We start from the raw sequence: 143,681 nt of genomic DNA on the forward strand, positions 1-143,681 counted from the left end.
AAATGATTATGTAAAAATAAGATTGCATCAGGGAGTTGGGATTGTGGTGACCATTTTGCACGCCACTCTAATGTTTTAAAAATAGCTGTATGGTTTCATCATTTTATTTGTTTATTTACTTGAGAGAGAGAGAGAGAGAAAGAATGGGTGCACCAAAGTTTCTAGCCGATGCAAATGAATTCCAGACACACGTGTCACCTTGTGCATCAGGCTTTATGTGGATACTGGGGAATTGAGCCTGGATCCTTTGGCTTTGCCAGCAAGCACCTTAACTGCTGAGCCATGGTTTCCTAAAGTGAAGAAAGCAAAGCGATATCTGAAACAGAGAACTGGTAAAAAATTACAAATGTTGATTTTGTGCTGCTGAGATGGTGTGAGTCCCTGTCTGATTTGTCTCAATGACAGCATCAGTAATAATTTTATGGAGAAGGCAGTGGGACCAGGGCTCCGTGTCAAGCCCAGTCTTGTAGAGCTGGTGTGTTGGGACAGCTGAGTCCCAGAAACTATGTCCTTCACTACACCCCACTAGGGCTTTTACCCACTGGTCTGGGGGTCTCCCTGGGGGCTTTCTTGACATTTCGCCTTTGGAGAGGGCATGGGTGCCTTCTACAATACCCTAAGTGGTCTCCGCTTCACCACTTACCATTTCCCGTCCAGCTCATGAATAAACCAACCAATGTGGTGGTGTGACAGGCAGGCATTGGTAAGTCCATTTCATTTCTTTTTCAGAGGAGTCTGTCAGCTTCCTGGGAATTTCTTAGACATTTTCTGTCCCCCCCCCCCACCCCCGCCTGTGTCCATTATCCCAAGCTGAGCCATGATACCACTGCCCAAGAGGAAGAAGCAAACAGATTGGGTGGTGAAAAAAACAGGAAGTAATTCACCCTAGGATCATTCAGGAAACAAGTTTGAATAAGTGTTTCATGTTCAGTTAGACACAGGCTCACTCCTAAGTTGACTCACATATGTAAATACTCATGACTCCAGTCTGACTGCAACACACACACACAAACACACACACACACACACACACACACACACACACACACACCCCTTTCTAAATTGCTGAGTACACAATGAGTCACTCTTGATTTCAGAACCCTGGGTCCTGCCCCTCAGCGCTGACTTCTCTGTTTCTCCAACAGATGCTCTGGCTCTGCCTGCTCCATCTCCTCGACACGCAGAACCTGATCATTCCTGCCAGTCAGAGTTCAAAGCATCTCAGAGCTAGATGGAGGACAGCCCTGGTGTCTGCTGCTGCCCCCCCCCCCACTTCCTCCACCCGGAGGCCTGAGCAAGGCTATGACGTGTGCTCACTTTCTCATTGAAGACCTGACTTCCCGTCCTGCCCCGGGGGCTGCCGGTGAGCAGGGACCCGACCTGCCTTGTTCTCTGGCTGCAGTTTCTGCTTGCAGCCGGTGCCCTCTCCTTTGCAGCCGTCGAACACACACAGGTGCATTCATTTTCTACCGTCACATGACAGGTCATCTCAGAGATACTGCCCGGAAGCGATGCCATTTGTGATTTTCTTTTCTTTTCTTTTCTTTTCTTTTCTTTTCTTTTCTTTTCTTTTCTTTTCTTTTCTTTTCTTTTCTTTTCCTTTTCCTTTCTTTTCTTTTCTTCTCTTCTTTCTTTTCTTTTGTTTCCTTCCTTCCTTCCTTCCTTCCTTCCTTCCTTCCTTCCTTCCTTCCTTCCTTCCTTCCTTCCTCCCTCCCTCCCTCCCTCCCTCCCTCCCTCCCTCCCTCCCTCCCTCCCTCCCTTCCTTTCTTTCTTTTGGTTTATTGAGGTAGGGTCTCACTCTAGCCCAGGCTGAACTGGAATCCACTCCGCATTCTCAGGGTAGCCTCGAACTCACGGCAGTCCTCCTGCCCCTGTCTCCCAAGTGCTGGGATTAAAGGAGTGCGCCACCATGCCCGGCACCATTTGTGATTTCCCCGTGGTTCAGTAATTCGGGAGCCTGGGGCTGGGGAGTGAGCTGAGCCCTTGGCTTTGAGCTGCCCTTGGCGGTCATGGTTGCCGTCTGGTCTCTTTTGAGGCTTGGGCTCCTCTTCCAAGTTCACTGGTCTTTGTCAAGGCGCGTCCTTGCAGCTTGGCAGCTGGGTTCTCAGCTGTCCACCATGGGCTGCTGTGAGCCCTCTCCCCAGCACAGAGAGCAGCTTACTTCCTCAAGGCCAACCTTCTAGAAGGGGTTGTTTTACTATGGCAGGCCCACCTACCATGCGCTTCCCTTAAGAAACTCAAAGAAAGTCAATAGGGGAGACCTCAGTTACTCAAATTCTCCACCTTGGCCATATAGTTCACCCTAATCGTGACATTGCATTAATTCAAGTGTCCACCAGTGTTCCAAGGAAGGGGACAACACAGGGCATGTGTTCCAGGGAGAGGGCAGATTGGAAGACCGATGTAGAATTCCATTTACCACCCTGGGAAACGTTTTTTGTGTTAGGCTATCACGTAGGATTGGTGTTCTCTGAAAAGTACACAGACAAGCAGGCTTCTCCTGCAAAGCCATCAGCCCCTGTGCCTTCTACCAGAAGGATGCTCTGGAGAAATCACTCTGCCGTGAGACTGAGCCCCATCTCGGGGGGACAGGGTGCACTTGGCTCCCTACGTTCACTCCATGATCCCCAAACTCCCAGACTTTCAAGAGAACCAGGAGGTCTGTTTGTTTCCTGCATTTGTTTCTCACAGGTGAGTGTGTCTTCACCACAGTAGTAACTGACCTCACACTCCACCTTCTTCTACCTCTGGCGTGGACTAAAGAGCAGCAGCTCTCCAGGAGTCCTCCAGGCCTTCAGTGCTGGATTGGGAGTGCTGAGGTGTCCAGCCTCGTGGACTGAGCAGCTACCTGGTTCTCAGCTCACCAGTGTGCAGATGGCCATTGTTGGGCTGCCCAGCCCGTATCCTGTCAGCCATTCTAATAGACTCCCTTTGCAATGTGTGTCCGTTCTATTGGATCTGTGCCTATGGAGAGCCGCAACGAATACAGACTATATTGAGAATTCTTTTGGGACTTAACTCTTGTAAGGAAATGAAGTTGAGGTTTAGTAGACGCCTTTGGTCCATTCCCAGAAAACCACATTTGTAGTTATGTTTGAAAATGGTTTGGGGAGTGATTCTTCTCTTTTGAGGCTCCCAAGTCTTCACGTTTGCCTTGGAACTGCTCTGTGGGATACAAGACACACGTCTGTAGGCCTCAGACTTTAGTGATTTTTTTTTTTTTCAACAGGAGGGTCTCATATACCCCAGTTTGGCTTCAAACTCATTATTAAGCAAAGGATTACCTTGAGCATCTGATTCTTCTGTCTCAACTCCCTCCCCCCCCCACACACAGTAGAGTCTCGGATCTTCTTTCTGTCTGCCATGTCCTTAACATCCAATTACAGTGTGGTGAGAAAACTGCTTCCTGACAAGCTCCCAGGCTGGGAGGGTCCTGGAGCAGGCAGTCAGGAGAGCTCTCCCATGGGGAAGTTCCCTCTTTCTGCAGAAAGTCGCACTAATGGAATTTTAATTGCAGAATCAGATCTTGTGAGAAGGAAAGTGACAGGTTAATCAACTTGGAGGAGCCCTGGAGAAACGTGTCTCAGGAACGATCAGACCCTGCCACTTCCCCGTGGAAAATGTTCTAGTACCTTCCCATCGTAGGCAGGCTAGGGCCAGCTCCCAGTTTGGTTACGGGCCTGTCTGGTCCATGATAAACTCCCCATTGTCCCGAGCGCAACGTTCTACGTGACCAGAAGGTGTTTGGCTTCTCGCCGTCATAGCCGTGCGGCCTGTCAGGGCTGGTTTTCCACTCTTGTCTGCATGTTTGACTCCTGACTTGACCTAACTGTCCAGTTGAATGCAGCCTTCCAAACAGCCTTCTCTGGTCCTGCTTACAGTGTCTGCCTGCCTGCCATCCATCCATCCATCCATCCATCCATCCATCCATCCATCCATCCATTACCTATCATCTATCTATCTATCTATCTATCTATCTATCTATCTATCATCCATCTATATCTGTCTATCATCTTTCTGGCAATTCCCACCACAGTGAGTTATCAGTTACAAATCTCCTGGGCGCCAGGCACCCCTGACAGCCCTCTGACATCCTCTGGGCATTCTGCTTCCCACAAGTGGTGACAGTCCCACCCACACCAGCACTATCACCTGTCATCTATCTGTCTGTCTCTAATGGCAGTTAGAGCGTCCTCTCTCCCAAGCCTCCATACCTCCCTGCTCTCGCTGGCCCATAGCCAGATCTTTTTGCTTGCTTGTTTGTTTTTTGTTTTTGTTTTTCGAGGTAGGGTCTCACTCTAGCCCAGGCTGACTTGGAATTCACTATGGAGTCTCAGGGTGGCCTTGAACTCACGGCGATCCTCCTACCTCTGCCTCCCGAGTGCTGGGATTAAAGGCGTGCACCACCATGCCCAGATCCATATCCAGATCTTTACTGAGCCATCCCATGGCCTCGGCTTCCTTGAGAGGACCTGAATGGACACTCAGCCCTCCACCAGAAGGCCGTATGCTGGTCATTCCTCTGGCAATGCTATGGCTCAGGGCATGCTCCTGAGGGCATTACTCTTGCATGCACATGTATGGCTCAGTCCTGCTAAGGACCCTGCACTGCAGGAACATGGAAAGACACCTTCAAGTCACCCCTGAGAGATGGGAAGCTCAGATGTCTATCTGCCACCTCCTATCCCTCACCAGTAGAAGGTTTCCCATGGGGACATAAGATAGAGATTTCCAGAATGGCCTGCAGGTGGGCTGACCAAGGTCCCATAGCCCCCGCAGACAGTTAGGAACAAAAGGAGTGCAGGAGCGGCCTTTGAAATGGTCAGTGGTGGGCGGAGCTTCCTGGGAACTCCGAGATGGGCAGCTACAGTAGCATCCGCTGCCATAGCAACTGGCTCATATTGTAAAGCAGACACAGTCAAGGAAAGCAAAAGGCAGACCTTCCGTCTCTGTGTGTCTGTCTGTCTCTCATCCCTCTCCTCAGAATTTAAAGGCCTCTCAAAGACAGAATGACTTTGAGCCCATGAAAGAGAAGACCCATGCCCTTCCTGGTGCAGACACCATTGGCAATGCTTGCTGGGCGGCGCTGGCCGCAGGCCGCTGAACCTGTGCACCCTAAATGACCCCGCCCCCCAAACCCGTTCGCTCTGTCCAGGGCCAGAGAGGCATGAACACAAGCCCTCAAGCTGAAGCAACTTGCTCGAGGCCTCCGAGCCTTGGACTGCAGCTAGGGACCGTCCGGGTGCATGGTCGGGCCAGATTCCAACCACACTATGACACTTAGAAGTGAACATTTCAATGTCCTTTTAATGGTTCAATCCACATAAAGGTTTTTATCTGAGTAGGCAGTTCTTCTAATTGTTACATAAGCTTAAAAAACACAAAGTGGTACATCTAACAATCAGTACTTGGTGGTCAGTGGGGCCACTCAGAGAATGTGAATTGAATTGAGTTGGTTTTAGACTCTACCTGAAGCTACCTTCCAGCTCACCTCTCCTCCATGGCTTCTTCCTATTGCTCTCCAGAGGCAGAGAGAGAGTGGGGGGGGAGGAGCGCGCACATAGGCGCAGTGTTAGGGATCAAACCCAGGCCTTACACACGCTAAGCATTGCTTCTCACCACCGAGCTCCAGCCCCATCCTCTGGAGACAGTCTCACCTCTTACAACAGACTCTGCACACGCTGGGTCATCTGTCGTCATGGCCTCAGGCCCCTGTCTCTACAACACACTTCTCAAGCCCTGCTAAACTACGTGCTGCTCCCTCTGGGAGTTCTGCGTCCTGGCACTTCCCAGTCCAGTAGGAACCCCCTGGCCAACCCTTCTTCATTCTTTGTGAGTTAGTTCAACCATCACCTCCACAAGACGTCCCCTTGTCACCTCACCTCGACTTGAATCTTCCCCTCGTCCCATGACATCCTGAAACACTGCTACCATTGTCTCTTGCCCATTTCTCCCACAGGTATGAAAACAGGCCTATAAGAGCTTACGTTGGGTTTCAATCCTGGGTAAAATTGCTTTACCCCCCTCTGTGACCCTTAATGTTCTTATCTATAAAATGGGCAGTAAGCAGGGCATTTTGTATATTGCCCAATACTTGGCTTCTAATGAGTTTTAGAGTTAGTTTTTTTAAAAAAAGTTTTAAATTTTATTTATTTCAGAGAGGGAGGGAGACAGAATGTGTGTGCGAGAGCCTCTAGCCACTGCAAACGAACTCCAGGTGCATGCACTGCCATGTGCATCTGGCTTACTTGGGTACTGGGGAGTTGAACCTGGGTCCTTAGGCTTCTCAGGCAAGCGCCTTAACCACTTGGCAATCTCTACAGCCCCAGTGTTTGTTTTATTTACTCTTTCTTCAGAGCTGGTCTCTGGACCAAGTAATTACTAGGTCACTATGAAGTGGTGCCTCTCCCTGCTTTCAAAGTTACTCCTGCATGAGTTCCCTGGACTTGTGAGGACATAGGTGGCTAGGTCCCATGTCCAGAAGGTCTGGACCTGAGTGTGAGAATTCACACTCCTCACGTGCTTTCCTGACACCGTCCTTTGAGGACCACTGAGCTGGCTACCTTAGGAAGGAAGGTATTGATTCTTAACACTGATTGGACATTTGGAGTGGAACCCAGCTCTTTCTAATGGTGACCTACTCTTAGGCAAAGTGGTCGTAGAAGATTTCTGTATCAATTTCTCCATTCCAACGACATTTACTGACTATCTACCAAGTCTGGGCATTGCGCTGGACTCTGACAATGGCGCAGACAAGAAAGCCCCTAGCTCGCCAGCCCGCAGCCCAGTGCGCACGCTTCAGAAGGCGCCTTCCTCGGCACACAGGTCAGATGAGCAAGCTTCGTTGGGGTCTGCTCTTAATGATTGCTCTCCGTTTTATTGCAATCCTTACTTAGTGACTTCATCAAAACGGTTAGGTGAAACTGATGGCGATAATCCCATAATCATTCCCCTTGCCTGGAACTGCACCGATCACCTGTCACTAGTTTTAGAATGGAGTCAACCCACAGAACAAGAGTCTCAGGGGATCGGACGCAGGCTGTGGCCCAAACCCCTGTCCCATGAAAAGGCGCATCCCTTGTGGTATCAATGAGAACAGTCTCAGCGAGTCAGAGCGAAGGCTGTTACCAAGACTGTTACCTGTGTGTGAGACGATCATCCTGTCTGTGAGACAGTAATTATTACTAGCCAATCGGGTTCCTGTGATTGTGTACTAGCAGATCCCTCATTCACAGAGTGCAGGCACCTCTCTCCAAGCGCCTCCCAACCCCACCCACAGGCGTCCTTGCCTTCTCACTGTTCCTGAGGGAAGCCAGGAGAGGTTGAGCCAGGGTGGAGGGCGGTGTCAGGAGCAGGAAGGGTCGCTGAAAGGTTTGGCAGTCGCATATCTGTCTTCAAGCTTCCGTCAGATGGAGCAGACAGGAGCGGCTGCATCTTATTTTCCTGGAGGGTTGAGGATCTGAGGAGGCGGTTGACTGGCTGGGCTGGGTCTTCCAGTTCTCCTCATGCAATCTGTGTGCTTTCTAGAACTTTGTCTGCAGACACACACACACACACACACACACACACACACACACCCACCCACCCCAAGTGCTTTGGTCCAACTTCCTGGTTGGGCCTGTTTGGGGGTCACAGAACGCCAGGTCCTGGAGCGCCCCCATGTGGTTGGATGCGGACAAGACAGCCCATCACTGAGAGCGGCTGGGCCCGTTGCAGCAAGAAATGCACTTTTGACAACAAATCCGGCCCAGGTGCCCACCTGTGCGCCCCAATGAACCGCGACAAAGAACTCAAATTCAGTTAGGGATGTACGGCTGTGAGCTGGAGCACTCAGATGACGCTTCAGAAAGCGTGTGATCCTCTAACGCAAGGGACCACGCCCCTTCCTTCTGTAGGCAAGTTACAGGGCTGGGGCTGCAGAGGAGAGGGGGACCTCCTTGTTCTAGAGGAGCTTGCAGAGATCAAAGAGTTAAACTCCCCAGAAAGGTAGTTCAAAAGCCAGGATGGGCGTCCCTGGCTCCACCATGGAACTGGATTGCCGACGAGGTTCCAGTCATTTCTTTGAAGTTCCTGTCATTTCTTTGCTCGGTAATGGGTCCTCACTTCCTGGGGGTTCCTGCCACTTCATTTTTACTGCAAGAGGAAACCAGTCTTGACCAAGGAGTGGCTACATCTACTCACTATGCAAAACTGCCTTTTTAAAAAGGCCTTAAAGAGAGACATCCAGAGGATGGTTGAAACCATTCCTCTTGAGCTAGTAAGATGGTTCAGTGGTTAAAGGCGCTTGCTTGCAAAGCCTTGCAGCCTGGATTCAACTTCCCAGTACCCACATAAAGCCAGATGCACAAAGTGGGGTGTTTGCAGTGGCAACAGGCTCTGGCTTGCATATGCCCCCCCAACCCTGTCTCTTGAATATAAATACAAATATTAAACAGAACCAAAAGCTCACAGGGTTGCAGAACCCATCCTCCACCTCAAGTCTGCAGCTTCAACCGGTGAGAAATTGACATCATTTCTCTCTCCTTCTTTTCAGGTGGAGGTGACTTTTCTTTAATTTATTATTATTGTTGTTATTGTTAATTTGCAGTACTGGGGATGGAACTCAGGCACTTGATCATACTAGGCAGGATCTCTAAGATAGAGCTACACCCCAGCCCTGGTTTTATTTTGTAAGGATTAAAACCAACCTGTGGCTGTGGGTCAGAAGAAAACAACACTGTGAAATCCTGGTGGAGAAATCTCTTTTCCTAGCATTTAGAAAGGAAGCCAGCCTGGGATTCCAAAGAACCCCAAATGCATCTAGACTGTAGACAGGCAAGGACAATCAGCGTGTGTGTGTGTGTGTGTGTGTGTGTGTGTGTGTGTGTGAGAGAGAGAGAGAGAGAGAGAGAGGGAGAAAGAGAGAGAGAGAGGGAGAGCAGAGAGAACTATTTAAATCCCTAATAACATGTTTGAGCAGCAAGGGACTATAAACAAAATTTGTAATTTCATGGGCTTTCACTTTTCTTCCTATTTTTGGCATCTCCTTAGGTATGATGAATCCAAGAGGGGTCTTAGGGGCTGCTGGGAACAACTGTTCCTTTAAGTGATTCTTTTACGGATATCAGTCAAGAAGTCACCGTCAGCTGGAAGTGGAAGGCACAATGGAGCGTGTTTGCACACGCATGTGTGTGTGTGTGTGTGTGTGTGCGTGCGCACTCGCACAGCCATTTCTCTTCACTAGCTCCGTTCTTTGAATGGCCATGTCTTCTTGGCAAGGGAGAGGAGACACTTCCCCGTGCACCTAAAAAGAAACCAGCGAATCGGTAAACGAGCCATCACACCCGCGGTACCTCTGTGCCCTCCGCTTCCCGACGCCTTCATTTCGCTTTCTTCGAGAGCGCCCGCTGGGCGTTTCGCAGCCCGCCAGCTCAGCCCTCCTCCACCCGAGTTCCTTCGGTGGTATCGCTGGAGGCCTGGCCCTGTGTGAGCCCTCATCCCTCTCTCCTGTGGAGCTTCTGCTGTTTCTCTCTAGGGCGGCAAGAGGTGTGGCGATTAGTACATATTGTAAATGCATCAGGAATGCGATTGCAACTAACAAGAAAAGCCCAACAAAACACACGGAACATGCACAAAAAAAACACAAAAGCAGAGTTTAAATTTGTTCCTTTAACTACAACTGGGCTAAGAGTCCTCACACTAAGTCTTTTTTTTTTTTTTTTTTGAGTTCTCTCTGAGGATTAAGTTCTCTTGCCTTAGAAAAAAAGTAAAAGTATTTCATTAAAAGATTTTTGCTTTCTTTGGCATCGGAGGAAGGGGACAGAAACCAGGTATAAAAATCAGCGACTTACTTTCCTCTCTGGCCCCCTCCGCCCCCCCCCCACCGTTCTTTCTGTCTTTTGTTTCCAGGAAGGGGGAGGGGAGCCATTGTATAGTGACTGGCTTTAGTCCCTCAGTCACTTCTCCCTGTCCTGCCTGGGGACACTTTTCATCTGAGCCGAACCCTTGTTCCCAGCAAAGGGAAACTGGCAAATGACACTGTCACCTTCTTCAAAGGCCCAGGAACTCAAGAAGGTTGAAGCAGGCAGCCTCCCCCCCCCCCACCTGCCCCCAGGCGTTTGTGGACCAAGGTCTGGGCTGCTGCCTGGCTGTTTGCAATGACGGTATAGAGAGAATGCCCCCCAACTCCCCAAGGGGTAGGATGAAGAGGTCTTGCACGGAATGACACGCATGATAGGACTCCGAATAGAATGGGGAGCAGGGTGACAGCTGGGTCTGGTTAGAAGGACCCAGGAAAGGAACCGCACTTCAAAGAAAGAACTTTTGTCTGTACTTGAAACCTAGGATTCAGCAGCCAGCCGGGCATGCCAACAGAGGTTGTCCTCCACTCTCTACGGTTCCTGCCAGGTTTGGGTATTTACAGATACCCATTTCCCAGATGCCTGCTTGCCAAAGGCACGTCTCCCTACTCCCATCCCCTGTTCTGGTCCCCGTTAGGACAGTGCACTCCGTGTCTATTTCTGACCTGACTAAGATGGATGTGTGATAATGGGTTTGTCGGAGCCAGCATGCGGGAGGGTCTGCATGCGGCATGTGGCATCTGCCTGGGTGACGATGGAAGCGGGCACACATCCAACTATTCCTTGTTCACACATGTTTATAAATATGAATGAATAAGCATGCAGAGGTGGCTAAAAATACATATCTGGACAGGAATGTGTGCCTCTGTTGTGGACATCGCCCATGAACTCATCCTCCAGCTGCCTTTGAATCCCAGTTTCTCACTCTAGGGAAGGCAACTTGCTGGCTTTACCAACACCCAAGGCATCTGGTGGCTCAGTTCCCAGGGCACGTGGGTATGGGGTATTCTGCGGAGTGTATTTCCTGCACCAGCCAAGACCAGTTTTTGTCCAGCCTCTTTCTCTTACTCCTTGCCCCCAAGTCCACTCTGAGTATATCACATGTGTTCAAATCTCCAAAACCAGACCCAGGGCAGAATTTTCTCTTCCTTCCTTCCTTCTTTCTTTCTTTTTGTTTGTTTTTAGACGTAGGGTTTCACTCTAGCTCAGGCTGACCTAGAATTTACTATGTAATCTCAGGGTGACCTCGAACTCATGGCGATCCTCCTAGCTCTGCCTCCCAAGGGCTGGGATTAAAGGCGTGCGCCACCACGCCTGGCTCCCAAGGCAGCATTTTCTCTAAGTGCTGCACACAGGGGCTTTGGGAGAGAACTATCTTCCTAGGCAGATGGGGGCGAGGGGGAAGTGCATTGATTTTATACCAAGGAAGATGAAGCCCTCTCAGACAGAGCTGCATTCAAACTTGGGAAAATAAAGGATAGTCTAGAGGTAATTTTTAAAAAATTAAATCAATAAAAAGGTACAGTGGATATGTACATGATTGTCGGTCCATTATGAGCTGCCTTCAATGGAATCTGAACAGACTCACATCCTATTTAGTCCTTCATACAAGAATTAAAAAAAAAAAAAAAAACACCTCAGGTATTTGAATAATTTGTAAATTTTTATTAACAGGGGTTACGGGGAGGGTTTTATCAGAGCACATCCTGAGAACATTAGGAAATTACAGACAGACTTGAGATACGTGTCAGACAGAACAGATGAAGCAAGCCCCTCAGCCATCTGAGAAAAATTAATAATGTAAAATTGCGGAGACCAAATCTTTGTTAGGGATACAGCAGGATGCAGGGCAAAAACGGAGGCCTTAGCGCCCCCTGGTGTTCAAAGTAAACTTGCAGCTTTATTTTATTTTACTTTTTTCTTTTTTAAAGTTATAGCCCCCTTTGCCCTCCACAGCGTCAAAAATAATTGTTCTCCCAAATCATCTCGACTCCTCTCCATCCACTCATTGTCCCCTCACCCATGGCTTTCAAGTCCCTATTTAAAAAAAAAAAAAAAAAGAACAACGAACTCTTAACTCATTCCTCTTTATACCCCACACATCATTCCATTCCAGGAAATTGGCAACCGCCCAACCCCAAGCTGCCTCAGATCTCCTCCCTTTAAAGTGTTGGATGTAAACAAACGGGTTTTCCCCGCCCCCTTCAAGCTTACAGGGTGAGCATAGTTTGCTACACAGCTGATTTCTTTTCCTCCTCACAGGCATTTCCCGCCCCCCCCCCAACTAACTCATCATGACCATGCTTTTAAAAACTTAACCCAGACGCATTCCTCTGCCTCCTCCCTGCCTGGTTAACCTGATAACCCAGTTTTTACTCTCAGTGGACAGGAACGACTGGGTCAGAAACGTAAATAATACACCTGGATCTACAACAGGTCGCCTGCATTGGGAGGCAGAATTTCCCTTGGTGGCCAAGAGAAGAGCAAATATATACAACATAGGTGTGTTTGGACAGGAGACGGGGCGGAGGAAGCGTCTTGGAGGACCTGTAGGGACCGTGGTGATTGGTTTACTTGGATTTTCCAACAGGTCCGATGGAGACGGGATCTGTTTGCACCTGAGCATCTGCCATGCGCTTTGGTCCCTGGAGAAAAACAAAGCAGTTATTCAATACCCAGAACTCACATTAAAAAAAAAAAAAAAGTCTAGGGGATTGGAGAGATAATTAGCGGTTAAAGTGCTTGCCCTTGAAGCCTAACGACCCAAGTTGGACTCCCCAGTACCCATTGAAAAGCCAGATGCACAAAGAGGTGCATGCATCTGGGTTTTGTTTGTAGCACCTACAGGCCCTGGTGTGTCCATTCTCTCTTCTTCCTCTCCTCTCCCCTCTTTCCCCCTCACTTCTCTCTATTCCCCAGGTGTGGTAGTGCACGCCTGTAATTCCAACACTTGGGAGGCTGAGGTAGGAGGATTACTGTGAGTTCAATGCCAGCTTGAAACTACAGAGTGAATCGCAGGCCAGCCTGGGCTAGCTCCTACCTTGAAAACCATAAACCAAAACAAAACAAAACAATTAAGCACGGTGGTTGGTATGCGCTTGCCATCCCAGTGCGGAGAGGTGGAGGCGTGTGGGTTCCTGGAGCTAGCTGACCAGCCAATCTTTTTTTTTTTTAATTTTTATTAACATTTAGCCAATCTTTCTACTTGGTAAGCTCCAGGTCAGTGGGAGACCCTGTCTCAAAAGAGATGGGCAGAGTCAGGTGTGGTGGCACATGTAATGCCAGCCCTCAGGAGGAGGCAGAGTTAGGATCGCCATGAGTTTGATACCACCCTAAGACTATATAGTGAATATTAGGTTAGCCGGGACTTGAATGAGACTCTACCTCAAAAAACAAAACAAACAAACAAAAAAAACCTAAACTAAACTAAAAATCCTGGAGGCTATGGGGGACATTTTCACTCACACCACCACAGTGCCCCTCTGCCTCTGCCTCCCTAGTGCAGGTATTACGGGAGTCCATCAGGATTCCAGAGCGGCCGGCTACCCTGGCCAGCAAGCACTTAGGCCAGGCATCTGGCTGTCCACGTGGAGCGGGGCTTCCACCGCACGCTTGCCTGAGCCCTGAGCCCGCTGGCTATGCGAGGCTGCTCCTGACCTCTGGGTTGGCAGACGCGCCTGCTCCAGGGGTCTCAAGGCGAACCCTCACCAGCTCCCCCTGAACATGAGATAACTGGAGCCCTTTTCTGCTGTGGCCCCTGGCGGCCCTTCCCTTTGCCAGCAGCAGCTGCAGCCTTTGCAGGTGATAAACAGCACCCGGCGCTTTGACGAATGACCATTAACAGCTTCCTGGGTTCGGTCAGTTTTCTTTGCCCAGCCTGGGCGAGCTGGTCCCTGTCTGCTGCTCCAGCCTGAACCCCTCCCACTGTCCACTCCTCTCTCCCCTGCACACACGCGGCTCCCAGAGCCGCTCCAACCCCAGGGTCTTTGCCAGCGCTGTTCTTATTCCTCTAAGAGTCTTCCTGGCTTCCTGCCTGGGACCGCTGGTCCTCCGCTGGGACCTCAGGACTTGTCTCCTCAGACACCCCTTCTGCAGCTGCCTATCAAGGAGCACCTTCCCCCTACCCAGGCCAGTGCCACCACGTCAGCCCACTTACTGCCCCGCGCAGCTTCCCACACTTGCATTCTTGTTTGCTAAGTTTTAAACATTTTGGTCGTGGATGTGCAGAAGGATGGGATAAGGGAGGGAGGAAGGAAAGATACGAGTTGTTTCAAAATGTAAATCACATCAAAGAATGCCCCCCCCCTCAGGGTTTCTGTTCACCAATGGACTTTCTAAAATCTATCTGTTTACTTACTTATTTAAGAGAGATACAAAGAGGCAGACAGAGTGAGTGTGGGTGCGCCCGGGGCTAGCTGTCACTGCCGATGAAATCCAGATGCACGCACCACTTTGTGCATTTGGTTTTATGTGGGTACTAAGGGATCAAACCCAGCCCATCAGGCTTTGCAGGCAAACACCTTTAACCACTGAGCCATCTCTCCAGCCCACGAATGGATATGTTTCAAACATACAAAGAGTCTCAAGGGCGGGCCATTAAAGTTAGGTGCTACAATACACAGTAACAACTTCAAGCGATTTATTCTGGTCTCACGTATAGTATTTTTTAAAAAGTTAATTGTTTTCTGGTGGGCAGCATGTGTATGGTATATGCGGGTGTATGTGAGTGCCCGTGGAGTCCAGAGGAGGACATCAGGTGTCCTCCCAGTGCTTTTCTATGTTGTTTCCTGGAGTGGGAGTCTCTCACTGAACCTGGAGCTGCTGGCCAGTGAACCCCGGTGATTCTCCTATTTCTACCTGCCTCAGGACTGGGGTGACAGTCATGCATGGCCATGTGCATGCTGGGGATTGAACTCACGTCCTTCTGCTTGTGCAGCAAGTGATCTTATCTGCTGAGCCATCTCCCTAGCCCCACATACAGTATTTTAATGTCATTTATATGTGTGTGCATATATATACATACATATATATACGATATTTTATTTATTTGAGAGAGACAGACAGACAGAAAGAGAGAGGATATGGGTGTGCCAGGGTCTCCTAACACTACAAACAAACTCCAGACACATGCACCACTTTGTGCCTCTGGCATTACGTGTGTACTGGGGAATCAAACCCAGGCCATTAGGCCTTGCAAGCGAGCACCTTCAACTAACTGCTGAGCCATCTCTTCAGTTCCCATAATATTTTCGTCTTGTCCATTCTCCCCTTTGTTATGGTGGTCGAAATAAATCTATCGCACCTTGGCCAATCTGCCTCAAACTGCAGCTGTAAAACAGAATTCTTCTATACCCAGCAGCCATTGCTCCTGCTGACCAGGAAGCAACACAGCAGGTCTCCCCTTGCTAGGTTAGATGAGCAAGAGACCCAGGACTAGTCTGAGGCTGGCTCCTTCCCTAAGTTCCTGTGTCACAAACCACAAGGCAACTCAATGTCTTTGTGAACCAGAAACTAATTTAGGAATATATTTTGTGTAACAAATAGTTAAGTTTCAATCACAAGCCACTGAGCTTGGGCCAATCATAGCCAGTCAGCGTATTACAACATGCCCAAATAAGGGCAACAGCTCTTCCTCAGATGTCTACAGCAGCCAATCAGGTGACTTCTGTAATTTGCATCTGTCCAACCTACAGAAGCTGGAGCCTCTCTCTGCTGGTTGGAGCTCTAGGAACCTCTTCTAGTTCTCCATGTGGCCTGATTCATGGTCATTTGCTGCTCAAATACCATCTCTTAAGTTTGTGTAAAGTTTTTCTTTTAACACCCATAGTTGGGTCATCAAAGGCGCTAATACAGTAGGTTCACAGAGACCTACTTCAGGTCTCAGTTTATAAGTGGAGGAAGATTTAACTTGTTGGCAGTCATAAAACACAGTTCAAAAACCCAGGGAGGGCTGGAGACCCTGGTGCACCCATTCATTCTCTCTCCCTGTTGCTTTTAAATAAATAAATAAATAAATAAAATCTTTAAAAAAAAGCCCCAGAGAGATGGACAGAGGGCCCCAGGATGAGGACACATGTTTAGAATCTGGGGAGCTGACTGGGGAGAGGGTCTCAGGGCATGGGAGAGAGCTGAGGGAAGGAGAGGGCAATCCTCCCAGTGGGTGGGTGGGAGGACACGATTGATCAGAGTCCTGATCTTGCTGGGGTGACAGACTGAGGCACAGTCACGGGGAGCCAGATCACAGACCATGGAGATGGCAACACCCACTCTTGAACCCTCACCGCGGGCTGGGTGCTGGGCCAAGTGGTTTATCTATCCACTCAGATTCCCACAGGAATATTAGAGTCATAGCTGACAGGTGTGGAAAGCGGGGCTCTGAGGGACGAAGAGCCTCAGCTAAGGTCACCGGCTATGAAGGAACAGGATTAGGACTCTTCCCCAGCTCCCTTCGGTGGCTTCTCCATGGCCCTTGGTGCCAGTCGCCCTTTCGTCCTCAGCACCTTCAGGCACCGGACGATCTTCCTGCGCCTGACCTTGGGCTCCAGAATAGCCAATGCCTCTCCTGCCCACTGTGCCTAGCATAGCGGGTCACGTCCCCAGCCTGGCACCGGTAGGTGGTCAGCGAACACTTGTTTGGCAGTGCCCCCTCTTTGGAGGTGGAAACCACATCCCTTCCTCCGGAGCACCCAGAAGGAAGAAAAGGCAAGAAGCATCCGCTTACCAGGCCCTTAAGGAACGCCCCGAGGGGCTGCCTCTTCTCAGGTCTCTTGAGGGACTTGTCCCCGTTCTGCAGCGAGTTGGCCTCCCCGGTGGGCGGCGGCGCACCCTGGGCCGACTCTCTGGCTTCCTGCTTGCTGCTTTTCTGCTTGCTGCTGTCGGCCACTGACCTCTTGTCCTTCGAGGAGCCCTCCTTGCTCTTCTGGGCTGTTCCCCTGGGCTCGGGCTCTGGGGGTGTGGCGGTCTTCTCCGGGGAGTTGGATGTCTACAGCAAGGTCAAATAAAGCCCCCTTTCAGTGGCTACAAGACAGTTCCCAATGGCAGGGGGATAGACAGGTTAAGGCAGAGATGTTCAAGTGTTGGCTGGGATCTACGCTTTCATGAGTCTTGGGCAAAATGGGAAGAGAAAGAAGGATATTGTGGAAAGTCATGCATGGCAGGAGATATTGATTTACATATCTACTAATAATCTATTAATTAATTTAAGCCTTCCCTGTCAGCATTGTTTCTCCACTCTTCTGGGACTAGAAACTTGAATTTTTCTTTAGGAAACCACACGACTCTCCTTAACACTCTATAAAGGGCAAACAAACTAATTCTATCCCTGGGTTAAGGGCGCATGTGACTCAGTCTTGGGCAATCAGAGCATTGCACTGTGTTTGGGCTGCTATGATTGGTTCAAGACAAGTCCATGCTGAATTGGTAGAATCATTGGATGTGAGGCTCTGAGGATGGAGGCCTGGGATGTGCAGAACTAATACCACCCCTAGAGAAAACGTGCCTGGACTGGAAGTCACCCCAGAAGAAAGCAGAGCCCAGAGAGAAAGACAGACCAGTATTCAGCAGTATTTGGCACCCCTGAATCTAGCCCGGCCATGTTAAACCAACATTCACCACATGGGACTTCTCGGGGGTACCCATTGTAAAAAACTGTGATTATGTTTGATGTAAAACCATCCTTTTTTTTAAACTACCATAAAATCCATAAAATGGTAGTAAAAAATTAGATGAGGGACTGGAGAGATGGCTTAGTGGTTAAGGCACTTGCCTGCAAAGCCTAAGGAGCCATGTTCGACTCTCCAGGTCCCATGTAAGCCAGAGGCACAAGGTGATACAAGCATGTAAGTTTTCACATGCCTACAAGGTGGCTCACACGTCTGGAGTTCAATTGCAGTGGCTGGAGACCCCGGCATGCCAATTCCCTTCCTCTCCTCCCAACTCTATCTCAAAAAAAAAAAAAAAAAATACATGTGGGCTGGGGAGATGGCTAAGCAGTTAAGGTGCTTGCCTGCAAATCCTAAGGACCCAGGTTTGATTCCCCAGGACCCACATAAGCACAAGGTGGCACATATGTTTGGCGTTGGTTTGCAGTGACTGCAGGCCCTGGTGTGCCCATTCTCTCTCTCTGCAACTCTGCCTCTTTCTGTCTCTCAAATAAATAAATAATTAGATGAATGGCTTATGTTTTGAATGTATATCTTTCTGGATTTCCCAAAACAAGACACATTACTTGGTTCCTACACTGTAGAGGGTTGAGGCTGAAAAAAAAAAAAAAAACCCAAACCCTAATACTGGAAGAAACTGGGCAGATTTTAGATATACAGTTACAAAATCCAAATTCTGGCAGAAGTGGAAACCTTTTCCTCATAATTTTTTTTTTTTTTGAGGTAGGGTCTCACTGTAGCCCAGGCTCACCTGGAATCTCAGGGTGGCCTCGAACTCACAGTGATCCTCCTACCTCAGCCTCTCAAGTGCTGGGATTAAAGGCATTCGCCGCCACACCCAGCTCCCTCATAATTTTCTTAAACTCAATGAATTGCCTACAAGGACCAAACAATGCGGAAACAATGAGGCGTAAACCCACTCCCACGGAGACCATCCTCCCCAGCAGTGAAGACACTGCAGGTCCAAGGAAACTTTCTCTAGGGTGAGAACTCCCAGCAACCCCAGCTTGGTGTTGGGGAGACATTTTGGAGTAGGAAGGTGTCCAGTGAACTGTCATTCCTGAAAGGTCTGTGTCTGCTCAGATCCCACCTGCCATTCTTCTGCCTCTGCCTCCTGTGTGCTGGCATCACGGTGTGGCATCATGTCTATTTTCCTGACCTTGACCCTGCATTTTTTTTTTTTTTTTTTTTTTTTTAGGAAATAAACTTCTTTGAAATGTCAACTTTAAAACATTGACTTCAAAAGTTTTAAATCCCAAGTGATATCAAATAATGGGGGTATAACTACTCTACAGGCTCCATTGAACCCCCTCTGCTTCACAACATCGTGCAATGCCCCCAGATGAAAAGGCCCACAAGAGAGCTGCAGCTCTACCCAGGACAGCTGGCATCTCGCGTAAGTGAAACCAGCCCAGCCCTGAGAAGAGAGGGAGAAGGGCGAGCCAGCACACCCCCCCTCCCCCAAAGGGCTGGAAGATCGCGCAGGCTCAGGCCCTCGGGGAGGCAGGAGGCCCTGGAGAAGGACAGTGGCGTGCCCCAGAAGTTCTGCTGCAGCCACGTGTCCCAAAGCCTCTGTCAGTGCCCAGCTACCCAAATGGCAGCCGGTACAAAGACACTGACAAGAGTGTCCAGGATGGACAGACAGCCCAGAGCTCACTGTCGCCTCACGCCTAAGCACCAGCCCCGACTGTCATGCTCCTCAGAAAGTCCAGAGCCCGTGATGGCTGTTCACACCTGACTCTGTGTGTGTGTGTGTGTGTATGTGTGTGTGTGGAAGATGTGAGGATCCAGCCATGGCTAAAGGATTAGAGTATGGCGTCAGGGTGCTTGCTTTGATAACCACTTGTCTGGTGGGCTTCCTCTTGTGATGGAAGGGCAAATTCTTTTTTTTTGTTGTTGTTTTTGTTTTTGTTTTTCAAGGTAGGGTCTCACTCTAGTCCAGGCTGACTTGGAATTCACTATGTAGTCTCAGGGTGGCCTTGAACTCATGGCGATCCTCCTATCCCTGCCTTCTGAGGGCTGGGATTAAAGACGTGTGCCACCACACGCCTCCATAGGCGGAATTGTAAACTCTTGCCTGAGAAACCAGAAAGAACAGGGTCTTGTCCCATCACATCATTGCCATGTGACCTGGAACCAAACTTTTTTTTTTTTTTTTTTGGTTTTTCAAGGTAGGGTCTCACTCTGGTCCAGGCTGACCTGGAATTCACTATGTAGTCTCAGGGTGGCCTCGAACTCATGGTGATCCTCCTACCTCTGCCCCCCGAGTGCTGGGATTAAAGGCTTGCGCCACCACGCCTGGCTTTTTTTTTTTTTTTTTTTTTTGAGATAGAGTCTCACTCTGGCCCAGGTTGACCTGGAATTCACTATGTGGTCTCAGGGTGGCCTCGAACTCATGGTGATCCTCCTACCTCTGCCCCCCGAGTGCTGGGATTAAAGGCTTGCGCCACCACACCTGGCTTTTTTTTTTTTTTTTTAAACTGGTTCATTTTGCTTACTTTGGCCAAGTCGTTTTCCTTGTGGGTATCAGTTTCTTTTTTTCCCCCATTCTATTATTATTATTGTTGTTGTTGTTACTGGTTCCCTGATCTGGGTGGGAGAATTACAACAAAAGCCACCTTATGGCACAGTGGGAATTACGTTAGTCAAGAATAGAAGGCCTGGCTGCTCCCATCTTGGCCCATGTGAAATGTCACTCACGGGGTGGCAATCATCTTGGCTTTTCCTGTAGGGAGGAGGTTTCAGGACATAGAAGTGACGGTTTGACATCTAGGAAAGTCCCGGGAAAATGGACGAGCAGTGACCCTGGCTTAGTGTTGCCAGGGGTTCCTCTTTTTCAGAGAGACTCTGTGGCTCTGAGGGCCATGTGCGGATGAGGCTCCAGGAAAGAACAGCCCAGCGCGATGTGTCAGCGGCTCGCGGAGTCCTTGATCTGCCCCCGCCACACGGACGCTGCTCTTCCGAGCAGAAGCTCCTCCTGAGAACAGGCTCCACGCTCGCCTGCTCCCGCCTGGCCGTTGCCGGGGCTTGGGTGCCGGCAGCTGCTCTTCCGTCAAGCCTCACCTCCTGGAGACGTGCTTTCTAGAAGCCTGGCCCTCCCCGTGCTGAGCACTGCTCTCCTAACACTTCCTGCTAACGGTCCCTCTGGGGTTTCCTTGCTCCCTAGGTAACTTCTGTCCTTTTCCTTTGATTGCAAGGAAGACTCCCACGAATCAGCTGCCTGGCCTGTATCCCCAGCCCCAGGGAAGAGTGGCCACAGAGGAAATGTGGACAGTGGCTCAGCTGGTCTCTTTTCAAGTGACCCCGATGTCTGAGCCTTCCTGAGTCACTGTGGGTCGGAGTGGGTAGGATGGAAATCCAATAGTTTCTCATATATATTTTTTAACCAAGAAAGAGCTTTGAATGGATTTACTGGGTGTCTCTTTCCCATCTTTTCACTGACTTAGAAACATTACTTACTTACTTATATGTATATTCTTTGTGATGCATCCCCAGCTCAAGGATCTGATTCTTCCGGTTGGAGAGATGGCTCAGCAGTTAAGGCGATTGCCTGCAAAGCCTAACAACCTGGGTGAGACAATACCCACGTAAAACCAGACGCACAGAGCAGTGCATGAATCTGGAGTTTGTTTGCAGTGGCCAGAGGCCTAGGGTGCACCCATTCTCCCTCCCCCACTCTCTCTCTGCTTGCAGGTAAACAAATAAAAATATTAGAAAAAAGAATCTAGGGCTGGAGAGATGGCTCAGGGTTAAGGCACTTGTCTGCAAAGCCTAAGGACCTGAGTTTGATCCCCCAGTACCCACGTAACACCAGATGCACAAGGTGGCACACGCATCTGGAGCTCATTTGCAGTTGCTAGAGGCACTGGCATGCTAATTCTTTCTCTTTTTATCTGCCCCTCTCTCACTCTCTCCTTCTCAAATAAATAATAATAAATAAAAATATATTTTTTAAAAAAGAATCTCTTAATCTATGTCTTTTCATTTCATTTTAGTTGTTTAGTTACTTATTTTTGTGGTGCTGGGACTTGAATCACCCAGGGCTTCATGCATATTTGGCCAGTGCTTTACCATTGAGCACAGCTCTTTTAAAAAATTTTAACTTTTGGGATAGGTTATTATTGATAAGTTGCCCAGGCTGGCCTTGAACTTTTAGCCTTCCTGCCTCAGCCTCGCAGAGGAGCAGGGACTCCAGGACTCCAGGCTTCATTTAACTGAGTGTGACACTTGCCTTGTTACTAAATGCAGAAGACGTGAAACCTTTGCTTGGGCTTGACTGTCTCAAAGGATCATGCAAAACAGTCATCTCTGAATCCTCCAAGGAAGCTGCCAGAGCCCAGCAGCACCGGAAGGAAGGCCGAGGCCGAGGCTGAGGGCACTGGATTCCCACCTGAGGCCAGGAGTGTCCCGGCTTCTAGAAATACCAGCCGAGCCTTTATAACCCTTCAAGGGCGAATCTCAGAGGAGCAAGGTTTTCACTCCCACCCCGCAAATTAAACAAAGCCTTTGCCATTTCCCTGCAAGGACATATGGTTCTGAAAGCCCTGGAGGAGAACGCTCAAGGCTCTCAGGGAAGCATAGGAAGAGGCTCGCTCAGAGTGCCACATGCCACTGTGATCCTAGGACCTCTGAAATGATTGTCAAGAGAGCCCCACGTAGGGTTCCAAACGGTACAGTGGTATGTCAATCTTCCTCTATGAGTAGAGTCATGCGTCGTGTTTCCAGGGTGCTAACAGTCAGAAGTTGGGGCTCCAAAATGGTCTAGAGTCTTGTAGGCTTGAGGCCAAGACACATCAAGGAAACATGCAGATGATTGAGGGATGAGGGCCACCTAATGTTCTCTGGCTTCTTCACACCATACACACCATACCCCTGACTCATACACACAAAGAAAAAAAAGTTAAAAACATAAAAAACTGCATAGTAAGGCTGGAGAGATGACTTAGTGGTTAAGGTGCTTGCCTGTGAAGCCTAAGGACCCATGTTCGACTCTCCAGATCCCACATAAGCCAGACACACAAAGGTGATGCAAGCGCAAGGTCACACATGCCCACTGGGTGGCGCAAGTGTCTGGAGTTTGATTTCAGTGGCTGAAGCCCTGGCATGCCAATTCTCTCTCTCTCTAAAAAAAAATAAAAAGAAAAGAAAAAGACAGGTGTGGTGGTGGACGCCTTTAATTCCAGCACTTTGGAGGCACAGGTAGGAGCACTGTGAGTTTGAGGCCACCCTGAGACTAGATAGTGACTTCCGGGTCAGCCTGGGATAGAGTGAGCCCCCCCGCCATTGTTAAAACTGTATAATAAGCTGATTACTATAGAAGCAGAAACATCCCACAGAATACAGGTAGTTATTGCTGTGCTGTGTGTGGATGAAAGCGCGTGAGAGACGAGCAACATTGCAGGATGGCAATTTCCTATCAACAGTTTCGTCAAAACGATAAATAGCAGTTGCAAGGGACTTCGTGGTGGTCTCCAAATTCATGTCCAAGTCCTAACCTGCCACGTGATTGCATTTGGGGTATGGAATTGATGTTAAATGAGGTTCTAAAGGATCAATGTCACTGTGAGAAGTGACATCAGAAGGTGCCCTCCTCTTGGTCCCTTCCACCCTCTCTTCTGCCATTTGACGGTCAAGGAAGAGGGAGCCATCTGCCAGCAAGGGAGAAAGCCCTTACCAAGGACCAGACCACGCCAGCCCCTTCGCCTTGCCCTCCAGCCTCCAGAACTGAGAGAAAACACACATTTTTGTTGTTGGTTGAGCCTCGCAGTGTACGGCATTTTAGTATGGCTGCCCAGGCTGACGGAACAAGTAGTTTCAAGCCCTCCTTACCAGGGATGTTCTCAGTGACTTAATCTAAGTATGAAACTCTAGGAGGGGTTATTTACTACCTCCCTTTGCAAAGCCGAGGAAACTGAGGCAGTGGGAGATTGAGAGTTTACCAAAAGTCACACAGCTAAACTTGGCCGTCCCAGAATCAGAGCTTAGGCCACTAGAGTTGACAATCCAGACTTGTAAGCATTATGTCTCTCCATTGGTAAAGCTGAGACAAGATATCCAAAGTATTAAAATACTTTTTTTCCCCTTCATTTATGTATGAGAGACAGAGAGAGGGAGAATGGGCATGCCAGGGCCTCCTGCCACTGCAAGCGAACCCCAGATGCATGTACCACCATGTGCATCTGGCTTACATAGGTTGTGGGGAATTGAACCTGGGTCCTTAGGCTTCACAAGCAAATGCCTAAACCGCTAGGCCATGCCCACAACCCTCCAAGGGTGTTTTTAAATTAAAAAGAGTTACAGATTATAAAACTGTTCATGATCCTATTTTTAAAGTACATATTCAGTTACAAAACATTCACAGCTCTGGTTGAAATGAGGAAATTATGGAAATGGACTAGGTGACTTCATGTACCTCACCCTACTTTGTGCCAGGTCCCCCACAATGCAACAGAAAGGTGGAAGAGTATACTCGCTCGCGACAACAGGAATCACAGAACTTGTACTAAGTGCCATCAGGGGAAAGAATAAGACGCAGCGGCAACAATGGGTCTCTTTGAGGAGGTGACATGTTTGCTAAAACATGAAGGGTGTGGAGAGGGATGAACAGATCGAGGTGGCCGTGAGTTCCACAGAGCCCCGCAGAGTATGTGGGTGCCTGGTGGGTATCAAGTGATGAACCTCAGTCCAGTGTCTGTGAGGGTTACATGAGGTGGCTTACAGCGAGAGTTGCACTGAAGACAAGGACGGAAAGAAGGGAGAACGCACCAGCTGAAAACCCACCACCAGAGTGAGTTCGAGGTCACTTACTTGGTCGCTGGAGTCTTTTCCGTTTAGTTCTTCTGAGTGGCTGATCCCTCCATTCCCTTTCACTGACTAAAATAACAAACAGACAATAGCCTTTGAGTGACCTTGGCACCGTGAACTTGGAGACTGCAAGACGCTCTGAAGCAGGTGACAGCAGCCCCGCCCGCGTCTTGACCTTAAGGATCACGAGCGACAGGGAAAGTGCTGCAGATGGAATATGGGCTTCCAGATGTGCAACCAGAGGGGTGAAATCAAGCATCCATCCCTCCCTCCGAACAACAAAAGTCCTAAAACCTGGGATTATGCAATTCTGGGGCTAAACAAACGTGATGAAAAACATGTTGAAGCTGGCTATGGAGGTGCATATGTAATCCCTGCACTTGGGAGGCTGAGAGACTGGGCTACGTGTGATGGTGCTGTTGAGGAAGGAGGTGGAGGAGAAGAGGAAGAGGAGGGTGGAGAGAAGTGGGAGGAGAGGAAGAGGGGGAGAAAGAAGAAGAGGAACAGGAAGAAGAGGAGGAAGGGAGGAAGAGGAGGAGACAGCGTTGGAATGAGGAGGTGTTTGGCAAGATGAATGAATGAATGAACACTTGAATGAGCAACTGAACCACAGTATCTTCCCATCGGGACGCTTGGGTGGTCGCTGTTTTGCTATGTTTTCACCCAGTAGAGACGTGAGGTGCTTTCCATGGTCAGTGGTACCCAGGGCAGGCTGCGTGGCGTCTACCTCGCAGCTGCGGTTCCTTCTCTGGTGAGTGGGGCTAAGTGGTTCCAGGCCAAGTAGTACCAGTTTCACCTGGGGCTCATTAGGGATGTGAATTCTTTTTTTTTTTTTTTTTTTCCAGATAGGGTCTCACTGTAGCCCAGGCTGATGTGAAATTCACCATGTAGCCTCAGGCAGGTCCGAAACTCACAGTGATTCTCCTATCTCCACCTCCTGAGTGCTGGCATTAAAGGGGAATGCCGGGCGGGAGAGATGGCTTAGCGGTTAAGTGCTTGCCTGTGAAGCCTAAGGACCCCGGTTCAAGGCTCGGTTCCCCAGGTCCCACGTTAGCCAGATGCACAAGGGGGCGCACGCGTCTGGAGTTCGTTTGCAGAGGCTGGAAGCCCTGGTGTGCCCATTCTCTCTCTCTCCCTTTATCTGTCTTTCTGTCTGTGTCTGTCGCTCTCAAATAAATAAATTAAAAAAAAAATAAAAAAAAATAGTTTAAAGGGGAATGCCACTTGTGCCCTGTGGGCTATGGATTCTTTTTTTTTTAATTTTTATTTTCATCTTTTCACAATTTTTATTAACATTTTCCATGATTATAAAAAATATCCCATGTTAATACCCTCCGTTCCCCACCCCATACTTTCCCCTTTGAAATTCCATCAAATTACCTCCCCATCTCAATCATTCTACTTACATATATACACTACCACCCTATTAAGTACCCTCCTCCCTTCCTTTCTCTTCCCTTTATATCTCCTTTTTAACTTACTGGCCTCTGCTGCTAAGTATTTTCATTCTCACGCAGAAGCCCAGTCATGTGTAGCTAGGATCCACATATGAGAGAGAACATGTGGCGCTTGGCTTTCTGGGCCTGGGTTACCTCACTTAGTATAATCCTTTCCAGGTCCATCCATTTTTCTGCAAATTTCATAACTTCATTTTTCTTTACCGCTGAGTAGAACTCCACTGTATAAATGTGCCACATCGTCATTATCCACTCATCAGTTGAGGCGCATCTAGGCTGGCTCCGTTTCCCAGCTATTGTGAATCGAGCGGCAATAAACGTGGGGGCTGTGACTTCTTAAGAGCGGCCCCAAGCTTTGGAGTCAGAAAGCCTGGAATTGGGCCCGGTGCTGCCCCAGAGCTTCCCGGCACACCGACCGGTGAGCACCCACGCTGCCTAGCTAACCGGCCACAGTCAAGCCCAGACACATCCTGGGCTCTGTAGTTTTAACTGTGCGTTTAGTGATGCCGCGTTCTTGATGCCCGGTACCCAAGTGATGTGATAAGGAGTTGCTCAGGATTCATCAACAATGCCACCTTGGGTCTGACCCCGAAAGCGTGGTTCTGCTCAAGCTCTCCTCAGGGACTGGGGCTGGCACGGGGGGGGGGGGCGGGGGGGGGAGAGGAAGCCAAGACGGCACTGTTCAATCACGGCGGGTCTCTGAGCAAGCACACGCACTGGGAGCAGTTAAAACAAGCAGACGTGCAAATGCGTTTCGAGATGTGGTGCTTGTGTTATTAGAGACAATAAAATCTACTTTTCTTGGCAGGGGGAGAGTTGTTTGAGGTAGGGTCTTGCTCTAGCCCAAATTGTAGTCTTAGGGTGGCCTCAAACTCACAACAATCTCATACCTCTGCCTCCTGAGGGCTGGGATTAAAGGCACGTGCTACCATGCCTGGCTGAAATCTATTTTTTAAATTTCTGACAGAGAGAGAGAGAGAGAAAGAAAGAATTGGCACACCAGTGCCTCAGCCACTGAAATCAAACTCCGGATGCTTGCGCCACCTAGTGGGCATGTGTGACCTTGCACTTGCCTCACCCATGTGCATCTAGCTTACATGGGATCTGGAGAGTTGAACATAGGTCCTTAGGCTTTGCAGGCAAGCACTTTAACTGCTGAGCCATCTGTCCAGCCCTGAAATCTATCTATCTATCTATCTATCTATCTATCTATCTATCTATCTATCTATCTATCTATCTATCTATCTATATTTTGGTGTAAAGGATATCTTAGGTTGGAGTGGCAGGTACTATGCTAAAGAGAATAACTTACATTCTTTATTCTATCAGAACCTTAACACAGAGGAATAATTGTTTTCCTGAGAGGCGCTGGGTGGGGTCAGGTTAGAGAGGCGTGGGATGAGAGCAGGCCGTGCGTCCACGCTCCACACTCTAGAGTCTTAGTCACCTCCCTGTCCTGCCCCTAGGAAGAGTAGGTGCTGCTCAGTAAACCTGCGATGACTGGCTACCAGGAAGTTACTTGATGTTAGTGTGATCACGAGGGCTTGGTGAGATGGAGGCTTCTTCAGACGTTGTGGGACAGGCCCAGCTACAGGATCAGCCGATGGGCGGTGATCTTCTCAAATACTGCTCGGTGCCCATGTAGATCACTCCGATAAGTTGAAATTTCCCATGTAGAATTATTCTGATAGTCAAAATTCTAGCAGAGTATTTCATGGTCAGTTCTTTTTTTTTTTTTTTCTTTTTCAGAAAGGAATAAAAATGGATTTGAATCCTTCAGCCAAAGATTAAAAAAAGAGAAAGAACTGAGAGCTGGAAAAAGATGACTTAGTGGTTAAGGCACTTGCCTGTGTGCAAAGCCTAAGGACTCAGGTTTGATTCCCCACTACCTATGTAAGCCAGATGCACACTCAAGGTGGTGCATGCTTCTGGAGTTTGTATGCAGTAAGAGGCCCTGCTGCACCCATTCTCTCTCATTCTCTCTCTCTCTCTGTGTGTCATTCAAATAAATAAAAATAAATTTAAAAATATTTAAAAAATGAAAGAATTGGGACGACATGAGTGTGGAAATGTCAGCAATAGTATTTCTAAACTCAACCTCATGACCTCAGATGAAGGAAGTGGCGCTCCCTTCAATGTTCAGGGTCCACAAAGGTTATGAATCCTACTTTTGTATTTTACCAAGACGTTCACTTGCAGTGGGATTGGCACAGTCGAATAAGTAACCCTCCTGAGATAGACTTCATCTTAATCACAAGCATATTCAAGAAACCTATATCCAATCTTTATAAGCTAGGTAAGAAGTTTCCTCTTTTGTCTTCTTGTGATTTTAAGACCAACAGCCTAGCACATAGCAACCATGTTTGCATAGAAAACCTTAACCAAGGGAGCCACAAAAATGCAGAGTATCCTTGTCCCACCTCCACATACTGTGGAAACTTCCATCTGCGTAAGAAGCAGTGACACGCCCCTCGAAGGCCATCTTCAGAAACAACCAGCACAAAACAAACCCGTTGATCCCACTGTCACCTGTTCTGGGGTGGTCGGCACACCACTTAAGCCCTCCTGGGTCTCTGAGTCCTGGTTCCAAGAATGCCCATTTCAGAATGTCCTGAGGGAGCTGGCCTGTCATCCCAGCTACACAATCAGCGGAGGCAGGAGGGCCGGTAGTTTAAGGCCTGCCTAAGCTACAGATGAGTTCAAGACTACCTTAAGTAACTTAGTGACACTCTCCTTTTTTTATTTTAAAAAATATTTTACCTATTTATTTGAGAATGATAGACAGAGAGAAAGAGGCATATAGGTAGAGAGAGAATGGACACACTAGGGCCTCCAGCCACTGCAAACTAACTCCAGATGCATGCGCCACCTTGTGCATCTGGCTTATGTGGGTCCTGGGGAATCAAGCCTTAAACCTGGGTCCTTAGGCTTCACAGGCAAGCGCTTAACTGCTAAGCCATCTCTCCAGCCCTGGTGACACTCTCTTAAAAAGCAAAAGGAGGGCTGGAGAGATGGCTCAGTGGTTAAGGCATTTGCCTGCAAAGCCTAATGTTGAGGTTCAATTCCCAGAACCCAGGTAGAGCCAGATGCATAAAGTGACACATACTTCTGGGGTTCATTTGTAGCTGGTGTGCCCATCCTTTCTCTCTCTTTCTGTCTTTCTCTGCCTGCAAATAAATGAATAAATAAAAAAAATTTAAAAATTTAAAAAAGAAGTAGGGAGAAAACAGGCTTGAAAGGAAAAAAAAATGTAAAAAGTGGGCTGGGGGTGGAACTCAGGATAGAACACGTTTGTAGTATGTGAATCCTTGGGTTCAATCCCCAACATGGGGTGTTGGTTTCATAGGGTTTCTATGTTAGTAATTGAGGTCCCCACGTAGCCCGCTTAGGCCAGAGTCTACTGTGTCGTAAGCACACAGTGAATGAATGAATGAACGGTGCTCATTGTTCCCGTGGGAGCCAATGAGAGCTGTTAGTCTCTACAGAGCCCATGTAAGGGAGGTGAGAAGGGGTCGGTGCATCACTGACAACGACAGAAACTGGCCAAATTAGTGTTTCTTTCAGAAAAGGTTCCTTAAAGAGCAAACCATTATTGGTATTTTAATACCCAGGGGGAAATCTGAGGCCTAGAACATTCCTGTGTGTTCCTTTAAAAATTTCATTGTAGGTCATCTTCCTTTCCCCTGCAGATAGTATTTTTTTTTTTTTTTTTTTTTTTTGAGGTAGGGTATCACTCTAGCTCAGGCTGACCTGGAATTCACTATGTAGTCTCAGGGTGGCCTTGAACTGAAGGCAGTCCTACCTCTGCCTCCCGAGTGTTGGGATTAAAGACGGGCACCCTGATGCTCAGCCAGATAGTAATTCTAAACAAGTATGTTTAGACTTATTAGACAATGTAAGCAAGAAGAAACCTGGTCTCATGACTGTCTCCTATTTGTTGCCTCTAATTGGCCCAATATCCAAGCTCACAGTCGCTCTTCCTGAGACTGTTACTCCAATCGAGGCTTTCTTGTAAAACTAATGGTCTAAAGAAAGGTTCCCCAGGGAGGGTTAGATGGAATAATGTGGACGAGAACGTGCGGAGGAGGCGCTTACTCTTCAGCAGCAAGGTGCAATTGCACTGACGGTTTATAAATCTGAAGTCTGCATATTTGCAGCTCCTACCTTCCTGGCTTCCAATCTGCCTGCCTGGTGGGTGGGTACATCCATACCGCACTCTGCCCACTCACTTTATAAAAATACACCAGCACTTCAAACACCCAACTCCTGACATATAGCTGAATTAATATGTATAAGAATCCTTTTCTATTTAGAGCGTGATGGACGCCTTAGATGTTTCTGGCAATGGTTTTGCAATCCCGTAGGAACCTGTAGGACTTTTGCAGTGGGATTCGTCTATATATGTGTGGAATGCAGTGCTAGGAATGTGTCTTCTTTTAACTTCAGATGTAGTTAAATGAGAAAATGATGTTCTTCCTGCTTTAATAAGATGTTGATTTATGGGAAGAAAATGCTGTCTCTGGGTGAAAAGGGCAAGTCAGGAATAGTGGAGCACACATGTATTCCAAGTACTTGGGAAAGTGAGACAGGAGGATTTTCACTAGTTAGAGGCCAAACTGGGGCTACATAGTAAGCTTCAGATCAGCCTGGGGTATGGTGAGAGTCTGTCCCTCCCCCAAAACAAAAGAGTAAAACAAAAAGGTAACATAAATTAGATGAACTGGGAGATCTATTTACTTTGGGGAGAAATGTCATGAAACAATAAAGTATGTTATCTGAAAGGAACAGGAGCCACACAGGCTAGAAAACCAATCATCCAATGACTACTGAGGTCTAATACAAGCAAGAGGTTTTACAATTGACTTTTCTACTAAATAAAAATTCAAATAAATTTACATTATCATAAACTAAAATAACTTTAAGACATTCAATTATTTGGCTCAAAAAAAAAAAAAATCCCTCCAAACCTTGAAAGATAGACCACAAGCTGTCTATATTTTCCAGCCCTTAGAGCAGGCGATTTTTCCTCTTGCAAAAATCCAAAGACTTTAAATCAATTTGGGAGGAATTCATGAGCACACTACCAGACACATTTTTTTTTTCCTAAAAGTGATTGCTAGAGAGCTGACTTCCAGGAAACTCCCCTATGGGGAAATGTATATACATGCTTAAATAAAAGTGAGTGGAGGCTCTTCATGCAGGCTAGGGAAGTGATGGAGATAATGTGTGTAAGACGTGGGGCGCAGGCTCCCCGACTGAGCACAGTCTTCACTGGGCTTCATTCCCCATGAGGACGGAGCCATGTATGCTCACCATTGACTCCTTGGTGCGTGGAATGAAAATGGGCACTCAATAATTTCGTTGAGCAAATGAATAAATAAAAACCAGAAAAACTGGAGACATCTCACCTGTCCATCAATAACGTAATGGTTCACTCGAGTCCATTCAATGTAGGCCAACAAAGTCACTAACCTGATGAGGTGGGGGTTATATGAGAGCTTCGAACTCAAACGCCCACAGGAGCTGTAACTTGAGTGAATGAGCTGGGTGGGCGTGACAACAGGGGCTTGTAGGGATAGAGATGAGCTGGGAAGTCCTGCCTGCCATACAACCGAAGCAATCACAAAGGTGATAACATGCTTCAAGGAAAATAGAATAGGAAAAATGACAATAATTAGGATGAGTGGGGTCTGGAGAGATGGCTCAGCAGTTAAGGCGCTTGCCTGCAAAGCCAAAGGACCTAGGTTCGATTTCCTAGTAACCACAAAAGCCAGGCACACAGGATGGCACATGCGTCTGGAGTTCATTTGCAGTGACTGGAGGCCCTGGTGTGCCCTTTCTCTCTCTATCTGCCTCTCTCTCTCTCAAGTAAATAAATAAAAATAAAATATTTACAAAAATTAGGATGACTGGAGTTTGGGGAACATTCTCACCATTATGAAGGAATGAAGAACATTGCAGTCCCCACATAATAAGAGCAATGACTAGCAATTAAGAGCATGTTCTCATTCCTGTCTCCCTATCCTGTGAGGGTCAGTTACAAAGGACCCTTCTGCATCCATCACTCCCCTCCAAATATTCAGACTATCTGTTTTTGTTTTTTTTTTTCAAGGTAGGGACTCTAGCCCAGGCTGACCTGGAATTCACTTTGTAGTCTCAGGGTGGCCTTGAACTCACGGCATCCCTCCTACCTCTGTCTCCTGAGTGCTGGGATTAAGGGTGTGCACCACCATGCCCAGCTCCATCTGGTTTTTTTACTTCTAGGAAGTTAAGCATTTGGGGGATGGGTGCTGTGAGTGGTTCTTTGGAGTTTCTTGTCTTTTCGCCTTTTATAAAAAGATTTTTTACTTTTTAAAAAATTTTATTCTTAGAGAGAGAAAGAATTGGCACGCCAGGGCCTCAGCCATTGCAATCAAACTCCAGACACTTGCACCACCTAGTGGGTACATGTGACCTTGCACCTGCCACTCCTTTGTGTGTTTGGCTAATGTGGGATCTGGAGAGCTGCACATGGGTCCTTGCTCTTTGCAGGCAAGCCCCTTAACCTCTAAGCCATCTCTCCAGCCCAAACTATCCACACATTATTTATTTAAAAGAGACGACGATTCAACCTACTATTATTTCTGTATTCAATTTACTATAATTTCTGTACCTCTCAACTTTATGTGGACATAGCAGCACTGATCATCTCCTCATAACATCAGTTATGTTGTGAGTCAGTTATCCTGCGAGGGTCAGTTACAAAGGACTCCTTGGACTCCCTGGTTATTCAGACAGCTGTCAGAAATGGGACCAGTAGGTCTTTTCTAGGTGTGAGCACCTCAAATCTTGATACCAATGTCAGTACTACATGATAAAGCAAACGGGCAGCCGCAGGGATGGGGGCTTAGCCACAGGGACTGCCCACGACTCCTTCCCTCCTTCCTCCAGAGAATCCGTGGTTCCCCGCCAGCAGCTTCTAGAAGCCTCTGCTCCCAATGGCAAGGCTTTCTTGTGCTTGATTTTGTTTGTGAAGGAGAAACACCTCTGTAGGAGTCTGACCTTGCGAAATGGGAAAGGATTAAAGTTCTCAACACGAAAATAAAGGCCCATGCTAATGGAATTCTTGTTTTTCATTAAAAGGGAATTAAATCAATGGCCTTTGTGGTGGTGGCCAGCCTGGGACTACATAGTGAATTCCAGGTCAGCCTCAGCTAGAGCGAGACCCTACCTGGAAAATAAAACTAAATAAAAACAAAAACAAAAACAAAAACAATGACCTTTGCCATGCATGGAATTTTGCTTGTTGGCTAAGTGATAATAGTTTTTATGGTGCTTTTAAAATGATTTTGGGGGGCTGTTTAAAATGCCTGATGTACATGACTTTTTTGGCGTGTGTGTGGTGGGGGTGTGGAGGGACCCGTGTGTGTGCAGAAGCATGCGTCCTTGCATTTGCGTGCAGAGACCAGAGGAAGACGTGGGTGTCCTCTGTTACTCTTTTGCCTTATTTCCCTGAACAAGGCTCCCACTGAACCTGGAGCTCCTGTCATTTCTTTCTGGTTGGACTGGCCGGCCAGAGAGCCCTAGTGATTCTCCTGTGCACCTTTTTTTTTTCCAGCGCTGGGCTCATAGGCCTGTGTAGCCATGGCTGGCTTTTTACGTGGGTGCTGGGGCTTGAACCCAGAATCTCAGGCTTGAGCAGCAAGCACTCTTACCCACTGAACGTCTCCCCAGCCCCTAGAGTGCCCACCACTCTTCACAGGCACCAAAAGAGTTTTTCCACTCTACATAAGTTAACAGTAGCATTGCAACTTCACCGTCAAAGCTGCCTATGTGCATCGTAAGGGTGCCGTGTCCCCATGACCTTTCCCATGCCAGCGCTGGGCAGGTCTGTATCACTTGCCCGTCACCTTTGGAACTTCTCAGTCTACAACCTGGGCTTTTGGTTCTGTTTGACGGAGCCTCACAATGTAGCGGGATCCTTCTGCCTTGGCCTCCTGTGTTGGGGGTCACAGGTGTGCACCCCCATGTCCATCTATAACTAGGATGGTTTAGTATTCAATCCTTAAAAAGGACTTGTACTCTTTTTTAAAGGTCTATTTTAATTTATTAGCATATCCATATACTCCTTAAATATATGCCTTAAGTAAGTGCGTCTTAAAGGGAACATCACGTTGCTACCATAATGAGAACAGCAGAAACATCTGTCACCGACTGAAGGCACTTTAAGTAAAATTAAAGCCAGCTTCAGAACTAAGTGCTGGGTGGACAGTCTCATCTGCCCAAACCCAGAGCTCAAGACCTCTTGTTTTGTTAAAAAGGGAATTAGCAATGGTTAAGGAGGAGTGAAAGAATATTAGCAAGGAGCTGAGACCCTCTGACTGGGGAATTCACTGTCCACTGACACTGCCTGACATCGCCAGCAGCTGTGGCTCATGGTGGCGGTAACCCTCTGCTCTCAGAGGCCGAGGAGGAGCCCTCGCTCCACGCGGGAGGAGGGGGGCTTACCATTTGTCTGAGCAGCGCCATCAAGGGGGTTCGCCGCGCTTTGCCGTCCTCCTTGGGCTTTGCGTCCGTGGGCTCGGGTGGAGCATCTTCACTGAGATCCACGGTCTCTAAGGTGGACTCAACTTCCTCGCCCTGTACAGTCTTTACTGGCGAGTCACACACTGCCTGGATTATTTTGCCAGGTGACAAGAAAATGAAAAGAAAAGCAAAACCCAAACCACAACATTCCCCTGCAGCATGCTTTAGGAAGGGGTTCCGGTGGTCCCCTGTCTGTGGGCAGAGTAGTGCGGTTAGCAAAGGACCATTTCCATGCAGACAACTCATCAGGGACACGCTTATAGACAGCCAGCCGCCAATCACCGGACAGACAAACAGAGGTGGAAATGATAGATTTCTTCCCCGCAAGGGTGCAAAGCTTAGAAAAGAGGACCGCCCTTCCATGCTGGTAAGCTCAACTCTTTGGTCTGCCACAAAGATGAATTATACCTGGCCTGTGTGGAAAGCAGGATTAATCATTTCCCTGAGTCCAACTGTACTCAGCATGACCTTGACTCTACATTTGAGTCCTCTTGTGACTGCCCGTTTTGGTTTGCATGTGGTCCCAAATTTCCAAATACGTAGGGACCCTCAGCTTTTTTATTGTGAATTGAGATGGAGGGGGACAGCATGCTTAAACCACAATAGTCTATTTCTCCCTAATCGTCCTTAAGATAGTGACATGATTCTCTAGCATTTTCCCTCATTCAACAAAGCTTCAAACTAGAGGATTATACAGGAAGCAAGACAGGAGGCCGTCACCATGAACTGAGCAGACATAGGAGACAAACGAGCAGAAATGAGCTGGAAATTGAAGTCAAGCTGCCCCACAGAAAGATGGCAAGAGAATAAACATGCTGGTTTAGCCAGATGTGTTTGTGGGAAGGGATCTGTTGCTGGATGCTGCGTTTTGACCCTAGCCTGGCTTTAGGAAGGTAGACTGAGACTGGAGCCAGATATGAGACTGGGATTTGTGGTCACATGTACACCTGGGCTTCCGTGTTAGGCCTGGCTTAATTTAGTTGCGTTTCTGGAAAAATATGCCCTTGGGTGAGGCCTGGGATGCAGGCTGTGTGATGCAGAGTCACGGAGCTCAGCTCTGGAGTGAGCTGCCTGGGCTTAAGTTTTGTTGCTACTTCTCACGGGCCCTTGTCAGTTTTCCTGCTGTCCCCAGGGGGCAGTCGTGTGCTCATCAGAAGGCTGTTCTGAGGACTGACTCAGACAACACCTGTCAGGGTCTCAGGACGGGGGCCTGGCCCACAGGAAGCACTTAGTGAATGCTAGCAGCCATTATTGGTGTTCATTCAGGCCTATGCACTCCAAGCTCACCCAACACCCATGCCCATTCTTTAGAGATGGTCATTTTAGTGACTGCTCTTTCTCTGTGTACCATCATGCAGGGCACTTTTTCTCTATGACCTCAGGATACAGTTGCCAAGATAGTGTGGATGAAGTGTGCAGACTGAAATGGCCAGACGAGAGTCGCCCCAGCGGGCAGCAGCTATGGCACGGAGCAGGGTACTTTCCGTACTGAAGAGTGGACTGAACCACAAGGACACTGAACAAGAAATTTGAGAACAAGTCGTTCTCAGCTCTTTCCAGCCTCTGGCTCATCCTTGGTTGGCCAGATATTCATTCCGTGTTTTCTTCCCTCCTGGCCATGTGACCGTGGCTATGGTTCCAGGCGTCATACCCTCTGTTTACTGACCCTACTTGGCAGATCATATCTAAATATGATTTTTGTCATATCAAAAGATTTGCTCCAAAAGAACTGTGGCACTTTGATCCCTTACCTCAGGGCACACAGAGAGCACTGGCCATTAGGCAACTTCCTTCTCCCAGACTGCTAAGTGGGGTGTGGTGGTTTGATTTGGGTGTTCCCACATAAACCTATATTCTGAATGCTAGGTCCCAGCAATTTGAGAATTGGAGCCTCCTGGAGGCAGTGTATTGTGGTGGGCTTATGGGTATTATAGCCAGCTTCCTCTTGCCAGCATTTGGCACACTCTCCTGCTGCCGTGGTCCATCTGATGTTGGCCAGGGAGTGATGTCCACCCTCTGCTCATGCCATCATTTCCCCTGCCATCATGGAGCTTCCCCTCAATTCTATAACCCAAAATAAAGCCTTTCCCCACTCAAGCTGCTTTGCTCAGATGCTTTCTGGCAGCAATGAGAAGCTTGACTACAACACAGGAAAACACCCCAAAGTACTTTGGGGATGGTAGCTGCCAACCTGGCCTATGATCAAGGTCGAGAAGGGTGGAAGGGTGGGGGATGTCTTGTAAGGAAGAAAGAAAACAGGATAAAAGATGGAAGGAGGGAAACGTAAATAACAAAAATGAACAGATTTGAAACCTTTTCTTTTTTTGGTTTTTCAAGGTAGGGTCTCACTCTTGCCCAGGCTGGCCTGGAATTCACTATGTGGTCTTAGGGTAGCCTTGAATTTACAGTGATTCTACCACCTCTGCCTCCCATGTGCTGGGATTAAAGGTGTGTGCCATCATGCCTGGCTAGACTTAAACATTTTTTTATCTTGGGCTGGAGAGATGGCTTAGCAGTTAAGTGCTTGCTTGTGAAGCCTAAGGACCCTGGTTCGAGGCTCAGTTCTCCAGGACCCATGTTAGCCATATGCACAAGGGGGCGCACATGTCTGGAGTTCGTTTGCAGTGGCTGGAGGCCCTGGTGTACCCATTCTCTATCTGCATCTCTCCCTCTCTATTATATATATATATATATATTTAAATAGAATCATAGCACAGCCATTCTAATTCTCATTTCCTGTCATGGAGTGCATTTCTGGAACATATTTGGATTTCAGCATCTGCTTGGTTCCAGTAACTAAATAAAATAAAGACACACATCACATATTGTCTAAGTAAACAAGAGACACCAGAAGGGTCTATGAGATGCATTTGACTTTGGCAGAGTGGTCGTGTGCCATCACCATTTCAGGAAGCTGTAAACTTGCTCATCTGTAAAATGTGTATCACCTGTACAATACCTGTAAAGTTATCTAAGGAATTCTGTTCTTCTCAGTTCAGAGCTGCTGTCTTGGGCCTGAAACTTATGAGCCCCATGTCTTGATATATCTGGATTCTATTCTTAAACTACACATTTCTTTGTGTGTGTGTGTGTGTGTGTGTGTGTGTGTGTGTGTGTGTGTGTGTGTCCTTTGAACATGAATAAACTATTTTGAAAAATTTCACTACTTCACCAAGGTCAGGTAGGCAAAGAGCCAGGTGTCAGGGGTGTATCTCTGGAGTCGTCTCTCCAACTCAGAGCATCTATTCCTGTAAGAAGTCCTTATGTCTGGTGCAATGACCTGGCCTGAGTACCACCCAAAGTTAGTAAGACTCTGGGTCACCATGGAAACAGAGATGAAGGAGCAGTCCAGGCACAGGGAAGCAGGAGGCATAGCATCCTTCTCCCCCAAGGATGTGCAAAGCCATTTGCATGTGGGGTAGACTCTTTTAGCCCCTGGATGAGGACAGATACACATGTGCTCTCCATGGGCACTTAGTTTGCATAGATTCAACAGAATTTAAAAAAACAAAAAGGCATCCAGTGTTGATGCCCCTTGGTCCCCCATCATAAGAAAGGGCAAAAGAGCCTACAGTGAATGACTACCACGGGACATGCAAAAACAAAGGGTCCCAGAGCTGGCGATGCCCAATGGCCCAACGCAGCAGGAGGTGGCATGCGTCACTTACGTTCTCTTCTGCACCTGTGGAAACCGAATCCTCTTTTACTGACTAGAGGAAGACAAAATAGAAGGCAGAGTCAAGATGTTATCAAAGTAAAGTCCACGGAAGCAAAGGGTTATCTGGGCTAGCGGCCCAGGAGCGGTTGCAGCGAGCAAAGGCTTGTTTGAGCAAGAACTTGAAGGAGACTTCCACGGGGGCAAACACTACAACAAGAGACCACGTGTTCGTACTTTGACTTGTAACAAAGGACGGATAACTATACAGTCCAGCTAGGATATACATGGAGCAAGGAGACCTTTGCTCTAGACAACACACCTAGTGAAGTCTTATTATTAATTCTTTTTATAAGATAGGGTCTTGCTCTTGCCCAAACTGACCTGGAATTAGTCTTAGGTTGGCCTTGAACTCACCGTGATCCTCTTATCTCAGCCTCCTGAGTGTTAACGGCGCAAGCCACCACACTCGGAAAATATATAGATTTAAAAAATATTTTACTTAAATCTGGGCATGGTGGCACACGCCTTTAATCCCAGCACTCGGGAGGCAGAGGTAGGAGGATCACCATGAATTCAAGGCCACCCTGCGACTACATAGTGAATTCCAGGTCAGCCTGAGCTAAAGTGAGAACCTACCTTGAAAAACCAATGTATGTGTGTGTGTGTGTGTATATATATATATATATACACACACACTAATTATATATATATGTACATGTATTATATATATAGTATATGTATATATATACTAATCATATATATACTAATCATACATATACTAATCATATATATATATATATATATATATATATATATATATATATATAAAATTTAATTATTTATCTGGGGAGGGGAGACAACAGGCACGCTAGAGCTACCAGCCACTGCAAACAAACTCCAGACACACACGCCACCATGTACTTCTGGCTTTACATGGGTACTGGGTCCTTAGGCTTTATAGACAAACACCTTAACCGCTAAGCCATCTCTCCAGCCCATGGCCAAGTCTTGACTATGGGCAAAGAACATCTTTGCATTATATTTTCTAGGAGAGGGAAATGATGGTGATTTTGAGACACATTCTTTTATATTCCAGGTTGGCCAAGGATGATATTGAACTTCTGGCTCTCCTGCCTCTGCTTCCCCAGTGCCGGGGTGGCAGGCACGCCTGGTTTCATGCAGGGCTGGGGGTTAGGCTCAGGAGATAGATGAGATGATGTGTCTCAGCTAATCACTGCAGGGAAGTGCTCTGCCGACTGGGCTCTATCCTTGGCTCAAGGTGAACACACACAGTCAGTGTTAGGTAAAAAGAAACGAGCAGCTTGGGGAAATTATGGTAAGGGATTCAGAGAAATTCACTCCAGATCTTTTTTTTTTTTTTTTTTTTTTTTTTTGGTTTTTCAAGGTAAGGTCTCACTCTAGTCCAGGCTGACCTGGAATTAACTCTGTCATCTCAGGGTGGCCTCGAACTCATGGCGATCCTCCTACCTCTGCCTCCCGAGTGCTGGGATTAAAGGCGTGCGCCACCACGCCCGGCTCACTCCAGATCTTTTTGGAACAAGCAGGCACCGTCATTTGGTAAAGCAGAGTCTCCAGCCTTATTGCTGGCCAACATTACAGGCTGCCTCCCTGCATCAGCCCAGTCTGGGCCAAGTTTGAGGTGGTCTGGTTCAACTGGGGTGAAGCACTCCAGGAGGGCCGTTGGGGGGAGGGAGGTTCCCACACACCAGACTCTAAACGCTGTCTTACTCCTGGAAGTGAGTCCTTCCCCGACTGGCGTGGGAGGTGTCCAGATTCCACTAAAAGGCAATGCCCTCGTCAGACAGCTGCGACTCTGGAGGTCTTTGCATCTTTCCTTCAGCGTCTTTCAAGCAATGGGGCGTGTGTCTAGAGCACTGTGGAGTATAGACCATCTCTCATAAGCAAAGCATGCACAGTGGTGCCAGTGTGTCACGGACCTTCCTGCATTTTGTTTCTCGGACTCCACGTTAAGAAGGTTCCCTGTGGGCTGGAGAGATGGCTTAGCGGTTAAGTGCTTGCCTGTGAAGCCTAAGGACCCCGGTTCGAGGCTCGGTTCCCCAGGTCCCACGTTAGCCAGATGCATAAGGGGGCGCACGCGTCTGGAGTTCGTTTGCAGAGGCTGGAAGCCCTGGCGCGCCCATTCTCTCTCTTTCCCTCCCTCTGTCTTTCTCTCTGTGTCTGTCACTCTCAAATAAATAAATAAAAAATTTAAAAAAAAAAAAAAAAAAAAAAGAAGGTTCCCTGTGTGCTGGGTTGAAGGCTCAGTGGCTAAAGGCACTTGCTTGCAAAGCCTGCAGGCCTGGGTTGGTCCAGGTTTGATTCCTAATACCCATGTAAAGCCAGATGCACTGGTGTAAAGGCCCCAGCATGCTAATGTTCACTCTTTCTCTCTCTCTCAAATATATAAATACAATATTATAAAAAGGTTTCTCTCTATGTGTTTTGTTACTAAATCCTGCTTTATTCTCTTTAAGAAATTTAATGGGACAACGGAAGGGATATAGACAAACACACCTTTCTGGCACCTTGCAGACCTTATCTCCCTTAACGTGCCCCAAACAGCAAGTACTATGGTTCCCATGCACACTGTGAGAAACAGGTGTAGAGAGTATAAGTCACATGCTATGTTAAATAGCCAGAGAGTAGAGGGAGTGGTTACCCAGTTAAGTATTTCCCTTGCCAGAATGACTTTAAGGATCCCTCTACCATCCATTATCCATCCACCTAGCTAGCTAGCTAGCTAGCTATCAATCATCTATCTATTCATGATATATCTTTTCTTTTCCCCCTTTGGTTTTTCGAGGTAGGGTCTCATGCTAGCTCAGGCTGACCTGGAATTCACTATATATTCTCAGGGTGGCCTCGAACTCACAGTGATCCTCCTACCTCTACCTCTTGAGTGCTGGGATGAAAGGTGTGCGCCACCACACCCAGCTTCCCATCATCTATCTATCCATCATTGGTGACTTGTGTGAACTTTCTCTAAGAGCAGACTTGTGTCTTTTCTGATGAGATCACTAGCCTGGGACATTTGTTTCTGTTTATCCTCTTCCTGTACTGATGTTTGCCTGGGCCCAGGAGGACTGCAGCATTTCTGGAAGCTTCTGATGACCAGGAAATATTACTGCTCTCAGAAGGAATTTGCAAGGAATGCTGCTTTCCTGGAAGCTCTACCCCTCTTCTCAAGCAAGGCTGCTTAATCTTACATGCGGGCAAAGAACCAAATAGTGTTTTCCAAAGCTAGACCCTTTCAAGCCTGCCTTCCCCCCAACAAAGCTTCTGGATCAACCCACCCGAGAAAACACTCCCACTGCTGAAAACTAGATCTCATAGATCTCAGCCTTCTCTGGTGTCCCAGCAGGCTGTAAGGCTGTTGGTGTGCATCTGGGTTTGCTTGTCCACATAGTTCCTGAATGCGTTTGGCTCGCCAAGCGGGCACTGGCAACATGGCGTGAAGGTGGCAGAGGCACAGAAGAAGTTGATTCTGAACAATGACGTGCCCTTGATCTTCACGGTAGCTTCCAGCTTCAGGTCTTTTCTGCTGTTTTTTTTTTGGGGGGGGGGTCAGTTGTCAAGGTTTCACTTTAGCCCACACTGACCTGGAATTCACTATGGAGTCTTAGGCTGGCCTCAAACTCATGGCGATCCACCCACCTCTGCCTCCCGAGTGCTGGGATTAAAGGTGTGCGCCACCTTGCCTGGCCTCTTTGCTGTTTTGAAAACTGGCTTTATGTATATTGTGTGTTCTAAAAGAATTTGCTATGTTATGCTTTTAAAGGCATGCTACCTGGCCACATAGTCTTTATTTTAAGATTTAGCCCCACTGAGTATTTCTTGGACTTCAGTGATATTCACAGCATCTTCCAGGTCCTGACCTGCTCTGGACCACCTGAATTTACTCGCTATTTTTCTTTAAATTGACTATTGTTTTACTCTTACATACTTGAAGAGAAAATGTCTTATTGCAGTAAGTATACCACCAACATATTTGCTGTGTAAATAGCAGTGTAGATTAAACCAGTTGAAATGAATAAAATGAAGAGACTCATTAAGTTCTAACTGCAGGTAAGATTTTGTTCAAAAGGATTTCTAGGGTTGATGTTTCAATCCATACCTGTCACCCCAGCTAATCAAGAAGTTGAGGCAGGAGGATTGCAAGTTCAAGGCTAGCTTGGGCAACTTTGCAAGAGCCTATCTCAAAACACAAAGCACAGAGAAAAATCAATAAAGGCTGGGATGTGGCTTCGTGGGAGAGCTCTTGTCTGACACGTACCAGATCCTAGGCCTGGCCTCCAATGCTCACTCGTGGTGGCTCAGTGACAAACTACTTACTACTGAAAAGAATTTGTCCTCTTAACGTCACCAGAACAGTTGGAGCAGAATGGAAAAAAGAGAAAATGGTGCAGTGTGTCATCACTTAAATATGTTTTTAGGACTGTGTCCAAGAACCACCCAAGTCATTGCGAGCTTTTTGTACATTTGTAATCTGGCTGCGGGTTCCCAGCAGTCACGGAGATACTTAGCACCAAGATTCAAAAAGGGATACGGAGAGGAGAGGTCCAGCCACCCCTTCACATCTGTCCCACGCAACAGAAAGTCAGCGCAGAGCCAGAGCCTGGGCTTCCGAGACTGCAGGGTCAGGCTCACGCTCAGTGTTTCTGCTATGCAGTCTCGTTCAGCTTCACACTTCCGGGATCCCCCAGTTCCCTTACCCCAGTGTTGACTATTGGGCTGCTTGCCAGTGACTTACAGTGCCAGGTTGCTTTAAGGGCTATGTAACCTAAAGCTGTGCTCCTTTCCTCTGAGGAGCCGGGAGAACCTGCTTCCGGTTCTCCGGCCAGTGGGTGGTCATGGAGGATAACATCTGAGGATGAGGCTTAGCTTTGATCATCTGCCCCGAGGGCGTGTTCCCGAAGGGACCTGCACAGGCAGGATGGGAAACTGAACCTTGAGGCCCAGGAGGCTGCTTGCATGGGTGCAAATGAAAGCGGGAGTGGGGTGCAAGTTGTGCATAGTGAGGGGTGTTTTTTAGGTCTTAAGTCTCTTGCGGACAGTCAGGAAACATACAGTGTGAGGTTATCATTCAAATCTCAAAAACAGAAACCCTGGCTTGGAGAGATGGCTTAGTGGTTAGGGTTCTTGCCTGCAAAGGTAAAGGACCCAGGTTCGATTCCCCAGGACCCACACAAACCAGATGCACAAGGGGGCACATGCGTCTAGAGTGTGCCCCTTTACTCTCTCTCTCTTTCTCTCATCTGTCCCTTCTCTAAATAAAAATAAATAAATAAAAATATTAAACAAAAAGGAAAACAGAAACATCCTGCTCTCCCCCAACCATACCTGGCTATTATCTGGGAGCCTGAAAGTAGCCCAGCCCAAATGAACAATAAAAATTCCAGATTCACATCTGCAGGTTCCTGTCTGGACTTGTATGTGGCTAAGAATAAGGAGCAAAGCAGCACAGAACTCCTCAGAACGACCAGCAGGGAACAAGGGCCCCTTCCCTTTAAAAGGCGCATTCAGACGAAAGTTTCTTTCACCTGATGACATCCAACCCACGAGCCCATTGGCCTGTTCCTGATGGGTCTGGTTTGGTCATGTGACAGCTGTCTGAGATCACTGGTGTCCCAAGACCCCTTAGACCTACAAAGCCTAGATTTTTCAGCTCAGCTCTTTAAGTGTTTCCTGAAATGTTTGGCCATATGCCTAGGTTTCCTTAATCAGAATGTGTACATGGAGGTGCAAAAGTGTGTTTGAAACTAACAGCCCACAGCTGGGGAGTTAAAAGTGCTTTCTTGCAAAGGTTGCCGGCCTGGGTTCAGTTTTCCGGTACCTACATAAAGCCAGATGCACAAAGTGGCACACACATCTGGAGTTCGTGTGCAGTGGCAAGAATCTCTGGAACGCCCATCCTCTCTCCCTCTTTCTCTCTGTCTGCTTGCAAATAAATAAATAAAAATTTTTTTTTTAATTTTTTATTTATTTGAGAGCGACAGACACAGAGAGAAAGACAGATAGAGGGAGAAAGAGAGAATGGGCGCGCCAGGGCTTCCAGCCTCTGCAAACGAACTCCAGATGCGTGCGCCCCCTTGTGCATCTGGCTAACGTGGGACCTGGAGAACCGAGCCTCGAACCGGGGTCCTTAGGCTTCACAGGCAAGCGCTTAACCACTAAGCCATCTCTCCAGCCCAATAAAAAATATTTTATAAATGAAAGTAGCAGCCCAGACTATATCTATGTCACACAACGCTGACTGGTCCCATTTCTGACAGCTCTTAACATTGTAACTTGAACCCTGCAGATTATAGTCAAGCTGTAGTTTGTTTTTTTTGGGGGGGGAGATGAAATTTTTCAAGGCTAGGTCTCCCTGTAGCCCCAGGAACTGACTCTATAGCACAAGACTGGTCTTGAACTCACAGCGATCCTCCTACCTCTGCCTCCCCAGTGCTGGGATTAAAGGCATGAGTCATCATGCCTGGACTCCTTAAATTTATTATTATTTTATTTATTTAGTTAGTTATTGTTGGTTTTTCAAGGTAAAGTCTCACTCTACCTCAGGTTGACTTAGAATTCACTAGATAGTCTCAGGGTGGCCTCAAACTCAGTGATCCTCCTACCTCTGCCTCCTGAGTGCTGGGATTAAAGGTGTGAGCCACCATGCCTGGCCGACCCCTTAAATTTTGAAACAAGTCTCTCATTGAGCCTAGAGCTCAGCGATTCAGCCAGACTAGCCAGCCAGCAAGCCCTAAGGAGCCCCCCATCTCCACTTCCCCTGCATTGGGATTGGAAACACATGCCTGGTATGTTAGGTGGGTTCTGGGGAACCAGACTCAGGTCCTCACGTGTGTGTGGCAAACACTTTTCCCACGGAGCCCGCCCTTTTCCTAGCATTCCCCTGATACTCATTTCTCCCAACAACTGTACAGGTAGATTCCAGGAGCCAGTTTTATTCTGAGGAACCTGCTAGAATGAAGACCGCCAGAACGGAGAACAGATGATGTGTCTCAGTGAGCCCGTGACTGTTGCACTCCTGCGTCTGTCTGCCCCAAAATGGCAGGAAAAGGGTGATTTTCAAGATGGTCTGCATGACACATGCATGTATGCATACATGGGAGTGTGTGCATATCATGTGTCATCTTCCACTTGTTCCAGAAGTCCCGCATGGATGTTGCGTCATGACCACACTGAGAGAGATGATGCCGTGCTACAGCATGCTACGCTCTGATGCTTAATTGGATTCTTGGGTTCTCCTAACAACCCTGTGAGATAAACACAGGCCTTATTTTACAGACAAGAAGCCAGGCTCTCCGAATAGTGACAGAACTTACCTAGGCCATGGCAGAGTGCTGATCTGACTCTCTGTGAGGACAGTTCCCATCATGCCTTCAGCTGCCCCTGCAGTGCTAATGTTGAGGCCCTGTTTGCCCGGGCGGCTCTTGTCACTGGCTAACACTGTGGGGTACTGACCATGCACTCCTGTCCAGCCTGGGGCTCTCAGCATGGAGGTCTGTAGCCTAGAATTCCCTGTGCTTTGGCCAGCACCAGCCTGAGCCTGAAATTCTCAGGTCTCCTTCTCTCAATAAGTCTCTTGCTTACTTCCATTTGAGTGTCACTGGAGACTTCAATGTTATCATTACTTAATGTCAGTGCTGTTGTATATATAGTACTTTCCTTTCATTGGATATTATTTTCTTCTTTTCCTTTTCCTTTTTTTTTTTTTTTTGAGGTAGGGTCTTGCTGTAGCCAAGGCTGACCTGGAATTCACTATGTAGTCTAAGGGTGGCCTTGAACTCACAATGATCCTCTTACCTCTGCCTCCTGAGTGCTGGGATTAAAGGTGTGTGCCATCATGCCCAGCTTCATTGGATTCTTCTTTTTGAAGCTGGGTCTCACTCTAGCCCAGGCTGGCCTTGAACTTACTCTGTAGTCCAGGCTGGTCTTAAACTCATAGCTACCCTGTTATTTCTGCCTCCTGAGTACTGAGACTAAAGTCATGTGCCACTACACCTGGCTGATTCCTTTTAAAACTAAATATATTTGGCCTGACCTGAGCAAAATCTATGTTCAATCTCAAGTTTGATATGCTACCTAGGGCTGGAGAGATGGCTCAGAGGTTATAGACACTTGCTTACACAGCTTGATGACCTAAGTTTGATTCCCATGTAAAACCAGACATACAAAGTGGTGCATGCAACTGAAACTGGTTTGCAGTGGCAGGAGGTCCTGGTGTACCCATATTTCTTCTCTTTCTCCCTCTCTCCCTCTCTCTCTCTCTCTCTCTCAAATAAATAAAAAAAATTTTTTTAAATGGGCTACTTTGGGCTGGAGAGATGGTTCAGTGGTTAAGGTGCTTACCTGTAAAGCCTAACGACTTGGGTTCAGTTCCCCATTACTCATGTAAAGCCAGATGCACAAAGTGGCACATGCATCTGGAATTGATTTGCAGTAGCTAGAAGCCCTGGCATACCCATTCTCTCTCTCTTCTTGCAAATAAATACATAAATAAATTATTTTTGTTTATTTATTTATTTATTTATTGGTTTTTTTGAGGTAGAGTATCACTCTGGCCCAAGCTGATCTGGAATTCACTATATAGTCTTGAACTCAGGGTGGCCTTGAACTCATGGTGATCCTTCTACCTCTGCCTCCCAAGAGCTGGGATTAAAAGCGTGCACCATCATACCTGGCTAATAAAAAAAGTGCTATTTTTATTTGCCTTAATAAAGTATAAGATTATGCATAAATACATGTCGTTATGTAGATGATACACATGTATGACACATGTAATGATCATATATGCACAGGTGTGAATACATAATTATTTAAACACAAATATTCACAGGTGGGTCACTGAAGTCATCTCCCATCCTTACCTAGAATATATGCATATGACTCACATGGAAATTCTTCTCTATTGAATATTGTTGGCAAACTTTCTAAAATAATCAAAGGTATCTGGGGAGAAAGAGGATTAGAAGAGAAAGGCAACTGGCATTCCAAAGTTTTCATGAACTATGGAAGTTAGCATTCTGGGAAGAATCTAGAATGAAGATTTCTGTGCAATAGGAAATACACGGGAGAGGAGCCCAGAAATCCCGCTGGATTCTAGAAAGACTGTAAAGCAGGTGCCATGGTGACATCGGGAATTATCGTCTGCTTGGCATGGCATGCTCGTGGCGTGTAGGTTTTGATGACGTGACTATGTGAGGTGTCTCCAGCTCTGTGCATCTCCACCACCAACCTCTTGCTCATCTTTTGGTGACATCTGAGCAGGGCCCGCGTCCTGAACACGTGTGGGCCGGGGTGTGCTCGGAGCCGGCGTTTAAGGACTGACTCTCAGACCTACTGAAGTCCTGCGCACCTTTCCCATGCAGTGCCCGTGCCTCCTGCCCCCGTGTTCTAGAGGGAAAACCAGACCCTTGCTCACTTTCCTGTCACAGGGCGCAGTCTGCGCTCCTGCTGGTGACCTGGTGGACACCTTTCATTTTCTAAAAGGGGATTGAAAGCTGGTGGTTTCCAGCGACTGGGCCTGGGTGTGGAGGTGCAGAGACAGAGTTAAGCAGGTGGCTCCTCGCGTGCTCAGAGGAAGCCGCTGTGGGACAATGCAGCCAGGGGACAGCAGCACCCCCGTCACAGCGCCCCCTGCTGGCCTCCCTGTCGTTCAGATCATGGAAAGTTCCACTGTTCATTTCCTTTTCTTCCCCATAAAGCCCGTCATTTATAACAATGTCAGACATGTCACTCGGCCCAGGAGTGTACAAGAAGTCATCTACTCAATGGCAAGTCGAGTCACGAAGAAGGAAGCAGGAGAAGGGCCTGTAGAGGGGCTTAGCAGTTAAGGAAAAAAGCCAAAGGACCCAGGTTCGATTCCCCAGGACCCACATAAGCCAGTTTTACAAGGTGGCGCATACATCTGGAGTTCATTTGCAGCAGCTGGAGGCCCCGGAGTGCCCATTATTATTCTCTCTCTCCCCTCCACCCCCCTCTCTCCCATTTAAATAAATAAAAATAAAATATCTTTTTAAAAAATGAAGTGGAAGAAATCTCTTTGTATCACTGAACACATCAATTAAACCACTGGAAATACCTCCTCTCCAGCCCCAAGGACTCTGCAAGCCTTACCTTTTTCCAGAACAGTTTCCCCAGAGGCAGTGAGGTGGGCCCTGACTTCTCCTTGCCACTGTCCTTTGCTGAGTCACCAGCTGTCACCAGCGGCACATGACCTGGTGGGCTGCAGCCTTTAGGACTCTTGGATGCTCCTTGAGTCTCCTGGGGTATGACGTTGCCTTTGTCTGTCTGGAGATTGGCTGAAGTAGTGGGTGAGTTTTCAGCACCCTACAGAGTAAAAGTTGAACTATTCAGAATGATTCCACAATTTCAAAAGTGAAAGTTTTTTTGTTTGTTTTTTTTTTTTAAATCATGGGCTGAGATGATGCATGTTGTTAATTTTCTTCTTTGTAATTTTGTTTTCCCCAAACTTTCTAGTGGATTTGTGTTCATATCTCCAGAAAAGGTCAAGATGTTTTCCTTTTGGAAAAAAAAAAAAGTTCAACAGAGATGCATTATTGATAATGTTGACACAAGTCAGTCATGAGGAGCCAAGGTGAAGGGAAGAGGCGTTTTGCTGTTAGAGGGGGCGTTGGCACCGAGGCCCTCGGTCTCCAGATGGTTTTGCTTTCTCCCATCAGTAAAAGCACTTTGAATGAGCGCTCCCAACGCACCCATGTTGGCTTATGTGTGGCTTATAAACATGCATTGTTTTACTAATCCAAATGAGAAATTAAGGGGGGGTGGTGGAGATAAATACAGTTATCATAGAAGTCCAGTTGCATTTCTCCCACACCGCATCTTGGAGACCACTGGCCTAGGCTATGGAGGGAGCAGAAGGCAGCTGGGCTGGAGCTTGGTGAAGGCAGCTGGTACTGGAAGGATGTCCCCAGGCCCCACACCTTCACCTTTAGGCACAGTCTCCACACCCCACGGTTAGAACCTCCTCGAAAATGATTCATCTTGTCCCAGTTCCTTCCCTCTTCCTCCCTATGGGCTGTGTAGTTCCAAGACATCTGATTGCTTTGGGGAATTCCTGCTGGTTTCTATTCTCTGAGCCTGCCCCCTCCCCCACCCCAGGCACCGCATGGGGAACTGGAGCCCCGTTAGCAATGACAATGTTAACACCCGTTCCGTCTGACCTGACCTGGTCATCTTAAGTATCTTCCTTCTATGAATTTTGTTCTCACGACTTGTGACTAAACTGCTTTAAATTCTCAGACTAGGTGCTGGGGCGATATCTCAGTTACAGAAAGACTTGAGTTGGACTTCCGGTACCCACATAAAGTACTGGCTGTCATGGCATGTCGGAATCCCAGCGTTGTGAGGGCCGAGATTAGTGGGTCTCTGGATCCCTCTGGCCAACAAGTCTAGTTCAACTGGTGAACTCCAGGCCCATGAGAGGCCATCTCACAAAGAGGCGGACGCCTTCCTCTCTGCTCTCTGGCCTCCAGGTGCTCATGTACACATGTGCACGTCCAGCTGTACACATCTGCACCTATGCACACAGGACACACACACAGGCATGCACGCACACAGAAAAGCAAAAACAATAAAACAGAATGAAACAAAAGTAAAGAAAAATATCTGTCCGTGAAAATGAGGTATAGACAAATTCAGAAAAATGTCAGTATTTTTTTTTTTTTTTGGTGCTAGAAAAACTTTTTATTGTATTTTATTTTGAGACAAGGTCTTTCTATGAAGCCCCAGGTGGCTTAGAACTGGCCATTCTCCTGCCTCAGTCTCCAGAGTGCTGGGATTGGAAGTAAGTACCATCACACATCACATCCCGCTGGTTTGAATTTTCACAGGAGGCAACTGAGGGCCATGCTCTGTTCACCACTAAACAGGGAGCATCACATGGCCTCACTCCTGGGTCTGGCCCCTGGGGGTAGGGGGGGCTCTTACACATGGCACATGGCCCCTCAGAAAGCGGGGACAGCTGTCTTATGGTGGACATGAGAGTTTGGTGGAGGAGGGAGCGCATTACTGAACGGATTCCAAGATCACATCACGATTCCATACATGGTGGATGTCCCATGATACGGGATCACACAGGGAGAAGGCCAGCACTGGGATAAACCCGGTTGCCTTCCAAAGTGTGCAAACTGCAGAGAGAGCTCTGGAGCTGACACGATGCTCCACGTCGCCTGCCGTGCACTGCAGGGGTCCGGCGCACAAGGCTGTTGTGTGAAGAGCATGTCTAAGGGCCACGACACCAGGAACTATTTTATTCACGAGAAGTGATTAGATTCAAGGGGGCTGGTTAGAGGAAAGATACCTTCCTCTCTCGGTGAACTAGCTCGCCCTCTTTTCATGAATTTTGCTTTCATAAAATTGTGCTGAGTGTTTTCCATGAGCTGTGATCTGAGCTGAGTGCTTGGGTCACATGTTCTCAAGGAGAGAATGACACCAAATCATACGTAAATACGTACATCCATGCGGGAATTCAGCTGCGCTACATTCCAGTGAGGCAGGGGAGGATTTAGCGCTACAGGGCAAAACCCAAACGCCTAAATCAGAGACTCACATCCACGCACGACAGTCAGCCGCGTGAGACAGGCAGGGCTCTTTTGAGCGTGGCTAGAAATTAACCAGGGAAGGTGGGAGGGACCCCATGCATAGGGCCCAGTGCTCCAAGGCCCTTGGCCAAGAGGGCCTGTGGGCAAACATACCAGGACCTGCAGGGATGTAGACAGAGCACTGCATGGCCAGGCTTAGCCAGCTTCCCAGCATCAATCTTCCTGTGTACCAGGGAGAGGCCTCAAGTGCTCTGGGGGCCATTTCTATTTCACTATCATCATCATCATCATCATCATCATCATCATCATCATGTGTGCATGCGGTGTGTGTGCAGACAGGGGAGAGCATCAAGTGTCCTTCTTTACTGCTCTCCCGCTTCAGTTCCTTGAGATGGAGTCTCGCACTGAAACCTGAAGCTGCTGTTTCTGGTCAGACTAGTTGACCAGTGAACCCCAGGGGTTCTCCTGCCTCTGCCTCCTTCAGGACTGGGGCTATAGGCATGTGCCATTGTGCCTGGTTTTCTGGGTGCTGGGGATTGAGCTCGGGCCTCATGGTCCTCTCTCGGGTCCTCATGCTTGCAGAGCAGTCCTCTTAACTACAGAGTCATCTCCCCAGCCCACATTTTTACTTTCTTTCTTTTTCTGTTTTTCGAGGTAGGGTCTCACTCTAGCCCAGGATGGCCTGAAATTCACTCTGTAGTCTCAGGATGGCCTCAAACTCACAGTGATCCTTCTACCTCTGCCTCCCGAGAGTTGGGATTAAAGGCGAGCGCCACCACGCCCGGCCTTACTTTCTTTTTAATGAATTAATTTTGCACATGTGTAGGCACGTTTGCATGTGTGTAGGCGCACCTGGGTGTGCGTGTGCACGGAGGCCAGGGGCCGACATGGTATCTTCCTGAGTTGCTCTTGGCCGTATTTTTTTGAGACAAAGTCTCTTGCTTAACCTGATTTGGTTAGAGGAGCTGGCCGGCAAGCTTAGGAATCCTCCTGTTTCTGTACCCCAGCACTGGGATCCCATGCACCTACCATCCTGCCTGACTTTTAAAACTGTGGACTGGAGAGATGGCTCAGCGGTTAAGGCACTTGCTTGCAAAGCCTGACAGCCTGGATTCGACTCCCCTGTACCCTTGTAATGCCAAGTGGTGCATGTCTCTGGAGTGTGTTTGCTGCTGCAAGAGGCCTGTTGTGCCCATCCTCTCTCCCTCTGTCCCTATCCCTCTCTGTCTTTCTCTCTGTGTTTGCACATAAATAAATATTTTTTTAATTAAAAATCTTGAAAAAAAAAATAGGGCCAGGGAGATGGCTTGGTGGTTAAGGCGCTCGCTGCCTACGAAGCCTGAGAACTCAGGTTCGAACCTCCAGGTCCCACGTGAGCCAGATGCAGTGCCGCACGTGCACAATGTGGCATGTGAGCCCAAGGGGGCGCATGCGTCTGGAGTGCATTTGCAGTGGCTAAAGGCCCTCGTGTGCCCGTTCTTTATGCCCCTTTCTCACTCGTCTCTCTCTCTCTCTCTCTCTCTCTCTCTCTCTCTCTCTCAAATGAATAAATAAGTAAAAATGATTTTTAAAACTCTTGAAAAAAAAATAGAAATGTTGCTGGGTGTGGTGGCGCACACCTTTAATCCCAGCAGTCGGGAGGCAGAGGTAGGAGGATCACCATGAGTTCGAGGTCACCCTGACAGTACATAGTTAATTCCAGGTCAGCGTAGACCAGAGTGAGACCCTACCAAAGAAATGTGGGTACTGGGGATCAAAAGTCAGGGTTTTTGGGTTTTTTTCTTGTATGACAAGCAGTTTATTAACTAACCCACCTCCTCAGTCTTGGGGTTTGTTTTAGACCAAGAACCCAGGAGCCTGGAAACTTGCCATCTCTGTCTCCATGGAAGAAAGAGCTTTGTTTGGTTCGGCCAGGCACCTGTCCTGCCCGAGCCCGAGAGGTGTGTGCTCACCTCTGAGGTGGTGAGAACAGGGCTGACCTTGAGATGTGGCTACCAAAAGCATCACGAAACATGAGCAGGTACACAGTGTAATGTTTGGGTTAAAACTCCTCTGAGAGAAAGGTGGTTGGGTGGCAAATACCTCAAAGGCTTTTGGTGGGGGCATCCCGATGGAGAGGCAGCTCTGTATGGGTTAGAAATGACCTGTTCTCCCTTCTTTGCATTGGGAGAAACACAGACACCCATGGAAAGTATTACAGGGGAATGCCTGTATTATGTTGACAGGAATGTAACGTTACTGTAATGCATTTGTGTGGCTGTTGAGGAGGTAACCCTGCTGGACTTCCAGCCGTTACATGTAAGTGAGGGGAGTGGAATCTTGATCGCTGTTAAAACTTTGTTATTTCTAGTTTCCACTAGGCCCCGTAACTGACTAACTAATTTAATAACTAACTAACTAACTGACGAAACCAATTTAATATACAGAGAGACAGAAAAGGAGACACACACACACACACACACACACACACACACACACACACACACACACACACAGAAACACTGGATCCTGCCAGGGCCCATTTCCATCCACCCACCCCTTCCTTCCTGGCATTGGTCCCAGCAGAGAGCCCTCTTTTGTTTCATTCCCTGCCCACCCCTTTCTTACTTCCCAAAGAAATCCCCCAAATGGTATTCTGCCAGCTAATTTAATATCCTTTGTTTGAATTCTTTAACAGACTGTGAAAAGTCTAGTCGTGTTTTCAGAGGCAGGTTCAAGGGGCCAGCAGCCTTAGCAAATGAAATGAGCTTGCCTATTAAATGTGAATTTCAGATGCAGTGTTAAGTATGTCCCAAATATTGTATGGAATGTACTAATATTTACAAAAAATATTTCTTTTATTCATATTTTTAAGTTATTGTACAAAATAATGAATTTTATTATGACATAAAGTTATTTCTGGGCTGGAAAGATGACTCAGTGGTTAAGGTACTTGTCTGCAAAGCCTAGTGACCTGAGTTCGATTCCTCAGTACCCACATAAAGCCAGGTGCACAGGATGGTGCGTGCATCTGGAGTCTGTTGGCAGTGTCTGGAGGCCCTGGTGCCCCCATTCTCTCTCTCTCCTCTCTCTCTCTCTCTCTCTCTGCTTGCAAATAAATGAATGAATAAATAAAAATATTTCAAAAGTTCTTTCTTGTATATCTGAAATTTGAATTAAAGGGGCACTCCGAATGCTACCTGGCAACCGTACTCAAGTAATTCCAATGTACTTGGAGACTGCATGCAAAGGACCTTCCCCTCTTAATAAGTCGTTCCGTTGTTTTGAGCTCTGGGTGTGGGACATAAGCGGCGTTAGCAAGAGCTAGTAAATGTCTTAGCAGAGTGTGGCAGAACCACCGAGGGCTGGCTGCTAACAAGACCTTCAGCGGCTTTACTGAGTGGTGCTGCTCAAACCTTCGGGGGGTGAAGAGTGAAGCTCGGCCGACGTGCCCATGCTGCCACTAAAGACACCACAAAGTTCGATTTGGTGGCATCACATGTCGTTAACCCACGAAAAAACATTTGGTTCAGTAAGGGAAAGCTGCAGTTCTTAATAATTATAACAGCCTTTTGCTAATAACAACAGCATTTACTAATTTTAACTTTCATCATTTTTAAAGTAAAGTTTGCAAGTTTTGTTGGATTGTAGATAGAATTCAAGAGAAGGAAGGAAGACAGAGCTCATGCCCAAGAGGCAGGGCTGGTTTCTCAGAAATGAGGAAGCCTGGAGTTTAAGAGAAGGAAGGAATGCAGAGCTCTACCCAAGCAGTAGCAAGAGGGGAGCTCCACACAGGGAATCACCCTTTCCTCCTCTTAAAAAGAAAAAAAGATTTCATTGATTGATTTACTTGAGAGACAAAGAGAGAGGAAAATACAGATATATAGAGAAAATGGGTGTGCCAGGGCCTCCATCCACTGCAAATGAACTCCAGACACATGTGCCACCTTGTGCATCTGTCTTACGTGGGTCCTTGGGAGTTGAACCTGGGTCCTTGGGCTTCACAGGCAAGCACCTTACTGCTATACCATCTCTCTAGCCCTTTTTATTGCATTCATTTTTTTGGTTTTTCGAGGTAGGGTCTCACTGTAGTCCAGGCTGACATGGAACTCACTATGTAGTCTCAGGGTGGCCTCAAACTCACAGCGATCCAACTGCCTCTGCCTCCCAAGTGCTGGGATTAAAGACGTGCGCCACCATGCCCAGCTTGCGTTCTTTTTTATTTTTTTAAAACTTTCTTTTTGAAGTTTTTATTTCTTTAGTTTATTTATTTGAGAGAGAAAGAGAGAAATAGGCAGAGTGAGAGTGAGAGAGAGAGAGAGAGAGAGAGAGAGAGAGAGAGAGAGAGAGAATGTGCACACCAGTGCCTTCAGCTACTGTAAATGAACTCTAGACACATGCAGCACCTTGTGCATCTGGCTTATGTGGGTGCTGGGGAATCGAACCTGGGTCCTTTGGCTTTGCAGGCAAGTGCCTTAACTGCTAAGCCTTCTCTCCAGCCCTGCATTCTTTTTAAAACTAATTTTTAAGCATTGATTTATTTATTTGAGAGAGAGAGAGACAGAAGAAATCCTCTGAACTGATGGTATCAGACAGGTGTGTTCTCACTGGGATCTGCTTGCAAGTGGAAAGAGTCTCCAAAGCTGACCTCACGTTGTTCTAACTTACACACAACATGGCAATGTGACTGGTATAAAGCTGGGCTCCTTGGTGGGTTTAGTATAAGCTTAGTCAACAGTGGGGATGGGTGGAATAGACCACAGAAACATAAAATTGTTATCTTGAGGTTAGAAGTGCATCTCCCAAAGGGTAGGCAGCATACCACCATTGACCAGAGGTGACTTTTGGAAATACGATATGAAATAAAATTCAAAAAGTGAGAAGAGTTTTCTAACTCTCCATCACTTGTCTAACCACATTCTTGGCAAAATGGTCAATGTGGGGTTGAGGTGGCTTTAATATTCTCTATTCTCTGCCTCTGGGCAATTGCTTTATGTACAAAGCCAGAGGAGCTCGGGATTCAGAGCTCAGCACGATGGAGGTCATGAGAATGTTTGCTTTTCTTATGAAAAATGATTCTGGGTTGCCACATATGATTGACTGTAAAGTTTCTTTTAAAGGTACATTTAAACAGAAAATAGTTAATTTCAGTAGTTTGACAAAGTAATTAATAGTATATTTAACAAAAGTGATGAGGGTGGTGTGCCAACAACCAACGCTTGGGAAACACCAGGTAAGAAGAATTTCAGGATCCTGGTCTACACTCAGAAGAAACCGGTCGGAGTTGTTCGTAACTGTGGGGCCTTCAGTGCCTGAAGTTGGGGTCACCATGTTTAATCACCCCTTTATGGTCACAGCCTCCCAAGGCTTGGGCGGGGACAGAGCATGGCGTCTGAAGGCAGACCAGGGTCCTCTTTTTCTTCCCACAGCAAGGAGATACAGACCTTACGCCTAAACATCTTTCTAAAGGCGAGTCCTATCCTGGGGCTGTCCACGTGCTTTTTCTTGCCTTTAGTGGGCACCTCGGCCATCTTCTGACCAGCTGGTCCATCACAGACACTGTCCGCTTTAGATGCCTTTTGGATAACAGTGGTCACAACTTAGAACTTTGTTTTTACACAAGCGTTTGTTTTTTTTTCCCTTTGTTTTAAAGTGCATTTCATTACTGTGAGAATTGATTACTGGTATACTGTTCCTATCTCCCAACTACAAGATTCCAGGAGACTATTCATCCTTTTAAATTCTCAAAGGTGATTTGTGACAACATTCACAGCAAATTTTAGTTTCGCAGTGATTTTCAACAGGGTCATACTATTAAATGAATGATATTAACACATTTTAGAACCCCCCTCCAACTCCCACTGAACAATCCAAAACAACCTCTCCCACATCTGTTTGTTTAAGATGGACACTTAAACTTTTGACATGACTTAAAACATCCAAATGAAGACAGAACCAAAACCAAAAGGGATAAAATGACAATCCCCACAATAGCCTTAAAAATGCAAATGCAGCCAGGCCTGGTGGCACAAGCCTTGAATCCAAGGCAGAGGTAGGAGGAATTCGAGGCCACCTGCAGACGACATAGTGAATTCTAGGTCAGCCTGGGCTACAGTGAGACCCTACCTTGAACAACCAAAAAAAAAAGCAAATCCTATTGTCACATAGGGAAATAAAATAGTTCCTACTGACAAGAGATGCATTTTTGTGTCCTGATTTAGTTTTCTTGATAAAATACTGTTACCAAGTGGCTTTTGTCCTCAAACAAACGTCCTTTGAGTCAGCATTTGAACACACATGAAGCAGCATCCCCCACAAACATCTTAGCTGACTCCAGGTGGGCAGATTTCCCCTCCAAAGGAAGAATTCCAGTGTAGACCAGTTCACGGAGTCAACAGGGAAGGACCTCAGAACCAGTCACCCAAATACAACTGCCGAAAATGGGTCACTCAACTTTCAAACGGTGTGGCATTTTGCATGAGGCATGTGGTGTGCTAAAAATCACGTATGACCAAATGAGACACAGATAGAGACTTTCAAAAATACTTTAAGAACTCCAGTAGAAGCTGGGCGTGGTGGGGCATGCCTTTAATCCCAGCACTCGGGAGGCAGAGGTAGGAGGATTGCTGTGAGTTCGAGGCCATCCTGAGGCTCCATGGTGAATTCCAGGTGAGCCTGGGATAGAGTGAGACCCCACTTCAAAAAGAAAAAAGAACTCCAGTAGAAAAAAATACCCAAAAAGCAAGGGATAGAAGGAAGGAGGGATATCCAGGGTGTCATAAACAAACTTATAGTCAACAACTTTCATCTAGAATCCAGGTCCCCAAGGACTCCTCAGTCCCCTGGGCAGGATAGTGACATTTTTATCACTGTGATGTGCTCAGAGGGGGTCACTTCTGCTTATAGAAGGGCCTTGCTGCACAACCAGCTAAACAGACTGCATCAGGTCCCTTGGAAGGCCACCAGCACACCCACACGCCCTACTGTTCACAGCCTATTGTGCTGACTGTGGAGCCTCAAGACACGCAGAGCCCAGAACTAAGGGGGAAACATTTTAACTCACCCATTCACTGACTGTGACCTCGGCTGCCTTGTAGCAAATTAATGATTTTAATGATAAAATGCACGCAGATGCCTTGGAAATTTTTCAACGGGAGAAGAAAGTTCCAGAGGAAACAATCAGTGTACTGTGTGACTAGAGGAAGGGTTTGTCTACGGAGCCTTACAGCTTGCCAGGCATCGCAGTACCTTTCCTTGACCCCGGGGTCTGGAAAGATGGTTTCTATCGTAACCAGCTTAGAAGCATGTAGAAGCTTAGATAAACTAGGGTCGCAGTACCATACCAGAACCTCCCAAGTCCCAGAACTGGAATTCAAACACAGACTTTCGGGAATAAAATAAGAGGAGTTTAAAAAATAACTTTGTTCCTGCAAATAGAAATAGCAATTGTATAGGGGGCTGGCTAGGCCATTTATTTGGTCCCAACCCCTGTTCACACAAGGACAAAGACATGCATCTAATGCCACATAAAACTCTGCCATGGTTCCTGTGAAACTTACGTCACGCACGCCCCACCCCAGTTCACCTGTCTTGTCAGATTGAAGGGAATATTGGGTCTAAGAAAGCATTTGTTTCAACCCAAGTTTATCTTGAGGGGAAATGGATGAATGTCTTGAAAGACTGAAAACCTCCAGCCGCCATGGGAGTCCTCCACCTGGCCTTCATTAAGCAGGTGTCCCATGGCAACTGTTTAATTTCTAAATCGCTTCTACACTAGAGATTTCTTTCTTTCATATTATGTGAAAATGAAAGCACATTTAAAAAAACACTCACAACTCTAGCTGCTCCCTTCCACTTTAAAGGAACTATTTTTAAGCTATATTCTTTGGGTTTCTTCTCTAAACACAATGACAGAGTAAACCTTATGATGGTGACATGATCATTAGTCACCTGTCCTTATTCCATGCCAAAAAAAGGGGGGAGCATTGTAATAGTATTTCACCAGAATTGGCATTTGTTTCAAGCTTTCCACTAAAATTCCCATTCATATGCCATTAACCAAGCCTGGGATTATAGGTAGGAGGTAGTCCCCTTCCATGCCTGGCATGGGAGAGGCTCTGGGTTCAATCCCCAGCACTGACACAAACGAACGAACGAGTGACCACACGTGACAACAAGTCCTTGGTCTCAATGGAGTGTTTCCAGGACACTCCAGCAGCAGTGTTTTAAGCCTACATTTGTGTCTACCCACGTCACACAAACAGGTAAGATGCGATCGCCAGTCACGAGACATCCAGACCCACATCTAAACCCACCTGGGTACAAACACAAGCGCGCACCCCACAAGCTACCTACCCCGGCTTCTGAGGCCTTTTTCGTTTCAGCTTTGTTAGGTGAAACCTTAGAAGTTGAGAAAACCAAATGTTAGAAATCATAATTCATCAGAGCACTGTCTTTTATTTCCTAGAGACATCACACACTGGGGCTGTCTAGCTCATCAGATTGAAAAAAGTAAGGAATGTGAAGTACTTTTGGCTCAGTAGAGATCCAAGGACCATTAGCAATAAGCTTATAAAGTTAATATTTTATTCTGGAACATATCAGATTATATACATATACCAAGAGCTTGATTACATTCAGAATTGCCTGCTGGAAGGCCTCAGACATTGCTTCAATTTCATGACCATTACTCCAAACAAGGATATCTGAGACACACTGTTGTTATTTTATCTTTGAAGTCAGCCTTGATATTTGCATGTAACCCAAACACATTTGGGGCTGGTTAATTATACATTCATTCATTCAGCTCTTTCTTGGCTGTCTAGCAGCGCCAGGCTATGGGTTCTGCCCCGAGGGGTCAGAGATGAAAGATGCCTTTTCCTGTAGCCATCCAATTAAAGTGGCAGATGCAGATGCAGCAAGATAGAAAGTGACTTGCACAATGTTTTCCTTGCCACTGGAGTGGCAAAGTTACTCTGCGAGGTTGACTGAGAACTCAGGGAGTATTTTCCAATAATTTTTATGACTAATGACCCTAAGACATGAAGTGCAATAAAATTCCATAATGACACAAGTCATGGGCCACAGGTCTGGCCCTTCTTGGCCTGCACCGTTAGGTTCTGCCAACAAAAGGTGGGTGGACACATCCCTTTTGGAGGCACTTTTTTCTTAAAAAATATTTTATTTATTTATTTGAAAGAGAGATAGAGGGAGGAAGGAAAAGGCAAATAAGAGAATGGGCACACAGGGACCTCCAGCCACTGCAAATGAACAACAGCTGCACACACTACCTTGTTCATCTGGCTTCATGTGAGTACTAGGGACTTGAACCTGGGTTCTTTGGCTTTGCAGACAAGCGCCTTAACTGCTAAGCCATCTCTCCAGCCCCGGGAGGTACTTTTACATGGCCCAGCTACCCCACGCTGATAATCCACACAGCACCACAGCATTCGGCTATGCCTCGTTCTCACAACATTTGGGCAATCAAGTTGGCAGCAAGAGAGAGGACACTACTTACTAGAGTCTTGAAGAAGCTCATGATGGGATTGTTCTTTTCGGTTAGGTCTGTCTCCTGGGCACCCTCCTTTGACAGCCCCAGCTTCTCTGAGTCCCCAGGGACCAAGGAGCTCAGCGTTTCGATGTCTTCTCTTCCCTCGCTGTCGACTGTGTCCTGGGAGCGAGACAGAGTTTTCACAGTTGCAACTTGTCAGACGTGGATGGTCAAAGCCATATTTTTGCTTCACATCCCTCTCTCCCTCACCCTGTAATTCCAGCCGTGCCTCTTCAGCCCACGGCAACGCCGAACAATCGGGAGCTTATGGGAGTCTTCCCCTCCCCCTCCTGCTAACATACTCGGGCACTTGCAGTTGGCTGGAGAGACACTGTGCAGGGCCACTGAGTGACAAACATGGCAATAGATGTCACATTCCAGAAAAACAAACACAAAATAAAATGAAATTAAAAAAAAAAAAAAAACTTTCTCCCAAATCTGCTGAAAAATGGCGTGAGGAGCTAAGGGTCTCTTCCCTGTGCTCTCCCCATCTAACCAGGTGCTTTGCCCCATTTTCTACAACCCACAGCAGTGAAGCCCGGCATGTGCATGAGACATGTGCACCTGCGCGCACACACATGCATAGCTCAAGCACACACCCACACCCCACGTTCCACACGCACACGTGCGCCCACCTAGTAAGTCTGCAAATTTGTACGCTTGAGAGATGAGTGGGCAAATCAACAGCTCACGCAAGTGCGGCAGGGCTGTCTGTGTGGCACGGAGGGAGGGTGGAGGCCTCTATCTTTGCCTTTGCCCAGAAGCCAGGCCCTGGCATTCTGACGTCTCCTGCCATCTTTATTCCATAGTACAGCGGTGCATTATTCCTAGTCCAGTATCCTTATTGAGGGCCACTGACGGCATCTGTGGTTTTTACATCTAGGATAAGCAGCGTTGATCTGAACATGCCATCCTTTACTTTTTAACAGAGTTTGTGCGTGCGGTTTGCACATGCCCACTCCCTCACGGGCCCCACGTGCTTGTCTGCAGCGGGGGCTGCTTGCCCGGGGGCTGGAGGGGAATGCCAGGCCAATCGCACCCTCACTGCTCTCGGCCTGGTCTGCACGCTTCCTCTTTAATTCCCTAACAATGCGTCCTCGGGTCGTAGTGTCTCCCTGTGGTCAGGTGCCGTCACAGGTCTCTTATCGCCATCTCTGTGGAGACTGTGGACACCATTTTACCAAGGAGGAATTCGGGGCCCGAGAAGCCAGAGATTGCATCCGAGGTTACTCAGCTGGCAAGTGCTCTCCCTAACTGGGAGTTTCCTGCCCAGCCTTCCTCACTCCTTGTGGTCACAGGACCTGCCTATGCTTGGAGAACTCTCCCATTCAGTCCTTTCCCGTCTCGTCTTCAACCCTTTTGTGTTTTACCTTTTCCCTAAGTTGGTTTGCTGGAGCCTCAATGGTCTTTTTCTAAATTTTATTTATTTATTTGAGAGAAAGAGATGGAGAAAGAGAGAGACAGAGAGACAGAGAGAGAGAGGGGGGATGGGCGCACCAGGGCCTCCAGCTACTGCAAATGAACTCCAGACACATGTGCCACCTTGTGTATCTGGCTTATATGGGTCTTGGGAAATCAAACCTGCATCCTCAGGCTTCATAGGCAAGCACCTTAACTGCTGAGCCATCTCTCCAGCCCCTCAGTGGTCTTCTTGAAGTCCTTTGAACATGTCCAGTAGGTTCCTGCCTTAATGCCTCTGCCCCGACCTTCTGTTTCCTCAGCACTGGGATTAAAGGTCTGTACCACCACAACCAGAAAAAAGACAATTCTTGTTCTAAAGAATTTTTTTTTTTTATTTGCAAGCTGAGAGAAGCAAAGAGAGAGAGAGAAAGAGAGAGAGAGAGAGAAGGAGGGAGAGAGAAGTAAACAGAATGGGCACTTCAGGGCCTTAGCCACTACAAATGAACTTCAGATGCATGTGCCACTTTGTGCATCTGTCTTTATGTGGGCACTGGGGAATCAAACCTGGGTTATTAGGCTTCGCAGGTAAGTGCCTTAACCACTGAGCCAGCTCTCTAGCCCACTCCTGGTAATTTATTTTTATTTATTTATTTTTGAGAGGCGGGGAAGAAAATATGGGTGTGCCAGGCCTCTAGCCACTGGAAAGTAACTCCAGATAAATGTGCCACCATACGCATTTGGCTTACGTGGGTACTTGGAAATTAAACATGGGTACTTAGGCTTTGCAGGAAAATACCTTAACCACTGAGGCATCTCTCCAGCCCCATTCAAGATAATTTTGGTGACTCCTGTCTCACTAGGAGCCACAGCACTGTGACGTAAGGGCTGTGCTGACTGAGGGCTCCCCGGGCCAGGTGCCGAGTGTGTGCTCTCCCTATGGGACCTGCGTGGCCTGTGTCTGTGACACGGCTCCACTTCTTGCACACTGACAGGTCCCAGGCACGGAGGGTCTCAGCCTCTGAGCATGGTCTCCTCACGTCTCATGGGTTAACAGTAAACTCTACAGCAGGCAACTTCCTCTGGGGGGCGCGCGCGCGCGCGCACGTGTGTGTGTGTGTGTGTGTGTGTGTGTGTGTGTGTGTGATGAGATTTTGTGCACATGAACACATGTGTGTGGAGACAGAGGTCAACCCTGGGTGTCATCCTCAGTTGCTTTCCACCTTATTAATTAATTAATTAGTTAATTAATTTTCTTGAGGCGGGATCTCTCACTGAGCCTAGGGCTCACTAATTCAGTTAGACTTGTCTCTGCATCCCCAGCCCAGAGATTATAGACATGCACGACCATGCCTGGCATTTTTACATGGGTGCCGGGGAGCCAAACTCATGCTTCTTCCCTGAGCCTAGGTGCCTGCGGGGAGCCGAGTTGAGGGGGTGGCGGGAGACTGGCCGGGACCCAAGGCCAAGGGCCATCATTCTTGGAGAAGGAATTAGTATGCATGTTTAAGAGGGTATGAGCTTGACATGTTAAACATGAACTGAATTGGACTTTGAGTCACCACATGCTTGGGGATCTGCCAACGGTTAAAATCATTAAAATCTACCCTGTTCACTGGGGATGCAGTGGCGAGGGCAGGGATGCTAGAAAGGGAGAAACAAGCCAAACGGAAATACAGAACAACTGACCAATCTGGCTCGTTCTCAGGCATGATGTGGGCGAGGAAGGAAGTGGAGCAGGCAGAGGCCTTAAGGGTGTGTGGGGTACAGGCTATGTCTGGTAGTCAGTAGTGTCCTTTAAGAAGTTAAGAGTCATGCTGAATGGGCTGCTCTGAGTCTGCTCCCAGCCCATAATTTCACATATCTCCAAGAAAGGAGCTCATTTAAGCTATTCCTGACTCCTGCTGAGTCTGGGGTTTGCTGACAAAATTTCTTTCTTTCTTTTTTTCTTTTTTTGCTTTTTGTTTTTTTGAGGTAGGGTCTCACTCTAGCTCAGGCTGACCTGGAATTCACTATGGAGTCTCAGGGTGGCCTCGAACTCATGGCAGTCCTCCTACCTCTGCCTCCCGAGTGCTGGGATTAAAGGCGTGTGCCACCATGCCCGGCCAAAATTTCTGATAACTATGATTTTTACAAAGAATGATGGGATTTTGTTTTACAACCATAACTGCATCAGAAGTGAAAGGCTCTATCCTGAGAAATTCCCCGCTAAAAGGATGGCAAGATAATCTTAAAAAGTGGGAGAAAAGATCTGCGAACCAGATAGCTGACAGGTGTGTGGAATGCGTTATAACTCTTAACACTCAGCGGCAGAGCTGGGGGTGGGCTTGGCAGCTCAAAGAGCTTGTTTGTGAAGCCTGCTGACCCCAGGTCCATCCCCCAGTACCCAAATAAAGCTGGGTACAAAGTGGCACATGCGTCTATGGTTCTTGGGCACCTATGTCAATGGGAGGTGGAGCCGCTGAAGCTCGAGGGCCACATATAGACTGGCATTTGTTTTCGGTAGAAGAGACCCTGTCTCAAAGAATGTAAGGAAGAGCATCACCATCTCAGGGTCTCCTGACCTCCACATGCCCTCCATGACATGCATGCATCCTTATACACACATGCATAATATGCAAATACACTATAAAACAATAAAATGAAAATGCTAAGTATTTAACCAGTGGCACTGGTAGATAAGTATACCACTTGAAATGTCTGGTTTGGAGCCAGGTGAATACATTACCTATTAAAGTGAAAATTGAAACAGAAATGGACTTGCAGCTGGAGGGTCAAACCGATCAGAGCGGGAAAGAAACTCCAGCCTTCTGGGCACCAGCTTCTGTCAGGACCCCCAGCTGGCTCTCAGACAACGGCTTTTTAGACAGAACAGAAATACTGCTTGGGAAGCGCCCGGACACTCCTTGTAAGCAAGCGGGGTGGTGTTGGGCTGTTGGCGCATCTGTCAGGAGCGTTTGTAATCACGCACCTTCCTGCTGGCTTCAAAGAGCAAACAGGAAGGGGCGCTAGTTAGGGGATCACAGCCTGTCATGTTGTTTTCTCATAATCTGACCGTCTGTCGTCAGGTCCGTGTGGACATCTGTAAAGCACAAGTGGGTTTCAGCCTCCGTTTCGTGCAAGGCCTTAGGAAGAGCAGGATGGTGATCCTGGCTATGAACTCATCCACCCTTGTTCGCTGCTCTGAATCTCGGTACCGAGAACCGGAGCCTCGAATACCAAGTACCAGTATCTTGCTGAAAGCCCATCACCAGGCTCCGCTTCATCTCTTAGAAATTTGAGCCCCATGCTACCCAGGATCAAAGGAAAGACATGAGTCTCACTTTTCTCTCTCTCTAGGATGTCACAAAGGCACCGAAGATTTAATCTGCTAGGCAACCAGGCTCTCCAGAGAATCATAAGAGCCAGAGCCTTCACCTGCCATGGGACCATTGTCACATTCAGGCTTGGTTAATCCTTAAAGATGGACTTTCTCCTCCCATTTTCCAGAAAGGCAAATAAATTAGCAAGAAGGTTAAAACCAATGCTAGATGCATTTAACAGATCTTCATTAACCATTTGTGATCTCCCCACCTTTGCCATTATTATTATGAAGCTAAGAGTCACCCAAGGAAAGTCAAAACTGTGTATCAGTGTAGGGAAATTTTACTTTTACTTCCCCCACGATTCCTATCCAATTCACAACTGACAACAATGCGTTCTCATCGTTGAAGTTTCCAAGGCTGTCACGGCAGACAGACATGGACACAGAGTGGCACGAGCTACACGTGTGTTCAAAATGACTTCATTGATTGTGAGCTAAGAACCGCCGATGGACAAGCACTGGGAATTGCAACTGGGAACTGATGGGAGGGAAATGCATCCTTGTCAGAACCACTGTGAACGTTGACTCTGAGCAGGATGCTTCAGCACCATACCGCCGCCTAGTGGACAAATCTGGGAATTGCTACACTGTGGTAGACGGTTTCCCTACACAGTTCATTTTATAAGAGAAGCTGTAAATGGGAGAAAAATGAGATTTTTGTCTTTCTGGGCCTGGGTTACCTTAAAGGTGGGATATAAAGGAAACATGTAGTATGAAATAAGAAAGGCAACTACTGTGTCATGAGGGCACAAGGGAGGAGGGAGATGGGGGAATATGGAAGGGTAAGGAAAATATAAGTAAAATGTGTTTGAAAAACACCATGATGAAATCCAGTTCATGTTCAAGGTGACATATGCATCTGGATTATGTGGGTACTGGGGAGTCGAACCTGGGTCCTTAGACTTTGCAGGCAAGCGCCCCAACAGCTAAGCCATCTCTCTAGCCCTCTATTGCATCTTTAATATTTTATGTTTTTTGAGACAGGGCTTTGTGTAGCCGAGGCTAGCCTTGAACTTCTGACCCGACCCAACGCTCCTGCCTGCGCAACCTGAGTGCTAATCTGACTGGTGTGCACACGATGCTTGGTTTTATGCAACGATGGGGTCACTCATTACTTTAGAGCTCTGCCTATGGACTCAGGAGTTAGCCCGCTCATGTATGAAGGATGCAAGATGGAAAAATAGCTTTGTTGCTGGCAAGGTATAGGCAGGCCATGCTTAGAGGGGAAAGGGCATTGTGGGCAGAGCAGGCCCAGGGGGAGGAGGCAGACTGGGTCTGTGGAAGGTAGGGCTGTCCGATTTGTTCCTCTGGACTCATAGCGGCTTTTCACATTTATCCGAGGAAAGCCACACATTGATAGCTGCTCCAAACTGCCCAAAAGAAACCTGCTATCTAGAGTGGGCTTGTCATCTGTTTAGTGGAGACCTCCTATTAGCTAGAAACCAGCTTCTGTAGACTTTCCTAAAAATTGCTGAACTTTCCTCAAAGAAAAGAAAAGAAAACAAACAAACAAACGAAAAAAATACTAGGTGGTTTAGTGCACACCTTTAATCCCGGCGCTGGGAGTAAAGGTGTGTGCTACTATGCCTGACAACATACACACACACACACATTTTAAACTTTAATTTCTTTTTTTTTTTTTTTTTAAGGTAGTTTCTTACTCTAGCCAAGGCTGATCTGGAACTCACTCTGTAGTTCCAGGCTGGCCTCAAACTCACAGTGATTCTCCCACCTCTGCCTCCCAAGTGCTGGGATTAAAGGCGTGCGCCACCACGCCCGGCAACACATGCAGTTTTGAAAGCATTCCTTGTGTGGAGTTGTGTTAAAAGAACAGAGAGTATCCCATGCTTTATGCTAATGTTAGTCTTTATTCATAGCAGGCTCATTTCACAAGGGTGCTGTGTGCCCGTGGGTGCCAGGCATCAACCATACTCCTTTGTAAACAGTTACGTCCCTGAAGATCACTGTCTCGGTGTGTGGAAAGGGTCAATACGAAAGAACAGCACATGCCGTGGGTTGTGTTCACTGGTAGCCTGGCAGATAATTACACGGGGCTGGAGAGACGGCTTCCTGGTTAAGGTGATTGCTGGCAAAGCCGAAGGACCCAGGTTCAATTCTTCAGTACCCAGGTAAAGCCAGGTGCACAAGGTGTCTCACACATACAGAGTTTGTTTGCAGTGGCTAGAGTCCCTAGTGTGCCCATTCTCTCTCTCTCTATCTGCCTCTTTCTTTCTGACTCTCAAATAAATAAATAAATAAATATTTTTTAAAAAATAAAAAATAGGGCTGGAGAGATGGCTTAGTGGTTAAGCGCTTGCCTATGAAGCCTAAGGAACCCGGTTCCAGGCTCGATTCGCCAGGACCCACATTAGCCAGGTGCACAAGGGGGCGCACACGTCTGGAGTTGGTTTGCAGTGGCTGGAAGCCCTAGCTGCGCCCATTCTCTCTCTGCCTCTTTCTCTCTCTGTCACTCTCAAATAAAAAAGTAAAAATATACAAAATAATTTTAAAAAATAAACAATAATTACAGTAGAAAATATTACCAGTGTCACATACTGTAGGAATAGTATTGTTTTGTGAATTCTTTGTTCCATGTATGTGATTATATGAAGTAGACTCTATCAAGATGGAAAATATAGCCCCATCTCTTTCTCTTCTTTTATTTATTTTTGTTTATATTTATTTGAGAGTGACAGAGAGAGAGAGAGAGGAAGAGGCAGACAGCAAGAGAGAGAATGGGTGCGCCAGGGCTTCCAGACACTGCAAACGAACTTCAGACGCGTGCGCCCCCTTGTGCATCTGGCTAACATGGGTCTTGGGGAATCGATCCTCGAACCGGGGTCCTTAGGCTTCATGGACAAGCACTTAACTGCTAAGCCAACTCTTCTTTTCTTTATAAACTTTTTATTGACAACTGTAAATACAGACAATATACCATGATCATCATCTCCCTCCCACCTTTTCCCCTTCCAAGTCCCCCTCCACTGAATCCCTTCTTCTTTCCAACTAGTGTCTCTTCTTTCTTGATGTCATCACTGTTTCCCCTACTACGCCACTCTTGTGTAGGTAGCGTCAGCCGCCGTGACGTCATGAGTGTCAAGGGCGCTCTGTGTCTGGAAGGCAGTATCGTTGCCATTTCTCCCCTTCCACTGGCTCTTACACTCTTTCTGCCACCTCTTCTGCGATGGTGCCTCAGCCTTGGTGGGTGTGACAGAGATGTGTCACTTAGTGCTTGTGGTGGTTTGATTCAGGTGTCCCCCATAAACCTAGGTGTTGTGAATGCTAGCTTCCCAGCTGATGGGTATTTGGGAATTAATGCCTCCCGGAGGGAGTGTATTGTTGGGGGCGGGCTTAAGGGCTTTATAGCCAGTTTCCCCATGCCAGTGTTTGGCACACCCTCCTGTTGCTGTGTCCCACCTTATGTTGGCCAGGGGGTGATGTCCACCCTCTGCTCATGCCATCGTTTCCCCCTGCCATCGTGGAGCTTCCCCTCAGGCCTGTAAGCCAGAATAAATCTCTTTTTCCCAGAAGCTGCTTTTGGTTGGGTGATTTCTACCAGCAATGCGAACTGGACTGCAACAGTGCTGAACACTCCAGTGTCATTTCTTCTTAGCTCTTTGATGAGTTTTGAGTTGTGCCAGTGGTCACTGCCATCTGAAAAGAGAAGCTTCTCTAACGCAAAGTGAGAGTGGCATTAGTATATATGGTATAAATGTAAGTGTTTTAGGGCCGCTTGGTGGGCATAATATCCCCATTTAGCCAGACAAGGGTAGTAGTTTCCTGGCCAGGGCTTATGACCTCTGCTGCCATACGCTTCTGACAAGGTTTTCAGTACCAGACAGGAATTTCCTTCAGTGGAGTGGGCCTTAAATCCAATCAGAGAGCAGTTGTTTCCCTCCAAACAAACGTGCCATCATTGTACCAGTTGGCACACTTGGCCTGGCTGTCCAGTGACAAAGCTTTCAGGGTCTGCTGCTGGTTAAGACTGTTGATGACTTTTCTCCCCCAGCAGGCTGCTCTTTCCAGCATCATGACAGTCAGTCGAGAGGGAGGGGCTTCCAGCTCAGCTCCAGCTTGGTTTCTCAGTGACCTGCAGCCCAGGCATGTGGAGTCTTCAGCAATAGGACCATACCCTCTAGTCATGGTGGGCGAGCAAGAGCCATGGCTATAGCCTATAATGTTTTGGGGGACATCAGAGGGCTCGCTGGCTAACAACTTGCTGGAAGATATCCCACCCCTGGACTGAAGTTCTTTTAATAACAACCTATGGCTTCTGGGAATAGCATTTTCCATCTCCACGAGACTCTTCTGTTCTTTCTCCTTCTTCCTTTTCTTTTGTTCCTTCCTCTTCTTCTTCCCCTTCCTTGTCCTCCTTCTCCTCTTTCTTTCTTCCTTCCTCTTCATAAGGTTATTATATAGCCCAGAATGGTCTCCAACTAACTATATACCTCAGACTGACCTTGAACTCGCAATCCTCCTACCTCATGGAATTTTATTTATTATGATGAGAATCAAAGTCAAGTTTGAAGCTCGTGTCCTGAGGTGCCACAGTGAATAATGGCCAGAATGCCGTATCAGCCTCAGTTAGGGCTGGGGAGACTGCTCGGTGCTTGCTTGCAAAGCCTGACAGCCAAGGTTCAGTTCCCCAGTACCCATGTAAAGCCAGACTCACAAAGTGGCACAGGCACATGGAACTCATTTGCACTGTGAGGAGGCCCTGGCATACCTGTTTTCACTGTCTCCATAAATTAAAAAAAATAAAATTCTACTGTGCCATCTCTGAGTTGGGCAGATCCTTGGGGCTCCCTGACCAGACAATCTAACCTACTTAGCAAGTTCCAAACCAGGGTGTTTGCACACACACACACACACACACACACACACACACACACACACAATATGAAAATATGATGCACTGCATCAGACTCTCCTGAAAATAGTCCCCCAAGGATATGCACGGGGACCCCCGGGACTTGGCAGCTGGGAGAGGTGCGGCGGACGCGCAGCATCAGGACCACTTTGAACGCAGCCCGAACTGCGAGTGTGCAAGGAAGAGGGGAGAAAGCGGAAACACCAATGCAGGGTGTTGCTCACATTTGTAGCCTGCTGAGTCAGAGGGTCGAGGCTCTTATCACAACGTCCCTTGCACACGAATGGCTCCAACTAGAAAAGCTGTCCTGGGAAGGACCAGGAGTGACGTTTACCTTTCACACTTAGCCTCACACAAGGCTGGTCTGTACATAATAACTTCCGAACTCAGCTGAACACTGAAGAGAAAAGAAGGCTTCTCCTTATACCCTACAAGACCACTTGGGAACCTTCATTCATCCCCACCCCGCCCCTCCATCACAAAGATACCTCTGGAAGTTCCATGTGGCTAACAGAAACGGACTGTCTCCATTGTATGACTAGTGAAGGTCAAATTGCCATTCTATGATCATTCTGTGCACGTGTGATGAATCTCTTAGGGGTTTGTCTAAGAACTCTGCTTCGGTTGAGGACAGAGAAAAAAAAAAAAAAAAACTCTTACCCCTGCCAACCCGCTGGTGCGGGTGAATGACGGCTCAGTCCAACCTTTCAGGCATATCATTTATCTTTTCTTTGGCCTAGGGAGTAAATGCTTCGTTTGTTCATGAATTGTCGCCTTGTTTGAATTATGCTATGCTCTGAATGTAGTTTTATGAGGCACAAAAATCAGATTGTCATTCTGCAAACAGACGATTTGTGTGATTCCTCAGAATGAAGAGGTGGCACCTCATCCCAATCCACAGCTCTGTGGGCTTGTGGCCGGCGTACCAACCCAGCGAGGACAGTCCAGGGGCCGTGGGGCCAGGGCGGGGTGTGGGAGAGGCTGGTGAACCACAGCTAACATGGCCGTGCCCGAGGCATGATTTACCCTAGGAATTCTGAATCAATACTTTGACGTCCAGCTCTGTGTGACAGTATTCCCAACAAGAGTGCTATGGTTGGGAAGCGTCATTTATGCTCTGAGAGCTGTATTCCCTCATTGTTCTTATAGGACAATTGCTTTTCCTCGGGGGAACTTGCCAAGTAGGTTTAGACACAGGACTATGCAATCAGGGGCCAGATGAGAAATCTTTACACATCAGAAGGCAGCATGCATATATTTAAAAATCTTTGCTGATATACGTCTCTGAATATCCACACATTTGCTGGCTGAAGTCTATCTCATATCCTCTAAAATTAAAAAACATTTATTTACTTGAGAGAGAGAATGAATATGGGCGTACCAGGGCCTCTTGCTATTGCAGACAAATTCCATATACATGTGCCTCTTTGTGCATCTGGTTTTATGTGGGTACTGGGGAATCAGGCCAGCAGGCTTTGCAAGCAAGTGCCTTTAGCTGTTGACCCTCCTCTCCAGCCCTCGTATCCTAGTCTTTGTTTTGGTTGTTGCTGTTTATAATTTTGAAGCAGGGTCTCACTCTAAGCCAGGCCGACCTAGAACTCATGCTGTATGTAACTCAGGCTGGCTTCGAACTCAAGTCAATCCTCCTGCCTCAGGCTCCCAAGGGCTGGGATGACAGGTGCAAGCCACTGTGCTCCACTTCTTTTTGTTTTTTTTTTGAGGTAGGGCTTCACTCTAGCCCCCAGACTGACCTGGAATTCACTATGTCGTCTCAGGGTGGCCTTAGACTTACGGCGATCCTCCTACTTCTGCCTACCAAGTGCTGGGATTAAAGGCGTGCGCCACCACCACACCTGGCTTTATTTTAACTTTAATTAATTAATTAATTTATTTATTTTGGTTTTTCCAAGTAGGATTTCACTCTAGCTCAGGCTGACCTGGAATTCACTATGTCGTCTCAGGGTGGCCTCAGACTTATGGTGATCCTCCTACCTCTGCCTCCCAAGTGCTGGGATTCAAGGTGTGCGCCACCACGCCCGGCTCCCTTCTCATATCCTTTTGAACATGTATTATGGGGGATGAAGAAATGGCTTAGCTGTTAAGGTGCTTGCCTGTGAAGACTAAGGACCCAGGTTCTATTCCCCAGAACCCATGTAAGTCAGATAGATACACAAGGTGGTACATGTGTTTGGACTTCATTCGCAGTGGTGGGTGACCCTGGCATGCCCATTCTCTCTCTCTGTCTCTCCTTCTGTCTCTCTCAAATAAATAAATAATAAAAAGAGTCATGAACTTGAAATAATGTTTTATGGGCTGGAGAGATGGCTTAGCACTTAAGGCACTTGCCTGTGAAGCCTAAGGACCCAGGATCAATTTTCCCAGTGCCCACGTAAGCCAGATGCACAAGGTGGTACATACATCGGGAGTTTGTTTGCAATGGGTAGAGGCCCTTGCACATTCACTCTCTCACAAATAAATAAACAAAATATTTACGAGCCGGGTATGGTGGCGCACCCCTTTCATCCCAGCACTCAGGAGGCAGAGGTAGGAGGATTGCCATGAGTTCAAGGCCAATCTGAGACTAGAGTGAATTCCAGGTCAGCCTGGGCTAGAGTAAGATCTTACCTAGCAAAACCAAAAATTAAAAAAAAAAAAAAAGTTTTAGGTGTGCATAGTGAAGGCTGGGTATTTACTATTTCAAATTCCCATGACACTGCCGAACTGAAACGGAAAAATCTTAGTGTAACTGAAATCAAACTAGAGTTTCCTTAGTGAGCCTGAGGTGGCGAGCTCATTCATCCAGACAGAAAGAGAGGGGACAATTTTTGAGTACTCTGAAAGATTATTGTAAGTTCCAAATATCACCCCTGGGTCTGATGGCATTTAGACATTTGCCTCGCGTCCAGCCCAGGCTGCATCTCAGAACAGACTGCATTGAAATCAGGCTCTTGTCCCCAAGGATTTCATCTCGATAAAGTCAATGGAGAAAATGAAGTATAAGTCGAACTTTCCCTCCCTGAGTGTTTTGAGACGGAGGTGGGCTGAGCATACCGGGCCTTCTGTGGTTAAATTCCTCCAAGGGTCGGGTGTCAGATGCTCAGCTGCTTGTTAATTAAGATGCAGGGTTTAGCTGAATCACTAGGCAACGGAGCCAAGATGGGCAGAGCACAGTTCTTCATTCTCTTCCCATAAACAGCTCAACCTTTTCCTAAGTCAGATAGCAGGTTTCCTAAGTCAGACTTTGGGTTCCCATGCAAAAGAAACAGGACTATTAAAAAAAAAAAACACCAAAAAAATTCACAACCTCAAAATGGCTTGTGGAGCCCACAACGAATGATGAAAATTCGACTGGATTTTCTCTCATTTGTAAGCAGTTTGTGACATGTTCATGAATACTCATGACCTGTGTATAGTGCCTGGACTTGAGGCTTTCTGGATCCTGCAGGGTGAAGTGAGGCTGATGGTCCTGCGTCCACACTGCCTCTCGACACACGACTTCCCCACTACACCTGTTGCAGCCCCCCAATTATTCAAGCTTCTTGGCACCACAGACACATGGAGGCAGAGATGCTGTCCCCTGCCCAGCACCACAGCCACATGCTCACTTGTGCCCAGTACAGGGCCACCCTCATAAGTAACATTTCCTGCTTGTCTATGAAGATTTACTTGTGAATTACAGAAAAGCCATTCAGTTGGCTCCTTGGAACAGTAGGTTTGGGAAGTGTGCATTTGAAGGGAAGCACTAAATTTCTGACAGAAATCAGGGACGTATGCTTTTGGGGTCAAAATATATAGAAAATGGCATCAGTGTTGATAGTAGGAGCCTCCAACATGCTGGCTTTAGTCTAGGCTCCTAATTTTAACCATCTAGAAGTTTTGGCTGGTGTGTATTATTCACATATAGTTCTCTCTCTGGTGCTGTTAGAGATGGGGTCTCATGTAACCCAGGCAGCCTTGAACTCTCTCTGTGTAGCCAAGGGTGACCTTGAACTCCTGATACACCTGCCTCCACCTCCTGAGCACTAAGATTACAGGCAAGTGCCACCACACCCAGTTTTGTGTGGTGCTGAGGATGGAACCCAGTGTTAGATGAATGCTCTGCCAACGAAGCCACATGCCAAACCCTGCAGTATCATCCTCAATGCCACCCTAGATCCATCAGGACCCACAGGTTCCTGCTTCACTCATTTTAAGAGAAGTGTGCACACAGCGCTTAGAACAGAGCCTGGCAGAGCTGAAGGACTCATGGGGTTGCTCAGGGCTCAGGGTTATTCACACCTAGGCAGTAAGTTGTTACACTGTTACTAAGACACAAATATAATTAATAACAATCTGCAAATATATCATAAGAAATTGAGCCTGTCTAATTTTTCCTCCTTTAGAAACACACTAGATAGAAGTTCTTAACTTCATTCCTAATTTTTTTTTTTTATTCCTGAGTTAGGGTCTCACTCTAGCCCAAGCTGACCTGGAATCCATTCTGTAGTGTCAGGGTGGCCTCAAACTCAGTGATCCTCCTACCTCTGCCTCCTAAGTGCTAGTATTAAAGGCGTGTGCCACCATGCCCAGTTTATTCCTAAATTTTGAAATAAAAAACCCCCAAAACTTGCTGTTTAAAAGGCCGTTAACCGAGGACATGTGCCTTAAGACACCATAAATCATATCAACTTTTATTTCCTTCTACAGCGAAGTAGTTCTTTTCCTGCTTGGAATATGAAAGAGCTCTCAAGGTTAGCTGCTCTTTTTTTATGTCAAAAAACCTTGTCTTCTTTGCCCAGGAAACAGAGTAGCTGATTCAAGATACTCCTTACAAAAAAAAAAAAAAAAAAGTCTTGTTTTTATAAAAGCATTACTCTGTCTTGTTGGAGAAGGATGAGTTTGCACGGCAGCCTGCCCAGAGCTATGAACCCGCACTCCTTAGCAAACACGGTGGAGGACCACTCCTGGCTCTTAGGAAAAGGAAAGAAATGCGTCCTCCTAAGGCCCGTAAACCATACGGTGTGGCCCACCTGCAGCTGAAATAGGCAAGATATTTCAGGTATCTGAGTCATTTATTCCATGAATGCTTTTCTGTCCAGACTCATGGCTTAGCAATCAATACGGAGTGTGTGCTCTGGCCTTTGATACGTGGCAGGAAAGAGTCATCTCCACGTAGCTCACCTATTTTCTTCACATAAAGCAGATGTCACAGCTGTCACTGTTATTCAACAGATGTCCCTGTCTACAGAAACGTGGAGGTGACCCCACTCTTCAACCTGCTGCTGGTTCTAGAAGTATCAAAGGCTTGATGCCTGGTCTAGGACCTCGGGTGACATATGATATGGGGACAGGTCTCACCCCGTCAGTGCCTCCCCCCAGCATGCATCAGGGATGACGCGCACGCCCTTTGCACACTCACCTCTGCTCCAGGGACACCACGGGACTGCCCCGATGGCGCATCGGCTGATGCCCCCTCGCTGTCACCTGTTGCCTTTCCCTCTCCCCTGTCCAGTTTGAAGAATTTGTCAAGAAAACTGGAGTCCTTGGACCTGGAGGGGGCTGCTGCCCCTGACTCGGGGGGCAGAGGTGCTGGGGGCCAGGTGGCTGAGAGAACCTGGTCCTTGCCTGGAGTGCGCGCGGGGGTTTTATCTGGAGCCGGCCCGGGGGCATCTGCGTCTGGAAGGGCCGCGCGTTCACTCGGGTCTTTGTTTGCAGGCTCTGCGCTGGGACTGACGTCAAGCCTCCCCGGTGCAGCCCATGAATCTGTGCCTTGGTCCCCGGGACGTCCTGGTACAGGCCGAGAGAGGGTCAAGAAGAAACGCGATTTCACAGCTGGTGCCTCGGGTTTGGCTTTCTTCCCAAGAGACTTTCCGCCGGCGCTGGTCTCCATGGCCTCGGGGGACGCAGTGGCCGCCTTCTCCTCCGGGATGCTTATTCCTAAATCCACTGCAAACACAAACACACACACACACACAGCGGTTATTCAATGAACCAGGGGGAATAATGGACCCAAACGTCTGATGCACAAAGGCCAGACGACAGACTGGGGCTGCCTTGTTCTCGGCTGCTCTGGGGAGCAGAAGTTAGCTGTGTAGGCCTCTCCTGATGTGGCTCTTCTGGGAGGGTGGTGAAGAGGGAGGCCAAAGGAGGAATTTAGCCACAACTGTGAGTGACACTCAGTGCCGGCTGTCATTTTCACTTCTCGGAACCCAGCAGAAGGAGAGAATACGCTTCCAGGTAAGAGCCTGACCTCTGACGCTGGACGGTCTCTTAGCTGTGACACCATGGACATCTGGGATCAGGCTAGTCTTTATGACGGGCTCCCATCCTGGTCTGTAACAAGCTTCGCAGGTCCTCTGCCTTCTCCCACTGAGTACCCACAGCACCCCCATGCTGTGAGAAGACACATCTTCAGACATAACCAGATGCCCACCCAGGAAGAAAAGCCTTCAATTTTGAGAACCACACCGTGTTAGACTATCTCTTTGAATTCAAAGGATTTCATTTCCCTCTGTCTCGACTTAAATTATTTATTTATTTATTAGAGAGAGAGAGAGAGAGAGAAAGAGAGAGATTCAAGCATGCCAGGGCCTCCAGCCACTGCAAACAAGCTCCAGACACATGTGCCACCTTGTGGGTCCTGGAGGATCAAATGGGGATCCTTTGGTTTTTCAGACAAAAGCCTTAACCACTATGCAATCTCTCCAGCCCTGTCTCAACTTTTTGATAAAATGATGCAAATATTAGAACCTCCTCCTCACTTTTGTCAGGAATGTAGTACAAGTTAATGTGTCCAAAGTACCCAGAATGGTGCCCACCAGATCCAAATCACTCAATAAATGTCATAAAGTAAACTGATAAACCAGTAAACCCAGAGGAGGCCAGCCACCTCTCCCGGGATCCCCAGTGAGCTGGTAAAGTAGCCCAGCCTGGTTGAGAAATCGTCTTAAATTCATGTTCTTTCTGACTTACCGAAAGGCTTCTATTAGCATAGAGTTTTAGGAGACCCTAAGGCTGAAAAAGCAAGACTCAGAAAGCTTGACCTCTTGTTTGAATTCATTGAATCCTACCCACACCCAGATATTTTGCATGTTAGTGTTTATACATTTGAATGTGACTGGGCTCACATGTGTGTGTGTGTGTGTGTGTGTGTGTGTGTGTGTGTGTGTGTGTGTAGGCCAGAGGTTATCACTGGAAATTGTTCTTAATTGTTCTTCCCTCTTATTTTCTGAGACACCTGGAGTTACTGTTCTGGGGGGGTGGACACAAAAGGATTCCTTGGGCAAGCTGGTGAGCTGGTCTTAGCTAAATAGATGAGTCCCAATTTCAGAGAAAACTGTCTTATGTGGCTGGCCCTTACCTGAGTGCCAGGATCCAAACATGGGTCCTCATGCTTGCAAAGGAAGCACTTTATCCACTGAGCACCTCCTTAGAACTGTGAATTGTCTTCTTTCCAAGACCCTTTTGTAATAAAGACATGAACTATGCAGGGAAAATTATGAAGACTTTGGGAATCCCATTTGAAGACTGAGAGCCTGATAAACAGTGTAATGTTGGCCAAATCTCCAAAACCCCTCAAGTTTCCTCACTTGTAAAAGATAGCTGTAGCTCCTGTAGGGTCCCAGTGATAACCAGGGTAACATTCACCCAGGGTCTGGCACAATGCCTTTCCCCCAGCAGGTACTTCTGGGCTTGTCCGTGAGGGTTTATGTGGATTAGGTCAGTTTCTGGGCTTGTCCGTGAAGGATTATGTAGATTAGGTCAGCCACTGGGCCAGTCCGTGGGGGATTATATAGATCAGGTCAGCCTCTGGGCCAGTCCATGAGGGATTATGTGGATTAGGTCAGCCTCTGGGCCAGTCCGTGGGGGATTATGTAGATTAGGTCAGCCTCTAGCCAGTCCGTGGGGGATTATGTGGATTAGGTCAGCCTCTGGGCCAGTCTGTGGGGGATTATGTGGATTAGGTCAGCTTCTTTGTGCCGAATGTGACCAGCTGCCTCAAGCTCCCGTCACCATGCTGGACTGTAACCTGGATCTGTGAGCTGAAATAAACCCTTCCTGCTCTGAACTGACTATTGTCAGGTATTTTGTCCCAGCATTGACATGGTAACTATAGAGTTTTTGGATGGCTCATCCATGACAACGGAAGCTCTGTCCTCCCAACTTTGGCAGTTGACGTTGTGACCAGAGTTGTTAGGTCAGATCCCGGGCTCTAACAAGTTACGCTTTTCAACCCATCCTCCATAGGCCAGTTAAAGAGACAAATAATAGCCCAAAGCAGAGACAGGAGATGTATTCCCTGTGGCCACACTGAGAAGAGGAACAGATAAAGAGGTCCAGGGACCCACCCTCACCCAAAGCCCGTCTTCAGGGTCCTGACACGAGAATCAGCTTTTCATGGAGGACAAGAGGGTGCACAGCTAAGCTGTCCTGGTCAAGTGTGATCCCACCTGTCACTGAGCCATCGGTGTCTGGGCTCCAGTCACCCTTGCAAAGTGGTCGGACGAGTTGTCAGAACTATGACATCTTCTTCCAGTAGACAAGCGCCCCCTCTGGCTGGCACCAGCCTTCAGCCCTTTCCTTCTCGCGGGTGGCATTCGGAAGGAAATTGCAAGTTCTTGGGGTTCTTGTTTCACTAGCTAATAGTTAAGGGGAGCATATGAGTACAGGGCAGCTCCACACTGGCCAGGAGAGTGCCAATATCCAAGCTCAGCAGCTGGGCATACCCGTGGTTGCTCTGCCAACCTCCAAGCTGGGTACATGAGCTAAGTTAGATCAATTCAAGTAACTCCTTGGACTTTTGGTAGACCTATTAGAACAGAATTTCAGGACAAAACTAGAGGCCGAGGGGCATCTGGAAGAGATGGTAGCCTTGGGTACCACACAGGGGAGGTGACCAAAGCCTAAGGACCCGCACAGACAAGCAGAGTCGGCCGGTCCAGGAAGTGGACGGGCAATGGCGGACCTCCGGGTTCCACCGCACCTGAGGCAGGATTGAGCGGTTTTCACCCCCCGTCCCTTGTGCTGGTGTAAATTGAGTGTGGCCCAGGCTGCCCTTCACTTGTGGCAATCCTCCTGCCTCAGTCCCTTGAAGGCTGAGATTGCAGGCAGGAGTCACTTTGCACAGTCTCAAGATGGGAGCTGATTACATGCACTGCTCACAAGATTATGGAAAAAATGTAATGTTTCTTCCAGAAGCCAGCCTTCAGATCCTATGAAAACCCTTGTGAGAAACCCATCTGAAGTCTGCTTTCAGAAAGGAGCGTTGTTATCAAGCAACAAGGCAATGAAAGGCCAAAGATGCAAGAAAAACAAGTGGAAATGAGGGAAGAAGACAAATGGAAGACCTTAACACGTAGAAGAAACAGTGAACTGGTTGATCTCTTTTATGTAGAAAAGATACTTTGTATTGTATGTATGCATATGTACGAAAAATAATAACAATAACTATTATTATATTGGTTTTATCTTTCAAGGTAAGGTCTTGCTCTAGCCCAGGCTGACCTGGAATTCACTCTGTAGTCCCAGGCTGCTCTCAAATTCATGGGGATCCTCCTTCCTCAGCCTCCCAAGTGGTGAGATTAAAGGTGTGCACCACCACACATGTCTTTGTTTTTAATTTCTATTCTTTTAGTTAGCATACAGAGATTAAGGTGTCATTTATTCTGGCATTTTCTTTTTCTAATTTTTTTTTTTTTTTCGAGGTAAGGTCTCACGCTGGCTCAGGCTGACCTGGAATTCACTCTGTAGTCTCAGGGTGGCCTCGAACTCACAGTGATCCTCCTACCTCTGCCTCCCAAGTGCTGGGATTAAAGGCGTGCGCCACCATTTCCGGCTTCTAACATTTTTAGTTATTTATTTGAGAGAGACAGACAGAGTATGAGTGTGCCAGTGCCTCTTGTCACTGTGAACGAACTCCAAATACACGTGTTCCATTGTGCATCTGGCTTCCTGTGGGTACTGGGGAACTGAACCCCAGCCATCAGGCTTGGCAAGCAAGTACCTTTAACCACTAAGCTATCTCTCCATCTCCATTCCAGCATTTTCAAATAGTTTGTTTTAAGGTCAATTTATGGAGATGTGCAAATAAGAATTTATAGGCAGGATTTTTTTTTCTTTGTGTGTGTGTGTGTGTGTGTGTGTGTGTGTTATTGTTGAAAATTTAGATTTTTGTGGGCCTGATGGCACTTGTGAGGCTGAGGCAGGGGGTTGAAAACTTCAAGGCCTGACTGGCCTCTAGAGGTTCCCTCGTGATGTTGAAGGCATGGCCACCGGAGCTTGAGGCAGCCGGCCACACATTCTGTCAATAGTGATGAAGCCGAGAGGGTGAGTATTGGTGCTCAGCTAGCTCTCTCCTTCTGTCCACTGTCCAAGGCCCCAGTCCATGGTGCCACCTGCTGGACTCTCCTGGCCCCCTTGCTTCATGTCATCTCCTTGCAAACTTTCCCAGAATCTCAAACTAGCAATAGTCAGTGTTTGGGAGGGTCCTGGGAGCCATGAACTCGATTTGTTGCTCCCCCATCTCCAAAGCTCACCCTAGTCCAACACCCTCCTGAGACACCATGCCATATGGCATTCATATGGCACGTGGGCACACAGCGAAGGTCAACTCCTAATTCTGCATTATACTGTGAAAGCCTATTCCCTTGGACTGTAAGCCAAAATATACCCTTCCTTCCATATGTTGCTTCTGGTCAGAAATTTGGCCACAGCAAATAGAAAGTAGCTGATGCGAAAGTTAAAAAAAAAAATAGTTTGTCGCTGTGGTGTAGCCTCCAGAGCTGTGAGAAAGACGGGGCAGGACACATCCCAAACAACAGCAGAAGCCAAAGCAGACAGGATGAAGTGGCAGGCGTGACAAGAACACATGCATCTGCTCTCCTCAAGACCACTGAGACTGTCCCACGGGTCTCAGTCTGTCAGGTGGCTGTGATTTCTGCGTCTGCCCATGGCTCTTCCCTCAGGTGTCAGCGCAGGAAAATCCTTCTATTCTCTTTCAGGATGTTACCAGCACAGCCCCTTGCTCAAGGGGGAACCTTCAATTCAATAAAATGATTCTGTATGTACATATGTACGTAGAAAAGTTAAGGAATCCCCCTTTAAGAACCACTGACTAGGAACAAAAAGGAAGATATTAAGTTTAGAAACTTCTTATCCAGTTGAAACAGACAGGTTTTAGCTTCTGAAAAAATAATGTGCTCTATCAGATAAATCATGCTAGGCTCTGCCATCCATCAGCAGTGAGGACTGAGCCATTTTCTTAAAGAGTAACATGATAAATTTGCCAGAAAGGAATTAAATAAAGAGAAAATGAGGCATTTTTATTTCCCCAAAAATCTGTGAAGCTTTAGGGAGAAATACCCAGGAGGGCAGATCTGATCGGGTACACGGCAGGGACACGCAGAGTCAGGGAGGACAGTATGGCAATCCATTTTCCTCACAGTTGCCTCTCCTCCTCTTTCTCACCTCACCCTTCACAGCTGCTGTCCTTACAGCTCCCTCACGGGCAGCACGAAGGCCACCGTTCCCCTTTTACAGGTGAATCTTGGAAAGCATCATTTCCTTGGCAAGGTCACACAGCCAGTGAGAGCTGGGACCTGTGATCAGGTTTGTCAGACCCTGTGACGGGTTGGATGTAAAATGTGCCCTGTAGCCCTGTGTGTTTATGATCACACCTCGTACTTCATCTGCAGCTGGTGGAACTTCTAGGGGGCGGAGCCTTGGCGGAGGAGGTGTGCTGCTGGGTGCGGGCCTTGGCATTACAGCCCAGCCCCACTTGCTGCCCTTAGCTCATTCTCTCTACTTCCTCCCTGAGGACGTGCAGATGTGATGTCTGGATCCCTGCTCCTGCCACGCTTTCTCTGCCACGAGGAAACCTCCCCTTGAACCTGTAAGCAGAAAACGAACCGTTTCCTGGTGCTTTCTCCCAGCAGCAGGAAGGTGACTGCTATAGATGCCAGTGTGGGCATGCCCAGCTGTACCAAGTGACCCCAGACTTTGCGCTTTAACACAACAGAAGTGTATTATCTTATACTTTCAAAGGTCATCAGTGAAAAACAGGTTGGTATCTAGGGGACACTGGGCTTCCATGCCTGTCCACCATCCTGGGGCTACCTGTCCTCTTTGGTGCATGGCCTTGCCTCTATGGTGAAGACCAGCAGCTGCGGGCAGAACATCTTGGTTTCTCTCTCTCTTCTCTCTCCAGCATCACGTCTTTTCCTCCTCTGCTCCTCCTGCGTCGCTCTTTGCAAAGACTCTTGGGATGGTAGTGGACTGCCTGAAGAACCTAGGACCCAGTCTATCTGAAGGTAGTTAGTCACATCTGTAAAGCTTGCTTTTGCCAGGTGAGCTGCTGTGCTTACAGGTCTCAGGACAGACCACAGCCACCTGGGGTGGGAGGTGGGGGCCAGTATTCTGCCTACCACAGCCCTTGCCTGCCTTGCTCTGTGACTCCATGAATAAATGCACTACCGATATAAGTTGTGCCCTCAGTGTAAGCACTGTCTCCTTCTCCGTGGTGTCTCAGTGTATGGGTGGGGTCCTCTGACCTCCCCTCGCTGACTCCTGGAAGCCACCTGCCAGGGCAGTGGGTCCTTCCCACCTCCCCACATTCTTCTTCCCTTAGTCCCCGTCCCAAACATCAGATTCTGTTTGAGAGAGCGAGAGAAGGAAAGAGGCAGACAGAGAGAGAGAGGGAGAGAGAAAGAGAGAGAGAGAATGGGTGGGCCAGGGCCTCCAGCCATTGCAAACGAACTCCAGATGCATGGGCCACCATGTGTATCTGGCTTATGTGGGTCCTGGGAAATAGAACTCGGGTTCTTTGGCTTTGCAGGCAAGCGCCTTAACCACTAAGCAACCCCGCCAGCCCCCAGGCACCTTTGTGAAAGCATGTTTTCTTTTTGGGATGAATGATGTCACCCAGAATTATCTGTGCTTCCACAGAGCCTGGCTTTTTGGAATCCTTGCCTAACGGCTCATTGGGAAGATGTGCAGCGACCCTTCGCCAAGTCAAGTTAGAACTCACTGATCTCCCAAGGTAGTTGAAACCTCTACTGCTTCCTTCCCCAAGCTTCCCGCCTCAGGGCTGATCTCCTCCTTCTGGTTTGACATGACGAAGGCAGACCACAGCTGGCTTTCTGCTGTCTTGCCGGGTGGAAAGTGTGGCCAGCATCTTACTAAATGTAGCACCTCCTTCTCCTCCTAGGATGATTAAATGGGTCTGGCCTGGAGATGGGTGGTGGGGCTGTAGACCCTGTCCTTGCTAAGTTGCTGACCCCGGGGCTGGTGAGGTTTCGTTTTTCTCTGCAGTTTGCCCATGTGTAAAGAGACACACGGGGAGGGAACCCTGCACTCAGCAAAGGCATGACAAGCTCTCTGGTTAGGCCAGGTCTGCGTCAATGACTGTCTGGACCAGTGAGGTCCAGTGGATTCATGGGTCCTAAGTGTCACAGTCACCTTCTCCTTGCTGGTCACACACCCAGCCAGGAGCAGCTTATGGGAGGAAAGGGTTGATTTCAGGCTCCTAGCGCCCAGGGGAAGTTCCCTCGTGGCAGACGAGGCTGGCTCACTCCATCGCACGTCCACAGCAGAGAGAGAAAAACCAACACCAGCACCAACAGCCAGTGAACGCGGACAGTCCGAACTCAGACTGCTCTTCATGCCCCGCAAAGCTGCACTGCAAGGCCCGTCCCCAGTGACAACCTCTTCCCCTGAAGGGCTCTGTCCCCTGGAGACCTGAGTTACAAGCTCCGTCTCTAAAAAATTTTTCTATCTTTTTTATTTATTTGTGAGAGAGAAAGAAAGAATGGATGCACCAGGGCCTCCAGCCACTGCCAACAAACTCCAGACTCATGTGCCACCTTGTGCCTTTGGCTTATGTGGGTCCTGGGAAGTCAAACCTGGGTCCTTAGGCTTTACAGGTAAGTGCCTTAACTGCTAAGCCCTCACTCCGGCCCAAGGTCAGTCTTAATAAAACACCTGCGTCTAAGGGGCCATATACTTAAAACCGGCACGCTAAGTGTCCCACGACACACCCCATGTCATGGGACAGTCTGCTGCGTGGCAGGGCTTCTAAGCTTGGCGTGTTGCATCCAAAAGCCTTACTCACAGGCTCCTTCCTCCACCATTTAAACCTTCCCTATTGCAAATTCTCTCCTCCCCAGCTGTCACGTGTACTCAGAAGAGAATGAGTGGTGTTGACACTTGACCTGTGTCCTCACACAGAGGCCGAGGTTGTGGTCTCTGTGATGGTGAGCTCATTCGGAAACAGGGGTCTTTGCAGATGATCAGGCTGACAGCATGACGATAGACCCTGTTCCAATATGACTGTTTCCTGGGTGTCGAGACAGACCCGCACAGAGGAGGGAGCTACGAAGGTGCAGGGAGAAGCCGGCCACCCATGAGCCAGGGGAGGGCCCTGCAGCTCCCTCACCCAGGTCCTCAGAGAAACTAACCCTGTTCGCACCTACGCGCTGTGGCTGCCGCGCTGCTGTGCATGGCACCAGGCTGTGGCCCTGTGTCTTGCTGCCCCAGAGGGTGAGGATGGCTTCACACCTTTCCCTTCCATTTGCTGTTCCTTGGCTCAGGGACCCGTCCTGACACCCGCTGAGCAGCTGCCCCCCCCCCCCCAGCTCTCACCTTCATCATAATGTTGGACCACATGGGTAGATACGATCACTGGCATCCCATTCTGGCCACACTCGCCGTCTGATGTCACCTGGAACAGAATCGGGGGTATCAGAGGTCATCTTGGGGTGGGGCTGGAAGACCCTGGACAAAATGAAGCTTAGCTTAAAGGCTGTGTCTGTGGAAGCTCACAGCCCCCTCACATGCCTCGGAGTAACAGAATGATGCACCCTGGGGCTGGGCTCCTGTTCTCACGAGGGCATCATATCACTGACGCTCCGTATCATGAGCCCACAGCCACGGCCAGGCCCCGTCCCCACGGTATTGGTGGGACACTGAGGCTCACAAGGAACACGCGTCTAAACGGGGGGCCAGGCAAGAACTTAACATGATGGTTCTATAGCCAGTTAAGGTTAATCTCACTCATTTATCTTGCTCACAAAATGTAACATGAGCCATGCCTTTAGCGAACGCACTTGCCAGGTACCATAAGTTCGGTGTATGTGTGTGCGTGTGCATGTGCATGCATGTGTGTGTGTGTGTGTCTGTGTCTGCTCCATTCCCTCCATCTTCATTGTTGCAACCTCTTTAAAATTCTAGGACACTGCCCTGACTTCTTTCTCTTCTGTTGTTATAGATATACATGTACACATGCTCATGTAGAAAGGAAAGAGTCAGAAAAGAATGTTGTGTAATGTCATTTTAGTGTAGGGTAATCTTAATTATACTCTTCAACTAACATTAACTGACTATTCACTACGTGCTAAGTAGTTTATATGTAGAGTCTTGGTCCGCTACTGCTACTCAGGGGTGGGATGTATTAATAAATGCAGAGAGAGGAAAATCAAACAGATGAAAAGCCAACTCCTAAAGGTGGGAACCTCTTGGGGGGGGGATATAGAAGGTATTTTCTTTATTTATTGAAATAGCGGCACCTGTTTCAAATGAGTCTGCATTACTGAATTCTGTCATGAGCCGTGTGGTATGACCAGTACAATGGGGACCACCAGGTCCATAGCTGTACCCATTTGATGGGACTGCTCAACAGAGTCCTCTTGGTGTTTTTAAATCAGTTGTCAGTCTTTAACCATCACATGTTATGCACACTGCTTTCCAGTTCCTAAAGAAGAGCAAGAATGTGGGAGGCTAGTCACCCTGATGTGCCCTTGTCACTCGGCGTTTCATTATTTCATCCTTCCTGGAGGCCCAGGATTTCCAGCTGGACATGGCATCCTCTGGAGAGTCTGAGAAGCTGTGGGGAGATGGCCCTCATAGGCACTGGGCGTTTCCACGGCATCCCTTTGATGCTAACAGGAAGCCAGCATTTGCATCTCTGGCTTTCTGCCAACCCAGCCTTCTATTCTGGGTGGGCATTCCCTCTGTTGTATGGTCAGGAGTAGTGCATGGCCATGTCTCCTGTAGGGGTTTCCTTGTTTAGCACCTCTCTGGGTCTTAAGCTGATGAGGGTAAAAAGCCCTGATGTGAACATTTAGCTATTCTGTGGGTAGAGATCTGGAGGGAGTGCTGGGTTGTCTGGGCCTCAACTGTATCTCTTTCACACGTGTGTGTGTGTGTGTGTGTGTGTGTGTGTGTGTGTGTGTGTGAGAGAGAGAGAGAGAGAGAGAGAGAGAGAGAGAGAGAGAGAGAGAATGTGCTTGTGTGTGAAGGCCAGAGAATAAACTCTGGTGTCATTCCTCAGGCACTGACCATCTTTTTTATTTTTTTTAATGTGTGTGTGTGTGTGTGTGTGTGATCTGCGTATGTGTTTGTGTAATTGAGTCCAGGTGTGTGTGTGCCATGGCACGCATGTGGAGGTCACAGGATAACCTCAGGTGTTGGTCCTCAACTTAACCCTTGTTTGGGGCTGGGTCTCTTTCTTTGCTACTGTGTACACCAGGCTAGCTGCCCAGTGAACTTCTGAGGTTACTGTCTCCACCCCTGGAGTTACAGATGCACCATTGTGTCTGACTTTCAATGGGCTTTGGGGGTCCAAGCTCAGGTTGTCATGCTTACACAGAAACCATTTTTCTCCATGAGCCATCTCTGTGTCCCATGTCAACCTTTTCTGAGACAGTGTCTCTCAGTGGTTTGGAGCTCACCAAGTGGGTTAGGCGGGGAGCTCAATGAGCCCAGGGATCAGTCTGTCTCCCACTCGTTCTTGGGATTGAATTCCGGTCCCAGGAAAGCAGTTTACTTCCTGAGACATCTCCCCAGCCCCTTGGCCTCAGTTCTTGACCAACATTTTCTTAGAAGGACCCTAACCAGTAGGCTTCCATCATGGCTGTATATTCTAGTAGCGAGAAGTTTTAAGTCTCACTGCCATATAGTTTTGGGTTTAATTATTCTACTCACCATGCCAGGAATTATGGTTTTGGAAGTTTACCAGGGGTTTCCAATGTGCAGCTAAGGTCTTGAACCACTGAGTCATACCTGGAGTTCTCAAGCTCAGCACAACAACCTTTTCCCCCGGTACCTCTTTGCTCTGGTGGGGGCATCGATGCCCTGTTGTTCAGCAGCATCCTGGCCTCTGCACCAGATGCTGCAAGCATCCCTTCTCTATGGTTGACCACTAAAAGTATTAAAAATATCCCCAGAGATGGCCAAGTATCCCTAGAGGGAATGGTGAGGGACAAACTCCTATATTTAAGAACCTATGGGCTGGAGAGATGGCTTAGCAGTTAAGGCATTGCCTGCAAGCCAGAGGACCCAGGTTCGATTCCCCAGGATCCACATAAGTACAAGGTGGCACATAGCATCTGGAGTTAGTTTGCAGCAGCTGAAGGTATTAAATTGTTTTCCTGGATATCACCTATTGAGGTCTATAGACACAGGCTCCATAGAGCCCATCTTCACGCTTTCTGCTTCAGTTTTAAATGGGTCATTAGAGTCCACTGTGTGTGTGTATGTGTTGTGTAAGCCAGAGGATAACCTTGTCCACCACCCACAGTTACTTGAGATGAGGTCTCTCACCGGCCCAGGACGTACCGAGAAGGTTAGTAGTCCCAGAGGTTTGCCTGCCTCTGTTCCCCAACCCCCAACTCTGATTACAGCCTCACAGCATCCACCCCTTTTTAATGTGGGCTCCTGGGATTGAGCTCGGGTCCTAATGCCTGCAAGCGAAATGCTTTGCCAGCTGAGCCATCTTCCCAGGCCCAGAGCCTGCCTTGTTGACCCGCTCCTGGGTGGACTCCACAGGTTCCACTACACTGACCAGCAGTGAAAAGAGCCCCCCCCTCCCCGCCCCATACTCATTCTCTTCAGCGAGCCATGACTGATCTCCTCCCGACTCTTCCCTCTCAGGTCCTAGGTCCCTGACCGAGATGGGGCTACCTTGTAAGTGCCTGCTTCTGGTTCATTCTCTTGGTCTTCATTTCTTTGTGGGACACTCATTTGGTTACCCATTGTTCCTGCAATAGAGAAGCCAAAGAAAGAAATTGTGGTGGTTTGAATCCAATGTCCCTCATGAACTCATGCGTTCTGAGTGCCAGGTTCCCAGCTGGTGGCAAGTTGGGAGGTGGGGGCCTTGCTAAAGGAGGTGTGTGGCTGGCGGTGGACTTTGGAATGTTAGGGACAGCCCCCCCTTGCCAGAGCTCAGCTCACTCTCCTGCTGCTGTCCCACCTGCTATGGCAGAGGTGACGTCAAGCCTCTGCTCATCCCAAGCTGTCCCCTGACATCCCCTCAAGACCGTAAGCCAAAATAAAAAGCTTTCCTCTCGTCAGCTACTTTGGGTCAGTGCTTGATCCCAGCAACAGGAAGGTAACAACCCCAAACCAAAGTCTCACACCTACATGAGAAATTAAGGTGCAAAGACCCAACAGCGTCCTCACAGATGCCAAGTCCAGGTCAGAACACTCTGTTAGTATTTATTTCGGGGGAAGCATAGACAGTATCACAATGAAATTAAGCCCAAATACAGTTACTTCAAAGATTAAATTCCAGGGCTGGAGAGATGGCTCGGCAGTTGAGCGCTTCTTGCACAAGCATGAGGGGCTGAGGGAGGCTGAGGCAGCTCAGTTTGATCCCCCAGGACCTACATAAATAGCTAGGCATGGCCACACATGCCTGTAACGCCAGTTTTCTGGGGCACATAGGCCATGATCATTGGGGCTTATGAGAACAGCAAGCTCTGGGAACAAGGAAACGGGCAGTGAGCTGTGGAGGAAGACACCAGAAGTTCTCCCCTGGCTGCCAGGCATGCACAGGGTGCTGCATTTACACATGCATGCATATGCCACACACACCACATCACACCTTCTACACACACACACACACACACACACACACACACTTACATTTTTTGGTGGTTGAAAATCTTTACCTTTATGAGCAATATATTCAGAATAAATAATAGTTTCTTCCATTAACTGGATTCCCAGCTGTCAGATGGTCTTTAGAGTAAAGGTAGTTGAAATAGAACTTAACAATTTTTGGCTTTCTCTGATCCACAGATTGAATTATTTCCATTTATCTTTTCATAGTACTGATATTTTCCATAGTGCTTAACGCTGCTTTAAAAACTTTTTTTTTTGTTCATTTTTTATTTATTTATTTGAGAGCGACAGACATAGAGAGAAAGACAGATAGAGGGAGAGAGAGAGAATGGGTGCACCAGGGCCTCCAGCCACTGCAAATGAACTCCAGACGCGTGCGCCCCCTTGTGCATCTGGCTAACGTGGGACCTGGGGAACCGAGCCTCGAACCGGGGTCCTTAGGCTTCACAGGCAAGCGCTTAACTGCTAAGCCATCTCTCCAGCCCAACTTTTTTTGTTTTATGTTTATTTATTTATTTGAAAGTGACAGACAGAGAAAGAGGCAGAGAGAGAAAGAGAGAGAGAGAGAGAGAGAGAGAGAGAGAGAGAGAGAAAGGGAGAGAATGGGCATGCCAGGGCCTCCAGCGACTGCAAACGAGCTCCAGACGTGTGTGACCCCTTGTGCATCTGGTTAACTTGGGTCCTGGGGAACTGAGCCTCCAACCAGGGTCCTTAGGCTTCACAGGCAACTGCTAAGCCATCTCTCCAGCCCTTAACGCTGCTTTTAATTACATATTTATGTGACCAAGTTTCATTCATCCATTGCATACTGAACACAGCTCTGCACCTAATGTTGCATCAGGCACTGGATTTACGGGTATGAATTAAACCTACTCACGTCACTGAGCTGAAAACTAGTGGCAGGTAGGCAACCAACAAATAATGAATAAACAAAATGAGCCACTTCAAGCGTGCAAGACCCAGGGTGACAAGTATGGAGCTTACACTAAGGGTTCATAGGTTCGAATCCTCCCTCTGCCCTTGTTACAGCTGCGAATCTTTGGGGGAGGTAATTAGGATCTCCATGTCTTATAAAACTAACAGAGCCTCCCTGGGTCCACACTGCAAAACCAACTAGAGCAAGCCGGCTCCATGCTGGCATGGTGCCGAGCACATGTGGCCTGCAACCCAATATGACCCTCTACAGGAAGTTTATCCCACCCTGGCCAGGATCCTCCAGGGTGATTTACACCCGCTTATGGAGATTTATTTATCATTTGTTATTTACTTATTAAGTTTAATTAAATTTATTAAATTATTTATTGTTTATTTATCAATTTATTTATTGAGATACCTGAGTGCTCAGGCACTTCCCCAGGTAAGAATGACCAGGATTTCAGGCCACTGCACAGAAAGAGAATGATGCTACCCAGCACTGCCGTGGTAAATCGTAGCAGTGGCATTGGGTGAGCGCTTGTCGTGAACAGAGAAGCTATTCTGAGAGCTTCACTCGCGGTGAAACTGATCTACTCATTCTAAGCCAGGCGTGGTGGCGCACACCTATAATCCCAGCTCTTGAGAGGCGGAGGTAGGAGGATCGCCATGAGTTCGAGGCTACCCTGAGACTACATAATGAATTCCAGGTCAACCAGGGCCTCAAAAAAACAAAAACAAAACCTGAAGCAAAAAATCTTAGTTACTCATTGTAACCACTCAGCAAGCTGTGGGAATATTGTTTTGCAGACAAGGGTTCTGAGGCACGTAGGCTAAGTGACTGGGTCAAGGTTTCCGTGGACTCATGCTTGTGCATTTGCACGCACAGAGCCCGTCCATCCTCAGGCACGCGCACAACGTCTCCATCTTACCTTAGGTTCTAACAGCATAAACACCACCATGTAACACTGGGCTCTCTCTCTCTCTCTCTCCCTCTCTCTGTCTCTAATAAATAAAAAGGTAAAATAGGGCTGGAGAGATGGCTTAGCGGTTAAGCGCTTGCCTGTGAAGCCTAAGGACCCGGTTCGAGGCTCAGTTCCCCAGGTCCCACGTTAGCCAGATGCACAAGGGGGCGCACGCGTCTGGAGTTCGTTTGCAGAGGCTGGAAGCCCTGGCTCGCCCATTCTCTCTCTCTCCCTCTATCTGTCTTTCTCTCTGTGTCGCTCTCAAATAAATAAATAAATAAATAATTTTAAAAAAAGGTAAAATAAAAAATCCAGAACATGCCTTTTTCTGAGACCAGCTGGAATCAGAAAACACTGCTTCTCGCCAGCAATACTTATGTGTTTATGAAATTGCCCCAGCCTGTCCATCCAATGTTTAAATCACAGATTTAAATGGAACCAAAGCAAAAGGTTTACTGCCACCTATTGGTGAAAATAAGTACAACAGCAATGAATTCATTCAGCCCAGGGGTTAGGTTCAAACAAATGCAAGGATAGAAGGTTGACAAGGACATATTCTGCTGGCAGATGGCAAAAGGGGAGGGAGTCTTCCAGTGCCCATGGTGTGGTAACTAATAAGTTAGTAAAGAGAGCCGTGCCTGACAGGTCTGGAGAGCTCGCCACGCGGCCCAGGGCTAATGTCTTTAGGTGGAACATGCTGAGACACAGTATGGGAATACCCGTTCTGAGTGCAGTCAGTCCCTGCCCACTGCCCATGCCACCTGTGGTAGCGTCCCCACAGTGGCCTGGAGACAAGAATCCACTGGCTCCCACGATCCTCTCACCCCACAGTCAGGTCAAGTTAGCCAGGGGTCTCTGCACGCAGCCCCCACAGCTGGGGCAGGATGCAGGTGGGTCACGAGAGGACCTCTGCGATGCTTGGCTGCGGCCCTGGGCCACCTCTGTGCGTCGTCACAGACACAGCGACTCATCAGGGCGCCACTCACGCTGGTGCTCCGGAGAGTCTGGAGAGAGAAATCCGGAACTCGTATTTTGAGCCAATGCTGCAGCGAGTCCCACACCTGGGCATCTGTAGAGAAGACTTGATTGGTGCCTCTCGTCCAGATCCCAGGAGTGAGGGTGTTCAGGCTTCCAGGGCTTTCATGCTAAAACCCAGGAAGTCCTGGGCGAGCCAGCATGCCTTGGGCACTCCCTCGCCACTCAAGGTCCCCACCCCAGGGCTCTTTCCAATGCCCATTGAACTAACGGGGAAAGTTAGGAACAGGCGTCTCAGACATTCAGTCTGTCTGGGGTGGCGTTTCCCCCAGCACTTCAAATGAAGGGAAATAAACCACGGAGTTTTTCAATGTCAACTTAATTGAACAATGAGGTAGTTTTTACTTAAAGATGTGAATGTGATTTAAGAGCGTCTTTTTTTTTTTTTCCTGAATAAGTGGTATTGTATTGTTTTGATCTTATTTGACACTAATTGCATTAGTCTACCATACGGCAGGAGGTTTTGTTTTTAAAATTGGACTTGTACCTTTATCTGGCTAAATGGGTATATTATGTCCACCAAACTGCCCTCTAAATATTTGTGTTTCTGTCCATATAATAATGCTACCTCTCACTTTTTAGTTAGAAAAGCTTCTCTTTTCAGATGGCGGTGTCCCCTGGGCTACGCAAACCTCACCAAAGTGCTGGAAGAGACAGGGGAGGGCTCAGCCCTAAGTGACACGTCTCTCTCACCCCTTCCACGGCTCAGGAACCATGGAAGAAGAGGTGGCAGAAAGACTGTAAGGGCCAAAGGAAGGGGAAGAGTGCTTACAATGCTGTCATCCAGACACAAAGTGACCATTACATTCATGACCTCATAATGACTGTCACTACCTACACAAGACCTGCATAATATGAGGGCAAAAAAGTAACATCAAACTGCAAGAGGAACGAGTTGGGAAGAAGCAGGAGTTCAGTAGAGGCTTGGGGGACAAAGCAGGGTGGTGGGAAGGGATTGTGATCAGGGACACTGTATAACGCATGCAGGTCGCCGACACAAAATTTTAAAAACTGGAACAGGACTTGGATTGGACTTCCAACACTGTGAACTCTGAAAAAGTAAATATCTATCATTTAACCCTCCCCCGCCCCAGGCTGCTCTGTGATATTTTTTTTTTTTTCTTCTTCTGCTATCATAGCCTGAACAGATTAACACAGTTCATCTCCTAGAAAGTAGGAGAAACTCAGCTTAACCCCGGAACCTGACTCCAGACTTAGAACGTTCTAATTTTCACTGTCTTTGACTGTAAGTTACATTGCAATTTTATTTGAATGTTTTATTATTTATTTATTTGACAGAGAAAGAGGGAGAGAGAGAGAGAGAGAGGGAGAGACAGAGAAAGAATGGGCGTGTCAGGGTCTCCAGCCACCCACTGCAAATGAACTCCAGACACATGCGCCACCTCATGCTGCTGGCTAACATGGGTCCTGGGGAATCAAACTTGGGTCCTTTGGCTTTGCAGGTAAACACCTTAACTGCTAAGCCAGCCCTCCAGCCCTACAATTTTATTTAATATTTACAGGTAATATGATTATAAAAGAACGCAGCATATAAAATGTTCACGGCAAGTCTATTTTTTTTGTGGTTAAAAACTTAAAGAGTGTAACTAGTCAGGGAGTGTGGTGTGGTTGGAAGTGAGGAAGGCAGAATGGAATGGCCACTGATAATTTTAAGGACTTAATACCAGGTTTGGCATGAGTCAGGCATATAATTATGTGAATGAGCACTGATTAATAACTAATATCATAACATTACTAATAAATGCGAGTTATCACCAGTACTATTTATTTCCCGTAGTAGTGTTATGATCTCAGCAGCTCTCTGTTCTGATTCATGTGGATTTGCAAACCTGGGTGTTCCGTGGGACGTCTTTCTTTGACACCCACACCAGTACCCTGTCCCCTTGTTTCTGCTACAGAGTAGCAGCGACCCTGCCTCCTGGAAACAGGGTCAACACACACACATGCACATACACACGCATACACACACACACATACACACACACACACAGTCAGCCCTGCCACAGGAAAAGAACATTCTGAAACTTCCTTGCCAGCAGGCATCTGAATGACTGAGTGGAAGGGGAGGTCCCAGACGGGTGGAATGGAGACAGGGCTAGTCCCCGAGTAAACAAGGAACACCTTCGATCAACGCGATGGAATGCAGGCAAACCATAGCTCCTCACCTCCCAGCCCAGAGTCATGCCAACATGGCCAGGCTGGCACACCTGGCAGAAGCAGTCTCAGCCCCCAGTGTAAGGTGAATGTGCGGGCGAGTCATGACAACTGCCCCACCTTGTTGAAACCCACCATCTTGACCTCTCTCCCTATGTGAACGCTGGTACGGGCTGTTTCTTTATTTAAAATTTTTTTTGGTTGATTTATATTTATTTATTTGAGAGTGACAGACAGAGAAAGAAGCAAGAGAGAGAGAGAGAGAGAGAGAGAGAGAGAGAGAGAGAGAGAGAGAGAGAGAGGATGTGCCAGGGCTTCCAGCCACTGCAGATGAATTCCAGATGCGTGCACCCCCTTGTGCATCTGGCTAATGTGGGTCCTGGGGAAGAATCGAGCCTCGAACCGGAGTCCTTAGGCTTCACAGGCAAGCGCTTAACCACTAAGCCATCTCTCCAGCCCACAGGCTGTTTCTTATTCCAGGGGCCTAGGGAGAGAAATCTGCCTTCATTGAACCCCTTACCCCGAGTCCTGGGTGGGACTCCTGGAATCCAGGGGAAGGTTTCTTATTACTGGAATGTTTGGTGATGGAGATCATGTAACTGGAAGCATCATTGTTTGTATAAATGGTGGCTAGTCCTAGAAGGCATATAGCTCATTTTTTTCCTTCCTTCCTACCTTCCTTCCTTTTTAAAAAAAAACATTTTATTTATTTATTTGAGACAGACAGAGAGAGAGAGAGAGAGAGAGAGAGAATGGGCACACCAGGGCATTTGGCCACTACAAACAAACTCCAGACACATGTGCCACCTTGTGCATCTAGCTTATGTGGGTTCTGGGGAATTGAACCTCAGTTGTTTGACTTTGCAGTCAAGTGCCTTAATCACTAAACCATCTCTCCTGCCCTCTCCCCCCACCTATTAGTTTTTATTTTGAAACAGGGTCTCACTGAGTTGTCTAGGCTGGCTTTGAGGTTGGGTTCTTCCTACCTCAACCTCCTTCCCCAGAGGCTACAATTCCAGATTCCCAGCCTGCAACATCAGGCCCAGTTTAGCTCACATGCAATCTGAGGACTGAGCCAAACATCTTTATGTTAAAGAAGGGAGCAGGTTACACTAACTGAAGGTGTTAGCATTAACTGCAGGAGTCCTAGTGTGGTGTTTTGAGTCAGGTGTCCCCCATAAACCCAGGTGTTCTGAATGCTAGGTTCCCAGCTGATGGAGATTTGGGAATTAACGCCTCCTGGAGGTGGTGTTTTGCTGGAGGCGGGCTTATGGGTGTGATAGCCAGTGTCCCCTTGCCAGTGTTTGGCACACTCTCCTGTTGCTGTGGTCCACCCTCTCTGTTCATGCCAGCATTTTCCCCTGCCATCACGGAGCTGCCCCTCGAGTCTGTAAGCCTAAATGAACCTTTTGTCCCCACAAGCTGCTCATGGTTGGGTGATTTCTGCCAGCAATGCGAACCTGACTGCGACATCTATGTACCGGTCAGGACTGGGGCAGACAAAGCCAGGGACAGGCGTTTGCAGACAGCCTCCTGGGGCCGGGCAGACGCTGGGGGCGCGGGAGGGGGTGGCCCCCTGTAGCTTGCTCCAGACATTCTCTCTTCTCACCCGTCCTGGCCGTGGCATTGCAGCCCCTTCCTCCTTTGTCTCTGCTACCCTTTCAAAGGCCACTGTGGTCTCTTCCACAGGTGAAGAACCCGAGGTTTGCCTCTGCGGTCCCTCCTGACGTGATCGGAGCTCCAGAAAGGCAGCCTGTCGCTTGAACCACATGCACACAGCCAGGCCTCGCTTCCCAAAGTCGAGAACACATATGCTACGGGGTGGCGGGCGGGGGATTTGAACCCTGGTCTGTGGGATGCAGCACAGGCCCTGACCTCTTTGCCGCATGTGCCGGGCTGAGGCGTGGGAGCTGCCAGTGCTGTGACAGACATGAAATCAGCCCGCGGGAGCAGACTGCCTGCGGGTCATCTCTGGAGTGCTGTCCGTCTGTCTGTCTGTCCCTCTCCCAGAGCATCGTTTAGAAACCCACCAGGACTAGTTGGCGTGCCCACTGCCTTCCCAGACGGATGTCCCTTTTCTGAAGGCTGTAGCCGGGAAGCCTGCCTTGGTGGTGCATGTCTGTCATCCCAGGACTCAGGGGGATGATGCAGGAGGATGGCCAATTTGAGGCCAGCCTGGTTACATAGTGAGATATTGTTTTCAAAAACAAAACAAAACAAAACAAAACAAAACAAAATTCAAAATGCTTTCAGGGTGTCACAGCCCAGCTTGGGAACTAGAAGTCCCCATAGTATGGAGTGTTGGTTTGGACCCCAGCTCCCCCTTAGGTTGAAAATGACTGCAGCATGCCTATTTCTCTCTTGTCTTTGTTTTGGAAAGAAATGTACAGCACACGGCTGATCAGATCACGGCAGGTCTGGAGCCAGGGTGAGGTGGGTGGCGCGCTGGCTCCAGGAACAAGGAATGCCAGAAACCTCAGTCCGCAGGATGGGTCAGGGTTTAACGCTTTTGTTTCCTTAAGAGTCTCACTGTGTGGTTTAGGCTGGAACTCGCTCTGTAGTCCCATGCTGGCCTCGAACTTCCAGCAATCCTCCCGCCACAGCCTCCCAGGTATTGGAATTGCAGAGGAAAGCCACCTTGCCTGGCTTTAACGCAATTTTTAAAAACCAAGGGCTGTGAAGCTTAAGGACCAAGGCTCAACTCTCCAGAACCCTATGTAAGCCAGATGCACGTGATGGCACATGCATCTGGAGTTCAACTTCAGTGGTTAGAGGCCCTGGTGCACCCTTCCTCTCTTCCTTTCTCATAAATAATAAATAACTAAATAAATAAATTGAATAAAACACAAAATGGATGCCACCATTGATCTTATTTTCTCTTCACGTAGCCCTGGCCAGCCTAGAACTTGCTATGTCAGCTTTCAGAGATCCTCCTGCCTCTGTGTCCTGAGTCACTGCACCACACTTTAACGTCATCTCGGTGGCTGGAGGTCTTTGGGGTTCCTTCAATGTTGCTCTCACTTCCTCTCCTTCTGAGCCTTCCATGGACCCCACAGCATCTCTCCTTGGGGCTTGAGAACCAGTTCTGCTCTTCTCCATCTGGCCTGTCTCTCCATTGGAAGATGGACATGACATAACACCCAGGACAAAACCGTAGCTTGAGCTCAGACCCTAGGAGTTCACAGGCATTGGTCCCCCGACCTCTCTGAGTTCAGTGCCGTGAAGATGCCCATTTCACAGACGAGGAAACTGAGGTCTACATGGCTGAAGGACCTGTCTCAGGAAACCCAGCCAGCCTGTGGACTGGGCCTGAGACCACCCTCTGTAATTGTCTAGGCATCATGCCCCCCTCCCCCGCCACCCTAGGCATGAGTGGCTCAGAAGGTGGCATAGATATCTGAGGATTTAAATCCGGCACCTACATCACTGGACAGTCTTGAGGGTCTGTCACCAAGACCCTTCCTGGAAAGAGTCATGCTCACAGGAGACACTCCCCAAGCCTTTCCCCAGCTCTCCTTAGCTCTTCAGACAACACCCTAGGCTCCGTCTCAGCGTGTTTGACCGTGGAAGATTCATGTCCTGATACTGTTCTGCAAATGACACCAGCATGCCCTCCTCGCACTGACTTGTCCCCACTGCCAACATCTGCGACGACCCTCAGTGGCCATACGCAAACCGCAGCTTTTTATTATGTCACTACAGACCCAGCCCTGCCCACAGGGCCACCCAGTCCTTGAAAAATGCAAAGCTTATTCAGAGTGCTACCTTTTGTCCATTTTGCAGATGGTAAAACCGAGCCCACACACTCAAGGCCACACACGGAATAGCAAGAGAGTCGGGATTAACTTCAACCCTTAGATCCCCCAGCCTCTCCACCACACACAACAGACCCTGAAGCAAGCTTCAAGAATCAGGGAGCAGTCACCTGTGAACGCCTGGTGGGAGAATCTTGGGTCCTCTGGTACCCCAGCAGCTGTCCTGTTCGGGGTCCGCTGTCTCCAGCTGGTGCTGCTCAGTGCTGGACTATGAGCCAGTACTGCTTCCTTGTTGGGAGCCTGTGGGCAGAGCACACAGAGCCAGCAAACACAGCCGGGAGGAGTCCCCCTCCCTCCCCGGAGGCCCTATGGAAACAGGTTTCCTGGACGCCATGCCTCACCTCCCAATAAAAACCGAGCGCCGGAATTCTCTTACTTCCCTGACTCCCCGGCCTCCAAGCATCTTGCCCCGTTCCCCTCACCCTTCGAGACGGCCCAGGTGGACCCTTCCCCATACACAGGGGTCATGGTCAGAGCAGGTTGAACGTGTTCTGCAAGATCTGCAGCCTTATCTGCCTTTTGCCAGCATTGAGTGCAGACAACCATCTCCACTGTGACAGGGCCACCAAGTCAGAAGGAGAAGAGTCCCCAGCTACTACACTGCCTGGTCCCATCAAGCCCCATTCCTAGAGAGCTCTGGACGCTGGGAAACCGCTCGACAGAGGCTTGACACCCCGAAGCAGAACACGATATTGGAAAGGGTGTTTGTCTTCTCTGCAGACCAGAAGTTACCCATGTATCTTCTATATCTGTCTGAGACAGGGTCTTCTGTACCTACGCTGGCCTTGAACTCATGATATAGCTGAGGGTGGCCTTGAATTTCCAACCCGCTCACCTCACTCCCCAGTGGCAGGGTTATAGGCATCCAAACCCAGTTTAGGCAATGCTGGGGCTTTGTCCGTGTTAGGCAAGCTCTTTAAAAACTGAGCTCCATCCCCAGCCCAACACAGCTGAGTTAACCCCTTTCATTCCAGCAAGGACATATGCCATGCAGGATAACCGTGTAAGTTAAAATATCTTAAAAGAAGACACAAAAGAAAGGTGGGTGGGGACACCTGGTGGAGGTGAGGTTAAAAACAAACATACAAACAAACAAACAAACAAAAAAATGTACGCCTGTGAGTTTACACACTTGTTAAGAAGGCTTCACAGGTCTGACTCTGAGCTTCCCAAGAGCACGTGCAGAAGGGAACCGGGTTATAGTCCTCAGCTTCCCAGGAAGCACTGGAGAGAAATGTAAACTGTCATTATTGTGGCTTCAGTCAATAGCACGCCCGCTAAGTGCGCACAGCAAGTATTTGCTGATCATCGGGCTATATAGAGTCCTATGCGTGTGTGTATATATGTGTATGTATACACATATATAGGACTGGGTGGAGTGAGGTGAATACACAGCAGGGTCTTGAGCCCTTGGTGGGACTTGTCACTGTGCGTGGAGTCCTTTCACATCAATGCCATCATAGAGTGCCAGTCTCATTAGAAAGTAACAGCCTGGCCAGCTGAAACACAGGGCCAGAAAAGCCCTTTGTTAGAAAGCACAGTTAGGGGGCTGGACGGATGCCTTTGCCTGCAAAGCCAAAGGACCCAGGTTCAATTCCCCAGGACCCACATAAGCCAGATGCACAAGGTGGCGCGTGCATCTGGAGTTCATTTGCAGTGGCTGGAGGCCCAGGCACACCCATTATCTCTCCCCCTCTTTCTCCCTGTCAAATAAATAAATTTAGAAATATGTTTTTTTAAAAAAGAAGGCACAGTTAGGGGTCTGGGGAGATGGCTCAGCAGTTAAGGACGCTTGTTTACAAAGCCTGCCAACCTGGGTTCAAGTCCCCAGTACCCACATAAGCCTGACACACAAGAAGCCCGGGCACACCCATACTCTTTCTTTCTGTGTCTCTCACATCTGGCAGGTCCTGGACATGCACATTTTACATTTAGCTTGCCTTTGACTATGAACTCCCAACACGCTGTGAAGAGACTCGTGAGCTGTGAACCGTGGAGCCATGAGCTGGGCTCGGAGCTATGAGCATCTGCATCTGCCCACCCTCGCATCGGGCGTCACGTCCCCCCGGCTGGGAGTTTTGCACCTGCTGTACAGGAGAGGACGAGGCTTGAGATGAGGGACTGAGGAGACAACCATACAGGTTGTGGCGGTAGCTCTTGCCCGGCGGACTGGAGCCTCCCGTCAAAGTGTTCACCAGTGGAGACAGGTGCACTGCTGAGGGCTGGTTTCTCATCACTACGCTGAGGCATTTTGCTTATAAAGAGAAAAGGTTGGGCTGAGGAGATGGCTCAGTGGATAAAATGTTTGCAGTGTGAGCGAGAATATCTGAGTTGGGATCCCTGGATCCCAAGTAAAGCTGGACCCTGCAGGCTGTGTCTGGAATCCCAGCATGCCCAGTGCAAGAAGAGAGGTGGAGACAGGAGAATCATCTGGAAGCTTGCAGGCCAGCCAGCAGCGGTGAGCAATGAGAGGCCCTGCAGCAAATAAAGTTCAAGGGAAGACTAACGACTGACTTGTTCCTCTGACCTCTCTGACCTCCACATGCACGCGTGCGTGCACGTGCACACACACACACACACACACACACACACACACAGAGGGGTCTAGTTTGCATCATGGTCTGGTGGTACCAGTCCAGGATAGGGTGGCTCCATTGCTTTGGGCAGAACACCACTGGGCAGTGGGAGTGTGATTTAGGCAAACTCCTCCCTCCCTACAGCAGGAAGCAGGGGAAGGGACAAGGGTCCCACTGTCCCCTCATGCCTTCCTAATGACCAATGAAACCCACGACACCTCCCAATAGCATCAGCCTGCGGAAGCAGCCTTTATCCTGTGCGTCTTCAAGGGACACCTATCCAAGCCACCATCCACGTGCCGTGTGGTTGGAGGACACCGTAGAGTGCAGACAACGAGTCCCCCGTTCTAAAAATACAGTGAAAAGCATGAAAAAAAGGAGGGTTTTCCCTTTCTTCATACTTTCTCTTGTTACTTGTCTGTGTGCATGGAAGCTCCCAATAAAACGTCTAAAAAGAGAATTTCAAGCCGGGTGTGGTGGTGCACGCCTTTAATCCCAGCACTCGGGAGGCAGAGGTAGGAGGATTGCTGTGAGTTCAAGGCCACCCTGAGATGACAGAGTTAATTCCAGGTCAGCCTGGACCAGAGTGAGACCCTACCTTGAAAAACCAAAAAAAAAAGAGAGAGAGAATTTCAAAATGGTGGCCGCAGAGCATTCAGTCAACTCCAGTGCCCTGGAGATGGCCCAGCAGTTAAGGGCGCTTGCTCACAAAGCCTGCCAACCTGGGTTCAAGCCTGCAGTACCCACATAAAGCCAGACACGCAGAGTGCGTGGAGGCAGCCACAAGCCTTCAAAAGCACGGACTTCCTGGTGGGGAATTTGCCTCCCAGCATGGACAGATCAGACATGGAGCTGAGCAGCTCTCTGCGTAGACTTGAGGTGCTCTTGATCACACCCCAGGCCTGATTCACCACTTAATCTTCTCGCCTGACGATCTCCACCCCTCCTCAAATATTGACAGACCCATGCAGCTGTCAGCTCCTGTCCTGAGAATCTGGATGGAGCTGGTTGCTGAGGGAAAAGTCACCAGGAATCCGACATCTCCCAAGACCTCCTCCGGGCCAGTCTCTGAGGGTCCTGCGCACATCCTGCTGTCCTCTGCGAAGACCCGGGCCTCCTCTCACCGAGAAGCTGGTTTCCATCACGGCGCTGGGGGGCCACGAGCCAGGCGTTGCAATATGGCCACACATACGGGACCCGAAGATGGAGGTCCACCTCCCGCCTGGCTGGGATGCTCAGCTCCTCTGCGGAGAGAGTAATCCTGGTGGACCCAAGCAGGCAAGCTCACTGGACAGAGAAGGGAGCAGCTTAGGAGATTCCCAACCAGGACGGCCACGCAATCATATAACTGGGCAAATCTCTCTGTGGGCTGGGAAGCACCTCTCATCTTGACTCCTGTCAAGATTAGCTTAGCTCAGGGCTGGGGAGATGGCTTAGCAGTTAAAGTGCCTGCCTGAGAAGCCTAAAGACCCATGTTCGACTCTCCAGATTTCATGTAAGCCAGATGTACACAGATGAGGCAAACACAAGGTTGCACATGCCTACTAGGTGGCACAAGCATTTGGAGTTCCATTGCAATGGCTGAAGCCCTGGCATGCCAGTTCTCTCTTTCTCTCACTTTTAATTTAGCTCATATATATGTACACACTCCAATCTGTCTTAACTTAGCTCATATATGTAAGCACTTAACTGTCATATGCCCGGCATGGTGGTCCACACCTGTGATCCCAGCACTCAAGGGGCTGAGGTAGAAAGCAAAGTCCAGCTCAGCCTGGACTACAGAGTAAGACTCTGTCTTAAATAAAACAAAATCTAGGGGCTGGAGAGATGGCTTAGTGGTTAAGGTGCATGCCTATGAAGCCCAAGGACCCAGGTTCAGTTCTTCAGGCCCCACATAAACCAGATGCGCAAGGGGCACATTTGTGTGGAGATTGTTAGCAGTGGCTAGAGGCCGGTGTGCCCATTCTACTCTCTCTCCCTCTCCCTGTCTCTAATAAATAAATAAAATTAAATCTTTAAAAAAAACTAACAAAACAAAACAAAGATAAAAGGAGAAGATAAAAGATAATGAGATAAATGAAATCACTCCAATCACCGTTAACATGTTTGATATTCATATTAAAAATATTTATTGGGTTAGGGAGATGGTTCAGTGGTTAAAGGCACTTGCATGCAAAGCCTGTGTCTTGGATTTGATTCCCCAGCACCCACATAAAGCCAGATGCACCAAGTGACACATGCATCTGGAGTAGGTTTGCAGTGGCAAGAAGTCCTGGATATATCCTCTCTCTCTCTCTCAAGAAATATAATAAAAATATTTTTTAAATTATTTAAAAATTTTATTTGTGTGTGTGTGTGTGTGTGTGTACATGCCAAGGCATGCAGAGGTCAAAGGACAATTGTCGGCTCCATCCTTTCTGGCCCGAGGTTTCTCTTGACCGCACTCTGCTGTTGCTCCTTCTGTTTTGCTTCTGAGAAATTCTGTGCCTTACATCTGAGGGCCTGACCTACTTCTAGAGCTCCCCATGGGACTGGCAGGGGAGGGGGAGGGGGTTTGGTGGAGGTTGGTGCATGCCAAACCACTGCCCTGGCTCTATTGTCCTATAGGGGGATCTCCAGATCAACAGTCCGGTCAAATCTTGTCGGTCCCTTTACCATGGAGCCAATCTTAGACAATGGTCTTTTGAAAGATTTTCCCCAACCCACAGTAAGGTCTCGCTCTAGCCCAGGCTGACCTGGAATTCACTCTATTCTCAGGGTGGCCTTGAACTCTTGGTGATCCTCCTACCTCTGCCTCCCAGGTGCTGGGATTAAAAGCGTGCGCCACCATGCCCTGCCCCTGCAAAACTTTTTTTTTTTTTTAAGTTGAAATGCTCATGAGGCAAACAAGAAATAACTCAAAAGTTTCTGTAAACAAATATTTTAACAAAAGGCAAAAAAGCTGGAGTCATTAGGCAGCTATCCTAGGTTACACACGACCACACACTACTCTCTTAGTATAGTTTTGAACACAATGTAACGCTGTGAGGTTTAAGTGATGATCCATAAACTCCACATGTTCCTGATTAATGAACTCATTTGGTCTCAACAACATGAAGATGTTATTGGCCCTGTTCATCCTCCTCCTCTCACAGGTAGAGAAGGAACCAAGTCAATTGCTAAGATTTCAGATTTTTTTTTAAAGAATTTTTTTTAAAGAATTTTTTTTAAATCTTTTTTTAATTTTTTTTTTTTTTTTTTAAATTTGAGAGCGACAGACACAGAGAGAAAGACAGATAGAGGGGGAGAGAGAGAATGGGCGCGCCAGGGCTTCCAGCCTCTGCAAACGAACTCCAGACGCGTGCGCCCCCTTGTGCATCTGGCTAACGTGGGTCCTGGGGAACCGAGCCTCGAACCGGGGTCCATAGGCTTCACAGGCAAGCGCTTAACGGCTAAGCCATCTCTCCAGCCCAAGATTTCAGACTTTTTTTATGGTCCCCCACCGCACAATCTGCTGCAGGGTCTGGGGCCAGGGCTTTGCACATGCTGACCAGGCAAGTACTTTGCCACTGAGAGGCACCCAAGCCCTGTGCACCACACTAAGCACTTGCTGGTTTGGGGGGTGGGGAGATAGCTGACTTGGTGAAGCGCCCAACTTGCAGGTGTGAGGATCTGACTTTGCCCACTTGTACCCACATAAGGTGGCAGGTGGGCACAGCGGCCTGTGCTTGGAGGCTCGGGTAGGAAAAGGCGGAGACAGGCAGAGCGCTGGAGCGCGCTGGCGAGCTGGGTCACCTGCAGTGTGTCCTAGGCCAGTGAGAGACCCGGTCTCACAAGGAAGGGGATGGCGCACCTGGGGAGTGGCCGCCCAGGCTGTCCTCTGGTTTCTACACGCACACACACGCACATGTACCCACACACATATGAACAAACATACCACATGCAAAAAGATGCCAGTTTTGATGTGATGGTATGGAAAGTGCTCACAGTTCCCGGATAGGACCATTAGAATACGTGCTGCTGGGCTGGAGAGATGATGGCTGATAAGGTGCTTGCCTTCAAAGCCAAAGAGCCCAGGTTTGATTCCCCAGGACCCACGGAGCCAGATGCACGAGGTGGCACATGCGGCTGGGGTTCGTTTGCAGCAGGTGGAGGCCCTGGAGTGCCCGTTCTCAGTCGCTCTCACAGATAAAATAAAAAACGTCCCCGTTTTCAAGCCACATACCTGTGAACGGCGAAGGCTCTTATTCGTCATGATTTTAGACACAGCGACACATGACAGCAGAAACCAAGAAGAGAATCCGGCTGTCATCCATCAGCGTAGACACTCAAGAGACTTGAAAAGGCGCTACGCCAGACCGTTGTTTATGTTTTGGTACAAAACAGATACTTGGGCAGGGCTCATGCCTAGATCCCAGCACTCGGGAGGCACAGGTAGGAGGATCTGAATTCGAGGCCAGCCTGAGACTACAGAATTACTTCCAGGTCAGCCTGGGCTAAGGTGAGACCCTACCTCAAAAAAAAAAAAAAACAAAACACCAACAGATAGTTGGAAACCTATTGGAAAAATAGTTGTATTTTATAATAATGTTATTTTTGTTAGCAAGCAATGAACTTATTATCATTTTAAAATCAATGTGTTAATATTTAAAAACTATTAGTTCTAATTTCCAACGTGGTAAATGCTGATAGGGTTAGCCTGAGTCAACAAAAGTTCCTTGTGGTCCTCAGTCATTTCTCCACATGGAAGACAGGTTTGATTTGAAATGTCTGCCACAGCCTGGCGTTTTGAATCTTTTGTCCCCAGCAGGTGGCGCTGTTTTGGCAGGCTGTCAGAGTTTGAGGAAGTGATGTGGGGAGGAAGAGTGAGGCAAAATAAACTTCATCCCTTACATCAGGTCTGTCATAACAATGAGCAAAGTGACCAATACAGCTCTAGAGAACATGCTTAACTGGAATGCACAATAGCGATAAGTGTTCTATAACACATACAGGGAGACTGGGGAAAATGGATTAGTACTTAGCGGTGCTTGCCTGGAAAGCATATCTGCTCAGGTTCGGTTCCCCAGCACCCACACAAAGCCAGAGGGACAAAGTGGCACATGCGTTTGGGTCATGTTTGCAGTGGCTAGAGGCCCTGGTGTACCCATGCTCTCTCTTTCTCTGTTTCTTTGTCTCTCTCTGCTTGCAAATAAATAAAAATATTTTTTAAAAAAAAACCACAAGGGCTGGAGAGATGGCTTAGCGGTTAAGCGCTTGCCTGTGAAGCCTAAGGACCCCAGTTCGAGGCTCGGTTCCCCAGGTCCCACGTTAGCCAGATGCACAAGGGGGCGCACGCGTCTGGAGTTCGTTTGCAGAGGCTGGAAGCCCTGGTGCGCCCATTCTCTCTCTCTCTCCCTCTATCTGTCTTTCTCTCTGTGTCTGTCGCTCTCAAATAAAAAACATAAAAAAAAAAAATTTACACCATTCACTCCACAGGCTGCTCTTTCTGTACAAATTTCCATCAACAGTATGAAAAAGGAGAACAGAAACCCTCACCTCTGTGAAAATGCAAGGGAACTCTGAGAGTGAAGTTATGTCTTCCATACCTCTCATGTTTAATGTCATACTGCCATAATGTCAGCTGGTATAAATATAGGTGCAGATAGTTAAGTACAAACCGTGTTCATGTTGAGAACAGAAAATGTGATTTTTTTTCCCCATTCAATAGCCACACTGATATTTTACCTGGAGAAGTGCGAGTTATTCCTGAGGAAGTGTGAGTCATACCCAGAGAAGTGTCAGTTATTTCTGGAGAAGTGTGAATTTCTTTGAATCCCACAATGTGGGGACTCCTGCACTGCCTTATCAGCTGCCCCCTGAAAGCATCCACTTGTCAACCAGCCTGTCTGTCTATCTATCTATCTATCTGTCTGTCTGTCTGTCTGTCTGTCTGTCTGTCTATCCATCCATCCATCCATCCATCCATCCATCCATCCATCCATCCATCTATCTATCTATCTATCTATCTATCCATCCATCATATCTGCCTGTTCAGTGTCCTGTTTGAGTGCCCAGTGCAAACAGTGTTTGTAGTGCCCACAGCCCCCAGCAGCCCATCCCGGGGGAGCCGCTTCAGCCTTGCTCAGTCCTCCTGCGTGCCAGCTGCTCGCTTTCTCTCTTCCCACCAGAGGAGCTGCGTTTTCGGCTGTGTTGGCATTCTAATGTTGGCTGAGTGTGGGCCAATATTGGTCTAGTTTGGCTGGCACCAGGGTCAAATGCCACAGTCTCACTCAGAAGAATTGACCTCTCATGTTCAGCCAGCATGCCCACCCTGGCCCTGGTGAACAAGGGCCCTGATTCCCCACAAGATCTTTTCTCTTCCCCGGGCTGTCACAGGTAGACTTGTAGCCTGGTTTGTTGGTTTGCAGACAAGCGGCGGCTCTGGCGGAAGTCCGAGGCGACAGCCAGGCAGCCTTGGCTTTCTGCGGCCTCCCTGCCTCCCTACTGGGGCTGCGGTGGAGCCAGGAGAGGAAGCTCCTACCTGGTTCCTTCACCTTTGCAAAAGGCACAGTGTGACAGTGTGGCCGACCCTCATTGTTTGCATGGACAACAGTGGACAGCTCAGTTCTGTCACTCAAAATGCTGTGGAGCCTGAAAAGAAACAAGCAGGAAAGTGTGGGCTTGGCCTTCGAAGGGCCATGTGGTCTGAGGCAGTTACTTGATGTTTCTGGCCCTCGGCGTTCACCTGTAACAGAAGTCATGGTAGCAATTAGGCATTGTTGCAGTTCCCTTCGTGTCGCTAGGAGAAGGTTTATTTTGGCTGATAATCTCGAGGGGGAAGAGCTATGATGTCAGGGGGCAGCATGGTCTGAGCAGAGGCTGTACATCACCCCTGCCACACAGGTGGAAAACGCACCAGCAGTTCCCGCCTTTCTGAGCACCCTGGAATGCCCACCGAGCTCCGCAGAAGGGACAGGATTCCTCAAATAGTCTTGGGGTGCAGGTGGTTGTGACTCCGTTCCTTGATCGGCCTACATTTTTGCTTAGGGGCAAGGACAGCGCGTGAGCGCCCGTGTGCTTCTGTCCTACCCTTTCCACGTCCCAGCAGCCCTGGAGCCAGCAGATGTCGCGCTGACTCCTGCTCCTGGTACTTGGTGGAGGGAGTTTCCCCCCATTGACCATAAGTTCCTCATCTGTGAAATGGGGCCAGTAGCCCCTCTGATGGCATTGTTGAAGATCAAGTGAGGCAGGGCACATGGCTAATCCTGACCCTAACCTTAACCGTCTATGAAGTCTGTCATTCCTTCCCTGCTCTGCTTCTTTAAAGATGTGCATGTGGGCACGTGGCATGCATGTTTGTACATGTGTGGGCACATGTGTGTGCATGTGCTTGTTGGGGCCGGAGCTTGGCCTCAGGCATCTTGCTAAGTCTAGTCACTGTTTGAGACAGGATCCTTTGCTGAGCCTAGAGGCCACCGATTCAGCTAGACCAGCTGGTCAGCTTGACCTGGGGATCTGCCTATCTGGGCTTACGGGCCTGTGTCACCATACCCAGCGTTTGGGTGGGTGCTAGGGGTCCCAAGTGACGTCCCCCACAGCAGTCTGTACACTTCCCTAATGAGCCATCTCACCAGGCTGAACGCACTCCTTTACGATGCCCATAGGATTCAGCACATTTTCTTTTCTCTTTTTGCTTTTGACTCTTCATTTTCTATTGACAATTTTCATACATATACATACTATATTTTGCTCATAGTTCTCTCCTGTTACCTTTCCTACCTCCCCTCCTCTGTTCTTCTTCCACTGAACCCCTTTCTTTCCAACTAGCCCCGTTTCAGCTTTGATTTTCTTTTTTCACCATCCATGACAGAACGGTGATGGGCGCAATACTGTGCAGGCAGTGATAGTGACTATGAGGTCATGAATCCAGCTGGCGCTTTGTGACTAGAAGAGTGTTCCAGAGCATTCCTGGGCGGCCTCAGGCACTTTCGTTCCTTCTGCTGCATCTCCTGCAATGTTCCTTGAGCCTTGGCAGGTGTGACACTGGTGTCTCATTCAGCACTGAGCACCCCATAGTCACACCATCCTCGGCACTCCGACGAGCTCTGAGTCTCCCCAGCAGTCACCACCAATTGCCAAAAGAAGCTTCTCTGAGCAGAGGCGAGAGCAGCGCTAACCTATGGCCATGAGCATAAATACTTTAAGGGTGATCTACTAGGCATGACATATTTATTTAGCCAAACAACAGTAACAGCTTTTCCCCTTTGGCCCTAAGACTTCCCAGCCACAGCATATGGCTAACGTTTTCAGCATTAGTCATGAACTCCTCCAGTGGAGCGAGTCTCAGATCCAATCAGAGAGTAGTTCGTTTTGCTTCCCAACAGTCATGCCACTATTGTACCAGTGGGCACAGATTTTTAAACATGTTATTTACTTGTAAGCAGAGAGAGAGATAGTAAGAAGAGAGAGACAGAAGAGGTGAGCCAGGGCCTCCAGTTACTGCACATGAACTCCGGGTGTATTATACCACTTTGTGCATCTGGCTGTATGTGGGTACTGGGGAATCAAACCTGGGTCATTAGTTTTTGCAGATAGGCACCCTAACCTCTGAGCCATCCCTTCAGGTCCTGAGAAAGGGTATTTGGAAAGCAGGGCCTGCTGCGTCCTTGCCCAGGCAGCCTCCTCGATGACACATTTGTGGCTGCCGGCTTCCTGGGAACCATGTGTTTTCTTGTGTGAGCTCCAGTGTGCAAACTCTTGAGGATGCGAGCCTGTGGGAAGAGCTGCTCAGGAGACGTGTGTTGGAAGAAGCATTGCAAACAGTTGCACACCCTTCTTGCTGAGTTTGTTTTCTGAAGGTGGTTTGGGATTCTTGATGACACCCAGTGCTGAAAGGGAATGTGTCCGTGTTTGGATATTCCCCACCCGCCTCCTATTAAAGGGGAGGTGTCTGTGTTTGGATACTCCCCACCCACCTCCTATTAAAGGGGAGGTGTCCGTGCACGAATACTGTCCACTCCTTTCCTCCTCCTGTGGTCAGAAATTACGAGTTGCTAAGAGATTAAAAAGCCATCCAGTTGTACATCAGTCAGGGTCAAGGAAACAGGAGAAACCCACTGATGTGAAGGTGATTCCAAGATCAATTTTCTGAGCGAGTACGCAGGTGTTGTTGGGCGTGGCAATACTAATACGGGGTGGTACAGGAGCCCCCAGGTAGAGTGATGCCCTCAGGTGAGTGAGTGGAGGTGCTGGTTGCTGTAAAAACAGACTTTTTTTTTCGTGGTAGGGTTTCACTCTAGCCCAAGCTGACCTGGAATTCACTATGTAGTCTCAGGGTGGCCTCGAACTCACAGTGATCCTTCCACCTCTGCCTCCTAAGTGCTGGGATTAAAGGCGTGCACCACCACGCCCAGCAAAGTTAATAATAGTAATTTTTTTTCATGTGTATTAGTGTGTAGTGTGCATACATGTATATACGTGTTTGCATGTATGTATGTGTTTGCCCGTGTGTGCATGCAGAGGCCAGAGATCGTCACTGGGTATCTTTCTTAATCACTCTCCACCTTATTAACTGCAACAGGTCTCTCAGTCGAACCCAGAGCTCACCGATTTGGCTTGTTTAGCTGGCCAACTTGTTCTGAGGTCCCCTGTGTGTGCTTTCTGTGCGCTGGGATTAGAAGTGGGGCCACTATGCCTACCTGGCATGTTCATGGGTGCTTGGGACCCAAATTCTGCACAGTGGGTATTTTAACCACTGAGCTGTCTCCCCATGCCTCCATTTGAAACAGGGTTGAAGCCCAGGTTGGACTTGAACTCTCGACCCTTCTGCCTCAGCCTCCCCAGTGCTGGCGCACAGTCCTGAGCCACCACGCCCAGCACAAGAGCAGGAACTTTCTGTTGAAGGCTGCTGATGCTCCGAGGTCCCCTCACTCTGCGCCCAGGGTCTAATTTCCTGCCAAAGATCCTGTTGGCACAAAGGACCAGAAGCTCTAGGTGATGCAGGTCACCACTGGGCGCAGACAGGACTCAGTGGATCGGCTATGGGAGGAGACAGCAGGTGGACAAGGCCGGGAAGTTCCAGCCGAGCAAATGGAAATAAAAACACAGCAAGCGCATCGAGGACAGGGATCTGCCTGGATTGGATGAGGCTTGGGCCTGCCACACCAGTCATATCGTTGGTGGACTGTGGAGCTTGTGATTCTAAGAGCTAGTTGAAATTGAACAGATCTTCAAAACAGCATGAATATCATGCACATTGCAATCCAAAAAAACAAACAAACAAAAAATCACGACTTGTGAGGAAGTTCACTGCAAAACTTGGACTCCTTTAATCTCAGCATTTGGGAGGCAGAGGTGGGAGGACGTCATGAGTTCAAGGCCACCCTAACACTACATAGTGAGTTCCAGGTCAGCCTGGATTAGAGTGAGACCCTACCTTAAAAAAAATAAACAAAATGGGCTGGGGAGATGGCTTAGCGGTTAAGCGCTTGCCTGTGAAGCCTAAGGACCCCGGTTTGAGGCTCGATTCCCCACGACACATGTTAGCCAGATGCACAAAGAAGCGCATGCATCTGGAGATCGTTTGCAGTGGCTGAAGGCCCTGGCGCGCCCATTCTCTCTATCTATCTGCCTCTTTCTATCTCTGTGTGTCGCTCTCAAATAAATAACTAAACAAAAAAATTAAAACAACCCCACCAAAAATATGATAATTATTGACTACGGTTAAGCACATCTTACTGCTCCCTTTCCTTACAGGTTCTCTGGCTCATGCTTGCTCATTCTGTCTCGAAACATATCCTTCCTTTGTTTGGGAGCAATGACCTGTACAACACTCTGGGGTACCCCCAGCAACTGACGGCCCCCCGGGTTGGCAAGTCTATGATCTGGGCATCCTTGTTCCCACCTGCTGAAGTCTTTGCTTACCAGGATTCACTTATTGGCACCCCTGTTCTTGAAATACATATCAAACATCTCAGAAAACCAACAGCATCAAAAATAAAGCAAGTTTCCATGCCAGTGAAAATTCAGTTAAATTCCTTGGGGGACAAAATTTAGCTAAGGCCAACTATTTAAAAAAAAAAAACGGGCTGGAGGGATGGCTTAGCGGTTAAAGCATTTGCCTGCAAAGTCAAAGGACCCAGGTTCGATTCCCCAGGACCCACGTTAGCCAGCTGCACAAGGAGGAACATGCATCTGGAGTTCGTCTGCAGTGGCTGGAGGCCCTGGCACACCCATTCTCTCTCTCCCTCTTTCTCTGTCAAATAAATAAATAAATAAATAAAAATAAAATGTTAAAAAAAAATCATTGCTGGGGTTGGGGAAATGGCTCCACAGATAAAGGACTTGTCACACAAGGGTAAGTCCCTAAGTTTGGGCTCCCAGGACTCCCAGAGAAACCAGATACAAGAGCTCTTGTCTGTAATCCCAGCACATCTGCAGCAAGAAGGGAAGCAGAGGCAGGAGAGTCCCCTGGAAACTCATGGGCCAGCTAGTCTGGAGAACGCAGGAGTGAATGAAACCCCACCTCACATGAGGCACAAACGAGGCCTGATACCTGAAAGTTGTCCTCCGACCTTCACAGGCACACCGTCACACACACACACACACACACACACACACACACACACACACAATTAAGGTATGTGCCAAGTGCATACTTGTAATACCAAAACCCTGGAGGCTGAGGCAGGAAGATGGTGGGTTTGAGGACAGCTTGGGCTACATAGAAAGGCCTGTCACAAAACTAAAATGAAGCAAAGCAAAGCAAAATGCTGACAGGCTAGCTGTGAACACGTACGTGATAGGGGAAGTCTGGTGTGGGAGTGGACGTGGGGTTCTTATAATTTGCACCTGTCAGTCACGTCCGCTCATGCCCACAGGTGAGGCTCCGAGAACGGCAGCCAGGCTCTTGGTTATTTTTGCCTTGGGAGATTTTCCGAGAGAGGAGTTGTATTCTGAAGGTGGTTGTTAACACAGAGTAGCAAACCAGAGTTTTCATGACCTGGAAATTGGTACATCCCAAGTCTTTCCTTACTCCCTTTGCCCTCTTGTACCTCAGGGGCGCCTGGGAAAATTCCTTCATTGATAGTTTAGAATGCCAAGGGGTGGAATACGGCCCTCACTTCTCACCTGAAGAAGAAACTTGACATAGACCTCTGGTCTCCATATATACACATGCATCTACATATGAGTGCACATTTGTTCACACACATGAACATGTATACTCTCTCTCTCTCTCTCTCTCTCTCTCTCTCTCTCTCTCTCTCTCTAACCAGCACTGAGCCAAATGAGGTCATTGGCCACCTGCACACAGCTCGCCCCAGCGTGATGCATCAGCACATGGCCACACTCTAGGATTGGCCTGACAGGATCAGGGTCATCCCCTATGGCCCAAGGATCTCTGCCTGGGAAAATAAACAGGCTCTGTCTGCAAAGAAGTGGGCAACCAGCAGTGCCTGCTGGGTGGGCTCATTGCCATGGCAAGGAAGGGTGAGGAGACATTTGCTTCAACGGCAGAGCTCTGAAATTACAAGGGCACCAAGAAAGTAGCCAGAGTCTATGTCTAGAGTTTGCATTCCCTGGACACGATCAAAGAGAGAGGTTTCTGGCCGTTCCAAAGACAACATGGAGGCTTTGCCTCAGCTCTGAAGATTCACATGCAGGTCTTCACACACCGTGTGGCAAACGCTTTACCCACAGAGACCGCTGCCCAGCCCCCTTTATGATGGACAGCTGTCCAGCCCCACCCACCTGCCTTGGACACAGTGGTTCTCAACGCTGGCTGCATGGTAGAGCTGCCCACCCTGGGATTATTGAGTCCATGCCCCAGGCAGGTCTGAGTGGAGGTACTCTGTATGTTTTAAAGTCTGCTCAGAGGACTTACACATGTGCTGAGGCCGAGATTGAGAGAGAGAGAGAGAAAGAGAGAGGGAGAGAGAATGGGTGCACCAGGGCCTCCAGCCACTGCAAACGAACTCCAGACACATGCGCCAACTTGTGCACCTGGCTTTATGTGGGTCTTGGGGAATCAAACCTGGGTTCTTTGGCTTTGCAGGCAAGCGCCTTAACCACTGAGCAATCTCTCCAGCCCAAGGCTGGGAATTAGGAAGGAGAAGTATTATCAGTGCTCACTTCTCTCACATCTCTTTTGGGGTAGGCTGAGGTTGCAAAGCAGGCTGGGACGTTTATTATTATTATTATTTTGGTTTTTCGAGGTAGGGTTTCACTAGTCCAGGCTGACCTGGAATTCACTATGCAGTCTCAGGGTGGCCTCAAACTCACAGTGATCTTCCTATCTCTGCCTCCTGAGTGCTGGGATTAAAGGCGTGCAATGCCCGGCATGGGGCCTTTATTACCCAAGATTAATTGCTAAATATGAGCAGACACAAGGCATATCATTAAAGCAAGCACGTGTGCAAAGCAGTGTTCCCTCAAAGGCAGTACTGTTTCCCTTGTCCCTCACTGGCCCACAAGCACATAATTCCACTGGATAAAAGATTGCGGGGAGGAAATATGAATGCCTGTTCTGGATTTGGTTTGGACTCTGCACACTTTCGGTCAACCTTCTTGGTACAAGAAAACAATACCTTCATTGAGTGGGACTTGTAGCTTGAACTTGACTTTGCTTTAATAATCCCTGCTTTCTGTGTGTGCATAATTATTTAAATACCCTGAGTCATGAGGTCTGCTTTGAAATTGTAACACTGCCTTATTCTCCCATTGAGAGCATTAGAAGCCAACGAATATAGCCAAATTGAATTTCCTCCTCAGCATAGAGTGAGGAATTTATGAATTCTAAGTCACTTCTCCACGTGAGCAAGTCATTCTCAGAGCAAGGTGACTGGCCTTCAGGAATGATGAAGGGATCTGTCCTCAATTAGGCAGAGTCCATTTCCTCTCCAGGAAGAGGCGTCCCGAGGTCTCTGTCTGTTTATTTCCTGGCGGGGAAGAAAACATTCACATCAGAGCATCCTCTCCCCACTAGATATTGGCAGGTTACAAATCAGAACACACGCGCTCACCTGATTTCTGGACGTGGCGTGCGGTCATTTGGAGATGTAAGGAGATGTGGGGGACTTGGTCGCGATGGCGCTGCAAACCTCTGTGTGTCCCTCTTTTAAAGGGAGCCAGCATTCTCCAAGAAGATGGCAGAGGGAATGCCAAGCTTGTGAGTGACCTGCATACTCACGACTTCCACCCCTCTCTGGCCTCTGGGTGTGTGTGTGCTTGGGTTCCTCAATGGCTCTTTGTCTTTTTAAAACCTCTTTCTTTCCCTTCCTTCTTTCCTTCCCTCCTTCCTCCCTTCCTTCCTTTCCTTTTCTCTTTCCTTCCTTCCTCCTTCCTTCTTTCCTTCCTTCCTTCCTCCTTCCTTCTTTCTTTCTTTCCTTCCTTCTTTCTTTCCTTCCTCCTTCCTTCTTTCTTTCTTTCCTTCCTTCTTTCCTTCCTTCCTCCTTCCTTCTTTCTTTCTTTCCTTCCTTCCTTCCTTACTCCCTTCCTTCCTCCTTCCTTCCTTCCTCCCTCCCTCCTTCCTTCCTCCTTCCTTTCTTCCTTCCTCCCTCCCTTCTTTCTTTCCCTTTCTTTCTGTGTATGACAGACCATTGGCATGCCAGACCGTTTTGTCCCTGCAGATGAACCCCAAGATGAACGGGCACACGGCTTGGTGCATCGGCGTTCACGTGGGTGCTGAGGAACTGAGCTGTGGCCATCAGCTTTGCGAACACCTACCTTTAACCACTGAGCCATCGCCTCAGCTCCTGCATGTCTTTCTTTGAGACACAGGGTCTTTCACTGGACCTGAAGTGCACACTGGGCAGCCATCAGGTCCCAGAGGCCCCCTTGTCGCTGCCTCCCCGGTGCTGGGTTACAGGCACACACCAGCTTTGACATGGGTGCTGAGAATCTGATGTCGGATCTTCAGGCTCGTCCAGTGTACGAGTTACCTTGTCACTGTTGTGACGAAACAGCCGGCTGGAAGCGGCTTATGGAAGGTTCTTTTTTTCTTCTTCTTCTTTTTTTTTTTTTTTTTTTTTTTACAGGGGTTCTGGGAATTGAAGGAAGCCTGGGTCCCATGTCCCCAGCAGCATGAGGGAGCTAGCCAGCTGAGCAGTGGGGCTGGGCTCTGACACCCTGACGCCTGCACCCAGTGACCAGCCAGGGATCAGGTCTGAGGCCCGATCACAAACACAAGCAGCTAAGGGGGGCATTCCGCATTCAGCACCCCGCACACGGCAAGTACTTCACCCAGCGAGCCACCGTCAGCTCCGTGTCTCACAGACACGGTGCCGCGTCCGTCAGAGTGCATGCTCATCCCAGACCCCTTGACTGGAGCCTCGCATGGTGTCCTGACACCTCCTCATGTAGCCTATTTCATTTCAGCCCCGCAGTAACTGCGTGCGCTGGGAAATGGCATTAGCCCCCCTTTTCACATGGCAAGATTGAGGTTAACAACCTGTCCCATATCACCCACCCATGAATGCCATGGCTAAGAGAGGCATGCAGGTGCCAGTGTCACGCTTGCTCAAAGCAAGAGGAGATGCCGCTGGGGCAGCGTAGGATGTTTCCAGGCATTATACAAATAAAGCTCTCTGTCTCTCTCTCATTTCCTCTCTCTTCCTGTCTCTGTTTCTCCTGGAGATTGAACCTGGGGTCTCACCCATGCTAGATAAGCACCATTCTACAATGAGAAAGCCTTCTTTCTATTTTCATTTTGAGGCAGGTTTTGAACTCATGATCCCCTCACCTTAGCCTCCTGAGTTGCTGGGGTGACAGGCTTGCATGACCAAGCCTGGCTGAATTCCACGCATTTAAGTTGAATGAATCTAAAGACAATTCGTCAAGTAACGCCATCACGTGATTTGTCAAATGTTACTTCCTGGGACAAGCAAGAGTCAGAACAAAGTGACTAATGGATGAATCATAGGGAAACATTAGCCTCGTGGAGCATTTATTACTTCTGAGATCAGATCCCCTAGTTGTCCAGGCTTTCACAATTCAGCTTGATACAGAGCAACAGCCCAGTGCTGGGCACCTGGAAGAACCCCCGAGAATGTCTTTGAAAGTGAGGTGTGGCTGCAAGAGCTGGGGTGCCCTCTCTGATCAATTACCAGTTTGCTGAATTTGTCTTGCTGTGCTATAGGGTTTTTTCTTTTTAAAAAAATTTTTTTATTTACTTGAGAGAGAGTGGAAGGGGGGAGGGAGGCAGGGGAGAGAGAGAAAGAGGGAGGGAGAGAGAAAGGGCACACCAGGGCCTCCATCCCCTGGAAACAAACTCCAGACATGTGCACCACCATGTGCATCTGCTTACGTGGATTCTGGGGAATCAAACCTGGGTCCATAGCCTTTGCAGGCAAACGCCTTAACCACTAAGCCATCCCTCCAGCCCGGGTTCCTTTTCTTTACAGGGAGATGGGATGCAGGCCCAGGGAGATGGCTCGAGCCAGTAAGAGTGCTTGTTACAGAAGCACGAGAACCGGAGTTCAGTCCCAAGCACCCCATGTAAACAACCAGGCACACCTATGCAAGCCTGTGACCCCAGTCCTAAGGGTGTGGAGACAAGAGAATTGCGGGGCTCACTGGCCAGCCGATGGCTGAAAATGGCATCTCCAGATTCAATGAGAGACTGTCTTGAGAAAACAATGGGGAAGAGCGATGGAGGAAGAGGCTTCCCGTGCCATTCTGTCCTCTGCACTCGTGTGCATGGAGCGCGCGTGCACACACACACACACACACACACACACACACACACACACACACAATTTCCGCCAAAATTATGCTGTCAGTACTTCCAGGTGTTTTTTTTTTTTGGGGGGGGGGTTCCTACAACGTTAGAATTTAGAACAGAGTGGGGAAGATTACCTGGTTGGAATTCAGTTCCAACCAAATTTCTTTTTTCCGTGTGATTTTAAGCAAGTTACTTAATTAAGTTCCTTGTGCGTAGATTTTCGCTGGGAATGCTGGAGCACTGGAGCCGGTACTGCCAATCCCCTCCCCCCCTCCGCCCCCCGCCCCACGCAGGTGCCTGGAGTCTTGCAGATGTAACAGATTACCTATTACGTGCCAGGCACCACTTTAGGTGAGAATCAGGCACACGATTTTTCTGTCTACTCAACACCCCGAGTGAAGAACGTGAGAACGAGGAGGATAACTAGCATCACGTTGTTGTCCTGGCTGCCAAGGTTAATTAATTTGCCTTAGCTGTCTGCAGACGGGAGCCAGCCACCGCCCGCACCTCCTGAGGCAGCCAGCAGGTGGCGCGGTCGGATTACATTTTAGACGATGGTCGCTGACGCGCCTCACCCAGCATCTCCTGGGACGGGGGCGTGGTCCCTGGCCCCAGAGCCCCTGGTCGTGAACCATGAAGACCCCAGTGGTTTAAGCTGCTGAAAACTGAGCCTGTGTTTGCTGAGCTAGTCTTTAAAAAAAAAAACTTGAGAGAGAAAGAGAGAGAGAGAGAATGGGCATGCCAGGGCCTCTAGCCACTGCAAACTCCATATGCACGCACCACCTTGTGCATTGGGCTTATGTAGGTCCTGGAGAGTCGAACCAAGGTCCTGTGGCTTTGCAGGCAAACGCCTTAACCGCTAAGCCATCTCTCCAGCCCGTGAGCTAGTGATAAGAGTCCTACTGTAACGAGGTGCTAGGGGGTTCAGCTACCTGACTCCTCCCCACTATGGTGTAAAGCCCGAGGGTAGGCAACCCACCCTCGAGTGGAACCGAAAACGGCTTCAGGGTGAGCCACCAAGAACAAGATGGCAGGACCCGTGAGGAGCGGGAGTCGATTTTGGAGAGGTTTAGAGAGAGGCCCCGAAGAGGTGACTTCCGTTAGAATATTAAATGAGAAAGGAAGGGGTGGGGGGGGTATGTTAAATTCAAGGAACCATTGGGTTGGAGTTTTTCAATATCTTATTTAGGGGATGGAGAGATGGCTTAGCGTTGAAGGTGCTTGCCTGCGAAGCCTGAAAACTAAGGTACAATTCCCCAGTACCCGCTTAAGCCAGATGCTCTGTACATATACTTTCCTCTTTCTTTGCGTCTTTCCCTCTCTCTCTCTCCAATAAATCAATAAATAAAATAAAAATTATACAAAAATATTTTATTTATTTATTTGCAAGAGGAGGGCGACACACACACAGAGAACGGGTGCACCAGGACCTCGAGCCACTGCAAACGGATTCCATACTCATGTCCCACTTTGTGCATCTGGCTTTACGTGGGTCCTGGGGAATTGGACCTAGGTCATTAGGTATTGCAGGCAAGTGCCTGAACCACTGAGCAATCTCTCCAGCCCCTGAAGAGTTTGTTGTTTTTTGGTTCTTTTTAATTTAATTGATTTTTTTTTTTTTTTTTTTTTTGAGGTAAGGTTTTCCTCTAGCCCAGGCTGACCTGGAATTCACTATATAGTCTCAGGCTGGCCTTGAACTCACAGCACAATCCTCCTTCCTCAGCCTCGCGAGTGCTGGGATTGGAGGCGAGGTGTGCATCACCACACCTGACCCAAGAGTTATTTTTATTCTTATTTTCTTGCAGAGCCCACTGAGGATTTTATTCATCTGTCTGCTTTCTTTGTCCCCTAGAACAAGAGCCCCAATACTCTTTCTCCTGTGTATTGCTTCCTCCTAGTCTTTGAGGCCAACTGAGGTTGGCAGCACACAGTGAAACCAAATTGACGGGACAGGAGCAGATGTTTCTGCCATTTCTCGGAGTCTTTGAGCTGCACATCAAATCCGGGCCTGAGCACTCCTCACTGCTGAACCGCCACCACAGTCTTCCAAGCTCCGTGCTCACTACTTATTTCACACTCACTGCTTCATCTCCGTGAGAAACCGGACAAGGGCTTTGGCCTAATAAGGAAAAGGCATTTCCTCTTTTTTTTCAGCATTGCTGATGCTCTTGAGAGCATCTGCCTGGACATTCATGCGCACCGTGATGCGGGCACAGAAAGCTGGCAGAAAGAGCCCAAGAGTTGTTGTTGTTGTTGTTGTTGTTATTATTATTATTATTATTATTATTATTATTATTATTTTGTTGGTTTTTGAGGTAGGGTCTTGTTCTAGCTCAGGCTGACCTGGAATTCACTATATAGTCGCAGGGTGGCCCCGAACTCACAGCGATCCTCCTACCTCTGCCTCCCAAGTGCTGGGATTAAAGGCGTGCGCCACCACGCCCGGCTTCCAAGAGTTATTTTTAAACAGACAAATTTTGTGTTATATGGGTGATTCCTTTTGGGGACAGACCTGCATGGGTCATGATTTGATAGATTATGTTGTGTGGGTCTCCTGGTCATCACCGTAAAGATTGCAAGATTCCGATCTGTAACCAGCTTCCTTGCATACTGGACCTTGTGGTGTAAGGGCCTGGGCACTCTGCCATGTGGACTTGAGAGGGGGACACGTCCCCGGATTCTTGCTTACTAGTTATGTCCTTTGGCCTTTAATTCAGAGAGAGAGAGAGCGAGAGAGAGAGAGAGAGAGAGAGAGCGAGAGAGAGAGAGAGAGCGCACCAAGCTCAGTGGGGGAACTGGCCATGTCTAGTAATCCTGGCACAAAGACCTGTTGATCCCATTACCAGGTGGAGGTTCCTCCAACTCAGTTCTTGTCTTCTGCGGGGAAAGAAGTTAGCCAAGAGACATAGACACTTCAAAGAGAAATTCATTTAGCCAAACAAAGGGCGAGTACATTTCAGAGCTAGGGCTTGGTGCCTCCTGGCCTGAATGCCTGAATGGGGTGACAGCACACTGGGTTCTGTACTGGGGACTGTATATGTATGTATGTATGTATGTATGTGTATATATATACATATACACACATACATATACATATACATACATACACATGGCAGAAAGAGACAGAGAGAGAAAGAATGGGTGTGCCAGGGCCTCCAGCCACTGCAAATGAACTCCAGATACATGTGCCCCTTGTGCATCTGGCTTACGCGGGGTCTTAGAGAATTGATCCGGGGTCCTTTGGCTTTGCAGGCATATGCCTTAACTGCTAAGCCATTTCTTCAGCCCCTTATAAAATATCTTAATGAATATTTATGAGGTGGTTGGAATATTAATGAGCAAGTTGATCCTCTCCCCTTTTCTAAATCAAAGTGGATTGGATATCCCTTAAGGTTGTTCTTCATAAAATGCAAGTGATATTATAATGAGGGTGCAGACCTTTGTCAGTGTGTGTTTTAAAAGATTTTATTTTGGGAGGCAGAGGTAGGAGAATCATCATGAGTTCAAGGCCACCCTGAGGCTACATAGTAAATTCCAAGTCAGCCTGAACTAGAGTGAGACCCTACCTCATAGAAACAAAATAAATAAATAAAAAATAATAAAGTATTTTATTTATTTTTAGCCAGGTGTGGTGGCACATGCTTTCAATCCCAGCATTTGGGAGCCAGAGGTAGGAGGATTGCCATGAGTTTGAGGCCGCTGTGAGACTACGTAGTAAATTCCAAGTCAGCCTGGGCTACAGGGAGACCCTACCTCAAAAAAAAAAAAAAAAAAAAAGATTTATTTGCACATGCAGAGACACATGCACAGAAAGAGAGAGAAAGGGAGAGAGAAAGAGAGAGAGAGAAAAAGAATGGCATGCCAGGACCTCCTGCTACTGCAAACAAACTCCAGATGCATGCGCCACTTTGTGCATCTGGCTTTACACGGTTATTGGGGAATCAAACCTAGATCATTAGGCTTTGTAGGCAAATTCTTTAACCACTGAGCCATCTCTCCAGCTCCATGTCAGTTTATATGTGTCGGCAGGGGCGGGGGAGATTGAGAAAATGCTCTGACATCTTGGTTTCTGATACAACAGGAACAATCTAGCTATAGCTTCAAGGTGCATTCTGGTCACCAGGTCACACAGGGAGCAAAACCCAGCTATGTGTCCCTTGCTTCCCTCACATCTAACGCCTCACGTACACGTTCTTAGTAGCCCTCATTCATACTCCGTCCTCCTTCTGCCATGATCCTCATTGACATTGGAGCAAAACCCCAACACAAACCTTGGGGCCTGTTCATCCAGGGAAATGAGCAGACCCGAGTGGCCGTCGTGGCCACACCGAGCTTCAGGCTGGGTGACCTGAGCGCGGGCAGCGGCCACGTGTGCCGGCCTCCCTGCTTAGATGCACTCAGAAGGCGAGAGCGAGATTTCATTGAGCATTCCAGAAGAAACAGCAGCACGTGGCAAGACCGAGGTGCTGTGACCTTTGGTCGGCAGTGACAGTCGGCGTTCTCCCGGCAGGTGCCGATCAAGCAGGGTTTCTCAGTCACGCGAGGAGCAGGGTGCTTCGCCAGGCGGGGTCGCCGGGGTTTTTGGGCAATCATTTTCTCCGGGTCACTGTGGTCACCGAGGCATGGGGAGGGTTCCAACTTGTAACTGGCGAGGGTGGATTGATAGTGCTGGAACAGATTGGCTTGTCTGTGCCCACGTGCTGTGGGGAAGAAGCCAGCTTGGTGAGGGGGGGGGGGCATCGGGTGCAAAGCCACGTGGGTGCCACAAAGAGGCAAGGATCATTAGGTCCACCAGATGGAAACAACCACTGCGTATGGTGCCGGGGGTTCCTTTGGCAGGCGAGGAAACTGAGTCTCTAAGATTCCATAGCTCGCCCCAGAGCATAGCCCCAGGACACGGGGACCCAGGATGCCAGACAGAACTCCAAAGTCAAGTTGCTTCCACCGTGGGAGGCTAAGAGCTGGCCCGGGAGAGTGCAATAGTGTGAGCTTGGCTCTTCATGCCCTGTCGTCTAGAATGAGTAGTTTTCTCTCTGAGCCAAACTGAAATTGTGTCCAATTTTACAAAACTATGGTATCGAGTTATTCCCAATTAAGTAAGATTGCTTATCCCTGTCCATTCAGATGGACTGCACTTAATTTTGGAACCCAGGGGATGGTGATAATGGCATTCTGTGTTGTCTCTTAAGCTGGGTGAAACTCTACCTCAGACAGAGTTTCGTCTTGCACTGAGACACTGAGATGACAAGATTTGATGCCTTAGGACAGAAGATTCGTGAAGGTAGAGGTCCTCAGCTTTCCTTTCTTTTATGAGAGAGAGGAGAGAAAGAGAAAGAGAGGGCCAAGGCCCCAAACCACTGCAACTGAGCTCCAGACGCGTGCACCCCCTTGTGCGCACGTGCAAACTCGCACGCTTGCCTCACCTTGTGCGTCTGGCTTGCATGGGATCGGGAGAACGAAACATGGGTCCTTAGGCTTCGCAGGCAAGTGTCTTTACTGCTAAGGCGTCTCTCCAGCCCTTGGCTTTTCATTTTAACATTCCTCTAATTTTAATAATCTTTGAACGGAAAAATGTCAGCTACCGTTTTCTGAAGCGCTACGTGCCTGTGACCTTTGCTCACCTGCCTTGTATCACAGCGCCTTCCATTCCAGACAGGCCTATTCTCCTATTCTTCTCTCCACCCTTTTCTCCCTTTTTTGAGGCAGGGTCTCTCTCCTGCTCAGGCTAACCCAGCTCTGTCTGGCCTTGAATGCCTGGGGATCCTCCTACCTCAACCTCCTGGGTGCTTTGTAACATTTTCTATGTGTGTGATGTATGGGTGTGTGCATGTGATGTGTGTGTGACGCATATACGTGTACGCTACAGCCGGCATCTGGAGGTCAGAGGACACCCTGCCGGGGTCTCTCCTCTCCTCCCGCCCTTCTGAGACAGGGTTTCTCTGCTGCTGCCTGGGAGCATTCGTGTTTTTCTGGCTCTGCCACCCATGGGCGTAGGTGCATTGGAATCACAGATATGCACACCAATTTATGTCTGGCTTTACATGGGAATTAAACTCAGGTCAGCAAGCTTGCAAGCAAGCATCTTTAACGACTCAACTGTCTTCTGGGACATTTTTTTTTTCTTTTTTATTTACAGGAGAGGAAACCGAGGCAGTGTAACCAGTAAATTCTCTGCCACCTGCCCTGTTAAGTCTCTCCCTTTACTGTTGTAACGCTGTTTGCACCTCTGCCTAGGCGTGCGTTTTTTGTACAGTCGTAAACCTTCCATAAAATGCTATGGCTTTAAAGATCCCAGCTTAGAGCATTAGGATTTACTGTCTGTGGGCTCTGAAGCAAAGGCTGCCGTGCCAGCTGGAGTCTGCGTGGTATGGGTTGTCTCATGGGCTTACACGTGGGCCGTGTGAGTTTGGGAGCCTTCCTGCTGGCCACTCTAACGGGGCTCTCAGCCTTCCTCATGCTGGCCAGCGGCTCTCTGCAACTCGCCCCCATGAGTCACCAGCTGGAGCCAACGGGAAGGAAATGGAGTTCGTGTCCAGATCACTGACCTACTTAGGAAGGGGTCAGAGAGGCCAGGGAGGCGATGACTTTGCAGTTAAAGTGTGACTTCAACCCCGGAGGACTCGGGGCATTGAGTTCACAGCTGGGAGCAGTGTCAATGGGAGCAAACCCCAACGGTGACTGGGTGGGTGCCGGCAGCAAGTGGAGTGGTGCCTCGGGTGTGAGCTGGGCTGACCGAAGGCAGATACCTTGGGTACAATGTTGTGTAAGCTCTCCACTCGGCACATAGGAAATAGCTGACCATCATACTTCAGCAAAGAGAGGAGTCATGGAAGAAAGGAGATTTGGGCATTCCTCTTCCCTTAAAAAATATATTTATTCATTTATTTATTGGGGGGGAGGGAGAATGGGTGTGCCAGGGCCTCAAGCCCCTGCAAAGAGCTCCTGATACATGCACCACCTTGTTCATCTGACTTACGTGGGTCCTGAGGAATCAAACTGGGGTCCTTGGCTTTACAGGCAAGGGTCTTAACTGCTAAGCCATCTCTCTAGCCCCCCTTTTTGCTATTGTTTTTCTTCTTTAAAAAATATTTATTTATTTATTTAAATTTTTTATTTGTTTATTTGAGAGTGACAGACACAGAGAGAAAGACAGATAGAGGGAGAGAGAGAGAATGTGCACGCCAGGGCTTCTAGCCTCTGCAAGCGAACTCCAGACGCGTGCGCCCCCTTGTGCATCTGGCTAACGTGGGACCTGGGGAGCCGAGCCTCGAACCGGGGTCCTTAGGCTTCACAGGCAAGCGCTTAACCGCTAAGCCATCTCTCCAGCCCTATTTATTTATTTTTAAGGAGAGAGAGAGAGAGAGAAGAGAAGAGAAGAGAAGAGAAGAGAAGAGAAGAGAAGAGAGGAGGGGAGGGGAGGGGAGGGGAGGGGAGGGGAGGGGAGAGGAGAGGAGAGAAGAGAAGAGAAGAGAAGAGAAGAGAAGAGAAGAGAAGAGAAGAGAAGAGAAGAGAAGAGAAGAGAAGAGAAGAGAAGAGAAGAGAAGAGAGGAGAAGAGGAGACAGAGAGAATGGACACATCAGATCCTTCGGCTGCTGCAAAGGAGCCCCAGATGCGTGTGCCACCCTGTGCATCTGGCTTTATGTGGGCACTGGGGATCCAAACTCAAGTCCTTAGGCTTTGCAGGCAAGCACCTTTACCACTAATTCATCTCTTCAGCCCTATTTTCAAAATCTGTATTTTTCTTTTTTTATTGACAATTTTTATACATATAACCCATATATCATGATTGTAATCTCCTTCCCCCCATCCTCCCTTTTTTCCCCTCACCCTCCCCTTTTCCCCCTCAAATCCCTCCTCCACTGAATCCCATCTTCTTTCCGACTAATCTCTCTTCTCTTTTTTTAAAAAATTTATTTATTTATTTATTTGAGAGCGACAGACACAGAGAGAAAGACAGATAGAGGGAGAGAGAGAGAATGGGCACGCCAGGGCTTCCAGCCTCTGCAAACGAACTCCAGACGTGTGCGCCCCCTTGTGCATCTGGCTAACGTGGGACCTGGGGAACCGAGCCTCGAACCGGGGTCCTTAGGCTTCACAGGCAAGCGCTTAACCGCTAAGCCATCTCTCCAGCCCCTCTCTTCTCTTTTGATATCATCATTTTCCCCTCCAGTTACACAGCTCTTGTGTAGGTAGCGTCAGTCACTGTGAGGTCACGAATACCAGGGCCACTTTATGTCTGAAAGACATAAGGACAGTATGGTAAGCACTCCTCCCTTCCTTTGGCTCTTAGATTCTTTCCATCACCTTTTCTAGTTCCTGAGCCTTGGAGGGTGGGACGTCTCACTTAGGGATGAGCACTCTGCTGTCACTTCTGAGCACTTCAGTGAGTTTTGAGTCTCCCCAGGGGTCACCGCCATCTGCATAGAGAAGCTTCTCTAACCAAAAGAGAGAGTAGCATTAACATATGGGCATCTGCGTAAATGTTTACAGGGCAGTTTAGAGGGCATAGCATATCCACTTATCTAGACAACAGTAGTAGTTTTCCCCCAGGGCTTATGGTGACCTCACCAACCATAGGATTTTGATTAGGTTTTCAGCACCAGGAAGGAATTTGCTCCTGTGGAGCTGCCCTTAAGTCCAGTGAGAAAGCAGTTGGTTTCTCCCACAACAGGCATGCCACCATTATACCAGTTGGTATATTCGTGGGCATCCTTTCCATAACTGTCCTTGCAAATAAGTCAAGGAAAACAAAGCAATTGTCCGCTTAGTTTATTATTTTATCTTATTATTGTGCTAAGAACACCATGTAATGTATGCTCTTAACAGATTTGTTTTAAGACAAGAGTCTCAATGTGTGGCTCAGGCTGACCTGTAATTCTTTATTCTGTAACCTCAGCTTTCCTAGTGCTGGGACTACAGATGTGTGCCAGTCTTTTTTAGAGAGAGAGGGGGGGGGGGGAATGAATTGGCACCTGAGCCTCAGCCACTGAAATTGAATGTCACACACTTACGCCACCTAGTGGGCATGTACTACCTTGCGCTTGCCTCACCTTTGTGCGTCTGGCTAATGTGGGATCTGGAGAGTCAAACATGGGTCTTTAGGCTTCACGTGCAAGCACCTTAACCACTAAGCCATCTCCCCAGCCCTTGGAAGTCTTTTAACTGCGCAGTGCCTAGTCACTACATAGCACCCAGGCACACGCCTTTAATCCCAGCACTTGGGAGGCAGAGGTAGGAGAATTGCTGTGAGTTCGAGGCCACCCTGAGACTCGATCGTGAACTCCAGGTCAGCCTGGGCTAAAGCAAGACCCTACCTCAAAAAACCAAAAAGGTAAAAATACATAGCACACTGCACATAGGCTGGGGTCCTAAGGTTCCAGTATATCCAGCTTTTTATTTTTAAGATGCAGATGCCTGGTCCTCACATTGCTGATGCCCACCACAAATGTGTATCATTTATGACAAGCACCCCAAAGGATTCAGGAGCTGGCTGCTCTGCAGACTACACCATGAGAAGGACCAGATTAGAGGTGAACAAAGGAAGGGCTCTTGGAGGAAGCCAGGGCCAATCAGAGATCTTTAAGAGATGCACACGAGAGTGGCATGCACGAAAGGCAGATAAAGATCCAGTCCAACACTTCTCCAAGTGTGGCCTCGACTGGTGTCTGTCTGCAAAAGTCGCAGTCAGTACCTGTCAAGGCAAGTACAGAAATCCGGCCTTTAAAGTGTATGTGGTAACTTACCATTGTCATGATGTCTCCGGGTGTGACTGGTGGGCCTCATTGATTCCTTGACACCTGCTGAACATGGGTAGACCTGGCAGGGTGATGTTGAAGGCGCAGGGTAATGCTATGTCACCCAGGACACATCCTAGTTACATGTCAGGGTGACAGATCTGTACAATCAAGCCAAATAAAAACCCTGAAGCTGTTTGTCCTGAAGCTGGGCGGGGAGCTGTTTCCTGGATGCTGTGTTACACAGAGACATGGGGGAGCAGCTTCTGTTGAGGAGCTGAAGTAAGTTTATCGTGATGAGGTCTAGAGTGTGAAAAGGCAAGTAGCAAGAAGCAGGCCTCGAACTCATGATCTTCCTGCCTCGACCTCTGAGAGCTGGGTGTTGCTGGGTGACAGGGTTGGACTACCAGGTCAGGCTCAAAATGCTTTTTCTTGCTTTCTTTCTTTCTTTTTTTTTTTTTTTTTTTTGAGGTAGAGTCTCACTCTAGCCCAGGCTGACCTGGAATTCACTATGTAGTCTCAGGGCAGCCTTGAACTCACAGTAATCCTCCTACCTCTGCCTCCCGAGTGCTGGGATTAAAAGTGTGTGCCACCACGCCTGGCTCAAAATGCTTCTTTTTTTTTTTGTTTTTGTTTTTCAAGATAGGGTCTCACTCTAGCCCAGGCTGACCTGGAATTCACTATGGAGTCTCAGGGTGGCCTCAAACTCACAGCAATCCTCCTACCTCTGCCTCCCGATGCTGGGATTAAAGGCATGTGCCACCACGCCCGGCTTCAAAATGCTTCTTAAAGCTAACTTTCTGATCCAGGATACAGAGTTGGACAGTGTATCACCCAGTGCATATCTTTTGTCTCCTTTTCTCTAGAATAGTTCCTTAACCCTTGTCTTCCCTGAAATTGATGTCTTTTCTTGAGACAGGGTCTCACATAGCCCAGATTTACCTCAAACTCTCTATGTAGCCAAGGATAACCTTGAACTTATGATCCTCCTGCTCCCACCTCCTGAGTGCTGGGATCACAGGCGCGAACCACCATGCCCAGTTTATGGGGCACTGGGAATTGAACTCAGGGCTCTGTGCAGACTAGACAAACACTCTACCCAGTGAGCCACGGCCACACCAACCGTGTGAAGAAGGCGGGCCAGCTCCTCTCAGTTGGGGTCTGTTCTCTCTGACTGCTTCCTGCCGGTTGGATTTGAGTCAAACATTTCCTTGTGGTCACCTTCACCTTGCTGGTACAAAACACCAGGCCCAAAGGGGTGGTGGGAAGGGCTTATTTTGGCTCACAGTCTCGAGGGGAAGCTCCCTCATGGCAGGGAAAGGAAGGTAGAGCAGAGGCTGTGCCACCCATCTTGGCACAGCAGCTGGCAGGGAGCAACCAGAGAATGAGCTGAGCTCTGGCAAGGGTAACAGGGCATAAAACCCCAAAGCCCACCCCCAGCAGTGAGTCTCCTCCAGCAAGGCTCCACCCCCCAGACTGCCACCAGCTGGGTACCATGTGTTCAAAACACATAAGGCTATGGGCAACGCTTCAAATCAAAACCACCACGCATCTTGGCAGAACAGTGCCAGGAGAGTGGCCATCATACCACGAGGTCTCTGAAGACATTTGGAACCCTTGGTCAGGACCTGAATGGAAATGTTTGATGAGACTCACTGGAGTAAGTTCATTGCCACAGTTGTTTCCTTGGGTATAGAGGCTGTCTTAGGACACGTCTTTCCTTGGGATGTTCTTTCTCCTGGGTGAGAGCCAGGTCTCTGACACCCTGGCCCCAGAGCACGTGGTCCATGGACATGACAGCCTCCTCCTGGCTCCCCCAGGGGCTCATTGCTGGCAAGAAGATGCAGGCATCAGGCAAGCAAATGACTGGAATCAGTAAGTCGGTTCCAGGCGATGTGATGGCATGCGCTGTGACAGGAATGAAGCAAGGGGATAGAGCTGCGGGAAAGGCCAAGGACAGGCAGGTGCAGACATAGGTCAAGGTCAGGGGTGATGAGGGCCATGCAGAAGGATGAAGCTAGTGAGGAAGCTGGAGGGTCCCTCAGGGTTCTGTGGAGGGGACAGAGAGAATCCGGGTGAGGAGGGACCACTGAGCAGAGAGACAGCATGCAGTGAGGGTGCGTCCAGGGGGAGGGGCTGAGCAGGAGGTGGGGCCTGCTCCACGCAATGGAGGGAAAGCAAGGAGGCCAGAGTGGGGTGCAGGTGGGGGGGGGGTTGGGCCGAGGTGCAGGAGCCTGGTGGAACAGGAGGAAATTAGGTGGCCAGGGCCAGGCCATGGAGGCTCGTTAGGCCATAGTAGACACGTCAGACCTCTTCCTTCACAGAGTGGGAGGTGAGAGGGGAGGGTCACGATGGCGTATTGAAGTGTTACTGTGGCAACTGTGGAGAGAACCTGGAAGGTGGGAAAGAGGCAGAGAGGTTAACAGCCAAGCTCCGAGGGAACTGTGCTCTTGTCTTGGTCACAGGGCTCTCTCGATGTCGGACGCAGGATGCTCAGTATTTGGTGAATGAATGGGTGAGTGAATGAGTGAATGGGTGAACACAATAAGAAAGAAATTCATGCTCAAACAGGCGTCGTGGTGCACTCCTTTAGTCCCAGCACTCGGGAGGCAGAAGTAGGAGGATTGCTGAGAGTTCAAGGCCACCCTGAGACTCCATAGTGAATTCCAGTTCAGCCTGAGCTAGAGTGAGACCCTACCTTGGAAAAAGAAAGAAAGAAAGAAAGAAAGAAAGAAAGAAAGAAAGAAAGAAAGAAAGGAAAAAAGTCATGCTCAAGTACAGAAATTCTCATTAGTCTGATTTGGCTAGGATAGGACTTCATTGGTCTGAATTAGCTTGCCTCTTTACTTCCTTTTTTGTCAAAAAAAAAATATTTTATTTATTTATTTACTTGAGAGAGAGAATGGGCATGCCAGGTCCTCCAGCCATTGCAAACAAACTCCAGATGTATGAGCTCCCTTGTGCATCTGGCTTACATGGGTCCTGGAGAATTAAACTGAGATCCTTTGGCTTTGCAGGCAAACGCCTTAACTGCTAAGCCATCTCTCCAGCCCTTTATTTCCTTCTTTTTTTTTTTTTTTTTGGTTCATTATTTATTTATTTATTTGAGAGCGACAGACACAGAGAGAAAGACAGATAGAGGGAGAGAGAGAATGGGCGCGCCAGGGCTTCCAGCCTCTGCAAACGAACTCCAGACGCGTGCGCCCCCTTGTGCATCTGGCTAACGTGGGACCTGGGGAACCGAGCCTCGAACCGGGGTCCTTAGGCTTCACAGGCAAGCGTTTAACCGCTAAGCCATCTCTCCAGCCCCTTTATTTCCTTCTTGATGGAGCCCATAAAGGAAGTTTGAATATGGTTTAGAAGAACCAAGTGTAAGCGCTGGCATTGTGTGTGTGTTTGTATGTGTGTGTGCGTAAGAGCTTGCATTTATAATCACCCCGGTGTGAGATTTCCCAGCTCACACCGTATGGCTAGTCTGCCAGCTCCTCTCTCCTTGATGGTTCCGCCAGCGGCTACTGCAGTCCACACGACCCCACACCGTCTAGAATATGAAGGCTGGTGTGTCCAGCAGGTGTTTGTGGAAAGAGGTCTGCACACACTGCTGAGAGATAACAAGGAGGGATGAGGCTCTTGTGCCCCACGGGTATCTGGGGCTTTCCACCTCTCTTGCTGCACGGCCGCCATCCCCGCTGCCCATCATGCTGAGGCCGGGGGTCAGCCCCGTCCATACACGATCCTGTAGTAGCCCCTTGGGTGCACCCGTCCTCCTGGCTCTGTCTGCCAGAACTCATCCTGCACATGCACAGTGGCTTCATGTACTCATTAACCTTTGGGTTTCTTGAACGTTTCTGTTCTAAATTTTAGGAAAAACTTAACTCAGATGTAAAGGAAAGTGCATAAAGACTCTTGAGTTCTTGGCTGTTTTCTGTATCAATAACGTTCACCCAGCAACCAGAAGAGCTTACTAATGGACGCACATGGTCATTCCGGGTCTCACTGGTGTTGTTTGCTTGCCTAAAAAGGATGTAAGAAGGCATTCGGGTTTGCAGTGCATGAACCCAGTGGCTCCGGGGGTGGGAGGGGGTTGTACTCGAAGGGGTGATGAGGTTCAGGTGGCAATCATTGGCAGAATCCCCCCCCACCACCACCACTAGAACTTCTGCTTGGGAGCTGTGACCTTTAGCTGAGTTCCTGAGACTAAAGTTCAGTCCTAGTTTAAGGACAGATCTAAAAGTTCCAAATTATCTTGAATAAGGAGAAAAAAAACATGAATGGATTTTCAGACTCAAGCAGGAACCCGAGGTCAGATTTCAATGTTTTCCCATTTAGAAAAATGGACCCCATGGCTGGACAAGCCAGGTGTGTGTGTGACCGTTGCACGCGTTTCCATGCCTTCCAGATGCTCTTTCTTTCTATCTCCCTCATCTTCCTCCGCCCCTCTCTCTCTTTCTTCCCTTCCTCCTTTCTTTCTTTCTTCCTCTCACTTTTATTGCTTTATTCTATTACTTTAATGTGGTTTTATTCACATGTGCTAACTGCACATACTAGTGGGTGAGGAGATATTTCCACACCTGCAGGCAGCAGCCTGTAGTGACCACACCAGGGTGATTCCCACTTCCTTCTCCTTGCCCTTTCTTTCTCTGAAGCATCTGGACTCTCCTCTTTGAGCTCTTCTGAAAACACGCAGGAGGTTGTTGTAAACGCCAGTCACCTCATTGTGCTGCAAATAGCAGCACTCACACCTTCCTCTAACTGTGGCTTGGCATTTTTTCTGTCCCCTTCCTCTCTCCCCTTACCCTTCTCTAGCCTGTGGTGCTGGGAATTCGACATGCAGATCAATGTATGAGGGAGAATGGGAGGAAGTTGTGTTCCTGTGACTGGCTTATTTCTTTTAACATAACATATTCCAGTTCCATCAATTTTCTGCAATGACTGGATTTCACACTTTATGGCCCCAAATATCTCATCATGCTAAAAACCTAAGTGCCTTCTCCAGGCCTCTGCTGAGAGACACCCCGTCAGTTTGCAGGCTGTAGACTTTGTAAATAGTGTTGCAGGAAACAGGGGGATCACATCTTTCTTTGCTATGTTGATTTCATTTCCTGTCGCCTTTCCTTTTAAATAGTGACCAGAAATCTGGGTCTTAGCAATAGATAATGAGTTTTTTAAAACACAACATGGAGCCAAATGATACATGTCTGTAAGCTGGCTAAGGCCCAGTGGTCACATTTGGAGATGTGCTCTATATGGAAGGTAGATGTTGAGCCCAGGTCTGTCTGTAGGACCCGGAGAGCAGTGTCCTACCTAAGAGGATTGTGCTATTAGGGGGTCAGGCTAGAAGACTAATTTTGGAAGGTAGCTCATGGAGAGAGAAAGGAGAGAAACAGAGAGAGAGAGAGAGAGAGAAGGAACTGTTTTAGGTAGTTGGTCCTTGCTAACATGACTGGAAACATCAGTACAGCATCCAGGAACTGTCACCAGGAGGAAAGGGTAAAGCTGTGCGAGGGACCAGGTGGCATCTTGGGGACCAGGCTATCCTGCCTTCATGGGAGAGAGGAAGAGAGGATGAAATAAGAGGGCCCAGGACTCAGTTACTTACATTGTACTTATCTATTTGCTGTTGAAGGAGAAACCTAGAACCTTGGTTAGTGTTCTGCCGCTGCACTTTACCCTGGACCCAAGAACATAGAGTTAATTGATTTGTTAATTTATCGGAACGGGAGAGTTGAGTCAAGGGCACCACACTTGCTAGGGCAGCACTCTGTCCCAACCCTGACTTCCCTTCTTGTTTTGAGACAGGCTCGCCTGACATTGCCCACGCTGACTTTGAAATCACTCTGTAGTCCAGGCAGGCCTTGATCTTGCCTCAGCTTTTGAGAAGAATGGAAAGAATGCAAGAGCAGGAGGATGGGGAAGAGGGCTGCGGAATACGATCTTCTGGATACACGGCCCTCATGAATTCATGGCAGTGATGTGGGTTTCTGCACAGGGTTGAGCCTGTCAGTACATCACCATCACTGGGGGAAGGGTGCATAAGCACCCAGAGCGAAGAGTAAGTCAACGACGGTTGACAAAGAAGAGGCACGTTCACCAGCGGTGTGACCATTGGTGAGTTGTCCTCTCTACAATAAATAGCTTCCCACTCATGATCATGCAAGCAGACCTAATTTTTTTTTTTCAAGGTAGGGTCTCACTCTGGCTCAGGCTGATCTGGAATTCACTATGGAGTCTCAGGGTGGCTTCGAACTAATGGTGGTCCAACTACCTCTGCTTCCTGAGTTCTGGGATTAAAGGCGTGCATCACCACGCCTGGCTGCAAACCCTAATTTTACTCAATGAGTTAAAAAAAAAAAGAGAGAGAAATGAAGGTAAGATGGGGATTCATGGGGAAGAAGGGCGGTAGTGGGAGGGAGAGGGGGATAAGGGAGGATACTGGGGGGAATGATATCAAAATATATTATATGCATGCATGAATATGTCAGAAATGGGAGAGTATGTAATTTTTTAAAGAACCATCTTGTCCCCACGCGACTCCTAAAAGGGTGCCTGGCTGGTGCCTTCCTTCCCTTCTTATTTAGTGTTTGCTAACCAGGCACCTTGGCGAGCTCTTTTCTCTTTCTCTTCATCCGGACACTGACCTTGAAGCAGATAATGTTTTATTTTACTTCCTCCAGCCAGTCACCAGCTCACACTTGTTCAGCCAGAAGTCCAGGGTCTGTGAAGAACCAGAGAACAGTATAAATGCTCCTGCCAGCACGATTTTTTATTAAGAAATTTCTTTTTATAGTAAACTAGAGGGAGGATGTTCAGAGTCCAGGTTCAGAAGGTGCAACTGGTCTTGCTCAGTTGAGCCCAGAAATAGAATAGAAAAAATTCAATTTGGCAAATCTTTAATCTTCAAATACTATTCCTTTTCCTGACTAGGGCAGCCACTGTGACATTTTTCTGCCTGTGCACTTGGGTTGAAATGCTAACTATGTATATCTAGTAGATTCTATTTCTTGATTTTATTTTAAAGATATGGGCTGGAGAGATGGCTTAGCGGTTAAGCGCTTGCCTGTGAAGCCTAAGGACCCCGGTTCGAGGCTCGGTTCCCCAGGTCCCACGTTAGCCAGATGCACAAGGGGGCGCACGCATCTGGAGTTCGTTTGCAGTGGCCAGAGGCCCTGGCGCGCCCAGTCTGTCTCTCTCTATCTGCCTCTTTCTCTCTCTGTGTCCATCGCTTTCAAATAAATAGAAATAAACAACAAAAAAAAAAAAAATAAAAAAAAATAAAGATTTATTTATTAGAGACAGAAAGGGAGGGGGAGAGAGAGAGAGACAGCGGGAGCGAATGGGTGCACCAGGGCCTCCAGTCACTGCAAACGAACTCCAGATGCATGTGCCACCTTGCTCATCTGGCTAACATGGGTCCTGGGGAATTGACTCGAACCGGGGTCCTTAGGTTTCACAGGCAAGCGCTTAACTGCTAAGGCATCTCTCCAGCCATACTTCTTGATTTTTTTTAAAGTGTGTGCCAGTGTTTTAAAATTTATTTATTAGAGACAGAGAGAGGGAGGGAGGGAGGGAGAGAGAAAAAAAGAGAGAGAGAGAATGGGTGTGCCAAGGCTTCTAGTCACTGCAAACAAACTCTAGATACATGCACCACCTTGTACATTTGGCTTGCATGGGACCTGGAGAATCAAACCTGCGTCCTTAGGCTTCAGAGGCAAGCACCTTAACCCCTAAGCCATCGCTCCAGCCTTTTTCTTGCTTTTTGAGCATTTTTAATGTGAAAAGGAATGTTGTAATCTAATGCCAAGCCTGAATGTAAGTCTTTCTCTGGGCTGACCATTCACACCTGAGACCTGGTCAGAGAGCCAAGTGCAGCTGGTGAATCAGTGGGGACCGTCTTAAGGCTTGGCAGCTTGTGGACCTCTTCGTTTCTCCCGGGTCTTCTGTATTCAGCTTGCCGTCTCTCACCTTTCCCCTGCGTTTACCATCACTCGGGGCTCTTCAGTTGTCCTCTCGTTGCTGCTGTTGCTGGGCCATTGCCAGCTCTTAGTGTGACCAGCTCAGCCCGCTCACTAATGGTTGAAGGTCAAAAGAGAAAAGGCCCTTCGAGAGAAGCCTACTGGTGGGTAGCCACCGTATGAAGGGGCAACTCGGGAGGGGCCTCTCTCAGCTGACTTGCAAAGTGAACCACACAGCCAGAAAGAGGGCGTGGGCAGAGTGTTTGCACCAATCATGGCACAGTCCTTCAATCCCCCTTGACCACTGATGGGTCACTGCGGAACTGCTCTCCCTCTGGCCTGGGTGAAAAATGGATCCTTGAGCTCACCAAGGCTGGTGATAGCAAAAAGCCCGCGCGAGCTGAGTGAAGCAGTCGTGGTGGGTATAGTCCCTTCCCGAGCCACAGTCGCCCCTCAGCAGCAAGCAGCGGCGGCTACCACGGAGCTTCCCCCAGGCGCTCATGGGGTGCTCCGAGGGCCTCTGTGCAAGGCAGCAGGAGCACCAAGCGGAGCGTCTAAGACTGCCCATGAGGTAGCCCCTAATGCATTGGTTTATTTAAACCAAAACTAGTCTTGAAGGGGTGCTTGCAATAAAGGCCTATCATTAACAGTAATGAGACTTTAACGTTATAGAACAGAGCTCTGTTTTTAGCCTGAGGAGAGCTCAGGCATTTTATCTCCTCTTCCTCTGTGTCAGACAGCACCTAAAAGGGACGCGAAGAGGTATGTTTACATATGAGAACTACCTTAGTCCTGGACAAGAACTTTAAATCTTTTCTGACCCATGGCAAAACAAAAAATAGGTAAATAGGTATTGTTTGAGGAAACCAGGCTTATTGCTTTCTAAAAAGTATTTTATTTATTTGAGACACACAGAGAGAGGCAGATATATAGAGAGAATGGGTGTGCCAGGGCCACTACCCACTGCAGATGAACTCCAGACACACATACCACCCAATGCACCTGGCTTTATGTGGGTACCGGGGAGTGGAACCTGGGTTCTTTGGTTTTGCAGGCAAGCACCCTAACCACTAAGCAATCGCTCCAGCCCCTGATCTCTTTTTAAGTGTGGTTGAAGGTTCCATTTTGTGTATGATTCTGGTGTCTCATCATTTCTTTCCTTCGGGGGGGGGGGTGAAGGGAAAGATCATGAGAGCATTTGCCCCTGACTGAGCCGTCTTTGCACAGTGACTGGGGAGAGCATGGGGGCAGCCCTCCTCCTCCTGAGGGTTCCTATGCACATTCAAGGCAGGAATGTCTCAGTCATTTCTGTGTCTAGACACATCCAAACACCCAGGCACTTTTGTACCTGTTGACTCAGCACCAAACCCAGTGAGGAGAACCAACATGGTGATCCCTCTCTGAGTCACTTGGAGCACAGGGAAGGGTTGTCAGGTGAATAGGTTCATTGGGACTGGTTTTCCCTGTGCAGGCAACATTCCTTCCTGGGAAGGCCAACTCATGTTGTCTCTTGGCAAAGGCAGTCAGGTGAGGGGATGCTGGTGATGTTGTCTCGTGTCTTAGAGCCAGAGCAAACCCAAGACGGCTTTGAGAACACTGACCGATGAGGCTTAATCCTTGAGAAGAATGTGACTCGTTGTTCAACAGCGGAGGCGCTCCGTGCATTCCTGGGCATGGATTCAGGGGAACATATCATGAAAATGGACCACGATGAATTCAGACAAATGAGCTCTGACAACTCAGCACATTAATTAAAAGAAATACAGAAAACCCCATAGATAAAATAGAAGGATGGCTTTGGGTTGCCTTTCAGAAGCCTAATTCAGTGTATGCATTGTGAAACCTTCAACTCTTTCACTGTTTTCAGAATTTTCTTGTCTTTAAGGGTAGGTTCTCTTTAAATCTGGAATGTTCTATCATCCACTGTAAAATATTTAACTTTGCTGGGAATGGTGGCAAATGCCTTTAATCCCAGCCCTTGGGAGGCAGAGGTAGGAAGATCACTATGAGTTTTTTTTTTTAAATTATTTATTTATTTATTTGAAGCGACAGACACAGAGAGAAAGACAGAGGGAGAGAGAGAGAATGGGCGCGCCAGGGCTTCCAGCCTCTGCAAACGAACTCCAGACGCATGCACCCCCCTTGTGCATCTGGCTAACATGGGACCTGGGGAACCGAGCCTCGAACCGGGGTCCTTAGGCTTCACAGGCAAGCGCTTAACTGCTAAGCCATCTCTCCAGCCCTCACTATGAATTTGAGGCTACCCTGAGACTACATAGTGAATTCCAGGTCAGCCTGGGCTAGAGTGAGACCCTACCTTGAAAAAAAGAAAAAAGGGGGGAAAAAGAGAAAAGAAAAAGAAAATAAGATTTAACTTCAACCACATCTGTGGTGGTTTGATTCAGGTGTCCCCGGTTAACTTAGGTGGTTGGAATGCTGGGTTCCCAGCTGATGGAGCTTTTGGAATTAGCACCTCCTATAGCCAGTTTCCCCTTGCCAGTTTTGGCACACCCTCCTGTTGCTGTGTCCCACCTTATGTTGGCCAGGGGGTGACGTCCACCCTCTGCTCATGCCATCATTTTCCCTGCTATCATAGAGCTTCCCTCTCAAGCCCATAAGCCAAAATAAACCTCTTTTCCCCCCACAATCTGCTCTTGGTTGTGTGATTTCTACCAGCAATGCTGTTGCAGTCCGGTTCGCATTGCTAGTAGAAATCACCCAGAGCAGCTTCTGGGAAAAAGAGATTTATTTTGGCTTACAGGCTCGAGGGGAAGCTCCACGATGGCAGGGGAAAACGATGGCATGAGCAGAGGGTGGACATCACCCCCTGGTCAACATGAGGTGGGACACAGCAACAGGAGGGTGTGCCAAACATTGGCATGGGGAAACTGGCTTTAATACCCATAAGCCCACCCCCAACAATACACTCCCTCCAGGAGGCATTAATTCCCAAATCTCCATCAGCTGGAAACCTAGCATTCAGAACACCTAAGTTTATGGGGGACACCTGAATCAAACTACCACATTCCGCCCCTGGCCCCCATAAACTGATATCCATACATGATGTAAAATACAGTGCATTCAGTCTGACTTTAAAAGTCCCCATAGTTTTTATCAATTCCAATGATGTTCATACATCCCCATAGTCCAAGATCTTTTAACTGAGCCATAATACCAAAAAATAACCTCAAAAAACCCATAATGGCACAGAATATTCACACTGAAATAGATGGCATTGGGCATAGCAAAGAAACATTCAACCAATACAAGATTTAAACAACCAGGGCAAACATCAAACTCTGTAGCTTCAAGTCCAGCAACTCTAGCCAGTGACAAATCTCCAAGTCCGATAATTCTAACCAGCAACAAGTCTCTGGAATTCCAATTCCGCCCCTCCAGCTAGGCTACTCACAGTCCTGGAAAACTTCATTGGGGCCGGCAGCTCCTTGGCAGCCATCTCATGGTCCCGGCATCTCCACTGGGTCTCCACTGCAAGCCACGGTTCATCCTCATGGCCCCATGGGGTCTCTATGCAGGCAACCAGCAAACCCACTTCACACTGCCCATGGCCATTTCCAAAACACAAGACCGTGTTGCAAACTCAATGACCCTCTTTCCAGCATTTCTTATACTCCACAATACCAGGTAGGGTGCCAATTTGTTAATCCAGGGGGGAATAAAGCAGACTTTGAAGAACAGGACACTCCTTGAGCACTCAGGCCCTTTCAAAAGAGTCTACATTCTTCTTGTTGCCCCAGCGCAGGTCAGCTAGCCCAGTCTCAAAGGTTGTCATCTCTCAGTTGCAGCTGAATGGGCAACAGTTCACCCAAAGATTTTTCTTTCTGTGCCATATCCCTCTACTCACACTAGTTCATTTCTACGCAAAGCAACCCTGCACAACTTCTCAGGACATGGGCATAAGAGCAAGCTTCCCACACAAACTGCTAGCCCAGTCCAGGCACAGCTCTTTCTCACCCTCATGAGCCAAACCTCACAGTCCATAGTTCTGACCAGAATAGTCCATTGAGCTGTACTTACAGCACTGCAAGGCATCTCTTAGGCCAAAGTTTCAACTTCTTCCACTTTCCTCTTGAAAATCAGCTCCAAAAAGGCTGAAGCCACATAGTCAGGTGTCTAGCAGCAATCCCACTCCTCGGTACCACTTTACTGTTGCAGTCCAGTTCGCATTGCTGGTAGAAATCACCCAACCAAGAGCAGCTTCTGGGAAAAAGAGATTTATTTTGGCTTACAGGCTCGAGGGGAAGCTCCACGATGGCAGGGGAAAACGATGGCATGAGCAGAGGGTGGACATCACCCCCTGGCCAACATAAGGTGGGACACAGCAACAGGAGGGTATGCCAAACACTGGCATGGGGAAACTGGCTTTAATACCCATAAGCCCGCCCCCAACAATACACTCCCTCCAGGAGGCATTAATTCCCAAATCTCCATCAGCTGGAAACCTAGCATTCAGAACACCTAAGCTTATGGGGGACACCTGAATCAAACCACCACAAATGCGAACCTGACTGCAACAACATCCAAAACCCAAACATATTTACTGCACACATATGCATATGAATGCAGATACACACCTGTAGGTGTGTAGCAATATTGATTAATGGTTGATTACTGACAAATTTCTGTTTTCTAGATGTTTAGTTTAACCTTGATTACATATAATTCCAGCCTTTACTACCCCCCAACCCCCCACCGCTATACCAATTACTTTTGTGAAAATTGGAATCTAATTCAAACAGTCCCAGCATGGACGAGATGAAGATCTCAAAAGAGGAGATGTTTGGTGGCTCTGCCAACAAATGGACTGATTCTTCAGGATCTAAGACCACACAAAAAGATGAGTCATAACCAGAGTTTAAGCAGTGGATAGGTTTACAGTGTTCTATCCTGGACCCTTGAAAAGCAGGCTGACTTTGGTTTGTCACGGGAGGGTTGTATTTCCCAACAAGCTAAACCCACCACAGATAAGGGCACTTGCCATGTAAGCACAAGGACTCGAGAGGGCCTGAGCTCGGTTCCTCAACACCCACATAAAACACTGGCTGTGGGGCTGGAGAGATGGCTTACAGGTTAATGTGCTTGCCTGGGAAGCCTAAGGACTCATGTTCAAATCTCCAGGTCCCATGTGGCCAGATGCAGCGATGCAAGTGCACAATATTGCTCGTGCGCCACAAGGGGGCGACTGCGTGTGGCGTTCATTCACAGCAGGCTGAAGGACCTGGCATGCCCATTCTCTCTCTCTCTCTCTCTCAAAACTAAAAAAACGAAATAAAATAAAAACAAATAAACACAAATCTGGGTATTACATATGCTTGCAATCCTTGTGCTGCTGCCGTGGGTGGAGGGTAGAAAGGAATTGCTGGGGCTCAGTCTGACCCCAAACAGTGGCTCCAGAGTCAATGAGAGACCCCTTCTCAGGGAAACAGTTTGGAAGAACGATACAGAAGGACACCTGACACTCTCCTCTGTCCTCCACACGCGTGTTCACAGGGTGCATCTCCACACACGCGTCACCACCACCCACCTACACATACTGCACACAGGCCATAAAGAAAAACATACCCCCACCGAGGAGATGGACAAGTGCCACGGTGCGATCCCGAAAGGGGAACCCTACCTGACAGTAGTGTGTGCTGCGAACGGCCTTGCAGGGAAGCAACAGGGATGCACTCTGCTTCCTCCTCCTCTTCCTCCTCTTCCTCCTCCTTCTCTCTAAGGGCGTCTGCCTACAGGCTCTCTGTGGAAGCAGCTCCTCACGGCCACACGTTCTCACCCCCACAGGAACCAAGTCCACATAAAGGCACTTGGAGCTCACACAGTTCCTGATTGCTGACCTTGGATGGAGGACCTTGTCTCCCATCAGACTGGAGGCTGCCTGAGCACAGGGCTCTGCCTTCCTTGGCTGTCCATGTTGCATCCCCGTCCATCATTGAGCGCAGTGCCAGGCACGTCGTGTGGGCTCACGTGGGCCACTTTTCCATAGGACGTGGCTTTTTAGGCAAATGCCTTAACTACTTAGCCATCTCTCCAGCCCCCAGTTCTTTTTTATTACCCTACAGTCTTTCTAATTGTAGAGGTACAGTGTAATTCATTTTGCCTATTTTCTTCTTCATATATAAGTAGTCTAGGAATTTGGCTCAAGAAAAGTAAATTGCTAGCAACATCTTTACAAGAGGGACCACACTTTCTTCGAGCTAAGCCCAACTTCAGGAGCCCTAAATCTAACACCGAGCCCCATTTGCTCCTCTTCACACCACACCTTGGCTTCCTAGTTACTCCAGAGCAGGGGCCAGAGCTGGGGGAAGCTCTTCCCAACTCTCTGTCCAAGAGCCCTGCCTTCTTCCCAGTCCTGGGTGGCTTCCTTCTCCTTGGAAACCATGTGTCAGGGGTGATGGCTACACACCTATAATCCCAGCACTTGGGAGTCTGAGGTAGGAGGACTGTCATGAGTTTGAAGCCAGCCTGGGCTATAGAATGAGATGCTGCTTCAAAACAACAGTCACAACAAAAGAAGTTGTTGCTCATGTTCACAACAGATGCATAGAGGGCCTTTCTTATCCTCTGTCTGGCATCGTTCTCTCCCATTCAGATTTTGCAACCCCAATTTCGGACTGGAAGGCTGTCTGTCTGTCTTCTCAGGACTCTGTGAGGTTTGGCGAGGGCTGTCACCCTCGGGCTTTCCTGCATCAGCTTTGGGGGCAGACGGGCACTCTGCTCCAGCCCAGACACTTCCCCTGGCTAGTCACTTCTCTGTCCCAGGTGAGCGTGTGGTTGAGACTCCATCCTGGGGCTTCTGTTGCAATCATGAAGAGGGAGAATTTCTTTTCTTTCTGTGTGTGATGTTAAGCTTTTGAAATACAGGACGAGGACTGATGGAGGCATTGCTTGAAAATGAAGGCCAAAAAAGGAAGACAATTGTGGGGTCAGACACGTGCACCTAAACCCCATGTACATGCACACCCCCCAAAACCCCCCTCCACCACCCAAACCCAGACAGAACTTAACCCTTTCATCAGGAGTGAAAACTTTTGTTTTGTTTTTTTAGAGCAGGAGTTCACTTTCCCGGTTGGCACACGGAGCGCGCATTTAATGGTCCTGCAGCATGCCACGATCTACTCCAGGAGGAGAGTGATTTGCTCACACGCGGGTCAGTGCTTTGAGGCATGAAGTAGCCCGGCTACAGATTTGAGCCCCAGGCAGCCGAACACAAAACCTCCACCAACCCCGGATTTGTCTCTAATGATGAAAATGCCCGTCACGGGGGCGTTTACAGTTTGTACGTCCGTCACCGGGGCAAGGCTGCTGTGGGATCATTTGGCAATAGTGGGTTCATGTTTCATTCCCAGTGCCCGGCAGGGATGGAGCATGGAACAGTGTTTGCGAGGATAGAGGACACGCGATTGCACGTGTGCAGGTGGCATTTTCTCCTAAGCTGCCACTGTGCGGGCTCCCAGCAATGACTTTCTAAATAGCTTTGTCATCGCTATGCGGCCATAGGCAGAGTGCTGAGGAAATCACAGTGGGTACCCGTGGGTTTCAAGTAGGGTGTGCTGCACGTTGGGGATCATGGAGTGGGGTCCCTTCCAAACCCGCTTGCCGTGACACCTGAGTACTTTCTACCCTGGCTAATGTGCCATTCCCCTTCACGACAGGGTTTCGGGGTGCCTGGCTTCCTTCCCGGAGCAGCTGAGTCATGAATGGCAGTTGGAAAACCTCCAGGGTGAAAGGCATCTCTGTCCCCCCTCCCCACTGTGGTTCTCCTGGGGTCCTCAGCTACACCCCGGCTGGCATTTCCCGTCCTTGGCACTTTGGACCGCCCGCGCAAGTCCAGATTCCAGCAGTTCCACCTGCTTCCTTATTTGCCCGCTCATGGGGCCGTGCGCACGACAAGCCTGCGACACCGAGGGGCCGTTCCAGGGCCACAGTGAGCAGGGCCGTTCAGCAGGTGTCTTCCCGTCCCTGCAGGAGACACGGCAGCAAAGACAGCTTGGGAGAGAGACAAGCACACGGAATCCGTGTGTGGTCCTGCTTTGTGAGCGAGAGGGTGGGCAGGAGGTTACGTCCAGACTGTCAGGAGCTGGCCATGGAGACCACACCCTTGGCGTCATCCCTGACACCCTGTCTCTCTCATGTCTCATGTGAATTAGCCGTAGGTTTGTAGGTTCGGTCTTCCCTGCTTTCCAGACACACCCCCAGATCCCCCCTCTCTCCCTCAACAGCCATAAGATGTGAGCTGTGGTCACCTCTCACCCGGATTAGGAGCCCTGTAGCATTTCCAGCTGGCTTCCCTGTCTCTAGTGTTCTGCACACCACCCCAGCACAAGCGTACAACCCTCAACACATAGACTCTAGTGTTCTTCAAAGACCCCAACTCTCAATCCTATCCCACAGGGGATTAGGTTCAAGCATGTGAATTCTGGGGAGGCACCAGCACAGAGACCACTGTACTGAGGAATCTTCAAGGTGAAGGCTTCGTGCCTGTAGTCTGGGGCTCGTTTAACCTGGCAACATTCAAGGTGAGAACTGTCTGCATCAAATACAGGAAGCTGTTTGTCTTTAAATCTCTTTAGCTTTGAACTCAGACTTGCCTTCGGTCACTAATTTTATGCTCACTTGTTTTCAGATGCTCATTGGGAGTCTTAAAACTTAGCGACAGTGGGCTCATATTCCAGGGTCATGAAGAATGTGGGGTTGTCCCCAGGCTAGGTGTATCACTCATTAGCTCTGTGGTACACCCCTACTTTCTACACATTTCTATCAACTTATTTTTAAAAGGCAGAAATCCTCACCCGCAGCTTATGGTGGATATGAGGCGTCAAGACAGATGATGCTTACTGTGAGCTGAGCTCACTAACTCTCATCACAGATGATCAACCTCCCTCTTGCCAATCTTCATTTGATTATTAATACAAGACCCAGCCATTCACTGAAGTGTGTTATAAAACCCAATGCCATTATCAAACGCCTGAGAAGTTAAACATACAACCAGATTGATTGGGGAGGGACAGGAAACTAGTTTTTTTTTTTTTTTTTTCTTTTTCCTTTCTGATGAGTCCTGGTCATGTTTACTCCTGGTGCCAGATATTCAGGCCTGTCATAAAACAGTCCCTCTCAGTTTGGTAAAACTTGGCTGGCTCAGGCTTCATCCTTACGTGAGCTGTGGGCTCTCAGGTCAAGAAAAGGCTCTAAGATCAATTGCAATG

General features: G+C 48.3%; 1 protein-coding gene across 2 annotated transcripts; it reads right to left on the reverse strand.

The window, feature by feature from the left end:
• Positions 1–11,481: 11,481 nt before the first annotated feature.
• Bcas1 (brain enriched myelin associated protein 1) lies at positions 11,482–97,907 on the reverse strand. 2 transcript variants are annotated; one of them, XM_004663794.2, is made up of 14 exons: positions 97,855–97,907; positions 97,624–97,753; positions 87,670–87,746; positions 84,352–84,430; positions 75,134–75,660; positions 60,071–60,223; positions 58,909–58,953; positions 55,998–56,129; positions 48,128–48,340; positions 37,995–38,036; positions 34,249–34,413; positions 24,308–24,373; positions 16,561–16,821; positions 11,482–12,484 (listed from the first exon to the last, which is right to left on the reverse strand). In XM_004663794.2, the coding sequence occupies exons 3-14, from the start codon at positions 87,739–87,741 to the stop codon at positions 12,410–12,412; spliced, it is 1,830 nt and encodes a 609-aa protein (XP_004663851.2). In that variant the 5' UTR covers positions 87,742–87,746; positions 97,624–97,753; positions 97,855–97,907; the 3' UTR covers positions 11,482–12,409. The 2 variants fall into 2 exon arrangements, with proteins under 2 accessions (XP_004663851.2, XP_045012841.1); XM_045156906.1 differs by lacking the exon at positions 55,998–56,129.
• Between the last annotated feature and the right edge of the window lie 45,774 nt (positions 97,908–143,681).

This window comes from Jaculus jaculus, chromosome 8, assembly GCF_020740685.1.
Source record: "Jaculus jaculus isolate mJacJac1 chromosome 8, mJacJac1.mat.Y.cur, whole genome shotgun sequence".
Lineage (NCBI taxonomy): Eukaryota > Metazoa > Chordata > Mammalia > Rodentia > Dipodidae > Jaculus > Jaculus jaculus.

Bases quoted from the DNA above. Each gene is read 5' to 3' on its own strand.
- Bcas1 (XM_004663794.2), bottom strand. From the start codon at position 87,741: ATGGGTAACCAAATGAGTGTCCCACAAAGAAATGAAGACCAAGAGAAT. The intron at 56,130-58,908 runs GTAGGTAGCTTG...GTTATCCAAAAG, and splicing joins AAAAGGCCTCAGAAGCCGGG to GCATCTAAAGCGGACAGTGT. The intron at 16,822-24,307 runs GTAAGTGACCTC...ACCTTGCTGTAG, and splicing joins GAAAAGACTCCAGCGACCAA to ACATCCAACTCCCCGGAGAA.